The sequence below is a fragment of the Salvelinus namaycush genome, chromosome 26, assembly GCF_016432855.1.
Source record: "Salvelinus namaycush isolate Seneca chromosome 26, SaNama_1.0, whole genome shotgun sequence".
In the NCBI taxonomy this organism is placed as follows: domain Eukaryota; kingdom Metazoa; phylum Chordata; class Actinopteri; order Salmoniformes; family Salmonidae; genus Salvelinus; species Salvelinus namaycush.
This window is the reverse complement of record NC_052332.1, coordinates 37,077,843-37,222,021: the sequence shown is the minus strand read 5'-3', so window position 1 is coordinate 37,222,021 and position 144,179 is coordinate 37,077,843. Positions and strand designations below refer to the sequence as shown.

General features: G+C 43.5%; 4 protein-coding genes across 5 annotated transcripts in view; 2 read left to right on the top strand and 2 right to left on the bottom strand.

Moving 5' to 3' along the window:
- LOC120021787 overlaps nt 1-9,080 on the top strand; it is a 10,267-nt gene extending 1,187 nt beyond the window's left edge. Inside the window, exons 2-4 of the mRNA XM_038965638.1 lie at nt 1,570-1,668; nt 1,842-1,946; nt 4,733-9,080. Of these exons, the coding sequence (XP_038821566.1) occupies nt 1,853-1,946; nt 4,733-8,508 (3,870 nt within the window). The 5' untranslated portion in view covers nt 1,570-1,668; nt 1,842-1,852 and the 3' untranslated portion in view covers nt 8,509-9,080. The remainder of the gene's footprint in view (nt 1-1,569; nt 1,669-1,841; nt 1,947-4,732) is intronic.
- Nucleotides 9,081-61,135: 52,055 nt separating this feature from the next.
- On the bottom strand, nt 61,136-64,421 carry nsrp1 (nuclear speckle splicing regulatory protein 1). Its single transcript, XM_038964771.1, has 8 exons — nt 64,321-64,421; nt 63,804-63,891; nt 63,417-63,473; nt 63,174-63,302; nt 62,703-62,910; nt 62,482-62,584; nt 62,044-62,383; nt 61,136-61,710 (listed from the first exon to the last, which is right to left on the bottom strand). The coding sequence occupies exons 1-8, from the start codon at nt 64,338-64,340 to the stop codon at nt 61,516-61,518; spliced, it is 1,140 nt and encodes a 379-aa protein (XP_038820699.1). The 5' UTR covers nt 64,341-64,421; the 3' UTR covers nt 61,136-61,515.
- A 10,102-nt stretch (nt 64,422-74,523) lies between these two features.
- Nucleotides 74,524-118,348, top strand: ssh2b (slingshot protein phosphatase 2b). 2 transcript variants are annotated; one of them, XM_038965347.1, is made up of 15 exons: nt 74,524-74,710; nt 82,944-82,987; nt 105,494-105,606; nt 106,003-106,067; nt 107,581-107,702; nt 107,786-107,851; nt 107,991-108,056; nt 108,524-108,718; nt 109,611-109,704; nt 109,817-109,945; nt 110,143-110,189; nt 110,370-110,516; nt 111,020-111,220; nt 113,578-114,955; nt 116,283-118,348. In XM_038965347.1, exons 1-15 carry the CDS (start codon nt 74,648-74,650, stop codon nt 117,702-117,704), a joined length of 4,152 nt encoding a protein of 1,383 aa, XP_038821275.1. In that variant the 5' UTR covers nt 74,524-74,647; the 3' UTR covers nt 117,705-118,348. The 2 variants fall into 2 exon arrangements, with proteins under 2 accessions (XP_038821275.1, XP_038821274.1); XM_038965346.1 differs by lacking the exons at nt 74,524-74,710; nt 82,944-82,987 and adding an exon at nt 92,224-92,810.
- Nucleotides 118,349-123,130: 4,782 nt separating this feature from the next.
- On the bottom strand, nt 123,131-126,759 carry LOC120021588 (zinc finger protein 214-like). The gene is made up of 3 exons (XM_038965387.1): nt 126,389-126,759; nt 125,622-125,744; nt 123,131-123,903 (listed from the first exon to the last, which is right to left on the bottom strand). Exons 1-3 carry the CDS (start codon nt 126,459-126,461, stop codon nt 123,230-123,232), a joined length of 870 nt encoding a protein of 289 aa, XP_038821315.1. The 5' UTR covers nt 126,462-126,759; the 3' UTR covers nt 123,131-123,229.
- Nucleotides 126,760-144,179: the final 17,420 nt, after the last annotated feature.

Here is a 144,179-nt window from a genome sequence, read left to right as displayed (position 1 = left end):
CAGAAAAGAGAAGATTTGAGCAGGAATGCCTTCGGCTCAAGGAGGAGAAAGCACGAATGGAAACCGAACAACGGATGGTGAAAGAACAACGAGAGGAGCTGGAGAGGCAGAGAAAAATACAACTTCAATCCCAAAGAAAGCAAGAAGAAGATGAAAGGACCAGGATACATGCAGAACTGAAAGCATCAAAATAAAGAGATGAAACTGAGGCAGAAAAGTAGATGATTAAACTGTAGAAAATACATTGATGAGTAGACTACTAGAGAATATTGTTAATTGATGAAAACATTACTCTGAACATGGCAGCAGCTAAAAGTCACGTTAAATTACTGTAACTATAAGGAGTAGTCTTTCTATATTCTAACATATTTTAATGGAAAAGCTATCTATTCCTTTAACAGAGAATAATTAAATGGCTGAACAGAGAATAATTAAATGGCGATAGAACAATTCCAGGAGAACAAATCAGAGCCAGAAAGAAAGCTCATTCAGGACGAATTGGAATGAGTCCATGTAGAGAAAGTAAGATGGCAGGATTCAGGACGAATTGGAATGAGTCCAGATGGAGAAAGTAAGATGGCAGAACAACAGAAGCAGGACCAAGGCAAGAGAAGAAGAAATCTATTGAATCCCAAAGAAAGCAGGATGAAATGCATATGTGGCAAACAAAAGAGACTATTAACTCAAATGATTGGATATCTTGAGCAATAAAAGCAAGTTTATGAGTGCTTTTGTATTGGCCTTACCTTTCATGTAATGTTATTCTCTTGTCTGGCAATAGCAGTAAGGCCTGTGGTATGATTATCCAAGCAAATGTGTAAATGTAGTCAGATGTAGCTTCAAGTCATCTAATACAGTCTAGATCTTTTGGCATAATGACCTACATCTTGTGGGAATTAATGCAGACATAATTTTTTACAGATACAATTTAAGACAAACTTTGGTAAGATTGGTCGTAACTTTTTTTAAAAAGCGTATAACAATCACATTTGATTGACTTTGTTTTTTATTTGGTTCAAATTGTCCAATAAGAGGAACCTGGTCTCACCATACACAGTCAAATATTTTTGTTACATCTGAATAAACTATCGTTCATATTTCTGCATCTGTTATTATCTTGAATTCTTCATATTTTTTCTGTCATTTTTTGTGTAAAGATTTTTTATTTACATTATTGATCTAATTAAAGTGCAAATAATTTTACATTTCATTATATTGATACCTTTAAAACATGTTTTTTCCCCCTTTGGCTTTGGCTACAGTATAGATTATGATTAAATCAATTATTCAGGTGTACTTTATGGGGTCTTATAAAGATAATGTAGGTCTGATGGCCGTTCCAAAGATTCTGTTATACATATATGACGATCTGTGACTTCTCCCTTATTCAATTATAATTACACCAGCAGAAAAACAGTGTGCAGTTCTTGAAATTAACTTAACACAGGTTCCCATGCTATAGTGGACTCTGAGACCACAGAGCTCATGCTCACTTGGGATAATGTTTATGACAAAATAACAGCATTTATACTACATTATCTTTATTTTTTCTGATGTTTTCCGTTACAGAGGAATAATAGCCTGGATAATCGAACGCTGAGCATCAAGGCTCTAGGGCTCGCCTCCCATCCCAGGAGAACAACACAAGACTGAGGGGGAGACAGAAATGTGAGTGATTCAGATGTCTGCATCTTATGTCTGTCTTTCGTACCTTTGTTATTTCAACCTAAATATCGACTCTCCTAGATGTAAAGCCCTGCATTCTCCTAAATGTTTCTACTATACAATAGTTCTGAAGTATATATAGCTGTGGATAAACCCCTGCTCTGATGTGTTTTCAGAACACGGAGTCATGTCTGACTCTGAGACCATTGAGACAGCCGCTCTGGGCCGACCATTCCAGCTGGGGATGCTGTATGACTGTCGCAGGGATGTCCTCATTCCAGGTAGAGTAAACTATTCAATTCATTGTCTTTGTTTCCACCATAGAGTTGGATAGACTTGTCCCAAAGCCTGATCTAACATGGGCAGCGTCATTGAGGGCTTTCACCATTTTGAAGTAGTCAAGTTGGTGTGACTTGCATGGGTTACAGAAGCAACAGATAAAACAAAGCACCCTTGTGGAAACTAGGTGAATTGCATCAACACAGCCTGAATTCAAACACCTCTCGCCCTTCCGTCCCCCGCCACTTCCTTAAGTTTTGCATTTACTTCCGGTTTTGTACACCAGCTTTAAACAGCTGAAAAAACAACATGTTCTTATTTAGTTCAATATGTTCTTAACATATTTCACAGCGATTTAGATGGTACAATGATTTTCTACACTAAAGATGGCTTGTTTTGTCACAAACTGAAATGTAGAATTTTAGCAACCAGGTAAAGACAGCACGATTTCTACATGCTTGCTCCAGTTTTCCGTTGTTGGTTGTGCTTGTGAGGAGATGACCACACCTCTAAATTATGCTGATGTGTGAGCCTAAATAATTTGTTTGTGAATTTTTTTTGTGAAACACTATAATTTTATGTTATTTTTAAATGTAGACATTTTATGGACATTTTCTTAAATCACAATTCAACATTTTTATATTACGCTCCTTTAAGGAAGGATAACAGAATTCCTTTCAGGTTAGCAGGAGGGGTCAGCCAATGAATTATACTTCTGACAAACATTCCATAACTGCAGGTGGCAGTAAATCACCAACCTTGGCTTTATACCTGTTCAGACTATACAAACTGTAGCACTTCAGTTTTTTTTACGAACTGCCAATACACTTATAAAAGTATAGTAAGAAGAAATGGACTGCTTTCAAATAGATAGCCCTTAATGGCACTACAGATACTGTCACAAAAGCATCCATTGCAAAGATGAGCTGTCTTCTACATCTCTATGGTCTTCAGAGTTAGAAAAGCTAGAGGACCCACAACATGTTGAAGTAGTCATATATAGTCATGCTGTTACAGAAGTGATCAATGGCAAAGATAGGTGTAGCTTTTCTAACTACGGTTGTCATGTCACCTAGAATATATACTTTGACTAATACTTCAATGAGTTCTTTGAATGAAACCATGTTTACATGTATAAACAATTCTGCATGTACCGGTCCTGTCCAAAAGTTTTGAGAATGACACAAATATTAATTTTCACAAAGTCTGCTGCTTCAGTGTCTTTAGATATTTTTGTCAGATGTTACTATGGAATACTGAAGTATAATTACAAGCATTTCATAAGTGTCAAAGGCTTTTATTCACAATTACATGAAGTTGATGCAAAGAGTCAATATTTGCAGTGTCAACCCTTCGTTTTCAAGACCTCTGCAATCCGCCCTGGCATGCTGTCAATTAATTTCTGGGCCACATCCTGACTGATGGCAGCCCATTCTTGCATAATCAATGCATGGAGTTTGTCAGAATTTGTGGGCTTTTGTTTGTCCACCCGCCTCTTGAGGATTGACCACATGTTCTCAATGGGATTAAGGTCTGGGGAGTTTCCTGGCCATGGACCTAAAATATCTATGTTTTGTTCCCCGAGCCACTTAGTTATCACTTTTGCCTTATGGCAAGGTGCTCCATCATGCTGGAAAAGGCATTGTTCGTCACCAAACTGTTCCTGGATGATTGGGAGAAGTTGCTCTCGGAGGATGTGTTGCTACCATTCTTTATTCATGGCTGTGTTCTTAGGCAAAATTGTGAGTGAGCCCACTCCCTTGGCTGAGAAGCAACCCCACATATAAATGGTCTCAGGATGCTTTACTGTTTGCATGACACAGGACTGATGGTAGAGCTCACCTTGTCTTCTCCGGACAAACTTTTTTTCCGGATGCCCCAAACAATCGGAAAGGGGATTCATCAGAGAAAATGACTTTACCCCAGTCCTCAGCAGTCCAATCCCTGTACCTTTTGCAGAATATCAGTCTGTCCCTGATGTTTTTCCTGGAGAGAAGTGGCTTCTTTGCTGCCCTTCTTGACACCAGGCCATCCTCCAAAAGTCTTCGCCTCACTGTGTGTGCAGATGTACTCACACCTGCCTGCTGCCATTCTTGAGCAAGCTCTGTACCGGTGGTGCCCCGATCCGCAGCTGAATCAACTTTAGGAGACGGTCCTGGCGCTTGCTGGACTTTCTTGGGCGCCCTGAAGCCTTCTTCACAACAATGGAACCGTTCTCCTTGAAGTTCTTGATGATCCGATAAATGGTTGATTTAGGTACAATCTTACTGGCAGCAATATCCTTGCCTGTGAAGCCCTTTTTGTGCAAAGCAATGATGACGGCACGTGTTTCCTTGCAGTTACCCATGATTGACAGAGAAGAACAATGATTCCAAGCACCACCCTCCTTTTGAAGCTTCCAGTCTGTTATTCTAACTCAATCAGCATGACAGAGTGATCTCCAGCCTTGTCCTTGTCAACACTCACACCTGTGTTAACAAGAGAATCACTGACATGATGTCAGCTGGTCCTTTTGTGGCAGGGCTGAAATGCAGTGGAAATGTTTTTGGGGGATTCAGTTCATTTGCATGGCAAAGAGGGACTTTTCAATTAATTGCAATTCATCTGATCACTCTTCATAACATTCTGGAGTATATGCAAATTGCCATCATACAAACTGAGGCAGCAGACTTCTTGAAAATTAATATTTGTGTCATTCTCAAAACTTTTGGCCACGACTGTACACGTTGGAGATCGTTATTTTTTTCATAATGAAAGTTATTTGTCATTCTCTCTTTTTAAACTGCAGGTATCACACTCTGGGATTCTGAAATGCTACAGAAAGACATAAATGTCTCTCCACAACCTAATACTGATTTCAAAATCATTGCTTCTGACTCAAGTGAAGACAAGTCAGAAGCTTTGAATGTGTCTGCATCTCTGGAGGCCAGTTTTCTTGGTGGCTTAGTCAGTGTGAAGGGTTCTGCTGAATTCCTACATGATAAAAAGACCTCAAAGCATCAGTCTAGGGTTTCTCTGCAGTACCGTACCACCACTCGCTTCGAGCAGCTGACCATGGACCACCTGGGGGCAGGAAATGTGAAACACTGTAATGTCTTCCAAGAGGGTTCTGCCACACATGTGGTGACTGCCATTCTCTACGGTGCACAAGCCTTCTTTGTTTTTGACCGTGAGGTTTCCTCAGGAGAAAACCACCAGGATATTCAAGGAAACCTGCAGGCCACAATAAAGAAGATCCCCCTCATAACAATAGAAGGGCAGGCATCACTGAAGATGAGCGAGGAAGAGAAGCAACAGGCCAATACATTCAGCTGCACTTTCCATGGTGATTTTGCACTAGAAAACAACCCTGTCACATTTGAAGATGCCACCAGGCTGTATGCTGGCCTGCCACGTCTGTTAGGGGAAAAGGGAGAACATGCTGTGCCCATGACTGTCTGGCTCTATCCTCTCAAGAACCTGGACTCTGCAGCTGCCCAGCTAGTCAGGCAGATCAGTGTTAGCCTGGTGTGTCGCGCACAGCGAATCTTAGACGGGCTGGACAAGACGGATGTACAATTCCGGGACTTGATGATGGAAGGCATGGCTATCAAGTTCCCTGAAATCAATGCCAAGCTCAGCAAGTTCAGGGACTTGTGCTCAGAGTACAAGCTGGTTTTCCAGAAAGGTCTTTGCAAGGTTCTTCCCAACATAAGAGGAGGAGGAATGGAGGAAGAAGAACTGATAAAAATGCTCAACAGTAAGGAGCGCTCTCCATTCCAGAATGACCTTATGATCACGTACCTGGACGACAGAGAGAGAGAGATGAATGTTGTCAGCTCTTACCTTGACATAATGAAAGAGGTACAAGTTGTGTACTCAAGCAGTGAATTGGATGGAATAGTGCTTGATCAAGCCAAAGATCATGTAGTGTGCTTTGCATTCTCCTCTTTGAAAGACAAAGACGAGTATTTGGTAGATTTGGAGAACTACTTGCTGGAAGAATCAAAGAGTAATTCTTCACTGATTCCTTATGACCCCAATGCAGCTGGGAAATTAGCAGCAGAAAAGTGGTTTCGCTCGGGGGAGGTAACCACCCTAACCAGGCAAAACATACAACTGTTCCTAGACTTCAAAGAGTCAAACAAAGACAGAGAAAATATTGCATTCTGCATTGCATCGATTCCAAGCAAATGCATCACTGCATCCTCCATCCATGTCTATGAGAAAGGGACACTGTTGAGTCCCCAGTTTGAACTGCCATCAAAGCCAGGTGTCCCCACCATCAAGAGTATGGAGCATGACTGTGTCCACGTGGAAATTAACACTCCCAACCTTGGCGTCACGTCTGTGGAGTCGTACCAGGTTTTGTACCAGGCTGTGCAGGCTGAATCTGAGTGGACAGAGATCAAAGCTGATGTTAGCACTAACCGGGTCACCATCAGACGTTTGAACCCCTATAAAGACTACCGCTTCAGCTGTAGGGCGGTGTGTAGACCTGGTGTGAGCCTCTCCAGTGACTGGACAGAGTACTTAAGGACCCGCCCATGTAGCCCCGCTGGATCACCCACAGAAAAAAATCTGGAATCTGAAAGTATCAGAGTGAACTGGGACATTCCTACCATGGTGGGAGACGATGTAGAAGTCATAGGCTATGAGGTTGACTACAGAGAGTGTGCGAAGGCTGTTGACAATAAGATGTGGCACACCATCAAAACCACCACCAGAGAGTGCACACTGGAAGGTCTAAAGCCTGAAACTGCATACAGTGTCAGAGTCTCTGCTAACTGTGGCGAAGCAGGGAAGAGTCTACCCAGTCCGGAAGCAGTGCTGACTACCATCAGGGCTTCTGACACCCAACCGAAGAGGAGCCAATCGACAGCAACAAGAAGTGAGGAATTTCTGAAGAAATCAGAGAAGGTGCAGAAAGGCAACCCGTCAATCTATAAGCTGAATCTGGAACAGAGGTTGGATGTAAAGGAACGTTTTGAACAGTACACATTTGGAAGGAAAGTTGAGAAAGGGAATAACAAGGCAATCTTGCTTCTGGGGTCCACAGGTGCAGGAAAAACCACTCTGGTAAATGTCATGATCAACTACATTCTCGGGGTAAAGTGGGAAGATCACTACCGCTTTAAGCTCATCCATGAGGTGACCAACAGGTCACAGGCTGAGAGCCAGACTTCAATTGTGACATCATACGAGCTCTACAACCAGCCAGGCTTTCAGATTCCTTATTCTCTGACCATTATTGACACACCAGGGTTCGGAGACACTAGAGGAATGGCACATGATAAACTAATCACAGAGCAAGTGAAGGAATTTTTGTGTAACCCTTTAGGGATTGATCACATTGATGCAGTCTGCTTTGTAGTGCAGGCATCCCTCGCTCGTCTCAGTGCCAATCAGAAATACATATTTGACTCCATCCTGTCCATTTTTGGAAAGGACATTGCTGATAACATCCTGATGCTCGTGACATTTGCTGATGGGAAGGACATACCTGTGCTGGAGGCCATCCAAGCTGCAGACCTTCCCTGTAAAAAAAACAATAAGGGACTCCCAACCCATTTCAAATTCAACAATTCAGCTCTGCTCTCTCAGAAAGTAGAAGAAGACAAAAGCTCTGAAGGAGATAGTTCAGAGGATGATAATGAGGAAGGACTAGAGAAGATTGTCTGGAGGTCAACTTTTAAACAGATGAAAGCTTTCTTCAAAGCCTTGGAAAGCAATGAGAGCAAAGATCTAACAATGACCAAGAAAGTGTTGGAAGAACGTGAGCGTTTGGAGAAGGCCATGACACGATTGACCCCTCAAATCACAGCAGGTCTGTCAAAGCTGAATGAGATCAAAACGTTCGAACAGTGCCTGCAGAACGAGGACGAGAACATGAAACAGAACCAAGACTTTGAGACAGAGGTAGAGGTTCTAGTTGCTAAAAGGACCAAATTAAGTTGTTTTGCTACAAACTGCATTGTTTGCAAGTTCACATGCCACACCAGCTGCTTTCTGCCTAACGAGGATGACACCAAAAAATGTGCCGTGATGGATGGTTATGGTAACTGTGTCATGTGTCCAGGAAACTGCTCTTACCTTAACCACGACAGGGAAAAAGCCTTATGGACATATGAAACTAAGAAAGAGAAAAAGACCATTAAAGAGTTGAAGGACAACTTCATGAAGGCACAGGGCAAGTTTATGAACAACAAGCAGATGCTGGAGAAGATTGAAGATGAGTACATTGTTATCGAGGACAAGCTGAAGTACTTGATCAAGCTGTCCTCCAATTGTCTTAAGAGACTAAATGAGATTGCACTGAAGCCAAGCTCTCTCTCTACTGTGGAGTACATCGAGATACTTATTCGCACCGAAGAGGACCAACGCAAGCCAGGCTTCGAAGATCGCATCGTAGGGTTGAAGAAAATGAAATATGAGTCTGAGCTTCTGGAGAAGATGGCAAGAGGAGAGGAACTACTCCCCGATGAGCGACGCAAGGTTAAGGAGAAACAAGACAGACTGCAGAAGATCACAAAAAGACTCAACCAAATGCAGAAAGTAGTCAGAGATTGGCCAGGGAAGAAGTAGGCCTAACTCAAAGTCAAATTCCATGATCTCACCCTGCTTCCGACCAAGTGGCACGGTCGGTGGCTTGCACTAATCAAGTGAATGGGTCATAACTCAGTTAAATTTGTAATATTAAATCAGATATATCTCTAGACCCAGTCAATTGTCCGCTTACTGGGGTTGATTGCAATGCATTGTATGCAAACAAGCGTCACGTAAACTCGCAGTTGACACATTTTCAACATTAAGTGAGTGGACGTGTGCGAGCCAGAAGGGCCCACAGAACAGGAGCCTGCCTCCTGTTTCTGTAGCGTGAGGCAGCTTGATGTACAAACACACCCCCTGGACAGCTAGTCTATCACATGTTCTACATTAGTGAATCTAAATGAAGCAGCTGATCTTCCTACTGATTGTTAATGATTATCATAAGAGAAATGAATGTAGAAATAAAGCAGACATTGATTCATATAAATTTTGAGACCTACTTTCCCCTCGGGATGTAATAAAGTATCTATCTATCAAACAATGTATAACGTTTGCCTACTTTCATGTTGATTGTTTATCCTATTTTTTTTAAATAAAAGTCCTTTGTAATTCAAGAAGTTCACTATTCATTTTCTATTGGGCACAAATTGTAAGTAATATGTTAGTCATGACATTGGAAATAGCATGTTTGGTAGGGGGGAATTACAAAGGTGTGTGTCTAGGGCACTGTTTCTTTATTCCAGGGACCGGCAAACTATGGTCACTTTGTGTCAAGGATCGGCAAGCTTTAGTTTTTCCTCCTTGGGGGAACAGCTTACATTAAAGCTAGCACTTAGAACTGACTAAATTGGAGTCAGTTAAATAGCTCAGGGACCAGCCAGCAACATCCAAGGGACCAGCACAGGTTCAGGGACCAGAGGTTGAGAAACACTGGTCCGTGTAAGTGGCACCATTCTTGACATTTAAGGTATGAAATTCATAAGACACTATTCATTCTCTTTATTCTCAGCATGACAGTGTTGTTTTTGGGCATGCGACGTCCTCAATAATTGCATAAAATAAAGCAATTATGTTGGATTCTAGCTTCAAATGTACGTATTTATGTTACCATCCTAGAAATGATTGATCACTTTACATGTAGAAGGAATATACACTACCGGTCAAAAGTTTTAGAACACCTACTCATTCAAGTTTTAATTTTAATTTTTACTATTTTCTACATTGTAGAATAATAGTGAAGATATAACTATGAAATAACACATATGGAATCATGTAGTAACCAAAAATGTGTTAAACAAATCAAAACATATTTTATATTTGAGATTCTTCAAATAGCCACCCTTTCCCCTTGATCACAGCTTTGCACACTTTTGGAATTCTCTTTTAATAAACAGCTTGCATTTCAATAGGCAGATGTGCCTTCTTAAAAGTTAGTTTGTGGAATTTCTTTCCTTCCTAATGCGTTTGAGCCAATCAGTTGTGTTGTGACAAGATAGGGGGGTATACAGAAGATAGCCCTATTTGGTAAAATACCAAGTCCAAATACCAACAGCTCAAATAAGCAAAGAGAAACAACAGTCCATCATTACTTTCAGACATGATGGTCAGTCTATCCAGAAAATGTCAAGACCTTTGAAAGTTTTTTCAAGTGCAGTCGCAAAAACCATCAAGCGCTATGATGAAACTGGTTCTCATGAGGACCACCACGGGAATGGAAGACCCAGAGTTACCTCTGCAACAGAGGAGAAGTTCATTAGAGTTACTAGCCTCAGAAATTGCAGCTCAAACAAATGCTTCACAGAGTTCAAGCAACAGACACATCTGAACATCAACTGTTCAGAGGAGACTGTGTGAATCAGGCCTTCATGGTCGATTAGCTGCAAAGAAACCACTACTAAAAGACACCAGTAAGAAGAAGAGACTTGCTTGGGCCAAGAAAACAAGCAATGGACGTTAGACTGGTGGAAATTTGTCCTTTGGTCTGGAGTCCAAATTTGATATTTTTGGGTCCAACTACCGTGTCTTTGTGAGACGCAGTGTGGGTGAACTGATGATCTCCGCATGTGTATTTCCCACCGTAAAGCATGGAGGAGGAGGTGTTATGGTGTGGGGGTGCTTTGCTGGTGACATTGTCAGTGATTTATTTAGTATTCAATGCACACTTAACCAGCATAGCTACCACAGCATTCTTCTTCGATACGCCATCACATCTGGTTTGCGCTTAACGGGACTATCATTTGTTTTCATACACCTCCAGGCTGTGTAATGGCTATTTGACCAACAATGAGAATGATGGAGTGCGGCAGCAGATGACCTGGCCTCCAAAATCCCCTGATCTCAACCAAATTGAGATGGTTTGGTATGAGTCGGACTGCAGAGTGAAGGAAAAGCAGACAACAAGTGCTCAGCATATGTGGGAACTCCTTCAAGACTGTTGGAAAAGCATTCCAGGTGAAGCTGGTTGAGAGAATGCCAAGAGTGTGCAAAGCTGTCATCAAGGCAAAGGGTGGCTATCAGAAGAATATCAAATATGTTTTGATTTGTTTAACACTTTTTTGGTTACTACATGAATCCATATGTGTTATTTCATAGTTTTTATGTCTTCACTATTTTTCTACAATGTAGAAAATAGTAAAAATAAAGAAAAACCCTTGAATGAGTAGGTGTTCTAAAACTTTTGACCGGTAGTGTACATGTTAGGGGTCAAGGAAGGTTAAAGAGGAACTAGATGTGAGTGAAAGTTACTGTGAGAGAAAAGGGGAATACAGTAGATGACCCAGGTCTGTTGAGTAAAGTGAACACGAGGTCACTGATAAACATCATGGAGAAGTGACCAGATAAAGAGGAACTGCTAGCAGACGGTTCGACTGCGAAGACAACAGAGCAACATCTAGGCAGTGTCAGGCAGATGATAGCAGTTGTGAAAAAGTTACACCACTAATCTCATCTTGACGTATAAATGCCTGTTTGATCATGTGCAAAATGTCTTTGCAGCTGTATGACTCATGCTTTGTCTTTCAAGTTAACCTTGGGATATATGCCTAAAAATATGTTTTGTTCATGTCAGTATTGCCTTGATATTAAGCTTCATGCCTTATTTGCGAATCCATTCATTTGACAAAGTTATTAAATAACACTTGCTTTGATATTCGCTTCTCATGACCCTTTCTTGATCTTAGTCAGCTAAACACATAATATTTGATTGCACATCGTTTTACTATAATGTTAAATAGAGTCAGATATACTTTGTAAAATACTTAGTTAACATATTCATTACATTGTCTTATTATAGGTAGCATGAGGTGTATATATAATATACACAGATACAACCCCACTACACAGTTCTACAGCCCTGTCAAATCCCTGGAGGAATTGTGGGAGGTAATACAGGGAGACAGCAAGGTTTACTTTACCAAAGTATAATGCAATCAATGGCTTTCTTTCAGCAGAGATGCTGATTTCATTTCCTCCTCATTTCTGTCTTTTGGGTCATGGCTATGGGTGAGAATAGGAGAAGTAAACTCTAGAGTCTCTGAGGGTGGAAGTATAGTATATATGCGGTCAGTTAATACATACAGAACATGCTTAAAACTTCTTATGGCTGCAATCCCGTTAACGGGATGATATGACAACAGCCAGTGAAAGTGCAGGGCGCCAAATTCAAACAACAGAAATCTCATAATTAATATTCCTCAAACATACATGTAACTTACCATTTGAATGGTAATCTTGTTGTTAATCCCACCAAAGTGTCCGATTTCAAATAGGCTTTACAGCGAAAGCACCACAAACGATTATGTTAGGTCACCGCAAAATCACAGAAATACACAGTCATATTTCCAGCCAAAGATAGGAGTCACAAAAAGCAGAAATAGAGATAAGATGAATCACTAACCTTTGATGATTTTCATCAGATGACACTCATAGGACTTCATGTTACACAATACATATATGTTTTGTTCGATAAAGCTCATATTTATATCCAAAAACCTCAGTTTACATTGGCGCCATGTTCAGAAATTCCTCCAAAATATCCAGAGAAATTGCAGAGCCATGTCAAATAACAGAAATACTCATCATAAACTTTGATGAAAGATACATGTTTTACATAGAATTAAAGATACACTTGTTCTTTATGCAACCGCTGTGTCAGATTTCAAAAAGCTTTACGGCAAAAGCAAAATATTCAATAATCTGAGAACAGCGTTCAGCCACAAAAGGAAGCCATACAGTTACCCGCCAAATTGTGCAGTCAACAAAACTCATAAAAAGCATTATAAATCTTCACTTACCTTTGCTGATCTTCGTTGGAATGCACTCCCAGGACTCACACTTCCACAAGAAATGTTTGTTTTGTTAGGTAATGTCCATAATTTTTGTCCAAATAGCTACTTTTGTTAGCGCGTTTGGTAAACAAATCCAAAGTCAGAAAGCGTGTTCACTAAAAGCTGACGAAATGTCAAAAAGTTCCGTAACAGTCAGTAGAAACATGTCAAACGATGCATTGAATCAATCTTCAGAATGTTTTTAACATAAATCTTCAGTAACGTTCCAACCGGAGAATTACATTGACTTCAGATATGCGATGGAACAGAGCTCCCTCTCATGTGAACTCGCATGGTCAGAGCATGGTCAGATCATGGTAGACCTGACTATTTCCTGTCTCCTTCGGCCCCACTTCACAGTAGAGGCATCAGACAAGGTTCCACAGACTGTTGACATCTAGTGGAAGCCGTAGGAAGTGCAAACTCATCCATATCCCACTGTTTGTTCAATAGGGGCTGTGTTGAAAATCTACCAACCTCAGAATTCCCACTTCCTGTTTGGATTTTTTCTCAGGTTTTTGCCTGCCATATGAGTTTTGTTATACTCACAGACATCATTCAAACAGTTTTAGAAACTTCAGAGTGTTTTCTATCCAATACGAATAATACTATGCATATATTAGAAACTGGGACTGAGGAGCAGGCAGTTTACTATGGGCACCTCTGTGCACCTTTCATTCAAGCTACTCAATACTGCCCCTGCAGCCATAAGAAGTTAACTGAAAATAAACTTTAAAATACTTTATATACACAACTTGTTGCTGCTTATGACTCAGTCAGGGACATGGACTGGAGATAGATGACTGCTCTCTCATCCATTTACTCCTGAACCTGAATTAACTTTCGCTCTGTCAAAGTACAACTTTGCAGGGTTAAAGAAGTGCCACCTGTACATTTTCTGCAGTTATCTTGCCTCCTGCTTAGACAGCGGATGATGAAACACAGGGTAGTGGCAAGTGTCAGAGAGTTTTAGTGAGTTCTGAAAGAGGCTGGGTGTAAGTGAGTGAGTCTGTTCTTCCCCTTCTCTTTCCCTGTTGTACTTCAGACTCATTGTTGTAAAACATGTCAAACATTCTTTATAACAGGTTCACATTGTCAGTATATTTCTCATCAGGAGAACTTACAAGTGTTCAACCGAAATTCAGACAATTGACACTTCAGTATTTTTCTTTTTGTGCCCTTTAAGGTCATTCTTTCTAACCGTGAAAAACCTACTAAACCCAAATAAAATAACAATTATAAATCAGGCATGGTATTAACACCACTAACAAATATTCATAAGTATTGATGGGTGGGGTGTGTGTGTATGCAGGTGTCTGTGTTGTAAAACGTAGAACAAAAACAACAAATGGCCAGGCCTTTACATCATTTGGATGCTCCCTTAACAGCCGGATCCGGGTACCTTATTACTTTATAGTACTGCAGAGTCTCACTAACTGCTCTCCCAAGGCACCTGCCTCAGGAAGCTTTTCAAAGGGAGAGATACAGAATCATTGTTAAACTTATTAGAAAACTTGGTAGTGGACATTCCATCAGTCCTGGAAGAGAAAATAAACATGTTGTCACGCCCTGACCTTAGAGAGCCTTTTTATGTCTCTATTTAGTTTGGTCAGGGTGTGATTTGGGGTGGGCGTTCTATGTTTTGTTTTCTATGTTTCTTTATTTCTATGTTTTGGCCGGGTATGGTTCTCAATCAGGGACAGCTGTCTATCGTTGTCTCTAATTGGGAACCATACTAAGGTAGCCCTTTTTCCCTCCTTTCAGTGTGGGTAGTGAACTTTGTTTGTGGCACTAATGCCCTGTAAGCTTCACGGTTGTTTCTTTCGTTTGTTGTTTTGTTGGCGACATTTTAAATAAAAAGGAAAATGTACGCTCACCACGCTGCACTTTGGTCTTCATCCAGCAACGGCTGTGACACGTGTACATAGTTTTCACTATGCTAAATCTTAATCAGTCCTCGCCAGTCTCAATCTTAATCGGTCCTAAAAATGCAACATTCAGTATTACTATGCCTATATGTACCATCCTCCCCTATTGAAACAAGCTTACAAATTTGACATCAACTGATAAAACATGAGTACCATGAATCTCTCCATTTTACTTTCGTTATCGCTGTCTTTATTACTTTCACTAGTCTCCATATCTGTTTCCTTCCACTAGGACCCTTTACTTTCTTCCCAATAAGAAAACCCTCTCAACCACTACTGCTAATACACACGTATCCCTCAAGAAAAGGCTGTTTTTACCCTTATTGTAAGGTTTAAAAACAAACAAAACATACATGATAACATCTGTTCACCAGGATACCATTGTCCACTTTAACTTTCTCCTTATTGGAAGGCATTGTTAGCATTTTAGTCTACCTTAACAATGTTACTCCATATTTATGACCAATTCCCATTGGATATTCACTTTCTGCTTCACACTTATTAATTGGATGTTATTTTGAGCTTATAAAGTATATAAAAGAGAGTCGCACACTCCATATATAAACTCCCAGTAATTTATTGGGTATTTACCAACGTCTCAGCATCACTGTGCCTTCTTCAGGGTAATGTCATAAATACTTGAACCAGGTTATGTAGAGAAACAGTGCAATTAGTGCAACCAATGACAATAATGAGGGGTGTGTTAAGTTAATTAGGATGAATTAGTGAAACTGTTAAAAAACAATAGTTTATGGCATATTAAATATATTAGGTTATTGTTATCATATAGAAACATAATTGAATATTGTACATAATATTAGCATCAACATACATTATTGTTTAATTCAATTTCACATATTTAATTGTTTCGTATTGGTTCAACCTTAATGCATAATAAGCATCATCAAGAAGATGGAAAAAGGAAACCGCACACTGCTCTTGATAGTATCACTGTCAGGTTCGACGTATGAATCGGACCAAGGCGCAGCGTGGTATGCGTACATTCTAATTTATTAAAAGAATGAACACTGAACAAACTAACCAAAATGAAACGTGAAGCTATACAAATGAGTGCTGACAGGCAACTACACATAGACAAGAACCCACAAACACCAAAGGGGAAATGGCTACCTAAATATGATCCCCAATCAGAGACAACGATAAACAGCTGCCTCTGATTGGGAACCATATCAGGCCACCATAAACATACAAAAACCTAGACGTACAAAAAACATTATATACAAAACCCCTAGACAATACAAAAAACTAGAAAAACTAGCGTAATTACCCTAGTCACACCCTGACCTAACCAAAATATAAAGAAAACAGAGATATCTCAGGTCAGGGCGTGACAATCACTGATATTTAATAAGCTTACGTATCGGCCTCACGGCCACAAAAGCTCTGACGAAGGTTGTGAGGCCGATACGTAAAGCTTATTAAATATCAGTGATACTATCAAGAGCAGTGTGCGGTTTCCTTTTTCCTTCATCTTGTTCAATTGTTGCCATGCACCTGCAAAAAGATTGCTCAGATGTGCGAGTGTCTTTTGAATAATAAGCATCATCAACAGGGGGAACATATTAGGTGTACGCTAATAAGCTGTAGAAAGAATATAAATTTATAAGACTTGTTCATAAAAGAAAGAAGAGCTTGAGATCAAAGTCAATATTCAGACCACTGGGGGTCAATGTTTTTAGACAGGATATCCAGTAAAGCCTCCCTTTGTAGTAGTAGGATCTCCATGTTACCTCCTCTCCTTGGTAGAGCAACATGCTCAATGCCTGTGTATTTGAGGGAGGAGATTGGATGGTTAGCCTCAACAAAGTGAGCTGCTACTGGATAGTCAATGTTCTTAAATCTGATTGAGCTGCTACTGGATAGTCAATGTTCTGACACCTGATTGAGCTGCGGTGTTCAGCTATGTGTTGTTTTAATTGTATTTTTGTTTGTCCTACATAGTCTTTTCCACATGAACAGGTGATGAGATGGATTACTCCCTTGGTCTTGCATGAGATGATACCCCTCACAGGGATTTTTCGACATGTATGTAGGTGTCTGAAGAAGGATGTTTTTATAGATCTATTGCACTGTGCGCATAAGCCACATTTGTAGTTCCCATTTGGAATGGGTGTCAAGAGTGTCTGAGTGGGCTCAGGGGGCATGTCAGATCTCACCAAACTATCTCCAATATTGTGACCACGCTTATAGACAACCATTGGGGGTTTCTTAAAGAGGTTTGCGATTTGTTTTGTCTGATTGCAGAATATGCCAGTGCTTTTTCAGGATTGCTTTCATTTTCTCCGAACCCTTGGTGTACTTAGTGCAAAAGACGGTTGCGTTGTTTTTCTTCTTTGAGTTTTTAGTAATTCCTCTCTTGGTTTTTGAGATATTTTCATCATTGCAGCATCAAGAGTTTTGTCCTTGTAGCCTCTTATTTTGAATGTATCTGTCATTTTTTAGCATTGCTGTCAAAATCTGTCTGGTGGCCACAGATTAATTTAACCCTGCATAACGAAGGCCTTTCCCCTCCGATTGCTCAGTTTGGCCGGGTGGCCAGCTCTAGGAAGACTCTTGGTGGTTCCAAACTTCTTTCATTTAAGAATGATAGAGACACTGTGTTCTTGGCGACCTTCAATGCTGCAGAAATGTTTTGGTACCCTTCCCCAGATCTGTGCCTCGACACAATCTTGTCTCGGAGCTCTACGGACAATTCCTTCAACCTCACGGCTTGGTTTTTGCTCTGACATGCACTGTCAACTGTGGGACCTTATATAGACAGGTGTGTGCCTTTCCAAATCATGCCCAATCAATTGAATTTACCACAGGTGAACTCCAATCAAGTTGTAGAAATATCTCAAGGATGATCAATGGAAACAGGATGCACCTCAGCTCAATATTGAGTCTCATAGAAAAGGGTCTGAATACTTATGTAAATAAGGTATTTTCTGTTTTGAAGGTGTTATACATTTGCAAACATTTCTAAAAACTTGTTTTCACATTGTCATTAGGGGGTATTTTGTGTAGATTGCTGAGGATTTTTTTTATATATAATTATTCGAATAAGACTGTACTTAACACAATTTCCAAAGGCACTGTATCTGCAATATTGAAGCATTGTTAAAAAAAATAATGTTGTTAGTCAATCTTAGTCAATCTTTTTAGCTTTTAGTTCCATAGCTGTCAATTCTGCTTTAAACTTGTCCAGAGATGAATCACAATGGTTACTTTCTGTCTATAAAAAAGCATAAACGCTGCTTAAGTGTACTAACAAGGCTTTCTTATTTGTGTCTTTAGTAGAGCCCGACCAATATGGGATTTTTGGATCCGATACTGATTCCAATTTTAGAGTGGAAATATTCACTGATAACCGAGACATCGGCCATATTTGTATTATTATAGCTGCAATAAAAAAATTGCCTAGGATCTGAAGACTGAGCTTCCTCATGCAAGCCAGCTGGACAATAACAACATAGGACACATTTTCAATGTATCAGTATTTAGCTATGTTTTCATCGATTGTAGGGCTGTAGCCATTCAATTCTGGTAGTTGTCACTTGCAAGAAAAAGCATCAATCACAAAAGTTTCCGCTGGCACAGCACTGCCTCTTGCCCCAAGCTTGCCTTAGTGAATGTCCTTGCTATCCGGTATCCTTGGGACGGCCCTACCCCATTGAAGTTAACATTTTAAATGGTTACAGTAACGTGCTGACCACACTGCCCGCGTCACGTGCGCGAACTGCAAAATAAATTATGCTGACCACACCACTCGTGTTACGAGATGAACTGAGGTCCACACTCCAGTCCAGTTGGTGGTGGTAATGTACCTTAAAGTGGTTTGCCAACTGCCATATAAAGTCCAAAGAAGAAGAAGAAGAAGAAGAAGAAGAAAAAGAGGCCTGAAGGAGGAGAGATTACTAAATTGCCGCTTTTATCTGTGGATTCATTTTCGGAGTAGAGGACCTTGTGCATTTCAGGTAAAATAACAACCCAATGTTTATATCCCAGGACAAATTAGCTACCAACAGCAAGCTAGCTAGCTAAATTGCCATGAATGTTTAATGCTTTGAGACCTGTCCCCAAATGAATGTACTTGATTCAGAGTTCGTTTTGATATTTCAACCTGCTTGTCCTGATGGCGTCTAGGGTGGATGGACAAAATCAACATGCGGGCGGGCCCGGTCTAGTCAGCATGTAAGGGTTAAGGTTTGAGTTATGGTTAGGGTAAAAGTTAAGGTAAGGGTTGGGTAGGACTTCCCAAGGATCCCGGATAGCAATACACCGTTTAGTCACAATGTGAGCATTTTGTATTATTCTGCATGTAAATCCAAGACACTCCATTTAGTTGGATATGTTACGTTTGTATGGTATATATACATTTGTGGATGTCCATCACACATTTCATTTGATATGTTAGGAATTACAATTCAAATTATATGTTACGAATTTGCCCATCACCAAAGTTCCCCCCAATTTTTTGGAGTACTGACAAAATTTTAGGTCTTGTGAGTGGAAACTTAACAATGTGAGAATTTTGTGCAACTTCCGGCGCACGTTTACAATGAGCACTGAGGCTGTACCCTTTCAGTTTTAGACAGTAGCCAATAGGTTATTGTGGATATTGGAGCATAATGTAGGCCTACCAACAAAACCAATGGAGCAAATCACATAACATTTACACATGGAAATAGCTTTTGATTTCTATGATATAGCCTACAGTAGTCCATATGTGGTGTTCAATGCAGGCCTACATTGCGTCAGATAAAATAAAATAAACATTTTATTGGTCACATACACATGTTTAACAGATGTTATTGCGGGTGTAGCAAAATGCAAAGTAATATCTAACAATTTATACAATAATACATACAATACACACAAACCTAAAAGTAAAAGAATGGAATTAAGGAATGTATAAATATTAGGGTGAGCAATGTCAGAGTGGCATAGACTAAAACAGTAGAATAGAATAAAGTATATACGATGAGATGAGTGAAGCAACATTTTTTAAACATTATTAAAGTGACTAGTGTTCCATTATTAGTGGCCAGTGATTTCAAGTCTATGTACTGTATACAGGGCAGCAGCCTCTAAGGTACAGGGTTACGTAACCGGGTGGAAGGCGCCTATTGAGACTTTTAAAAAGTTTTTACAGCCTACAGCAACACCAGAGTTGTGGGTTCAAATCCCACGCGGGACCAGTACGGAAAGAGTTTTTAAAAACATATCCGCTCAATAAGTAACTCTGCATCTGCTAAATGACTGAAAAGTAAAAAAGTTAGGAAGCATTAACTCCCCATTGCTGACCTATACTTATCTATAACTATGCTAAAACTAGCAAAGAATATCTGTATAGCGCATTCACTCTTGGGTGATTGAAGGACTGCTCGTGGGCTACCCTGGCCAATAGAATTATACTTTGTTGGCTCTGGCTCTGCCTACAGCAAAATCACAATCAATCTTGCAAAGTTAGATTTGTTTTGGTTTGTTGCATTCAACAAATAATGTTGATTCGATCACAGAAAATACTTTGATCTGTATCGTGCAAACTAATGGCGCAAACTCATTGAAGTCCAATCTCTTGTGTCTCTGCACGTCCTGGCATTTCTTCTGAGAGGCAGTCCTGAAGGAGGTGTGCAGTCACACCCACAGCTTAGAGGGAACATTTCCCATCACCCATTTCATATGATATGTTAAGAATTACTATTTGTATTGTATGTTACGAATTTGCGAAAACGTACTATATGTTACGAATTCTAGCTAGGTGGCTAATGTTAGCTATGCTAGGGGTTAGGGTTAAGGTTAAGTTCAGGAGTTAAGGTTAGGATTAGGGAAAAGGTTCCCACAGTTGTGCCATCGCCATCTCCAGTCACAGAATTTCTGCCGACCCCTGTTCTGGACCCAAGATGAATCATTACCTCCCTGCCTGTTTGCGAGCAGGAAGACCTACAGCCTTCTCCGGGGACGGAGAAGATACCAGAGTTCACACAGAGGGAGAACCCTACTCCTACTCCAGCTGACACCTCTGAATGTCAGTTGGTCCATAATGTGGGAGCCCTGTCTGTAGCTGCTGAAGGCGCCAAGTCCAGCCCTGCCACTCAGACCTCTCCGGTCCCTGTCTGGTGGTATCTGCTTAGTCCTACCTTTGACCTCCAGCCTGCTGCTGTCCAAAGACATCTCCCTGCTCCTCCCTGGGAGCTCCCGCAAGTCTCTGCTGTAGTGGCTCGATCCGTGTCTGCTGTCCAGGCACTGTCATTCCTTTCCTTTCCTGGTGGAACCAGCTGGTCTCAGCCCTGGGGTTCTTGCTAGCCCCTCCGAACTGTTTCCCGCTAGCGCCAGCCTTGGGAGACCCTCCTAACGTCCCCATGGGGAACCCTCCTGACGTCTCTGTGGGGTACCTTCATGACTGAGAAGTGCAGTGTCCTGTCGTAGGAGACACCTCACCTTCTGCCCTATTAGGTCCTCAGTCTATAGCCCCAGTAGCTCCAGAGTATCTTGCCCTCAGTTCCCTGTCACCTAGTGGCTTCACAGTTTCTTGCTAAGCTGGGTCCCCAGTTTCCAATCCCAGTAGGCCCAGAGCTTTCTGTCCTCATAAATCTAACATCCCCTAGCTCACAGTCTGCAGCCCAGTCAGGCCCCAAGTCAACAGCTCTGGGCACTCAGTTTTTCCTGGACCCAGCTCTCTCCCACCTTTGGGTCTTTTTCTCCCTCTCTTTCAGATGTGCAGCTGTCTCCTGTCCTGAGATATTCGCCTGTTGCTTTTGTGGGGATCCAGCTGATCTCAGCTCCGGTCCCAGTTCCCTGAAGTCTGAAGTCCAGAAAGCTTCATTGAGCTCTGCTGCTGCAGACCTGTGGTCTATAGTCCTGAGTGCTTTGTCGAGACCTGCGGCCGATCCTCGGTCATCTGCCGTGCTGAGATCATCAACGAACTCTGCTGTGTGTGTGAATGTGGACATCTTCCATTAAACTCCCCTTAACCTGGACATTCGCCTAATTCTTGTTCTGACCAGAGATTCTGTAGTGGTTGCTACCGGCCTTAAGCCAGCTCCTAAGGTGTCTTATTATATTCATGGTCCTATGATTCTCTACGACCCTACCCCTATTTTTCAATTAGCTAAAAGGGGAAAGGTTAGGGGAAGGGGAAAGGTTATTTAACATGCTAAGTAGTTGCAAAGTATATAAAAAGTAGTAAGTAGTTGAAAAGTTGCTAGTTTGCTAAAGTTGTCCTTGATGAGATTCAAACTTGTAACTTTTGGGTTGCTAGACATTCTCATTATACACTCACCCATCCACCCACCCTACTTTTGTTTTTTTGCCTTATTAAGTAACCATCTGTCTTATGTAACCATACCAAATGTAACAAAATCATACTAATTTGAGTCTAGTCTATGAGTCAACATGTTTTTTTCCCTACTTGCTACCATGGACAGCCACATCATATTTACTTTACGTTGATTGTACTAAATATATTTTGGTATCTTTTAGTTGTTACTGTATTAGACTAAGCATAGGTGATTAGATGATGTTGACATTTTTAAATTGAAATGTTGAAGTTGAATAGGTACTGGAATAGTGGAGGCAGCTCCTGTTTTCTAAATTGTGACTTGCGGTAACTCTCTGTGGTTCTAAATCATTAGTTGTTTAGTAGTCCGAAAGTGTCGGAAAAATGAACTTGCTTGACAATGCTGTAGGTCATATAACTAAATGTTTGTTACATGCAATATATATTTTTGTGATAAAACAAAGATGTGATTGAATTTATTCTGCCACTGTGTCTTCCTTATTATTGTCTTAGCCTTAGGCCTATATATCAAGTCGCAAGGCATATGATATAGATCAAACAACGCAATTATCACAACACATAGGTTGTAATATGTTTTCTCTTCCTGGCTTGGCTTCCTTTGTGATTTTACCCACTCACCGCTACTGGAGAGCACTATTTATTTATTTAACCTTTATTTAACTAGGCAAGTCAGTTAAGAACAAATTCTTATTTACAATGACGGCCTAACCCGGCCAAACCCTCCCCTAACCCGGACGACGCTGGGCCATTTGTGTGCTTCCCTATGGGACTGTCGGGGTAGGTTCCTTGTTCCTTGTCAATCATTGGCTTATTGGTGAAATCAGCAGTAGGACAATATCTTCTTTAAGTAAATCAATTAAACCTTTATTAATGCAATTGCAGACAGAAGTTGACAATGGAAACACAGCTTGTGTGTTTCAGAGTAAGTTCTGCACCCCACCTAAGGGTGCAGCTGATTTTATACATGTGATCACTCCCTAGTGGTATGATCACCTACGTTAATGTATGTATACAGCAATATGCTGAGGTTACCTTATAAGGTAAATAAACCTAGTACAGTAGCTTCTCTGAATTTATTACCATTATCCACTGTTACACAAGATCAACATGTCAAAACTAGACAGTGGTTACTTCTCTTTATCTAGTTTCAGTCTGACTCAGACCCAGCCTGCAAGCACACTTTCGCAACAGCCAGGGGTTAACCACAAAGACTAATATAGATGACTTATGCAACATATAGTGGCAAAGTTTTTAGACACATGGCAACAATATCTATTATAAGGCCTGCAGCAAAACATATGAATCTTAAAGTCCCCTTAATCAATAATGGGGAGGGTCTTTGGGATCCCAATCCCTTCATTCCCCCCTTCGAGACTAATTAGTCTCACAGTTTCAATCATAATATTCTCCTCTGTAGTCAAACAGATCTGGAAATCCCCGGGATCCATTTGATCCCAGGGAGGGGCTGCTAAGGAGAGAAACAACTCCTGAGGTTCCTGCTGCTGGGGTGAGTCTGTCTATATTCCCATCCCTCCTGAGTCCTGGGAAGAACCTCACGAGTTGGATAGACAATGGGATTAAGAGAAACCAGAAATGCACCAGTCTCACCTTCAGCACAATTTGTATCAGCTTCCACCAACACCATCACTCCAGCAAGTTCAAGAGCAGTTTCAGTCATTTTCTTACAAATACAAACAGTAGCCAAAATCACCAATCCTCCTACAAGTACAGGAGTAAGCAATTAAAACAAAGTCAACATAACTTTCCCCATTACATTTCCAAATTTAGCATTAAACCAGTCACAATTTTGTCAAAGACAGATTTTTCAGATTTTGAGAGAGCTTTACTAAGTTTAGCAATCTTATTAATTATTGCAGTCATATTCTCAGAGGAGTCAGGGAGGAGTATAACACAATTGTCAGGATCAACACCTAGTATGTTACAGTGTCTTCCTTCCTTCGCCAAAAGATAATCTAACTCCAACTCAATGGCGGCCGACGACTGCTTTCAGATTTTGGACTTCTAATGAGAGTTGGATAAATCCTTGGATCGTTAAAATCACATGGGCCTGTAAAGAGTAGGTTAAATTGTTTACCCACTTTCCCAGGACAGCCACACCCCAGGAGGCTACGACTGACATACCAAAAATCTGGTGTAGGATATAGCAACAGTATCTATTATTAACAGTATCTATTACAACAGTATCTATTATAAGGCCTGCAGCAAAACATATGAATCTTAAAGTCCCCTTAATCAATAATGGGTAGGGTCTTTGGGACCCTAACCCCTTCAGGACTCCCGATCAGCTTTTCCAGAGCGTTTTCTCCGGATCTTATATCGGTCCTTTTCGGTGGATTAAACGCCGATACAAATACATCCGTAAAAGCCTAATATTGTCCGATAATATCTGTCAACTGATACATTGTTCAGGCTCTAGTCTTCAGGGTCATGTGGGAGAAGGGTAGAGGTAAAGGCATTGTAACTGAGGTTTGGGTCTGATATTTGGTCAGTTTATAATACATGGAAGTGGAAGGGAAGCTTGTTGCTGCTTATGGCCGGACGTTGGTCGGTCAAGGAAATGGACTGACTGGAAATTGGTGGCTAATGTCACATCTCTCATCCATTAACTCCTGAACCTGAATGAACTTTAGCTCAGTGGTTACAGTTGCTGTCCTCCTCACTACAATTTACAACTAAACATCCAAGGCAGGGTTAGAGGAGTGCAGCGTCTACATTGCCTGCAGGTAACCGCAAGTGTAGAACTGCAGGTGAGTGAGTGGTGTATTACCGATGAAGATAGAGTCCACCGTCTAGTAAATAAAGACTGTTGCTGGTGGTCATGGAAGAAGGTTGAGCAACAACATCGGATCTGAAGTTGGGCCAATTATTACTTGTGTCTATTTTTCTAATGTGTCAAATGAGGTTTTGGGGTAAACTGTCTTTGTTTCTAATGAATAGAAAGGAACTGGATATTAAGTTGAAAGGCTCTCTGACAAATGACTCCATGTTCTCACATGATATGATTGATGTCATGTGAGTCCAATGACTCTTGGCTTTTACACTAATTGGTACGTTTTATTTTACATCTCCATTGACGATAGCCAATTTTGATTGGATGCCCCATGGACAGAAACATTGTGATTGGACCACTCAAGAGGGTGAAACAGTGGTCATTGTTTAGGACTCAAGCGCTGAAGATCCGCTTTACAGCGCGATTTACAAAGGCAATGTTCTCGAGGTCACAAAGACTGCATTTACGGTAAATTCTGCATACGTCGGCTCAATCAGAAATTACCTTCAAATGTGAACCGTTCCACAATGCAGATATTGAGCAATATGGATTGAATCGAGCTCTTAGTCACTGTGAAAACAAACTCAAGAGGTGACAGATACAGCAGCTAAGAGTCTTACTGTGTTCAGGAAGTTACACTAGTTATTAATTACAGTTATTTACCGTGATGACGTTATTCTGCAGGTTGTGTTCACCTCAAATTGTTTGTAGCTTTATGAGTGGTCTGAGTCACAAGTGAAGATACAGAAGTATTTAAGAACAATGTTAATTGACCCCTCACTTGAAAGAGAGATGTAAGAGAGAGCACCAATGTTCTGGACGACTGTGTGATCACAGTCTCCGTAGCCAATGTGAGTAAGACCTTTAAACAGGTCAACATTAACAAGGTTGCAAGGCCAGACGGATTACCAGGACGTGTACTCCGAGCATGTGCCGACCAACTGGCAAGTGTCTTCACTGACATTTTCAACCTGTCCCTGACCAAGTCTGTAATGCCGACATGTTTCAAGCACACCACCATAGTCCCTGTGCCCAAGGTAACCTGCCTAAATGACTACCAACGTCTGTAGCCATGAAGTGCTTTGAAACCCAAGACCCACTCCAATTTGCATACCGCCCCAACAGATCCACAGATGACGCAATCTCTATTGCAGTCCACACTGCCCTTTCCCAACTGGACAAAAGGAACACCTACGTGAGAATGCTATTCATTGACTACAGCTCAGCGTTCAACACCATAGTGTCCTCAAAGCTCATCACTAAGCTAAGGACCCTGGGACCAAACACTTCCCTCTGCAAATGGATCAGGGACTTCGGATCCACGTGCCGCCCCAAGGTGGTAAGGGTAGGTAACAACACATCTGCCATGCTGATCCTCAACATGGGTACCCCTCAGAGGTGCATGCTCAGTCCCCTCCTGTAGGGTCAGTTTGTTATATCTGGAGTATTTCTCCTGTCTTATCCGGTGTCCTGTGTGAATTTAAGTATGCTCCCTCTAATTCTCTCTCTCTTTCTCTTCTCTCGGAGGACCTGAGCCCTAGGACCATGCCTCAGGACTACCTGGCTTGATGACTCCTTGCTGTCCCCAGTCTAGGTCCAAAAGGCTTCTTAACAGCTTCTACCACCAAGCCATAAGACTGCTGAACAGCTAATCAAATGGCTACCCATACCATTTGCATTGACCCCCCCCCCCCCACCCCCACCCCCCTTTTAATATTCTGCTGCTACTCTGTTAATTATCTATGCATAGTCACTTTACCCCTACCTACATGTACATATTATCTCAATTACCTAACCTGCACTCCTGCACATTGACTCTGTACTGGTACACCTTGTATATAGCCTAGTTACCGTTATTTTATTGTTGCTCTTTAATTATTTGTTATTTTTCAATGTTCTTCTTTTTTTAACTTCAGTTTATGTTAGTAAATACTTTCTTAACACTTATATTTCTTAAAACTGCTTTGTTGGTTAACGTTCTTGTAAGTAAGCATTTCAACTGTAAGGTGTTGTATTTGGCGCATGTGACAAATACAATTTCATTTTGTTTTATTTGAAATATCTACTAGAATTCCCTGGTTAAATAAAGGATGAAAATAACTTTGTTGCCTTTCCTTTTTGTTGCTTCTGTAAAACCTGAAGAATAAGCACCAGAGGCCAACTTCTCAGTGTATTCCATTCAGATAATGTTTGGGTGATGTTATTGTATGTTACTGTTTGTGTGATGTTACTGTATGTAATACTACACTACATAACCAAAAGTATGTGGACACCTGCTTGTCGAACATCTCATTCCAAAATCATGGACATTAATATGGAGTTGGTCCCCCCCTTTGCTGCTATAACAGCCTCCACTCTTCTGGGAAGGCTTTCCACTAGATGTTGGAACATTGCTGCAGGGACTTGCTTCCATTCAGCCCCAACAGCATTAGTGAGGTCGGGCACTAATGTTGGACGATTAGGCCTGGCTTGCAGTCAGCATTCCAATTCATCCAAAAGGGTCTGTCTCTGGTGTTAAGGGCTGTCTGGTGTTAAGGACTGTCTCTGGTGTGCAGGGCTGTCTCTGATATGAAGGGTTGTCTCTGGTGTGCAGGACTGTCTCTGGTGTGCAGGACTGTCTCTGGTGTGCAGGGCTGTCTCTGGTGTGCAGGGCTGTCTCTGATATGAAGGGTTGTCTCTGGTGTGCAGGACTGTCTCTGATGTTTAGGGATGTCTCTGGTGTGCAGGGCTCTGGTGTGGTGTGCAGGGCTGTCTCCGGTTTGCGGGCCTGTCTCCGGTTTGCAGGCCTGTCTCCAGTTTTCAGGGATGTCTCCGGTTTGCAGGGCTGTCTCCGGTTTGTGGGCCTGTATCCGGTTTGCGGGCCTGTCTCCGGTTTGCAGGGCTGTCTCTGATATGAAGGGTTGTCTCTGGTGTGCAGGACTGTCTCTAATGTGCAGGGCTGTCTCCGGTGCGCAGGGCTGTCTCTGGTGTGCAGGGCTGTCTCCGGTGTGCAGGGCTGTCTCTGGTTTGCAGGGCTGTCTCCGGTTTGCGGGCCTGTCTCCGGTTTGCAGGGCTGTCTCCGGTTTGCGGGCCTGTCTCCGGTTTGTGGGCCTGTCTCCGGTTTGCAGGGCTGTCTCCGGTTTGCAGGGCTGTCTCCGGTTTGCAGGGCTGTCTCCGGTTTGCAGGGCTGTCTCCGGTTTGCGGGCCTGTCTCCGGTTTGCAGGGCTGTCTCCGGTTTGCGGGCCTGTCTCCGGTTTGCGGGCCTGTCTCCGGTTTGCGGGCCTGTCTCCGGTTTGCAGGGCTGTCTCCGGTTTGCAGGGCTGTCTCTGGTATGAAGGGCTGTCTCTGGTGTGCAGGGTTCTGGTTTGGTATGAAGGGCTGTCTCTGGTGTGCAGAACTCTGGTGTGCAGGGCTGTCTCTAGTGTGCAGGGCTGTCTCTAGTGTGCAGGGCTGTCTCTAGTGTGCAGGGCTGTCTCTAGTGTGCAGGGCTGTCTCTAGTGTGCAGGGCTCTGGTGTGGTGTGCAGGGCTGTCTCCGGTTTGCAGGGCTGTCTCCGGTTTGCAGGGCTGTCTCCGATGTGCAGGGCTGTCTCTAGTGTGCAGGGCTGTCTCTAGTGTGCGGGCCTGTCTCCGGTTTGCGTGCCTGTCTCCGGTTTGCAGGGCTGTCTCTGGTGTGCAGGGCTGTCTCTAGTGTGCAGGGCTGTCTCTAGTGTGCAGGGCTGTCTCTAGTGTGAAGGGCTGTCTCTAGTGTGAAGGGTTGTCTCTGGTGTGAAGGGCTGTCTCTGGTGTGAAGGGCTGTCTTTGGTGTGCAGGGCTGTCTCTGGTGTGAAGGGTTGTCTCTGGTGTGAAGGGCTGTCTCTAGTGTGAAGGGCTGTCTCTAGTGTGAAGGGTTGTCTCTGGTGTGAAGGGCTGTCTCTGGTGTGAAGGGCTGTCTTTGGTGTGCAGGGCTGTCTCTGGTGTGAAGGGTTGTCTCTGGTGTGAAGGGCTGTCTCTGCTGTGCAGGCCTGTCTCTGGTGTGAAGGGCTGTCTCTGCTGTGCAGGGCTGTCTCTGCTGTGCAGGGCTGTCTCTGGTGTGCAGGGTTGTCTCTGGTGTGCAGGGCTGTCTCTGGTGTGCAGGGTTGTCTCTGCTGTGCAGGGCTGTCTCTGGTGTGCAGGGCTGTCTCTGGTGTGCAGGGCTGTCTCTGGTGTGCAGGGCTGTCTCTGCTGTGCAGGGCTGTCTCTGGTGTGAAGGGCTGTCTCTGGTTTGAAGGGCTGTCTCTGGTGTGAAGGGCTGTCTCTGGTGTGAAGTGCTGTCTCTGGTGTGAAGGGCTGTCTCTGGTTTGAAGGGCTGTCTCTGGTGTGAAGGGCTGTCTCTGGTGTGAAGTGCTGTCTCTGGTGTGAAGGGCTGTCTCTGGTGTGAAGTGCTGTCTCTAGTGTGCAGGGCTGTCTCTGGTGTGAAGGGCTGTCTCTGGTGTGAAGTGCTGTCTCTGGTGTGAAGAGCTGTCTCTGGTGTGAAGTGCTGTCTCTAGTGTGCAGGGCTGTCTCTGGTGTGAAGGGCTGTCTCTGGTGTGAAGTGCTGTCTCTGGTGTGAAGGGCTGTCTCTGGTGTGAAGTGCTGTCTCTAGTGTGCAGGGCTGTCTCTAGTGTGCGGGCCTGTCTCCGGTTTGCGTGCCTGTCTCCGGTTTGCAGGGCTGTCTCTGGTGTGCAGGGCTGTTTCTGATATGAAGGGTTGTCTCTGGTGTGAAGGGCTGTCTCTAGTGTGCAGGGCTGTCTCTAGTGTGCAGGGCTGTCTCTAGTGTGAAGGGTTGTCTCTGGTGTGAAGGGCTGTCTCTGGTGTGAAGGGCTGTCTTTGGTGTGCAGGGCTGTCTCTGGTGTGAAGGGTTGTCTCTGGTGTGAAGGGCTGTCTCTGCTGTGCAGGGCTGTCTCTAGTGTGCAGGGCTGTCTCTGCTGTGCAGGGCTGTCTCTCGTGTGCAGGGCTGTCTCTGGTGTGCAGGGCTGTCTCTGCTGTGCAGGGCTGTCTCTGGTGTGAAGGGTTGTCTCTGGTGTGCAGGGCTGTCTCTGGTTTGAAGGGCTGTCTCTGATGTGAAGGGCTGTCTCTGGTGTGAAGTGCTGTCTCTGGTGTGAAGAGCTGTCTCAGGCCATGATAAATAAGAGAGTCAGAGAGAAAGAAGAACTAGCCTATTTTGTGTGGACAAACACATACAGTGCATTCGGAAAGTATCTAGACCCCTTGACTTTTTCCACATTTTGTTACATTACAGCCTTATTCTAAAATGTATTTTTTTTCATCCTCAGCAGTATACACACAATACCCCATAATGACAAAGTGAAAACAGGTTTTTAGATTTTTAGATTTTAGTATTCAGACCCTTTTCTATGATACTCGAAATTGAGCTCAGTTGCATCCTGTGTCCATTGATCATCCTTGAGATTTTCCTACAACTTGATTGGAGTCCAGCTATGGTACATTCAATTGGTTAAACATGATTTGGAAAGGCACACATCTGTCTATATATGGTCCCACAGCTGACAGTGCATGTCAGAGCAAAAACCAAAGCCTTGAGGTTGAAGAAATTGAGGCACAGATCTGGGGAAGTGTACTAAAAAAATGTCTGCAGTGTTGAAGGTCCCCAAGAACACAGTGGCCTCCATCATTCTTAAACTGAGCAATCGGGGGAGAAGGACCTTGGTCAGGGAGGTGACCAAGAACCTGATGGTCAGTCAAACAGAGCTCTAGAGCTCCTCTGGGGAGATGGGAGAACCTTCCAGAAAGACAACCATCTCCGCAGCACTCCCCCAATCAGGCCTTTATGGTAGCGTGGCCAGACAGAAGACACTCCTCAGTAAAAGCCACATGACAGCCCGCTTGGAGTTTTCCAAAAGCCACCTAAAGACTCTCAGACCATGAGAAACAAGATTATCTGGTCTGATGAAACCAAGATTGAATTCTTTGGCCTGAATGCCAAGCGTCACGTCTGGAGGAAACCTGGCACCATCCCTACGGTGAAGCACGGCGGTGGCAGGATCATGCTGTGGGGATGTTTTTCAGTGGCAAGGACAGGCAGTCTAGTCAGGATTGATGGAAAAATGAACATAGCAAAGTACAGAGAGTTCCTTGATGAAAACCTGCTCCAGAGTGCTCAGGACCTCAGACTGGGGCAAAGATTCACCTTCCAACAGGACAACGACCCTTACACACAGCCAAGACAACGCAGGAGTGGCTTCGGGACAAGTTTCTGAATGTCCTTGGGTGTCCCAGCCAGAGCCCGGACTTGAACCTGATCGAACATCTTCTGGAGAGACCTGAAAATAGCTGTGCAGCAACACTCCTCATCCAACCTGACAGACCTTGAGAGGATCTGCAAATAAGAATGGGAGAAACTTCCCAAATACAGGTAGGCCAATTTTGTAGCGTCATACCCAAGAAGAATCAAGGAGAAATTGCTGCCAAAGGTGCTTCCTCAAAGTACTGAGTAAAGGGTGTAAATACTTACTTTTTTTAACCAGTTTTTGCTTTGTCATTCTGGGGTATTGTGTGTTGATTGATGAGGGGAAAAAACTATTTAATGCATTTTAGAATGAGGCTGTAACGTAACATAATGTGGAAAAAGCGATGGGTCTGAATACTTTCCGAATGCACTGTATATACAGTACCAGTCAAAGGTTTGGGCACTCTTACTCATTCAAGGATTTAAATTTTTTTAAACTTATTTCTATGTTGTCTGGTACTGTGTGTATATATATATACAGAACAGAAATATAAAACGCTACATGTAAAGTGTTGGTCCCACGTTTCATGAGCTGCAATAAAGATCCCAGAAATGTTCCATACGCACAAAAAGCTTCTTCCTCTCACATTTTGTGCACAAATTTGTTTACATCCCTGTTAGTGAGCATTTCTCCTTTGCAAAGATAATCCATACGTGGCATATTAAGAAGCTGATTAAACAGTATGATCAATACACAGGTGCAACTTGTGCTGGGGACAATAAAAGTCAGCTCTAAAATGTCGTTTTGTCACAAAACACAATGCCACAGATGTCTCACATTTTGAGGGAGCATGCAATTGGCATGCTGACTGCATGAATGTCCACCAGATTTGTTGCCCGAGAATTCAAAATGGATTTCTCTACCATAAGCCGCCTCCAACGTCATTTTATAGAATTTGTCAGTATGTCCAAACGGCCTTACAACAGCAGACCATCCCAGCCCAGGACCTCAAAATTCAGCTTATTCATCTGCGGATCATCTGAGACCAGACACCCGGCCAGCTGATGAAACTGAGGAGTATTTCTGTCTGTAGTAAAGCCCATTAATGGGGAAAAACGTACTCAGATTGTCTCATATAAGGAAATCAATCGCCTGAAATAAATTCATTAGGCCCTGATCTATGGATTTCACATAACTGGGCAGAGGCACAGCCATGGGTGGGCCTGGGAGGGGATTTCCAACGGCACACTCCAACACCATTTATATAGCAGTATGTGTGAGTCTGCCAGGGAGTCTGCCAGAGCAGGAGCAGAAAGGATGACCGCTTGTTCTCTAGTTACTTTGTAACTGCAATTACAGTTTAGCAAGTATTATGTACTTAGAGCAGTAACTCTAACTCTAACAATAACTAACCCTAAGTACAGTTTAAGTAAAGCTTAATGAGTAATGATGACAATACTTACACTGTAAATACATGAGCAGTTACACAGTAATAAGGACATATATAGAGGCTACGTCCTGAATGTCACACTATTCCCTATATAGTGCATTATATGGCCCTGGTTAAACTTTTAGCATCATATAGGGAATAGGGTGCCATTTGGAACATACTAAGAGTGTTAGAGCAATAAACTATTTTAGGCCTACTGTATCAAGCAGTCTGAAACAGAAGGACGGTGTCATGTGATTTAGAAGAAGACCACGTATGGGGATGTGAGATGTGTTTCACAATAAAATAAGAAACAGGTGCGTTAGCATTTTATGTTATTCTTCAATAACACAAACTCCAAAGCAAATCAGGGGGAGAAAAATAGGTTTATTCAGAGAGGACAAATCAATGGCCAAATAACAAGTATCCCACTCCAGACTCAATGTACAGACCAATGAAAATGTGGCCCATGTAGCTCTGAGTCCAGGAGTGACACAGATTCTAAACAGCTGTTGAACTGAAACCCAACTCCTATTTACATTGACAATTCCCTAGTGATCGTTAATTCTAATACTCTCGTCCTCTCATCCTCCGCGTTGTGTATTTATCTTCAAAATATTCTTATAGGTGTAAAGGAAATGTTGTCTGAAGAGAGCCTTCAATTTTACATCTTGTGCTGTTCTCTCACTCATGGTTCGTGCAGGTAACACGGGAAGCTAGAGAGGTTCCAACAAACTTAATGCACAAAGTACAGGTCTGTACATGTTTGTCAGGAGATCTGCCTGGGCAGTCCCCCTTTATATGGCTATACTATTACGTTTGTATAAAGGATCGGGAGACAGGCATAGGAATACTTAATAGTTTATTTTTATTTTACCCAAATTACAGCGTGCCGAGTAAAGGCACGGGGACGAAGACCAAACAAACACGTCTACAAAACACAGGGTTGAACCCAAACAAAAGAGCGAGGAGTACCTCGGATACATACACGGGGCGAGACCCGAAAACACAAGCTCACAACACGCAGCACGAGAGCCAAAACAAACACATCACAGGTACTCACATGATCAACAGACAATGGCACAATAATCAACATCCCAATGTGGAAACAAAGGGCACATTTATACAATTACAATCAGTGAGGAAATGGGCACCAGGTGTGCGTAATCAACAGTTCCGGAGGGATCCGTGACATATACAAAAAATTACATAGGTGTTATTGGCCGGGCTCAGTTAAGCAAGAAACTTAGCATTGTCTCCTATCTTAACTTCCAGAACATATTCTGGGCGTTCTACCAGTAGACCTTTTGCACAATGTAGCAACACCCACTTCAGCTCAACTTCCTACCCGATACATAGCTTTGTAATGGGGTGCGTGTTGGTGGCAGGGAAGTCAGGTGCAGGAGAATCGAACTTGGTATAAACGGAGTTGTTTAATACGTGCATAACAAAACTCCAAAACCAAAATACAGAATAAAATTAAAGTGGGTATAATAAACCGTCGCGCACCAACACAAAATACACATACATACAATCAAACAATCACCGACAAGGACATGAGAGGAAACAGAGGGTTAAATACACAACATGTAATTGATGGGATTGAAACCAGGTGTGATGTGAGACAAGACAAAACCAATGGAAAATGAAAAATGGATCAGCGATGGCTAGAAGGTCGGTGACGTCAACCGCCGAACACCGCCCGAACAAGGAGAGGGACCAACTTCGGCGGAAGTCGTGACAAGCTTCCTGTCCCGATCGAGTCCTGTCAGCCTGATTGTAGCCATACTAGCCTCGAAGTCGCTCGATTTATCATTAATATACTGAGGTAATCAGTATATTAATATAATATTTCTATCACGTTTTTTTATCATTCTTGTTTAAAATTGTGTTTATCCTTTCAGTTAGTGATTTTTGTAATTCAATTATTGTGTTCTGTCTTTTTTTGTCTCTTAGCTAGCTAGCTTTTAACATGCTAAGTAGTAAGGTGGCTAGCAATTAGACAAAGCTCCCCTCCCTTACCAACCAATATTGTCTGTGTCACACGCGCAAGGAGAGACAAGCTGAGGAATGAGGGGGGGACACTTCCATGTACCTACTCAGTAAGTTCTCCGTTTCTTATTAACTGTATATCTTACCAACATTATATAGCCTACTGTAAATGTATGTTAGGGATTTGTGCATTAGTCCTACAGAGACATGCCCTATCCATGCTGGATGACCTGTTCCTCTTCCTCATGTACTTGTCCTTGGGGTCAACTGAGATGGACCTTGCTGACCGATTTGGCATCCATCACTCGACAGTAAGCAGGATCGTTGTCACATGGGCCAACTACCTTTACATTCTGCCGGGGTGTGTCTCTATATGGATGTCTTCGGAAGTGTCAAGGCTGTGTTGCCGAAGGAGTTCAGTAGGTATCCAGACACCCAAGTCGTCATTGACTGTACCGAGATGAGATGCAGCTAGCCAGTCTCCCTCTACAAAGTGAGATGTACTCTGATTACAAGCCCCACTGCACCTTGAAAGGCCTGCTTGGAGCAATGAGGAGCAATCAGATACTACTGCAACGCATCTCTCCTTTTTTTGCTGTGACCATCCACATTGTCTAACACCCTGTAGTCCATGTATTGATAATAAACACCACTGCTTCTACTCCAAACACAACATGTTGTAAATCCCCATGCTGCAGATCAAGGGCTTGGATAGAGGGTCAAAGCTCTTGTATGCCTCTTCCATCTGGAGTCCTGAAACGTCAGGGAGCGGTCCAAAAAGGGCGCTGTAGAGAGTACTTCTGCAAAGCAAAGCAGCCGCTGTGGTTAGCCAATCTAAACAATATGCTTGAAACTACCTGAAATTAAATCATTTTATATAGTCAAAGTGTAATAGGACATGACTGTCATGTTTTGTCTTTGATCTTCATGTCTTGTCCCTGTGCTTCCCTCTGCTGGTCTTATTAGGTTCTTTCCCTCTTTCTCTCTCTATCGTTCCGTTCCTGCTCCCAGCTGTTTCTCATTCTCCTAACGACCTCATTTACTCTTTCACACCTGTCCCCTATTTTGCCCTCTGATTAGAGTCCCTATTTCTCCCTCTGTTTTCCGCTTCTGCCTGGTCGGATTCTTGTTTGATGTTTGCTGTTCCTGTGTCCTTGTTCCGCCCTGTCGTGTTCTTTGCCTTCTTCAGATGCTGCGTGTGAGCAGGTGTCTATGTCAGCTACGGCCAGTGCCTTCCTGAAGCGACCTGCAGTCTGTGGTCGCGTCTCCAGTCGTTCCTCTCTATTGACGAGAGGATTTGACCATTGATAATATCCAGGAGAATCATTATTTGTTTATTACTGGAATAAAGACTCTGTTACTATTACGTCGCTTTTGGGTCCTCATTCATCAGCATAACAATGACCAGCTACTAACTACTATACTGGCTATTAGGGAATACTTACCAATCCCTAATCCCTCCATCTGCCATGCACTTTTTGGTGGGCTTGGTGATGGTCATTTTGCCTAAGGGCCCAGTTTTCAGACCCTGTAAAAAGACAGTACAAGGTCACTATTCTAAATCTAATCATGAGACGATTTAAGTTTTCATTAAATCATTTCTTAGCATTATGACGTGATTATTACCATATGATGTTGATATGTGGTATAGCTATTAAAACATACATAGTCCTTGGCTTATGCCACTGCTGCTTGGCCTCTGTGCAGCTGTGCACAGAGGCCAAGCTCAGAGGGCTTCAGTACAACCTATGTTACTGGCTCAGAGGGCTTCAGTACAACCTATGTGGGGATATAAAAATAAAATGATTAGACTATAAAATCACTCAACATGTGTCACGACCAGCAAACAGAAGTGACTGGCACAACATGCAACAGCCACTAAATGAATTACAGCAATACGGGTTGAAACGTTTCTATTAAGGGTATATGTCCTTGTTTAAATGTAATCTAATACGTCCAACATAACAGAGCTTACAGAAACAGCAAGGAAGACGCCTGAACAATTACTACTCTAAGAACGGTTTCATAGTCATGGGTTAAGCCAAGTCCTAGACTAAGCAATGCCTCTTAATGCAGATCTCCATTGACATACATTTCTTAGTCTTAGACTAGGCTTCATCCCTGACTGTAGTGTGTCAAAAACAGCTGACTTTTCCCCCTACACTCAAACTGTGTGGTTTCTCATTTTCCCTCATGGACCTGTAGCAGCAAGCCCTACAGAATCTGTCGTTCTGTCCCTGAACCATAGTCAGACCACAGTTCTCTGGTAGGCTTTCATTGTAAATAAGAATTTGTTCTTAACTGACTTGCCTAGTTAAATAAAGGTTAAATTTAAAAACTGAAATAGCCCTGATGCTGTCACTGGTGTAGAGAGGAGTAGGCAGGAGGCAGTCGCAGGTTTACAACTACTGAATTTATTTAAGCACCATAGAACAAAGCGGGATGAAACCCAGACGCTGTTGTGATCAAAATATATCTTCATAAAGAAACACAGGGCAGGCCTCCCGGGTGGCGCAGTGGTCTAAGGCACTGCATCGCAGTGTTAGCTGTGCCACCAGAGACTTTGGGTTCGAGCCCAGGCTCTGTCGCAGCCGGCCGCGACCGGGAGGCCCATGGGGCGGCGCACAATTGGCCTAGCGTGGTTAGGGAGGGTTTGGCTGGCAGGGAAATCCTTGTCTCATCACGCACTAGCGATTCCTGTGGCGGGCCTGGCACAGTGCACGCTGACCAGGTTGCTAGGTGTACAGTGTTTCCTCCAACACATTGGTGCGGCTGGCTTCCAGGTTGGATGTGCGCTGTGTTAAGAAGCAGTGCGGCTTGGTTGGGTTGTGTTTCGGAGGACGCATGGCTCTCCCGAGTCCGTGCGGGAGTTGTAGCAATGAGACAAGACAGTAACGACTAACAATTGGATACCATGAAATTGGTGACAAAAACGGGGTAATTATTTGTATTTTTTTATAAAAAAAAAATATATATATATACAGTATATATACAGTGATAGAGTAGGGATTGGAACCAGGTGTGTGTAATGATGACAAGACAAGTCCGGGGTTGATGAGTGAAGGGCGTTTGCCAGCAGTAGGTTCGGCAGCAGCTAGAAGCCCGGCTACGCCGAACGCCTGAGCTGGACAGTAGAGGGAGCCAAAGCGAAGCGAAGGCTGGTGTGACAGATGTTGACCTCTCCTGTCCCTTTGTCCCTGATCGAAACTGTTTTGAATAAAAAGAATGAGCAATCATTATGTTAGCTTGCTACTGTAAAAGGCTTGTCTTAAACTACGTTACAGCTTTGAGTAAATGTCCTTGTCTGGTCTGATAGGCAACTTGGCTACACTTACCTTCACAGTTGAAAAGATAACTGGAGACAAAGTTTGAATTATTTTTCCAACTTGGAGGTCGGTGCTTTGCTACTTATCTTGGCCAGACAATGTACACCTGTCCCTGTTATCTTGGCAGCTCTTGCAAGCACCTTGTGTAAAACAGTGCCATGGTCGGTAAGGGAGGGAGGCTTTGGCTAATTGCTAGCCACCTTACTAGTTAGTGTGTTTATAGTTAGCTAGCTAAGAGACGAAAAAAGACACAGAACCCAATAATCAAATTTCAAAAATCACTAACTGAACAAATAAACACAATTTTCAACAAGAATGATAAAAAAAACGTGATAGAAATATGATTATATGAATATACTGATTACCTCAGTATATTAATGATAAAACGAGTGACTTCGAGGCTAGTATGGCTACAAGAAGGCTGACAGGACACGATCGGGACAGGAAGCTATATATCGGGTAGGAAGTTGAGCGGAACTGGGCGTTGCTACGTTGTGCAAAAGGACTATTGGTCTGAGGAGGAGTAGGTCATGATACCCGTGTTACCTGCACGAACCATGTGTCACGACTTCCACCGAAGGTGGCTCCTCTTCCTGTTCGGGCGGCGCTCGGCGGTCGTCGTCACCGGTCTACTAGCTGCCACCGATTCCCTTTTCTTTTTCTGTTGATTATGTCTGTATTTGTTTCACCTGCTTCTTGTTTGGGGGTTGTTTAAGGGCTATTTAAGCCATCTATGCCCGCCTGCTTTTGTGCGGGCTTGTTCTCTGTTCTGTTTGTGGATGGTTGTGTTTTTGTTATTTTTCGGACTGTTTGGTGTCCTGTTTGGGTCGGTCATTATTTTGCCTGTTGTTTTTGGCGTAACCAATACTTACCGGAATAAATACGGTTTTCCCTAAACCTCTGCTCTCTGCGCCTGACTCCGCACCCACCACTCTTAGCTACGTGACAGAAGCCCGCACCATAGCATGGAGTCAGCAGGAGCAGCTGCACCCCCTCTCCCATCTATGGAGGAGCGTGTCCTCCATCACACGGCCATCCTCCACCGAATCGGGTCAGCGATGGACCAGATGATGGAGAGAATGGACCGATGGGAGAGGAGTGGTCTCCCTACATCGCCTCCAGCTCCTCCTCCGCCTGCTCAACCTATTCCTCCGGTGGCGTCCGGATCCAGCGCTCTTCGTCTCGCGTGATATTAGGTGGCTTCTTGTGTAAATATTTTCCGTCTGGATTTTAATGATTTGTATGTTAAAGTATGATGAGGGAGTATGATGGAACGGCGGCTGGGTGCAAGGGATTTTTGCTCCAGCTAGAGCTGTACCTGGCTACCGTTCGCCCGACTCCCTCTGGTGAGGAGAGCGTGAGTGTCCTCGTCTCCTGTCTGACGAGCAGAGCCCTGGAGTGGGCCAACGTGGTGTGGAATAGTCCAGACTCCGCAAGGGACCACTACCCAGAGTTCACCTGCCGGTTCCAGGCCGTGTTCGACCACCCACCAGAGGGCCGAGCGGCGGGTGAACGGCTGTTCCACCTTCGGCAGGAGAAGAGGAGTGCGCAGGACTTCGCGCTGGAGTTTCGGACCTTGGTCGCTGGAGCGGGGTGGAACGACAGGGCCCTGATGGACCACTACCGGTGTAGCCTCCGGGAGGACGTCCGCAGGGAGCTAGCTTGTCGGGACGCCTCCCTTGATGAGCTCATAGACATGTCGATCCGACTGGACAACCTGCTAGCTGCCCGCGGGCGTCCAGAATGGGTCCTGTTAGTTCCACCTCCTGGCCCTCCCGCTCCAATACCTATTGAGTTAGCGGGGGCCGCATCGAGTGGAACCGGAGGAGGAGGCTCCTCCTGCACCAATTGTGGTCGGAGAGGACACACTGCCGATCGGTGCTGGAGGAGCTCGTCTGGGAGTCGAGAGGGCAGGCAGAGCACTTCTCGGTCACCACAGGTGAGTCAGCACCAGACTCACCCAGAGCTCCCTGTTGGTCACATGTTTTTACTAATCTCTTTCCCTGAGTTTTCTCCCTCTCTCCAGCATAAGGCGCTAGTCGATTCAGGCGCAGCTGGGAACTTTATGGATCGCGGACTCGCTCTTAGGTTAGAGATTCCGCTGGTGCCGATAGATCAACCCTTCACCGTGCACTCCCTAGATAGCCGACCGTTAGGGTCAGGGCTGGTCAGGGAGGCCACGGTTCCACTGGACATGGTAACGCAGGGAGATCATGGGGAGCGGATTAGTCTCTTCCTTATTGATTCACCTGCTTTTCCAGTGGTGCTGGGAATTCCCTGGCTGGCTAGTCACAATCCTAGGATTTCATGGAAACAGGGGGCTCTCCAGGGGTGGTCAGAGGAGTGTTCAGGTAGGTGTAGAGGAGTTTCCATCGGTGCCATGACGGTGGAGAGTCCAGACCAGGTTTCCACTGTGCGCATTCCCTCAGAATATGCCGATTTGGCTATCGCCTTCTGTAAGAAGAGGGCGACCCAATTACCACCTCATCGACGAGGGGATTGTGCGATAAACCTCCAGGTAAACGCAGCACTTCCCAGGAGTCACGTGTACCCGCTGTCACAGGAGGAGACAGTGGCTATGGAGACATATGTCACTGAATCTCTGGGACAGGGGTACATTCGGCCCTCCACGTCACCCGTCTCCTCGAGTTTCTTTTTTGTTGAAAAGAAGGAGGGAGGTCTGCGTCCGTGCATTGATTATAGAGGTCTAAATTCCATCACAGTGGGGTTTAGTTACCCGCTACCTCTCATCGCTACTGCGGTAGAATCATTTCACGGAGCGCGCTTTTCACAAAACTGGACCTCAGGAGCGCGTATAATTTGGTGCGTATCCGGGAGGGAGATGAGTGGAAGACCGCCTTTAGTACCACATCTGGCCATTATGAGTACCTCGTCATGCCGTATGGGTTGAAGTGTGCTCCAGCCGTCTTTCAATCCTTCGTAGACGAGATTCTCAGGGACCTGCACGGGCAGGGTATGGTGGTATATATCGATGATATCCTGATCTATTCCGCCACACGCGCCGCTGTTACGTTCCCCAGTTTCTGTGTTGTAGTTTGTATTTGAGTGTTTGTGTTTCAGGAGATGGCTTCCTGAAATTCTCCCCAAGCAGCTGATTGGTCGGCCCCAATTGATGATTGGAGAGCTGACCCCGCCCCCTCGTCAAGATACAGCTGTCTCTAATTACCATTGCCACCTGAAGCTATAAAAGCCAGTGTTCTGTAGTTCAGAAGAGAGAGAGAGATGATAGGCAGGCTGAGATCATTGCAGGCTGAGATCATTTCTGGAGAGATTGAATGTGATATAGATCATTGCTGAGAGAGGAGGTTGATGGCTGAGGGTTATAGCATGTTGGTCGTTGGTATGTACTGTGTTAGTTGTTGCTGGGAGCAGTTGGTATGTTCTGTGTGAGAGTGTTGCTGAGATAGAGCTTATTTGATGTCCTTTGTTTCTTAGTTAGTTTGAGTAATTGTTTGATATTTTGTTTCATTTGTTCCCAGGGGGGGAAGGGGAAGGCACCTAGGGAGTGCTTAGGCAAGAGGCCCGTGGGCATACATATACCCATAGTATATTCACTGTTTAGGCACACTAGGTAAGACCTGGGCGGACCACCCCCTGTATTTTGGTTAGGGCACCAGGTGGTGCTCCAGTTTCAACTGTTCTGCCTGCGGCTATGGAACCCTGACCTGTTCACCGGACGTACTACCTGTCCCAGACCTGCTGTTTTCAACTCTCTAGAGACAGCAGGAGCGGTAGAGATACTCTTAATGATTGGCTATGAAAAGCCAACTGACATTTACTCCTGAGGTGCTGACTTGCTGCACCCTCGACAACTACTGTGATTATTATTATTTGACCATGCTGGTCATTTATGAACATTTGAACATCTTGGCCATGTTCTGTTATAATCTCCACCCGGCACAGCCAGAAGAGGACTGACCACCCCTCATAGCCTGGTTCCTCTCTAGGTTTCTTCCTAGGTTTTGGCCTTTCTAGGGAGTTTTTCCTAGCCACCGTGCTTCTACACCTGCATTGATTGCTGTTTGGGGTTTTAGGCTGGGTTTCTGTACAGCACTTTGAGATCAGCTGATGTAAGAAGGGCTATATAAATACATTTGATTTGATTTGATTTATTTCTTAAAACAATCAATCTTTAATAAAAATTACAATAATGAAGCTGGTCAGTTATGCACTCTGAGGTGTAAGGCTGAGAGCTCGATGACACAAGGAGTACAAAAGCCTTATGCTGTCACGTTCTGACCTTAGTTATTTTGTATTTTCTTTGTTTTAGTTTGGTCAGGGCGTGAGTTGGGTGGGTTATCTATGTTTTGTGTTTCTATGTGGGGTTTTCGTTTGGCCTAATACAGTTCTCAATCAGAGGCAGGTGTTTGTCATTGTCTCTGATTGGGAGCCATATTTAGGTAGCCTGTTTTGTATTGTGTTTTGTGGGTGATTGTTCGTGTGTTCCTGTGTTTAGTGTTCACATTTTTGGGACTGTTTGCGTCTTCGTTCGTTTATTTGTTATTTTGTTTGTTTCACGTATTCTTAGTAAAATGGATACTCACCACGCTGCATCTTGGTCCGACATTTCTTACTCCTCAGACGAGGAGGACGAAGAATTCCGTTAAATATGCCCTCCCAGGCCCAGCCATGTGAAATCCATAGACCAGGGCCTGATTAATTTATTTCAGTTGACTGATTTCCTTATTCAAACTGTAACTCAGTAAAACTGTTGAAATTGTTGCCTGCTGCGTTAATATTTTTGTTCAGTATTTATATATACACTGCTCAAAAAAATAAAGGGAACACTAAAATAACACATCCTAGATCTGAATGAATGAAATATTCTTATTAAATACTTTTTTCTTTGCATAGTTGAATGTGCTGACAACAAAATAACACACAAATTATCAATGGAAATCAAATTTATCAACCCATGGAGGTCTGGATTTGGAGTCACACTCAAAATTAAAGTGGAAAACCACACTACAGGCTCATCCAACTTTGATGTAATGTCCTTAAAACAAGTCAAAATGAGGCTCAGTAGTGTGTGTGGCCTCCACGTGCCTGTATGACCTCCCTACAACGCCTGGGCATGCTCCTGATGAGGTGGCGGATGGTCTCCTGAGGGATCTCCTCCCAGACCTGGACTAAAGTATCCGCCAACTCCTGGACAGTCTGTGGTGCAACGTGGCGTTGGTGGATGGAGCGAGACATGATGTCCCAGATGTGCTCAATTGGATTTAGGTCTGGGGAACGGGCGGGCCAGTCCATAGCATCAATGCCTTCCTCTTGCAGGAACTGCTGACACACTCCAGCCACATGTGGTCTAGCATTGTCTTGCATTAGGAGGAACCCAGGGCCAACCGCACCAGCATATGGTCTCACAAGGGGTCTGAGGATCTCATCTCGGTACCTAATGGCAGTCAGGCTACCTCTGGCGAGCACATGGAGGGCTGTGCGGCCCCCCAAAGAAATGCCACCCCACACCATGACTGACCCACCGCTAAACCGGTCATGCTGGAGGATGTTGCAAGCAGCAGAACGTTCTCCACGGCGTCTCCAGACTCTGTCACGTCTGTCACATGTGCTCATGTGCTCAGTGTGAACCTGCTTTCGTCTGTGAAGAGCACAGGGCGCCAGTGGCTAATTTGCCAATCTTGGTGTTCTCTGGCAAATGCCAAACGTCCTGCACGGTGTTGGGCTGTAAGCACAACCCCCACCTGTGGACGTCGGGCCCTCATACCACCCTCATGGAGTCTGTTTCTGACCGTTTGAGCAGACACATGCAAATTTGTGGCCTGCTGGAGGTCATTTTGCAGGGCTCTGGCAGTGCTCCTCCTGCTCCTCCTTGCACAAAGGCGGAGGTAGCGGTCCTGCTGCTGGGTTGTTGCCCTCCTACGGCCTCCTCCACGTCTCCTGATGTACTGGCCTGTCTCCTGGTAGCGCCTCCATGCTCTGGAAACTACGCTGACAGACACAGCAAACCTTCTTGCCACAGCTCGCATTGATGTGCCATCCTGGATGAGCTGCACTACCTGAGCCACTTGTGTGGGTTGTAGACTCCGTCTCATGCTACCACTAGAGTCAAAGCACCGCCAGCATTCAAAAGTGACCAAAACATCAGCCAGGAAGCATAGGAACCTCACCACCTGCAGAACCACTCCTTTATTGGGGGTGTCTTGCTAATTGCCTATAATTTCCACCTGTTGTCTATTCCATTTGTACAACAGCATGTGAAATTTATTGTCAATCAGTGTTGCTTCCTAAGTGGACAGTTTGATTTCACAGAAGTGTGATTGACTTGGAGTTACATTGTGTTGTTTAAGTGTTCCCTTTATTTTTTTGAGCAGTGTATATATATATACTATATACAGTATATATACAGGACCTGTGTGTATATATATATATATATACTATATACAGTATATATACAGGACCTGTGTGTATATATATATATATATATATACTATATACAGTATATATACAGGACCTGTGTGTATATATATATACTATATACAGTATATATACAGGACTATGCATATGATTCCCACGTTACATAGACTTTCTGAATGTAAAATAACTGTAGAGGTGGAAAAAGTACACAATGTCATACTTGAGTAAAAGTAAAGATACCTTAATAGAAAATAGAAAAAGTGAAGTACCACATTAAAATAATAATTGAGCAAAAGTATCTGGTTTTAAATTTACTTAAATGAAAAGTGAACCTGATGACCCAATTTTCTATTTTTTTTCATTCACGGATAGCCAACGGCACGCTCCAACACTCAGACCAAGTTCAGCTTAATAATGAGTAATGATGACAATACTTACACTGTAAATACATTAGAAGTTACACAGTAATAAGAGCATAAATAGCGTTTACGTCCTGAATGTCACACTAATCCCTGTATAGTGCATTATAGGGCCCTGGTCGAACTTTTAGCATCATATAGGGAATAGGGTGCCATTTGGAACGTACAAAGAGTGTTAGAGCAATAAACTATTTTAGACCTACTGTATCAAGCAGTCTGAAACAGAAGGAATGTGTCATGTGATTTACAAGAAGACCACATATGGGGATGTGAGATTTGTTTGACAATAAAATAAGAAATTAGAAACAGGTGTTAAGGAAATGTTGTTGTCTGAAGTGATAGCCTTGAATTGTACATCTTGTGCCATTCTCTCTCACTCTCATGGTGTGTGCAGGTAACTGGGTATCATGACCTCCTCCTCCTCCTCAGACCAATTGACAGAACGCCCATAATATGTTCTGGAAGTTAAGATAGGTGTAACGATTGTCGTCGGGAGAAGGAGAAGAGGACCAAGGTGCAGCGTGGTAAGTGTCCATATTATTAACTTTTAATAAATACTAACACTTGAACAAAAAGACAAACGAACAGTTCTGCAAGGTGACATACACTAAACAGAAAACAACTACCCACAAACACAGGTGGGAAACAGGCTACCTAAGTATGGTTCTCAATCAGAGACAACGATTGACAGCTGCCTCTGATTGGGAACCATACCAGGCCAAACACATAGAAATACAAAACATAGAACAAAGCATAGAATGCCCACCCCAACTCACGCCCTGACCAAACCAAAATAGAGACATAAACAAGGAACTAAGGTCAGGGCGTGACAATAGGAGACAGTGCTCATTTTCTTGGGATACTGAGCCCGCCCGATAAACGCTAGTCTCCTGCAGTAACCAATCCCATGAATCATGCCTATGTCGTTTTTTGTGTAGCCGTATAAAGGAGAACTGCAGGGACTGCCCCGGGCAGAGCTCCTGACAGACCTGTACAGACCTGTACTTTGTGGATTAAGTTTGTTGGAACCCCTCCAGCTTTCTGATAATAAAGAATGATTCATTTAAGTTTCACTGGTGGTAATTTCCACGACCCAGGTTAGGGCTATAAAATGGTCTGTCAAGCCTCAGTCTACATCCATCAATAAACCTTATGGCACAGACGCATCTTTTCATCTGAAGACCTTGACGTATGTTTTATACTTACTCTTTAATATGTATTTTGAAGTTTAAACTTAGTTATATTTCGTGATTTCCATCCATCTACAAGCTTCATATCCTTAAGGTACAGATGTAGGGTCTTAATTTGATCACTTTTGTTGCTGAGAATTTTCCTGCACGGCAGGAAATGCTAACTTGTAATGTATTTTAGTTTTAAAAAGGCTTCTAAAGATTTTAATTTGCACTTAGAAATTTCAGGCTTGATTTGCCCTAACGAAAAATGTGTCAACCCTACAAAAATGTCCATTAATTGTAATCCACATAATAATTCACATTTCCTGTTGCTGAAGGATTATTTTCCTGCTGTAGCAAACTGGCTCAAATTAAGAAACCATTATTTTACAGGTCTAGGGAAATTATAATTGATTGTTAAAACTTTTGGATGACTTTTTATGTATACACAGATTGTTTTAAAACATATTGTACTATATTTGGTTAGATTCTATTGACATTTTATTGCACCCATGTATTTTTTTAAAGCAGTAAAAACCTACCTTGAATGCTGAGGAACGTGCAATGTCAGACAATTTCAGAATAGGTCTTAAAAAAAAATTGATGGAAATTCTGAAAACATTGGCAGTTAGATTCTTAAGTAAAGTGACTGAGATTTCTAGTCATAGTTCGGGGCTCTTGCATTTAATAATTTAGATAAGTAAACCTAACATTTCCCTGTTTTGTCCACTTGCCACTGATATTTTAAAATGAAAAGTGACAATTGACAATTGACCAGAATATCACTAAATTGAAAAGTAACAGTTTTGTCATTTTTGTCTTACTACCTACCTAAAGATAATGGGTATGCGTGGAGCCCACGGTCTTAAACCTCTGTATAAGCTACATGTACAGCTCCCATAGCTCCCTTGTGTGTTTCTGACCACATATCCACAACACTAACAAAATTAAAAATCTAACTATGAGAAAAAGCCAATTGATGCTCAGAAAAGTATTGAATAGAGTGTCAAATGCTCTCCTTTTTAAGTAAAACATTCCTTGTCTGTTTTTGTTTGCTTTGACATGTCTTCTCAAAGAATCAGTGCAGTTAAGTCTAACCTACAAAACCTGCAAGAAAAGACTTAGAAAATGGGTCAAAGTCATACAGTTCAAGTGGACCATAAATCGCGACAACGGGCAGACGTGGCAGAAGCAGAAAAGAGAAGATTTGAGCAGGAATGCCTTCGGCTCAAGGGGGAGAAAGCACGAATGGAAACCGAACAACGGATGGACAAAGAACAACGAGAGGAGCTGGAGAGGCAGAGAAAAATACAACTTCAATCCCAAAGAAAGCAAGAAGAAGATGAAAGGACCAGGATACATGCAGAACTGAAAGCATCAAAATAAAGAGATGAAACTGAGGCAGAAAAGTAGATGATTAAACTGTAGAAAATACATTGATGAGTAGACTACTAGAGAATATTGTTAATCGATGAAAACATTACTCTGAACATGGCAGCAGCTAAAAGTCACTTTAAATTACTGTAGCTATAAGGAGTAGTCTTTCTATATTCTAACATATTTTAAAGTAAAAGCAATCTATTTTTTTGTTTGTTTTGTGATATCTCCCTTCAAAGTATACATGGGAAAAAAAAACGAGGAAATGTGACAACCGAATTACCACAGCCAGTGGATGAGGCAAAGGCTGAAAAAAGAAATTTTAATTGCATAGAACAATTCCAGGAGAACAAAGCAGAGTCAGAAAGAAACCTCATTCAGGACGAATTCGAATGAGTCCAGATGGAGAAAGTAAGATGGCAGGATTCAGGACGAATTGGAATGAGTCCAGATGGAGAAAGTAAGATGGCAGAACAACAGAAGCAGGACCAAGGCAAGAGAAGAAGAAATCTATTGAATCCCAAAGAAAGCAGGATGAAATGCATATGTGGCAAACAAAAGTCTATTAACCAAAAATTATTTGATCTCTTGGGCAATAATAGCAAGTTTCTGTGTGCTTTTGCATTGGCCTTACCTTTCTTGTAATGTTATTCTCTTGTCTGGCAATAGCAGTAAGGCCCGTGGTATGATTATCCAAGCAAATGTGTAAATGTAGTCAGATGTAGCTTCAAGTCATCTAATACAGTCTAGATCTTTTGGCATAATTACCTACATCTTGTGGGAATTAATGCAGACATAATTTTTTACAGATACAATTTAAGACAAACTTAGGTAAGATTGGTCGTAACATTTTTTTACAAGCGTATAACTTACATTTGATTGACTTTGTTTTTTTCACCATTTGTTTCAAACTGTATTGTCCAATAAGAGGAGCCTGGTCTCACCATACACGGTCATATATTTTTGTTACATCTGAATAAACTATCGTTCATATTTCTGCATCTGTTATTATTTCTTGAATTCTTAATATTTGTTCATGTCATATGTTAACCTCATTTAGAAATTTAAATATTTTTGATTTATATAAAGTGCAAATTTTTTTAATTTCATTATATTGATACCTTTAAAACATGTTTTTTCCCCCTCTGGCTTTGGCTACAGTATAGATTATGATTAAATCAATTATTCAGGTGTACTTTATGGGGTCTTATAAAGATAATGTAGGTCTCCTGACCGTTCCAAAGATTCTGTTATCCATGTTTGACTATCTGTCACTCCTCCCTTACTCAATTATAATTACACCAGCAGAAAAACTGTGTTGTCACGTATACTCCCTCTCCGGCTTCTATGTCACCGGGCTGCTGATTATTACGCACACCTGTCACCATCGTCACACGCACCAGCGCTTCATGACACTCACCTGGACTCCATCACCTCCTTGATTACCTTCCCTATATCTGTCACTCCCCTTGGTTCTTCCTCAGGAGTTATTGACTCTGTCCCATGTCAGTGCATTAATTGTGTTCCGTTTATTTATTAAAGGCTCACTCCCTGTACTTGCTTCCCGAACCAGTGTATTCCTTACAAGTGTGCAGTTCTTGAAATGCACTTAGAACAAGGTTCCCAAGCCATTGTGGACTCTGAGACCACATAGTGTAACAGTATAACTTCAAACCGTCCCCTCGCCCCGACACGGGCGCGAACCAGGGACCTTCTGCACACAACAACGGTCGCCGACGAAGCATCGTTACCTATCGCTCCACAAAGGCCGCGGCCCTTGCAGAGCAAGCGGCATCACTAGCTCATGCTCACTTGGGATAATGTTTATGACAAAATAACAGAATTTATACTTCATTATCTTTATCCAAAAGTAGATGGTATTAATTTTTAAGTGTTTTTCTGATGTTTCCCGTTACAGAGGCGCAACCTGGAAAATCGAACGCTGAGCATCAAGGCTCTAGGGCTCGCCTCCCATCCCAGGAGAACAACACAAGACTGAGGGGGAGACAGAAATGTGAGTGATTCAGATGTCTGCATCTTATGTCTGTCTTTTGTACCTTTGTTATTTCAACCTAAATGTGACTCCCCTATATGTAAAGCCCTGCATTCATCTAAATGTTTCTACTATACAATAGTTCTGAGGCATATATAGCTGTGCATAAACCCCTGCTCTGATGTGTTTTCAGAACACGGAGTCATGTCTGACTCTGAGACCATTGAGACAGCCGCTCTGGGCCGACCATTCCAGCTGGGTATGCTGTATGACTGTCGCAGGGATGTCCTCATTCCAGGTACAGTAAACTATTAATTTCATTGACTGTGTTTGCACCATAGAGTTGGATAGACTTGTCCCAAAGCCTGTTCTAGCATGGGCAGCATCATTTGAAGGCCTTCACCCTTTTTTTAAGTAGTCAAGTTGGTGGGACTTGCATGGGTTACAGGAGCAAGTGAAACAATGCCCCCTTGTGGAAACTAGGTGAATTGCAACAACACAGCCTGAATTCAAACTCCCCGCCACTTCGTTAAGTTTTACTTTCGGTTTTGTACACCAGCTTTAAACAGCTGAAAAAACAATATGTCCTTATTTAAAACATATTTCACAGCGATTTAGATGGTACAATGATTTTCTACACTAAAGATGGCTTGTTTTGTCAAAATCTGAAATGTAGAATTTTAGCAACCAGGTAAAGGCAGAGCGATTTCTATATGCTTGCCCCAGTTTGCCGTTGTTGGCTGTGCTTGTGAGATGACCACACCTCTAAAGATGCTAACGAAAGAGAGGTAGGGTGCAGCCTTCCTATTTGACAACAAAAGACGGACAGGCAGAAAATGCAATTTTGTGAGCCGAAACAATTCGTTAGAATTTTTTGGGGTGAAACACTAATTTCATGTTGTTATTCATGGAAACTTTTCTTAAATTAAAAATGTACATTTTTTTCAAAGGAAGGATAACATATTTCCTTTCAGGTTAGCAGGAGGGGGCAGCCAATGAATTATACTTCTGACCAAACATTTCATAACTGCATGTGGCAGTTAATCACCAACCTTGGCTTTATACCTGTTCAGACTATACAAACTGTAGCACAGTAGGTGGTGGTATGCACCTTTTTCGTTTTTACGAACTGCCAATACACTTACAAAGGTATACTAAGAAGTAATTGACAACTTTCAAATAGATAAGCCTCAATGGTGCTACAGAAACTGTCACAAAAGCATCCATTGCAAAGATGAGCTGTCTTGTACATCTCTATGGTCATCACAGAGTTGGAAAAGCTAGAGGACCCACAACATTTTGAAGTAGTCATATATACACTGCTCAAAAAATAAAGGGAACACTTAAACAACACAATGTAACTCCAAGTCAATCACACTTCTGTGAAATCAAACTGTTCGCTTAGGAAGCAACACTGATTGACAATAAATTTCACATGCTGTTGTGCAAATGGAATAGACAACAGGTGGAAATTATAGGCAATTAGCAAGACACCCCCAATAAAGGAGTGGTTCTGGAGGTGATGACCACAGACCTGCCTGCAACATCCTCCTGCCTGCAACATCCTCCAGCATGACCGGTTTGGCGGTGGGTCAGTCATGGTGTGGGGTGGCATTTCTTTGGGGGGCCGCACAGCCCTCCATGTGCTCGCCAGAGGTAGCCTGACTGCCATTAGGTACCGAGATGAGATCCTCAGACCTCTTGTGAGACCATATGCTGGTGCGGTTGGCCCTGGGTTCCTCCTAATGCAAGACAATGCTAGACCTCATGTGGCTGGAGTGTGTCAGCAGTTCCTGCAAGAGGAAGGCATTGATGCTATGGACTGGCCCGCCCGTTCCCCAGACCTGAATCCAATTGAGCACATCTGGGACATCATGTCTCGCTCCATCCACCAACGCCACGTTGCACCACAGACTGTCCAGGAGTTGGCGGATGCTTTAGTCCAGGTCTGGGAGGAGATCCCTCAGGAGACCATCCGCCACCTCATCAGGAGCATGCCCAGGCGTTGTAGGGAGGTCATACAGGCACGTGGAGGCCACACACACTACTGAGCCTCATTTTGACTTGTTTTAAGGACATTACATCAAAGTTTGATCAGCCTGTAGTGTGGTTTTCCACTTTAATTTTGAGTGTGACTCCAAATCCAGACCTCCATGGGTTGATAAATTTGATTTCCATTGATCATTTTTGTGTGATTTCGTTGTCAGCACATTCAACTATGTAAAGAAAAAACTATTTAATAAGAATATTTCATTCATTCAGATCTAGGATGTGTTATTTTAGTGTTCCCTTTATTTTTTTGAGCAGTGTATATATAGTCATGCTGTTACAGAAGTGATTAATGGCAAAGATAGGTGAAGCTTCTCTAACTACGGTTGTCATGTCACCTAGAATATATACTTTGAGTAATACTTCAATGAGTTCTTTGAATGAAACCATGTTTACATGTATAAACAATTCTGCAATTACACATGTTGGAGATTATATCATTTTTCACAAAAGTTATTTGTCATTCTCTCGTTCTAAACTGCAGGTATCACACTCTGGGATTCTGAAATGCTACAGAAAGACATAAATGTCTCTCCACAACCTAACACTGATTTCAAAATCATTGCCTCTGACTCAAGTGAAGACAAGTCAGAAGCTTTGAATGTGTCTGCATCTCTGGAGGCCAGTTTTCTTGGTGGCTTAGTCAGTGTGAAGGGTTCTGCTGAATTCCTACATGATAAAAAGACCTCAAAGCATCAGTCTAGGGTTTCTCTGCAGTACCGTACCACCACTCGCTTTGAGCAGCTGACCATGGACCACCTGGGGGCAGGAAATGTGAAACACCATAATGTCTTCCGAGAGGGTTCTGCCACACATGTGGTGACTGCCATTCTCTACGGTGCACAAGCCTTCTTTGTTTTTGACCGTGAGGTTTCCTCAGGAGAAAACCACCAGGATATTCAAGGAAACCTGCAGGCCACAATAAAGAACATCCCCCTCATATCAACAGAAGGGCAGGCATCACTGAAGATGAGCGAGGAAGAGAAGCAACAGGCCAATACATTCAGCTGCACTTTCCATGGTGATTTTGCACTAGAAAACAACCCTGTCACATTTGAAGATGCCACCAGGCTGTATGCCGGCCTGCCACGTCTGCTAGGGGAGAAGGGAGAACATGCTGTGCCAATGACTGTCTGGCTCTATCCTCTCAAGAACCTGGACTCTGCAGCTGCCCAGCTAGTCAGGCAGATCAGTGTTAGCCTGGTGCGTCGTGCACAGCGACTCTTGGACAGGCTGGACAACACTGACGTAACATTCCAGGATATGATGAAGGAAGACATGGCTATCAAGTTCTCTGAAATCAATGCCAAGCTCAGCAAGTTCAGGGACTTGTGCTCAGAGTACAAGCTGGTTTTCCAGAAAGGTCTTTGCAAGGTTCTTCCCAACATAAGAGGAGGAGGAATGGAGGAAGAAGAACTGATAAAATTGCTCAACAGTAAGGAGCGCTCTCCATTCCAGAATGACCTTATGATCACGTACCTGGATGACAGAGAGAGAGAGATGAATGTTGTCAGCTCTTACCTTGACATAATGAAAGAGGTACAAGTTGTTTACTCAAGCAGTGAATTGGATGGAATAGTGCTTGATCAAGCTAAAGATCACGTAGTGTGCTTTGCATTCTCCTCTTTGAATGACAAAGACGAGTACGTGGTAGACTTGGAGAACTACTTGCTGGAAGAATCAAAGAGTGATTCTTCACTGATTCCTTATGATCCCAATGCAGCTGGGAAATCAGCAGCAGAAAAGTGGTTTCGCTCGGGGGAGGTAACCACCCTAACCAGGCAAACAATACAACTGTTCCTAGACTTCAAAGAGTCAAACAAAGACCGAGAAAATATTGCATTCTGCATTGCATCAATTCCAGACAAACTCATCACTGCGTCCTCCATCCATGTCTATGAGAAAGGGACACTGTTGAGTCCCCAGTTTGAACTGCCATCAAAGCCAGGTGTCCCCACCATCAAGAGTCTGGAGCATGACTGTGTCCACGTGCAAATCAACCCTCCCAACCATGGCGTCAAGTCTGTGGAGTCGTACCAGGTTTTGTACCAGGCTGTGCAGGCTGAATCTAAGTGGACAGAGATCAAAGCTGATACTACCACTAACCAGGTCACCATCAGATGTTTGAACCCCTATAAAAACTATCGCTTCAGCTGCAGGGCGGTGTGTAGACCTGGTGTGAGCCTCTCCAGTGACTGGACAGAATACTCCAGGACCCGCCCATGTAGCCCCCCTGGACCACCCACAGAGAAAGACCTGGAATCTGAAAGTATCAGAGTGAACTGGGACATTCCTACCATGGTGGGAGACGATGTAGAAGTCATAGGCTATGAGGTTGACTACAGAGAGTGTGCGAAGGCTGTTGACAATAAGATGTGGCACACCATCAAAACCACCACCAGAGAGTGCACACTGGAAGGTCTAAAGCCTGAAACTGCATACAGTGTCAGAGTCTCTGCTAACTGTGGCGAAGCAGGGAAGAGTCTACCCAGTCCGGAGGCAGTGCTGACTACCATCAGGGCTTCTGACACCCAACCGAAGAGGAGCCAATCGACAGCAACAAGAAGTGAGGAATTTCTGAAGAAATCAGAGAAGGTTAAGAAAGGCAACCCGTCAATCTATAGGCTGAATCTGGAACAGAAGTTGGGTGTAAAGGAAAGTTTTGAACAGTACACATTTGGAGGGAAAGTTGAGAAAGGGAATAACAAGGTAATACTGCTTCTGGGGTCCACAGGTTCAGGAAAAACCACTCTGGTCAATGTCATGATCAACTACATTCTCGGGGTAAAGTGGGAAGATCGCTACCGCTTTAAGCTCATCCATGAGGTGACCAATAGGTCACAGGCTGAGAGCCAGACGTCAATCGTAACATCATATGAGGTCTACAACCAGCCAGGCTTTCAGATTTCTTATTCGCTGACCATTATTGACACACCAGGGTTCGGAGACACTCGAGGAATGGCACATGATAAACTGATCACAGAGCAAGTGAAGGACTTATTGTGTAACCCTTTAGGGATTGATCACATTGATGCAGTCTGCTTTGTAGTGCAGGCATCCCTCGCTCGTCTCAGTACCAATCAGAAATACATATTTGACTCCATCCTGTCCATTTTTGGAAAGGATGTTGCTGATAACATCCTGATGCTCGTGACATTTGCTGATGGGAAGGACATACCTGTGCTGGAGGCCATCCAAGTTGCAGACCTTCCCTGTAGGAAAAACAATAAGGGACTCCCAACCCATTTCAAATTCAACAATTCAGCTCTGCTCCATCAGAAAGTAGAAGAAGACAAAAGCTCTGAAGGAGATGGTTCAGAGGATGATAATGATGAAGAGCTAAAGAAAATTGTCTGGAGGTCAACTTTTAAACAGATGAAAGCTTTCTTTAAAGACTTGGAAAGCATTGAGAGCAAAGATCTAACGATGACCAAGAAAGTGCTGGAAGAACGTGAGCGTTTGGAGCAGGTCATGACACGACTGGCCCCTCAGATCACAGCAGGTCTGTCAAAGCTGAATGAGATCCAAACAGTCAAAAAGTGCCTGAAGAACGATGACATGAACTTGAAACAGAACCAAGACTTTGAGACAGAGGTAGAGGTTCTAGTTGCTACGAGAACCAAATCAAGTTGTTTTGCTACAAACTGCATCATATGCCAGTTCACATGCCACACCAACTGCTTTCTGCCTAACGAGGATGACACCAAAGAATGTGCCGTGATGGATGATAATGGTAACTGTGTCATGTGTCCAGGAAACTGCTCTTACCTTAACCACGACAAGGAAAAAGCCTTATGGACATATGAAACTAAGAAAGAGAAAAAGACCATTAAAGAGTTGAAGGACAACTTCATGAAGGCACAGGGCAAGTTTATGAACAACAAGCAGATGCTGGAGAAGATTGAAGATGAGTACATTGTTATCGAGGACAAGCTGAAGTACTTGATCAAGCTGTCCTCCAATTGTCTTAAGAGACTAAATGAGATTGCACTGAAGCCAAGCTCTCTCTCCACTGTGGAGTACATCGAGATACTCATTCGCACCGAAGAGGACGAATGCAAGCCAGGCTTCGAAGATCGCATTGTAGGGTTGAAGAAAATGAAATACGAGTCTGAGCTTCTGGAGAAGATGGCAAGAGGAGAGGAACTACTCCCCGATGAGCGACGCAAGCTTAAGGAGAAACAAGACAGACTGCAGAAGATCACTAAAAGAGTCAACCAAATACAGAAAGTAGTCAGAGATTGGCCAGGGAAGAAGTAGGCCTAACTCAAAGTCAAAGTCCATGATCTCACCCTGCTTCCGACCAAGTGGCACGGTCGGTGGCTTGCACTAATCAAGTGAATGGGTTATAACTCAGTTAAATTTGTAGTATTAAATCAGATATATCTCTAGACCCAGTCAATTGTCCGCTTACTGGAGTTGATTGCAATGCTTTGTATTAAAACGAGAGTCACGTAAACTCTCAGTTGACACATTTTCAACATTAAGTGAGTAGACTTGTGCGAGCCAGAATGGCCCACAGAACAGGAGCCTGCGTCCTGTTTCTGTAGCGTGAGGCAGCTTGATGTACAAATACACCCCCTGGACAGCTAGTCTATCACATGTTCTACATTAGTGAATCTAAATGAAGCAGCTGATCTTGCCTCTGATAATGACTGATTATCGTAAGAGAAATTCATGTAGAAATAAAGCAGACATTGATTCATATAAATATAGAGACATACTTTCCGCTCGATACAATGAAGTATCTATCCATCTATCAAGAACTGTTTAACGTTTGCCTACTTTCATGTTGATTGTTTATCCTATTTTTTTTTTTTAAATTAAAGTCCTTTGTAATTCAAGAAGTTCACTATTCATTTTCTATTGGGCACAAATTGTAAGTAATATGTTAGTCATGACATTGGAAATAGCATGTTTGGTAGAGGGGAATTACAAAGGTGTGTGTCTAGGGCACTGTTTCTTTATTCCAGGGACCGGCAAACTATGGTCACTTTGTGTCAAGGATCGGCAAGCTTTAGTTTTTCCTCCTTGGGGGACAGCTTACATTAAAGCTAGCACTTAGAACTGACTAAATTGGAGTCAGTTAAATAGCTCAGGGACCAGCCAGCAACATCCAAGGGACCAGCACAGGTTTAGAAACACTGGTTTGTGTAAGTGGCACCATTCTTGACATTTTAGGTATGAAATTCATAAGACACTATTCATTCTCATTATTCTCAGCATGACAGTGTTGTTTTTGGGCATGCGACGTCCTCAATAATTGCATAAAATAGAGCAATTATGTTGGATTCTAGCTTCAAATGTACGTATTTATGTTACCATACTAGAAATGATTGATCACTTTACATGTAGAAGGAATATACACTACCGGTCAAAAGTTTTAGAACACCTACTCATTCAAGTTTTAATTAGAATTTTTACTATTTTCTACATTGTAGAATAATAGTGAAGATATAACTATGAAATAACACATATGGAATCATGTAGTAACCAAAAATGTGTTAAACAAATCAAAACATATGTTATATTTCAGATTCTTCAAATAGCCACCCTTTGCCTTGATCACAGCTTTGCACACTTTTGGAATTCTGTGATGTGCCTTCTTAAAAGTTAATTTGTGGAATTTCATTCCATCCTAATGCGTTTGAGCCAATCAGTTGTGTTGTGACAAGATAGGGGGGTATACAGAAGATATACAGAAGGTATAAGCAAAGAGAAACAACAGTCCAGCATTACTTTAAGACATGGTCAGTCTATCCAGAAAATGTCAAGATCAAAGTTTTTTCAAGTGCAGTCGCAAAAACCATCAAGCGCTATGATGAAACTGGTTCTCATGAGGACCACAGGAATGGAAGACCCAGAGTTACCTCTGCTGCAGAGGAGACGTTCATTAGAGTTACCAGCCTCAGAAATTGCAGCTCAAACAAATGCTTCACAGAGTTCAAGCAACAGACACATCTGAACATCAACTGTTCAGAGGAGACTGTGTGAATCAGGCCTTGATGGTCAAAATGCTGCAAAGAAACCACTACTAAAAGACACCAGTAAGAAGAAGAGACTTGCTTGGGCCAAGAAAACAAGCAATGGACATTAGACTGGTGGAAATTTGTCCTTTGGTCTGGAGTCCACATTTTATATTTTTGGTTCCAACTGCCGTGTCTTTGTGAGACGCGATGTGGGTGAACGGATGATCTCCGCATGTGTATTTCCCACCGTAAAGCATGGAGGAGGAGGTGTTATGGTGTGGGGGTGCTTTGCTACCTCATGAAGCTGGTTAAAAGAGAATGCCAAGAGTGTGCAAAGCTGTCATCATGGCAAAGGGTGGCTACTTTGAAGAATCTCAAATATAAAATATATTTTGATTTGTTTAACACTTTTTTTGGTTACTACATGATTCCAAATGTGTTATTTCATAGTTTTGATGTCTTTACTATTATTCTACAATGTAGAAAATAGTAAAAAATAAAGAAAAACCCTTGAATGAGTAGGTGTTCTACAACTTTTGACCGGCAGTGTATATGTTAGGGGTCAAGGAAGGGTAAAGAGGAACTAGGTGTGAGTGAAAGTTACTGTGAGAGAAAAGGGGAATACAGTAGATGACCCAGGTCTGTTGAGTAAAGTGAACACGAAGTCACTGATAAACATCATGGAGAAGTGACCAGATAAAGAGGAACTGCTAGCAGACGGTTTGACTGCGAAGACAACAGAGCAACATCTAGGCAGTGTCAGGCAGATGATAGCAGTTGTGAAAAAGTTACACCACTAATTTCATCTTGACGTATAAATGCCTGTTTGATCATGTGCAAAATGTCCTTGCAGCTGTATGACTTAGTAGGTGAATAAACTGGGTGTGAGGTTTTTCTAGTCGTCCGTTTGAGTTTATACTACGTTTGTACAGAACCTAGCAGTACAATCTGTCATTGTCATTTTGGCCGATTCCATGTAAAAATTTACCTGAGCATGCACAAGTAAAATTAGTAATTTCCAAATTAAACCACGTTCATAATTATCCTAAAAGTCTATATTTCAAAAAAAAAAGACCTTTATTTACTAGGCAAGAGACAGACAGAGAGACACAGACAGACAGACAGACAGACAGACAGACAGACAGAGAGAGAGAGAGAGAGAGAGAGAGAGAGAGAGAGAGAGAGAGAGAGAGAGAGAGAGAGAGAGAGAGAGAGAGAGAGAGAGAGAGAGAGAGAGAGAGAGAGAGAGAGAGAGAGAGAGAGAGAGAGAGAGAGAGAGAGAGAGAGAGAGAGAGAGAGAGAGAGAGAGAGAGAGAGAGAGAGAGAGAGAGAGAGAGACGGGAATAAGAACAGAGAGGGTGTGGGAGAAACAGACAGAGAGAGAGATCAGAAGACAGAGAAGATCAGGTACATGCAACACGGACTACACTGCACAGCTCATTGAAGGACAGGGTCCCAATACCGGAGACATCAGTACCATAGAAGATGTTCTGGAAGACACACACACACATACAATTTACTATGAGCTTTCATAAATAAATGTAAATGATTGAATATGTTGGAGTTCAGGCTTTATTTGAAAAGTTTAAGTAGGAAATCACATGAATTTTGACCCTTACAGAGTAGGTGGCCAAGTCTCAATTAGAAAGGGGTCACAGAGCTTGTTAAGGAGACGTCCTTAAACTTATTATCCCCAGTCCAACATCAACTGGTCAACGGCTCCATCAGTTACCCAGAGCTTCTTAGTCTATGATTGTGGAACCAGATTCAAGGTAGGTGAACAAGATTATATAGTTATATTTTTTGGTGGGGCAAAACATATTTCAAGTGAATTTTAAAGAAATAAACAAACATTACACTCACAGAAGTTCCAAAAGAATAAAGACATTTCAAATGTCATATTATGTATATATAGTGTTGTAACGATGTGCAAATAGTGAATAGTCTCTTTCTCTCTGTCTCTCTTATACTATCCCACTCTCAGACACATTATTATGAATGACACAGCACCCATAAGAACATCACTCTGGAAAGCTTCAAGACTCTCGCCCTCCGCCTCAAATGGCACCCTATTCCCTATATAGTGCATTACTTTGACCAAAGCCTTATGGGCACTGGTCAAAACTAGTGCACTACATAGGGAATAGGGTGCTGTTTGGAATACATCCTTCATACTACTCTCTCTTTCTAGCATTGATTTTGCAGAAACATTTGACTTGCAATGATTGTGATATGTGGTTGTTTTACCTACCATTTTCACTCTGAATAATAGTGTCTGCTAGATGTCTAAAATGCTAAATGTATACATTATCAAAATGTTGTAGGAAAAAAAATACATGTTTTATAGCACTGTTAAGAAGGATAATGAACAGGGATTAAATTGGAGTCGGGGGGTTCAACTGTAGTTCCAAAGTCTTAGGATGGGACTCTACACATTTGGAACGAGCTGGTCAGGGAAAAGCTGTTGAAAAAACCTTTCATTCCAGTGCAGAAGTTCACTTGTGGGAAAAATAAAGTTACCCTGTCTATTTTGTCCCGTGATCTAGAATAAAGTTCAACAGGTTGAAATTGAGTGGAAAACATGGTCATTGTGGATGTTGTTTCAACAATGAAATGGACAGCGCTTTCTAAGGTGGTGATTCAAAACACCCAGATGCCTAGTAGAGCTTATGCATACACATAGGCCTATATATGAGCCCAGAAAAGTTATAATTATAATTAGGCCGTTATACAATACATACCCTACCGCATATTAAACACACATCTTTGGTACATAATTGGTCTAGCCCATACTCCAAAATTAAACAAATTCTAGTAATCTCTTTGAGTGTGGCCTGTGTTATTATTATAATGGATGGACTGGTCACCTTATTGTACACTCTAAACATTCTATTCATTTGTATATATTATGGATGCTGCCAAAGCTACTCTTCCTGGGGTCCAGCAAAATTAAGGCACTTTATACAATTTTAAAAACATTACATTCACAGATTTCACAACACACTGTGTGCCCTCATGCCCCTACTCCCCCCCCCCACATATCTACAGTACTAAATCAGTGTGTATGTATAGTGTTTATGTCATCGTGTGTGTGTGTGTGCCACTGTTTGTGTTGCTTCACAGTCCCCGCTGTTCCATAAGGTGTTTTTTAAATCTAATTTTACTTCTTCCATCAGTTACTTGATGTGGAATAGAGTTCCATGTAGTCATGGCTCTATGTAGTACTGTGTGGCTCCCATAGTCTGTTCTGGACTTGGGGACTGTGAAGAGACCTCTGGTGGCATGTCTTGTGGGGTATGCATGGGTGTCCGAGCTGTGTGCCAGTAGTTTAGACAGACAGCTCGATGCAGTCAGCATGTCAATACCACTCATAAATACAAGTAGTGAGGAAGTCAATCTCTCCACTTTCAGCCAGGAGAGATTGACATGCATATTATTAATATTAGTATTATATTCATGAGTCTGGGAGAGAGCATATAGGCAGGTCTAGGCGGGGCTGTTGGTTCATTGATTGTGCATGGCAGCTTACAGTTGGCCTACAATTACAGTGAATTTGTATTTGATTTTGAATAATCTAATAAGGCATTTCTTTATATTTTCATAATTAATAGGCTGCCATATTACCTTTAGCTACAGAATACTGACCACTGAGTTTCCAGCTCATCCTCACTCTCCTTTCTCCAGCGTGCAGAGAGAGGGGCTGGCAACAGTTGAATTATGTTTTGTTGTGAAAACATGTTATTATCGATGCTCCCAAACATGTCAACAACTATATACTTGTTCTGCTCTGTTGGACTGAGACTACATCAGTCCCATTCAATCGCAGAAACATTTCTATCTATAGATAATGGTATATAAAGATAGTGACTGGGAGTATATTAAATTATGAATGAGTATGTAAAGCAATTGGGTACAGTAAACTATGTTAAACGGTCATTACAGCTGCCCCAGGAATATCCCATATTAACTTAAGGTATGACAGATAAATAGTGAATATATGAGCGCCAATGACTGCCAATACACCAGCCATATGTTCCGACATTTATTAACACAACATAAACAGGAAGTACGGTACTGTCCATCAGGAGAAAAAAAACTGAAATAGAACAGAAATATTCAACAAAAACACATAGTTCCCTGGTGTGGGGCACCTCACACACACTACATTTTTCATCACTTATTCACCCTCTCACTTAACTCAAGTCCTGCATTCACTCATTTAAATCACTCTCTACCATTCCATCTTTCTCCCCGGACAGAACCATGAGACCACACTCTTATTAGGTGGGTCCGTCAAGTGCAGCGTATTAGAGAAAGAAGTTCACACACACACATCTGTTGACGTGTCTCAGTTCATCGGTCACCCTCTATGTCATCACACAGTCACAGCTGTCACCGTTTATGTGTGTTCAGTCCTCCTCCTTCTCTATGTACGTCTTGGTGGCTGAGCGTGCCATCTGTCTGGCCAGGTATCTGTCTCTGGCTGAGGTCACGGTCTGCTCACTGCTGCGTTTGACAAACTTACTCACTTTACTCTCCTCTTCTCCCTCCTTCCCCTTCTCTGACCCCTCCTTCCCTTCTCCCTCCTTCCCCTTCTCTGACCCCTCCTTCCCTTCTCCCTCCTTCCCCTTCTCTGACCCCTCTGACCCCTCCTTCCCCTTCTCTGACCCCTCCTTCCCCTTCTCTGACCCCTCCTCTGACCCCTCTCCCTCCTTCCCGTCGGTTTTCATAGTCTTTTCCTTTTCTCCATCCCTACTCCTCTCTTTCTCCCTGCCCTTGTCCCTTTCTCTCCCCTTGTCTTTGTCTAGATCCCTCTGTTTCTCTTTCTCCCCGTTCTCCTTCTCTCTGTCTTTCGGGCTCCTTTCTCTCTTCCCGTGTCTCTCCTCTCTCTCTTTATCCCGCCTCCCCCTGCTCCTGTCCTCCTCCCTGTCTCTATCCCTCTCCTTTCTTCCATCCTTCTCATCTCTCCGTCCACCATGCCTGTCCTCCCTGTCTCTCTCTCTGACCCTCTCTCTATCCCTTCCTTGGTCTCTGTCTCTCTCTTTGTGTCTCTTCTTTTCTCTCTCTCTATCCTTCTCTCGCTCCTCTTCTCCACTCCCAGAGGAAGGGGACCTCTGTCTGTAGTGGCGTTTGGCACCAGGGGCCGGCTTACTGAACCCTGCCTTCTGATCCTGCCCCTCCTCGCTGTCGCTATGGGAACTGGGGACGTGGTCTTGTGAGGGAGGTGAAGGCGGTGGGGATGGCGCTTCTGTCTTGACTTCCTTTGAACTCTGATCCCTGCATTGAGAAAGAGAGGAGAGTTCAATCTAATATTCATGTACACATACTGGTAGTAAAGGGAGATATTTTAGCTGTGTTTGTGTGTGAACTCTGACCTCGGTACAGAGCGGTCTGGTATGGCCTCCTCTCCTACGGTCTGGTTCAGCAGGTGTCTGTAGAAACCACTCAGGTCTTTCTGCTTCTTCACATCCAGAGCAGCTAGACACACAAACACACAGCATGGCTTTGTTTATTCTATAAACTACTGGATTCATAAGACAGTTTCTCCCACACACATCTATGTTCATAAACACACATACACACAGCAGTGTCTCACCCTCCATCGCTGCCTCTCGCTTTTCTTTTTCCAGCTCCTCCTGTCTCTCCTTGAGTTTCTGTCTGTAGGCTGAGGTGACGTAAGCCTCCTTGTCTGCAAACTGCTCTCCCTCCGCCTCTCTCTCCTTCTGGATCTTCCTCTCATCTCTCCGTTCCTGCTCCTTCTTCCTCTCCTCCACTGCTTGCAGCAGCTGGTTGATGTATTTTGGCTATGGAGAGAGAGAGAGATAAAGGAGAAAGAGCAGTATGAGCAAAGAGGAGAGGAAGGATGAGTAGAGTGGGTGGACATAAGTGACAAGAGAAAGGCAAAATGGAGAAAAACATAGTGAAATTGTGAGGAGAGGAAAAGAGGGGGGCGGGGGTAGCAAGTGAAAATGTGAAGGAAAGGGGGGATTGAAATGGAAAGAATAGCAAATTAAAGAAGATTTGAAAAGGTGGGAGGAGGCTGGGGGTTGTTCTGGATCTGCTGTACCTTCCTGTCGGTTCCTCCCAGCATTTTCTTGCTGCTCTCCAGCCTCTGTTTCTGCATGTCATCATAGACACCATCGTAGTCATACACACTGCTGTCCTGCTCTAGAGCCTTCTGCATCTCCAGACGTGTCTGCCACACACACACACACAAGAGAAAGATGGGTCTCGGTCACAAAATACAAAAAGCAACTTCTGGAGAATTTGTTGTTACCACCGGAGGTTTCTCATTCATCCATTCACTCACCTGTTTCATCATCCTCTTCTTCAGAGCCTCCTTCTGCAAACTCTCCCCAACCGAGGTCTGGAAGACAGGATCACACAACATCACTTCTGATAGAGCTTCAATCATTTGGCAAAGCTTGCAACTCACTCACACTCATCTCACTGGCTGCAACAAAGGGCATGAGCAAAGGAGTGGAGAAACTTTAGACTTCTCTAAATGATCTGTGACCCACACACAATGTAATCTTCTTAGGCTTCCTTGCAAAAGAGTTTACTACCAATTTGCCTTGGAAAACCCAGGCTTCTCACAAGTAAACAAAACTAGATTTGGAAGGATGAGACTAACTATCAGCATATCTCAATAGGATACAATAAGAGATATAGATGGACATTCAGACCCTTTTCCTACCTCTTCATCAGAGTCATCCCCAAATACTGAGGGTCTGGGCAAGGTGGCTGTCTTAGACGCTCTCTTCTGGGGTATGATCAGGCCGTACCTGGGAACAGGTGACATGAATGGACAGCAAGCACCAACATTTGAAAGAAATAAAGTGGGAAACTAACTAACGTTGGCTAGTTACAAGCTCTTCGTTGCGAAAATGAACAGAATTTCCGTGATCTAAAATCTAGGCCAAATCAGGTTTGTGTTCTCTTCTCTAAACTACAAACTTCATTGATTGCATGAAGGTGGCAATGCGGGACCGACTGGCTGCTCCCGTTTGTTAACTTGATAGCTAACGTTAGCAAGTAGCTAACAATGTTGTTGGTAGTGGATTGCATGGTCGTGCACACATTGCTGCTTGTAGTGTGTCCAGTCATTGCACACGGCGACCATAAGAAACAGCGACGAAATAAACATGTTTGTATTATAAATACCTAGCTAGTTGCGATAGAATAACATTTTTGTAGTGTCAATTTCTACTTACTGTTTACTAGGTGCCGCCATCTTACTCCTTGAAATATCTCTGAACCGCTGCGGCAGATTCGTTGGCAAGCGAATATAAAGTATTAAGCCTTCAAAAATAATTTGATGGTTACAAAAAAAACATGTGCAATATAGCCAGGTTTATATACATAAATATAATAGGGTTATATTTTCTCAATTCATCTGGAGCCTTGTCGCTGTATATAGCGAAAGTGCCAAATACCAATAATCAGATTAAGATCAGACGCTCAACATTGCAGCGAATTGGATAATTGTATTTTTTATTTAACTAGTCAAGTAAGTTAAGAACAAATTCTTATTTACAATGACGGCCAAACCCGGACAACGCTGGGGCGCCCTATGTATGGGACTCCCAGTCATGGCCGGATGTGGAGAAGAGTCGTTCAGATGGACATGTCAGGGTCTACGTTTTAGTAGGCTCCGTTTATTGGACCGAGTAAAACAATCTCTATTAATAGTTTATCAGCAAAGGCCTGTCTGTAAATGTACCTAGTAAACTCCAGCAGGTCTAGAGTGAATCAACAAAGATGGTTGCTTGGACACAGTACACCGCCACTTCGGTCGTCACTAGTTACCACAAGCAAAGTCATAACCCCCGCCTATTTCTCTTATTAAAATCTGATTTTTAACCTAACCTTAACCACACTGATAACCGTATGCCTAACCTTAAAGCAATGTTTTTTTCATGAATTTTGACGATAAAGCTATTTGGACTTTGTGGCTGTGGAAAGTCGTCACTTCCACTGCCAAATCAGAGAAGAGACGAAGCGAGACGTTCAACTCGGCCTAAAATCTGTCTTCCCCAGCAGGTGGCGTTGTTTCGTTTCCTTCGCTCACAAGCGATTCGTTTTTGTATGGAGGTCACTAGCTGTTTCCATTAACTTGTCCATTGATTGTTTTTTGTCGACATTTAGAAAGTTCGCATAGAACATAGATGCGACAATGTCGGCCAGGGTGGATTTCCATTGAACTATCTTGTGTCGATGAAAACAGCTGGACGTAATGACGTCACACATACACTTTTTTTTCTTTCTTCGCAAAATCCAACAGTGTCAAATAAAAATGTAGTGATTGAAGTGTTTCCATTGCCCATTTGGCAAATTGCACATTAATATTTTGGAGACAGCCTGTAGCCCATACCCTCCCACCTATTTGTTTCATGTCTCCAGTGCTTGACTTGGGATGAAAAAAATCAGCAGGAGATGTGTTTTTTCAAGTCGGGCCATTAGAATACTAGAAATACTAGAATATAGAAATTCCCAAATGACATGCTATATTTTCCTCTGAAATTCACTAAATAAAGGGTTAAGGGTTCATACAGATTTTGACAGATTGAATTTCAGGACTTTTCTTTGACTTCTCCACCATGAATTTTAACCACATTTCCATTACCAATAATTGGTGCCGTCTTTATGTAGCCGACATAAAAAAGTCAGCATAAATGTGGTATTGACACTAGAAGGCAGCTGCTCTCTGATCCCACGTTGGCCTACAATCTCGTGTCGTTGTGCCCTTGATCAAGGCACTTAACCCTCCAAAAAGTCGAATAACTGCACTGTTAGGCTACTGTATAAAACATGTGTTCAACCCTCCATCTGGAGAGCTACTGGGTGTCCATGCTTTGATCCAGCACTGAAACACACCCCGGAGTCTGCTGAGCAAGATCCTGTTGAGCAGCTGATGTTTAGCCTACAGTGTGGTGTGTTAGAGCAGGGCTTGAACAAAAGCATGCACACCCAATAGCTCTCCTCTCTCATGATGTCTCAGATAGCCCATGAAAGCCAGCATGGATAGAATTTAATAATTGAATATTATTTGCCATATTCTAATAATTATCATGTGCCAACATATCGCCACAGCCTGTGCCATGGCACACCTGCACTCCTAGACCTGAAATAATTGGATGGTGAAACTTGCCAGCCAACCAGAATAATGAGGTTTAGCAATTCAGGCATTCTTGAAAATCAGGACAATCCTTGAAAAGATTTTTAAAAATTGTTTAAAAAATAATAATAATTGCAAGCAGTAGGAATTCAGAATTAAATGTGGAGTGGAGTTTATAGGTACGTGATGACATCACGTGCCACGCATCCTTCAAAAATATTCGGCAATCATAATTTATTCGAAAAACCGTTTAACAGAATTTGTCATAACAATGAAAGTTTGACAAAAGAAAAATCCACCCCTGTCGAACGGATAAAAATGTTGTAGCCTATATCTGCCGTTTCAAGGGACATTGCTTTTCCCTCTGCTACCACACGCAAGCGGTACCCGGAGCGCCAGGTCTAGGTCCAAAAGGCTACTTAACACCTTCTACCAAGCCATAAGACTGCTGAACAATTAATCAAATGGCCACCCGGACTATTTGCATTGACCCTGCTGCTACTCGCTGTTAATTATCTATGCATAGTCACTTACCCCTACCTACATGTAAAAATTACCTCGACTAATCTGTACTCCCGCACGTTGACTCAGCTGTATATAGCCTCATTGTTATTTTTGTATTACTTTTTTTATTTAGTAAATATTTTCTTAAAACTACATGGTTGGTTAATTAAGGGCTTGTAAGTAAGCATTTTACAGTAAGGTCGACACCTGTTGTATTCCGCGCATGTTAGAAATACACTTTGATTTTATTTAAACCTGGGTCAATGGAAACCTGCCCATTGCGAGAATGTCGAATTTGGTGAACAAAAAATGTAACGGCCTACGTGAGGTTTATTTGACCGAATAGAAGTTTCGTAATACTTAGGTTGTTATGAGTGTACTGATACAAGGACACGTGACATATCGGCGTTGTCTCAAAATGGCTAAGCATTATCATGACATGAGGCTATTAGCATAGCATCTCTCTCCATTGAATACAGGCGGTTGACGTCAAAAACCCTCATAGAATATTCAAAATTATATTAAAATAATGAGATGTATCCACCTATCCAAAGAGAGGAATAGAAGGCAGCTTGATAGCCCACCGTGCCGCTTTGAGGACAACCACACCCATTATTTGGCAGAGAGACAAGTATCTTGTCAGTATATTTATAATCTTTGGCCAAAAGAAGCACAACCACAGATTATCCATCATATTGATCAGATACGCAAGTGGGCGCTCTAACAATGAAAATAAATGTCTTAAAAAATGGAAGGCAGTCGGGAGGAGGCAAGACCAGGTGGGACCGTTCAAGCCAACAAGAGGGGCGATATGAGTGTGAACAACAGGCACAACTCTAATATATTGTTTTTTCAACAACAAAAAGTAAAGTCTCCTACTTATATCAGTACACTCGTAACAACCTAAGCATTATGACACTTATATTAGATTAAATAAACCACACGTAGCAAATAAACCATGCCATTTTTTCGTTAACCAAATTTAACACTCATTGACCTCCATACAAAAACTCCTTGATTGGTGGGCGAAAAAAATGAAATGACGCCACCTGCTGGAAAAGACAGATTTTGGGCCCAGTTATCCCTCTCGCTTTGCCTTTCCCTCTCTGTCACAACCTAGCCCAGAGTTCCCCAACTGGCGGCCCAAGACAAATTTGGCCCGTGGGGTGGTTTTATTTGCTCCCCCAAAATTTTCTGAGGTCTTTTTTTTTTTTTTTAAGACGATGAAAACACCAAGAAATCAGCTTCAAGTGATTTTTATTTTGGAAATCTGTACCAAATGATTCCCCCGCATAATAGAGAGACGTGAATGTATACAAATAATAAATGATAGTTGATTGGATTTATATAGCACTATTCTACTAACTGAGCACTATTCTACTAACTGAGGTACTCAAAGCTCTTTACATAGTAGGGGGAAACTCACCTCATCCACCATCAATGTGTAGCATACACCTCAGTGATGCACAGCGACCATTTTTGTGCCAGAACGCTCACCACACATCAGCTATCAGGTGGAGAGGTGAGGAGTGATATATGCCAATTAGGAATGAGATGGATGATTGGGTGGCCAGGTTGGGAATTTAGCCATGACACTGGGGTGAACACCCCTACTCTTACAATAAGTGCCACGGGAATTTAAATGACCACAGTCAGGACACCCGTTTTAACGTCCCATCCGAAAGACAGCACCCTACGCAGGGCAATGTCTCCAAATGTAATCAAGATTTGAAATTATTATGTTTTAGTCCAATATTATATCTGCTTGGGCTTCTTGCGGTAAATTTGCAGTCTAAAAATTGTTTTTATTATGTTCACGACCAAAGACCATCCGCTCAAGAAATGATTGGCCCGCGGCTGAATCTAGTTGATGATCCCTGACCTAACCCAAAGGCTGGCAGATGGCGATATTAGTTCTTTCATCGTACTGTCCAAAAGGGAATGCATGCAGTCAACTATACGTTCGTATCCCCCGTGGACCGGTTCGTACATAAAACATTCTCCATTCAGGCTGCAAAGGCATCGATTTCGTCCTTAAATTTCTTTATGAAACACAATTTTCCACCACCATGCTAGATTAGCTAATGACTGTCCTGCTTAGCTAATGTCTGTCCTGGACGTTGCGTATCGCGTTCACCTAATCAAGTTGCAGCAGTCTTTTATCTTGAAACACCAGAGCAGAGGTGAAAAAAACAGAGTCCTGCAATTGTCTGAACTTTTTGAATTTTTTGAATTTTTGAATTGCAATTGCAATTGTCTGAACGCGATACGCAACATTCAGGACTAGCATTAGCTAATCTAGCATGGTTGTGGAGAATGAAATGGTGTTTCATAAATAAAGTATGCAAATTTTCCCCCAAAAAATCCGTCTTCTCGCCATTAAATCGAGGATACGAGTGTAAAGCCGGGTGCATGCATTCCTTTTGGACCGTAAGAGGAAAACGACTCAATATCGCTATCTGCCAGCCTTTGGGCTACAGCACAACCGATAATTCCTATTTGGAGATGAGGAAGGCTTGAAAAAAACAACGTTTTTATTGCATTTAATTACCGTAAAACCATAACAATTTCATGGGTTGTTGGCTCTCCACCACCATGCCAGTTCTCCTTAGTAATACCATACCACTAATACCCACGCTTTCTCACTTTCTCTGATTGTCATTATCTCTGCTGAGATCAGTGTGCTCAGAGAGCTACCCTGTGATTAAAGCTGGGGCGTTGATTCCCTCCGGACTCTTCCGTTGTCTCTCCTGAGTGACTGTAAACCTCAACAGCATTATCCCTGTCGTAATCCAAATCTCATCTCCCGTACTCTCTGCTGCCACTGTTGTTTATCCCCTCACAAAGACAGAGAGACTCTGCTGCTCAGGCAGAAGGACTACCAGGGATGGATGGATAAATAGAGCACGAGTGTATTCATTAGCACACACTCTAGCAAAAAAGAAAACAAGGTTTTGTTTAGGTTTGTTTCCATTTGGTACACCTCAGAGCTCTCTCTCTTTTTTTCTGTGTGTTATAGCTCTTGCAGGTTGCTAAGTACTGAAATGGGTGGGGCCAGCGCTACTGAAACATGAACTATGTGTGTTACAATTTATTTTCACGTAGTCATGTTCTTTCACACATGCATAATTGTGTGGTGAAGCAATTAACAACAACTAAACAACCTAACAAAACAAACTGATTTCTGGCCATTGTGTCAAACAGCCTTCTTAATGGGAAGTTTTGTCAGGGTGTTTGAATTCAACTGGTTAGTTTATATGACTATGTCTCCTCTTCACCACTCATAAAGAGCTGTCTCCTTTTCACCACTCATAAAGATCTGTCTCCTCTTCACCACTCATAAAGATCTGTCTCCTTTTCACCACTCATAAAGATCTGTCTCCTCTTCACCACTCATAAAGATCTGTCTCCTTTTCACCACTCATAAAGATCTGTCTCCTCTTCACCACTCATAAAGATATGTCTTCTCTTCACCACTCATAAAGATCTGTCTCCTTTTCACCACTCATAAAGATCTGTCTCCTCTTCACCACTCATAAAGATATGTCTCCTCTTCACCACTCATAAAGATATGTCTCCTCTTCACCACTCATAAAGATATGTCTCCTCTTATCTTCTCCACTCATAAAGATATGTCTCCTCTTCTCTTCACCACTCATAAAGAAATGTCTCCTCTTCACCACTCATAAAGATCTGTCTCCTCTTCACCACTCATAAAGATATGTCTCCTCTTCACCACTCATAAAGATATGTCTCCTCTTCACCACTCATAAAGATATGTCTCCTCTTCACCACTCATAAATATATGTCTCCTCTTCACCACTCATAAAGATATGTCTCCTCTTATCTTCTCCACTCATAAAGATATGTCTCCTCTTCTCTTCACCACTCATAAAGAAATGTCTCCTCTTCACCACTCATAAAGATATGTCTCCTCTTCACCACTCATAAAGATATGTCTCTTATCTTCTCCACTCATAAAGATATGTCTCCTCTTCACCACTCATAAAGATATGTCTCTTATCTTCTCCACTCATAAAGATATGTCTCCTCTTCCCTTCACCACTCATAAAGATATGTCTCCTCTCCTCTTCACCACTCATAAAGATATGTCTCCTCTTCACCACTCATAAAGATATATCTCCTCTCCTCTTCACCACTCATAAAGATATGTCTCTTCTCCACTCATAAAGATATGTCTCCTCTCCCCTTCACCACTCATAAAGATATGTCTCCTCTTCTCTTCTCCACTCATAAAGATATGTCTCCTCTTCTCTTCTCCACTCATAAAGATATGTCTTCTCTTCACCACTCATAAAGAAATGTCTCCTCTTCTCTTCACCACTCATAAAGATATGTCTCCTCTTCTCCACTCAAAGATATGTCTCCTCTTCTCTTCACCACTCATAAAGATATGTATCCTCTTCTCTTCACCACTCATAAAGATATGTCTCCTCTCCCCTTCACCACTCATAAAGATATGTCTCCTCTCCGCTTCACCACTCATAAAGATATGTCTCCGCTTCACCACTCATAAAGATATGTCTCGTCTTCTCTTCACCACTCATAAAGATTTGTCTCCTCTTCTCTTCACCACTCATAAAGATGTCTCCTCTTCTCTTCACCACTCATAAAGATATGTCTCCTCTTCTCAACTCTTAAAGATATGTCTCCTCTTCTCTTCTCTTCACCACTCATAAAGATATGTCTCCCCTTCTCAACTCTTAAAGATATGTCTCCTCTTCTCTTCTCCACTCATAAATATATGTCTCCTCTTCTCTTCACCACTCATAAAGATATGTCTCCACTCCTCTTCACCACTCATAAAGATATGTCTCCTTTTCTATTCTCCACTCATGAAACTATCTCTCCTTTTCACCACCCATGAAGGGTTTGCTTCTCTGTTGGAGAAGACTCGACAGAGCAGCAAATCCCTCTCATGGAGATAAAGCACAGTATAGTGGTTTAGGATAAAAACTATTTACATTGGATGTTTGCTCATGTGTGTCTGTTTGAGTAAACAGGTGTTGTCCATGTGCGTATTGGTTGTCTAAACAAAACTTTGTTTTGCATCAGAACCATCCTTTAAAACAAAACAGACATTTGAACATAGCCAGAATTATAGGACAATGCACACTATATTGTTTATGTAGACCTATATTGCTGTTGTTGAGCACATTGTATTATGGGGGATAGGGGCTACAGGAAGAGGAAGTGGTGGAGGTGGCGATACACTTCCTGCTGACATAACAGCTGTGTGTGTGGATGGTGTGAATTTAGTGAGTGTCCCTAATGGCACCCTATTCTCTATTTAGTGCACTAGTTTTGAACAGAGAACCTGGTCAAAACTAGTGCACTATAGATAGTATAGTTTGCCATTAGGACCACATCGGGATTTCGAAATTCAACGGAGGGCCGAACAGATTTTGTTTTCAGGCCAAAAATCAATCCAAAATCATGGTCATTAATTTTCTCAATCCAAAATCATGGGCATTAATATGGAGTTGGTCCCCCCTTTTGCTGCTGTAACAGCCTCTTCTGGGAAGGCTTTCTACGAGATGCTGGAACATTGCTGTGGGGACTTGCTTCCATTCAGCCACAACAACATTAGTGAGGTCGGGCACTGATGTTGGACGATTAGGCCTGACTCGCAGTCGGCATTCCAATTCATCCCAAAGGTGTTCGATGGGGTTGAGTTCAGGGCTCTGTGCAGGCCAGTCAGGTTCTTCCACACCGATCTCGATAAACCATTTCTGTATGGATCTCGCTTTGTGCACAGGGGCATTGTCATGCTGAAACAGGAAAGGGCCTTCCCCAAACTGTTCCCACAAAGTTGGAAGCACAGAATCGTCTAGAATGTCATTGTATGCTGTAGCGTTAAGATTTCCCTTCACTGGAACTAAGGGGTCTAGCCCGAGCCATGAAAAAATATTACAGTTGGCACTATGCATTGGGGCAGGTAGCGTTCCCCTGGCACCAGCCTGTCCCAGATTCGTCTGTCGGAATGCCAGATGGTGAAGCGTGATTCATCACTCCAGAGAACATGTTTCAACTGCTCCAGAGTCCAATGGCGGCAAGCTTTACACCACTCCAACCGACGCTTGGAATTGCGCATGGTGATCTTAGGCTTGTGTGTGACCGCTCGGCCATGGAAAGCCATTTCATGAAGCTCCCGATGAACAGTTCTTGTGCTGACATTGCTTCCAGAGGAAGTTTGGAACTCTATATTGAGTGTTGCAACCGCAGACAGCTGATGCAATGGCTATTCCCTTCAGCACTTAGTGACATCTTCTACCTACTTGCGGTTAAAGAGAGTAGCAGCATAGTGCAAGCTCAGACAGGCAGCGAGACTTGTGCCACAGGAGCTAAGAAACACAGTCTTGACTTTCTCCCTCAGATTCACCGTGCTCACTAGTTCAAAACTGAGCTGATAGTGGATAATGTAGGGTTTCAATCCAAACCTTTGTCCTGAAGACCCACTGCATATAATAATAATAATTTATTCAACTTATATAGTTTTCAAAGACTCTCAAAGCACACAAAAAAGGCAAGTAAGTTCTCCCATGGCAACCTGCTCCTCCACACAATCCACTGGCTTCCAGTCGAAACTCGTATCTATTACAAGACCATGGTACTTGTCTACAGAGCAGCAAGAGGAACTTCCCCACTCTACCTTCAGGCTATGCTCAAACCCTACACCCCAACCTGAGCACGCCTTTCTGCCAGCTCTGGTCTCTTGGCCCTGCCACTCCTACGGGAGGACAGCTCCCGCTCAGCCCAGTCCAAGCTCTTCTTTGTCCTGGCACCCCAGTGGTGGAACTAGCTTTCCCCTGACGTTAGGACAGCAGAGTTCCTGCCCATCTTCCAAAAACATCTGAAACACTACCTCTTCAAAGTATCATAAATACCCCCCCCCCCCCACCCCACCCCCAAAAAATACATCCTTTCAGAAACAAACACTTGCACTTGACTTTTTTCCACCCTTACTAGCTATGACTTTGCTGGTAGCTACTTTATTGAGGAAACATGAATATACTATGACTGCGATATGTGGTTATCTTACCTAGCCCTGTAAGTCGCTCTGGTTAAGAGCATCTGCTAAATGACTAAAACGACAATGTAAATCCAGCAGAAGACAAGTCAGACAGCCATGTTTATTATTATTCTAGATGGAGAGTGTGGGAAATCACTTCATAGCCTACACTAAGAGGTATACTACAAAGAAGGCTCAACGAGTTAGCCAGCTAACTAAGAAAATATGTGTTTTTTGTTGTTGAATCAATTAGACTATGCCCATTTCAAGCTTATCTTTCATCCAACCTGACAGAGCTTGAGAGGATCTGTAGAGAAGAATGGGAGAAACTCCCCCAAATACAAGTGTGCCAAGCTTGTAGTGTCATACCCAAGAAGACTCGAGGCTATAATCGCTGCCAAAGGTGCTTCAACAAAGTACTGAGTAAAGGGTCTGAATACTTATGTAACTGTCATATTTCATTCTTATTTTTTGTTTAATACATTTGAAAAAATTAAATAAAAACAGTTTTTGCTTTGTCATTATGTAGTATTGTGTGTAGATTGATGAGGAATAAAAACAATTTAATACATTTTAGAATAAGGCTATAATGTAACAAAATGTGGAAAAAGTGAGGGGGTCTGATTACTTTCCGAATGCACTGTATACCCCTCTGGTGTATTGTCTGCTGCTTTGTCTGTTTCCAGCACGGGTTAATCGGAATTAACAGCTGGCGGTTGCTGCGCATGCGCTGATCATCCATACAGAGGAAATAGCCGGGGAGTAGGTAGCTGCCTGAGAACGAACGAGCGAGCGAATACCATGGGTACAGCTGGTTTCTCTTGAAACAATTATGACCGTCTTTCCGTTGTCGCTTTCTCTCAGGTATCTGTTTCCCGGTCGCTGAATGGCGCTGGTTACCGTGCAGCGCTCGCCGACCCCCAGCACCAGTTCCAGCCCCTGTGTTTCGGTAAGCCACGGTCGTTTCGACCCCCCAACCATCGAATCTCTCGCTCGTAGCTTTGGGTTGATTTCCGCTGTTTTTGCGGACTGTACATAACTGCCTTTGTACTTGTACGCATGCGTAAAATGTATATTCAATTTGGAATACAGTAGCAAATGTATCAGTCTAAATGTGATGTATTATAGCTATCTATCACTGTTGCAACAAATTTACCAAGCACAGATAATGAAACGTATGTTAAATCGTATCACATCTTTAGTATGGTTTCATGAGGAGAAATATAGGCTACATTTTGTCTGGTAGGTTTCGTCAGCTACTACTGACATCGCGACGTAACTTACACGCCGGTAAACCCAGGCTACTAGACACATCAGCGAGTGACCGTAGTCTACTGTAAAATGGGCAGGTTCGCTCACTAGAATAACTGGCCTCCCCAAGTCATCAAAAAACACTTTATCAGACCAGGAACATGGTTTGGTCACTTTCTTTGTTTCCTGGAATAAACCGTGACCCGTTTCTCGTTGGAGAAGTAACTAACTAAAGCCACATTTCCTGCTCTTCAGTATGATATAAAGCCTTGTGGTACTCGTGACGCGTATGAATGCGGGTAATTTACAAGTCTCTAGACTGTTGTGTCGTTGGCATGTAAACTAGTAGTTTATTGCCTTGACCGGTGTAGACGTATTATCTATCTATGCAAAGCAGCTGAACCGGGTTCCGGTATTTACACACCGCCTGTGTGCCTTGTGCCTCATTACAGAAGCCTGTCAGGCAATGAGGAAGCAAGAGTTCATGCTGCACATTGCTAAATAGTGCTCTGGGTTCCTGCATGGTCCAAGGGTCACTTGCATAATAGTGAGTGCTAGTAGTTGTAGGCTGCCTGAAGAACCAGATAACTATTCACTCAACATACAATGTGTCTGTCTTGGGTACAGTGTAGTATTATCTGTCAACCTTGCCAGAATATTCCAACTGTTACGCTTGTTTTTACTGAACTGCACTGGGGTCGGAACGCAATCATGGAGCTGGCACGAGATATGGGTCGAAAAAACAAACCTCAGGTGTGCCATTCCATAATTGCTGCTGTGGCTAATGCTAGCTAGCGTGAGGATGAAAATTGCAGTTTTCTGGTAAAACCAGCAGCATTTTGACTCCCGTGCAGCTCAGTATAAACAAGTGTAAAGTAGGCTCAGTATCTTCTAGCAGCTATCAATCACATTTATTTATAAAGCCCTTTTTTTACATCAGCCGATGTCACAAAATGCTATACAGAAGCCCAGCCTTAAACCCCAAACAGCAAGCAATGTAGATGTAGAAGCACGGTATAATGCCACTACTCCAACGATCAATCCCTCTCATTCTTTCTCTTCAGCTCTTGAATGCCACAAGTGGAGCAATAGTAGTGGTTCACTTCTCAGGACTACGTCCCTCATTGGGTGCTCTGCCTTTAGAAAGTACTCTTACTCTACATTTCTCACAATGTAGATAATAAGAAACTGCAGCAACCCTACTTTTTTTTTAAACAAAGGGGGAAAAATCTGCCAATTTTCTGCCTTTTTACATACACAACAAGTTATGTGTATCTCCCCTATTCTGTGTTTTCATCTAAACCAGAAGTCTGTTGGGCCGAAGTAAAATGGTAGGACTTCATTGCGATGTTATCAGATCACGATATATTGTGAGTAACACCTTGATCTCATGAGGATGCGAGATTAGTCATAACACCAGTCAATGCCACAAACTCACCAGAGTTTGAGTGTTTGTGCTCTGGTGAGTCAGTCAGTGTCAGCTTATCGGGGAAGCAGCTCTGTGTTATGGCGTAACAGTTTAGTTGCCGAAGATGCCTCAAACTAAGGTAAACCACTACCATGGTTGTTGTTGTCAGTCTGTCCTTGAACTGTCTGTTTCGACCAGTTGAGCCTGTTTGGAGTCAAAGACAGTACTGATTTGGCGGTCTGGGGGGACAGAAAGAAATACAACCTGTCATTTGCTTTTAGCTCTCTCAAAACAAGCAGTGTGAACTGAGGTTGTGTTGTTGAGTTATGTTGCAGAACGTTCCTCAACGGCATTGTGATCTTGGACATGACCGTGTCATTGACGTCTCTCTCTCTGCCTTCCCCCAGCTGAACAGGTTCTGTGAGTGAGGCCAGATGATAGCCTTGCCTTGCTTACGCTCCCCCTGCCCTCCACACAGGACCCCAGAAACAATAGCTGCTACTTCTGCAAAAGCTAATGGGGATACAAATAAATGCACATCTATCTATCCTTTGTGTAGACCCAAGAGGAGTAGCTGCTGCATCAGCGAATGGGGATCCTAATGAACAAAACCCACAACGCATACATGCGCTGTGTCCCATGGCTGGGTGGTGGTGTGTGAGGTGTCTTGTGAGATGCCCACTGGGTCTTCTCGCTCTCTAGAACCCCATGGTGAACCTGGCCAGCTCCAATACAGTGTTGCTATGACAATGAGAGCCAGACACACACACACTGCTGCTGTAATACTCCATGGAGTCAAGGGATTCCTACACTCAGTAGATCACCCTTCTCTGCCTAAGTGGTCAAAGTGGACAACGTTGAATGGCGGTGGGGATTCACCTCATCCCCTACCGTCCTATCCTGCAGATGCCTCACAACACACTACTTTTTTATTAATTTATATATTTTTAAAACAATCCAAAACATATATACAGACACACACATCTACAACATCACACCTGCCCAAACCCACCTGTTCTTACCCCTATCTCCTGCACTACTCTCCGGCCAACATGTCCTCAAATCCAACACTCTTAATATTTTAGATAATGAAGCATAGGATTTTTCCATTGTCTTAAAGATGGAGGATATTGATTGACTGTTAAGTATAAAACATTTTTTTAAAGATAATTGAGGTGAAGTTTATCATCCAACCCATCGGGTATCTCACTGCCCCGTCATATGACATGTCTTGAACTACATGCACACATTTCCATTCACCTTGAGGGTTTTGCATGTATGTAAATGTCCCGACCGGAGGAATCTGTGCTTCTCCTCTCACTTCCTGTCCAGACAAACACAAAAACCTGTCCCCATCCTGGTATCTGTCCACACTGACCAACACACACACTCCATTTTCGGTAACCAAACCCTGAACCACACTGTCTCCCCACTCTTCATGAATTTCCATTTTGAGGCTCTGGTCATAATATCTTCGCTCAGCCATATACATTAATGGTTCTCTTTTTTTCCTTTTTTTTGTTGTTGCAAAAATAGAAGCATAAAATATATACTAGTGGAGTATAATGTGTTACAGCTGTGTTAAGATGGAGGTCAGTGTTTTCCCTGTATGCATTTAGCAGAGGTGCATTGCAGTTGATAAATAATGGCCCCCACTGCATTTTTTTAAAATAAAAAATAAATGTATATATTTTGGGGAAATTATTTAAGATGGTAAAATGTTTTCCGTGTAAATTTAAGCGATTAAAACCAGATAAAGTATGTAGGAAAGATAATGGAGCTATATTTTTTTAAATAAGATCATCTTTGAGAACTAACAATCACCAAAATAAAAACTAGACAGTCAGGGAGAATGTAAACATGTTTGTGTGTGAATCTTTTTCTCTCGGACCGCGCCTTATAAACAGACTGAGGTCATTTTCCTGGAGAGGGTGAGCAAATTGAATCCAGGCTGAACGGCTCGTCTCTGCTCTAATAGGGGTAGTTAAACTGCATAGCCTGTTGCACGCAGTCATTCTCTGTGTGTGTGTGAGAGAGAGAGTTTGTCATTCTCTGGTGTGTGTGTGTGACACAGAGAGAGTTGGTCATTCTCTGGTGTGTGTGTGTGTGTGTGTGACAGGGAGAGAGTTGGTCATTCTCTGGTGTGTGTCAGTGCAAGGGTTGGATTGGTTACTTTCTAAATGTAATCAGTGAAGTAACTTTTGGATTACCCAAACTCAGTAAAGTAATCAAAAATGAATATTACCAATTGAACAACATATATTGCAGGATAAATCAATGTTAGATACATAGTTACTGGGTGTTGCATTTGACTTGATGGGTTGCACATCTAGTCTTCTAAACCCATTGCTTTCTCCTACAGATAATAATTTGATTAGGCTATATCTCCACATTAAAAACCAAAGTCTGTATAATTTCCAGTCATTCCAATTCATTAAATACCCCTTGATCTTCAAGCCTTGGAAATATAGATTAGCCCGATTGTTTAACCTGAGCATAATCTAAAAACTAATGACTTATTAGCCTACTCAATTGTAGAGATAAATCTTTTTTGTAAATACTGTAGAACTATTTGGTGAAATGTGCATTGTGGCTGCATGAACAGTCAAGTGAAATATTATTTTTTTTCCCTGAAGAGAGGTCGGGGGGGGGGCCCCCCAGATAGCATAAGAACACATCATAAGCTATGGCCAAATGTGTAGAATTGCAGGAAATTAGCTTTAACGGTAGACTTTGGGCATGAAAAACGGCCCATCTCCTATTCCTTCCTCAATTTTCAAACAGAAATGGGGTATGCCTTTGGTGGTTCATCGACGTGTTATTCTAGTCATGCGCGCCATGACCGACGTACAGAAGCTAGTGTGTTAGCTAAGCTTGCCACTTGTAGCTAGCCAGTAACTCCTCCAGTATATGTTGACGTCATTTCACAGGATTTGGGGGAGGGTGGGTTCTACTAAGTTATATGGGATTGTTTTGAGAGGTTCATACAAAGGATAATTTTGCTATTTGATGTATCAAAAAATATATACAATAATTTGATTTAAACATTTTATTTAGCTGTACTGCTATTAGCCCATAAAAACGCATTGAATAACAGATTCACTACATGGAACTGATAGACACCCCCAAAAAATCAAACGGAAGTTTGTTCCGATATATCTCAGGATATAGGACAGACACAAGAAAGATCAGGAAACATTACTAATAAAAATAATAACCCCTTATTTTTGTCACTAAAACGTTTCCATATATAATTCCATACATTTTTTTTGACTGGTACCAGGGGGCCTTCAGACAAGTCTTGTGAGGCCCGTGGGTGTCCTAGAGAAAACAACTAACATGTTCGTGTTCCCGAGAGTCTCACCTTTACACAGATTAGTGTGTAGCCCAAACTGTTCACCGCCTAAAGACAGAAGTTGTCAGATCGGCTGTACCGACTTCAGATGAGTCTCAAGACAGAGAACGCCATCGCGAGAGTCTAATCTTTCCTTACAGGGTTCATAATAGTTTGTTGGCCGAACCGTTCAAACAGTACAGAATACCAATTTTCGGGATGTCTCATGGTCTGACAAGCACCGCTCTGTCACCGCAATGCGGTGGATTGAGACGCGTCAAATGCAAAAAAAACAGATACATCTAGCTTAAACTGACATATTTTTATGGGATTTAAAAAAAATAATTATGATTAGATTTCTGTGGGGGCATGGATATTGACTCTAGGGGTTTAACAGAATCTGAACTTTTTAAAAGTGTGATTTTCACTGGACTGTTACTTTAAAACTGCAACATTTTCTCTCAGCCTCATGGCAAACTGTGTAGAGTAGCAGAAAATTAGCACGTATCCGTCCACTTATACTGTGGTTTCAAAATCCTCATCAAAATCCCCCAGAAAATGGGCATGATAAGTCAAGTCAAACTGTGTAGAATTGCAGGAAATGCATTTTTAAATGTAAAATAAAAATTTAGGGGGATAAAAACATATCTAATTGATGGGATACACAAGCTACATTCCTTGCCAAATGATGACAGTTTTATCACGAATTCTAAATGGACTGGTTGATTGAAGTAGGAAAATGTGTTCCGACAACGAGCTGCAGTTTTGGAATAATTACGTCTTGTCTATTTTCCACTTTAGGAACTGCTAGAGCCATTCAGAATTGGTTAGCTTAGGCTACAACCCCCCTTAACATAAACAGGTCCCACACTGAAAATATGCAAAAACATTTCATTTTGATAAAGGCCGAGCGTATTTTCACCAGAATCTTTTAAGCATATGCCCACAACTGCAGACCATGCCAGCCTAGGACCTCCACATCTGGCTTCTTAACCTGCAGGATTGTCTGAGACCAGACCATTGTCTGAGACCAGGCACCCAGACAGCTGATGTAACTGTGGGTTTGCACAACCAAAGATTTATGTACAAACTGTCAGAATGCGTCTCAGAGAAGCTCATCTGAATGCTCGTCGTCCTCACCAGTGTCTTGACCTGACTGCAGTTCGGCGTCGTAACCAACTTCAGTATGTAAGTGCTTACCTTCGATGGCCACTGGCACACTGGAGAAGAGTGTTCTTCAAGGATTAATCTGGGTTTCAACTGTTCCGGGCAGATGGCAGACAGCGTGTATGGTGTCCTGTGGTCGAGCAGTTTGCTGATGTCAGCGTTGTGAACAGAGTGCCCCGCGGTGGGGTTATGGTATGGGCAGGCATAAGCTACGGACAACAAACACAATTGCATTTTATTGATGGCAATTTGAATGCACAGAGATACTGTGACGAGATCCTAAGACCCATTGTCGTGCCATTTATCCGCTGCCATCACCTCATGTTTCAGCATAATGTACAGCCCCATCTCGCAAGGATCTGTACACAATTCCTGGAAGCTGAAAATATCCCAGTTCTTCCATGGCCTGCATATTCACCAGACATGTCACCCATTGAGCATGTTTGGGATGCTCTGGATCGACGTGTACGACGTTCCAGTTCCTGCCAATATCCAGCAACTTCGCACAGCAATTGAAGAGTGGGACAACATTCCAGAGGCCACAATCACAGCATAAGATGCACCTGTGTAATGCTGTTTAATCATCTTCTTGATATGCCACACCTGTAAGGTGGATGGATTACCTTGGAAAATTATAAATTCTCACTAACAGGCATGTAAACAAATTTGTGCCCCAAAAATTGAGAAATAAGCTTTTTGTATATGTGGAACATTTCTGGGATCTTTTATCTCAGTTCATGGGACCAACACTTTACATGTTGAATTTATATTTTTGTTCAGTATACTTACCAAGTTAGCCAACCCTTCCCTTCCTAAACTTAACCCTAACCCCTAGCCTAGCTAACGCATTTGGTGGGTCATCATAGTGGTCTCTGACTTGTGGTCAGACTCACTCAGGCGAAACTAACTTAAACTTGCACCTTTTTTCAATGCTTATTTCAATGTCATTAGCTAGGTTTCCATCCAATTTGCAACCAATTTTCATGCGAATTTTCTAAAAATGTACATATGGCGTGTTTTTTCACACAAGATGTTTCCATCAAACTGACTTATTGCGGATACAAATCTGTGCGTGAAGATGTATACACATAAAAATAAAGGTTCAATTTCCAGGTACCAAATGGAAAAATACAAGTTAAATGGGTTTCCATCGCATTTTCAACTCTACTGATGGTTTGGTCACATACTGTTGTGTTATAAAGCAAATGTGCCCACTCTGGTCTAGGCTGGTGTGCTCTAGCCAACTGCTCAACAGGTCACATATACAGTGCGGGTACGGCTACCGACAATGAAACTATGGATAAGAGCAATTTTATTTTTATTTGTCAAATGGTAGCCACATCGATTATGTCACCAGAATACGACCCTCAATATGTATTGGAAAGGAGCATCAAGCTCATCACGTGCACTTTCACCACCCTGTGAAGTTCATCATAATTTATTTAATATGTAGTTTAATAAACTGCATGCTTTCCTGAGTCGTAGTGGGAGGACCACACAACATATCGCGTGACTCCAAGTTTATTTCGAAATGAATATTATATCAATATTTGTGCATAAAGGCGTTTTCCACCGCAATTTCTCACATAATTAATTGTATCGACAAAAATAAATCCCACGATGTCAACAAATAAATTGTCTGTTAGCAATTTATAAAATTGTACTGGCATATTGTGTTTCCATCAGCCCGGTCATGATTTTTTTTTTTTTTATTCATCCACATGAAATGGTTGGATGGAACCCTGATTATTGAAACAGAAAGGTGTCAGAAAAATGGTGCAAACATTCTTTCTGAATTGAAAAGTTACCCTAGAAATAATCATGTATTTCTTCAAACGTATCTGTCAATCTGATTACAATATTTTTGCTGGTAAGGTAGTGGATTACAGTTATAACACTTTTTAAAAAATCAGTTAAATGGGATCCATTACTCCCCAACTGGTCAGTGTGAGAGTTGGTCATTCTCTGGACTAGCTGACCACACTGATGTTGTGTTAACCATCTGTGTGTTTCTCTCCTCAGGAGTCTGGCAGTGGGGAGGATGACCGGCGCTCTCAGCCTAGGAGGTAAGACAGACACACACCCCCTGACATCATCACTCTTGTTTGTGACACTACAAATGTCACTCTGTGCCATTGTGACATCAGAGAGAGACCATGTGCAATTGTGAAATCAGAGAAATGTGGCAGTAAGCAGGTTTTCATTGACCCAGGTTTATTCGACAAAAGCAATGTTGCAAATAAAAATCATTGAGACGTGTAATGGAAATGGAATATATAAATATATAGGATACATTTTCTAAAGATCGACAACATTTTTATCTGTTCGACGGGTGGATTTTTCTTCTGTCTAAATTGTATTGTGGCAAATGACGTTGGAAACAGTTTTTTGAATAAATTATGATTGAAGAATAATTTTGAAGGTACGCAGGGCACGTGATGTCACTGCGTAACTATAAAGCTCACTCCACAATAGGTACCGTGTTTAAAACAACTGGGACCTCGGGAAAAATAGGTCAAATCATGACATCAGTGATCTTCAGGTCAGAAAGTCAGAGTTCTAGAAAGAGGCCCGAGTTTCCGAGTCGGATGGCTGTACAAATCGATTTTTTTCTCAGTCGGAGCTTGTTTTCCCCCCCCCAGAGTTCTCAGTTCTGAATGCACTGAAGTCTGCTATTTCGGAGTTCCGAGTTTCCAGTTGTTCTGAATGCACTGAAGTCTGCTATTTCGGAGTTCTGAGCTTCCAGTTGTTCTGAATGCACTGAAGTCTGCTATTTCGGAGTTCCGAGCTTCCAGTTGTTCTGAATGCGTTTTGAATGTGTGTTTCTTTTCAACTATAAGCATTTTTCTTTGTAGGACAAGAATTGTCCTGACTTTCAAGAATGCTTAGAATTGCTTCGCCTTGCTTTTCTAGTTGGCTGGCAGGTTTCACCTTCCAATTAGTTCAGATCTACAGGAGTGCAAGTCTCACCATGGCACGGACCATGGCGATACGATGGCACATGATTCATTATTAGAATATGGCAAATATTAGCCAATTATTGCATTCTATCTATGCTGGCTTTCGCGGACTACCTGAGACATGAAACCGATAGGTGGGAGGGAAATGTATTAATGCACAGTTTGCCTAAAGGGGAAGTGGAAACACTTCAACCACAACATTTTCATTCAACAAAATTATTTTTTAGGTGTGATGTCATTATGTCCAGCTGTTTTCATCGACACAAGATAGTTCAATGGAAACGCACCCTAGCAGGCAATTGTCACATGTATTTTCTATGCAAACTTTCTAAATCGACAAATCACTGGACAAGTTAATGGAAACATAGCTGGTGACCTCAAGCAGCACCCGTGTCAGCGTTCTGTCCTTTGTGATTGAGACTCCATAAAGAACTCCTGTGCTAAAGAACTGTCCTGTGTGATTGTAACATCACAATGCGGTTCTCCCTTTGTTGCCTAGACCAGTGAGTGTCTGAGCTGTGGAGTCGTTGTAGATCAGGTTTGTCTTGTCTCTGTCCACCACAGACTCCAGCTCTCAGGTAACATTGCCTTCTGCTCCTGTGTTCCTCTGTGTGTTTACAAAACAAAGTCGGTACTAGGGCTTCATCTCTTCCCAATGCTTTATTTGTCCCATTTTTTTGTCAGAAAGGCTGTCAATATTGCCACTGCAGTTCTCTGACTGTCAACTAGAGAGCAGTGTAGCTTGTCAGAGTCTGTCAGGATGTGGGCCAAAATAATTAGAACAGAACATGGATCACAGGCCAGTTTGGTGTTTCTGTTATCGCACTGAGAGAGCTGTCAGTGTTTGTGCAGCTGGGAGTGAAATCAATATTCACAAGGAGCAGCAACGTGTGTGTGTGCGCGTGTGCGTACACTTTTGAATTGTGTGTGCCTTCTCATTAAAAGAGGATACAAATCACTTTAGAAAAATATATTTTTTTATGTTATCTATTCAACAAAAAAACATGGAAGCAGCTCACACAGCACGCTGAAGAAGGCTGTAAAGCCGAAACGTCTGTGTACGCTATCCCTGATGCAGTGAAAATAATTAAAAACATTGAGTAATGAAGTAAGCTTTATACAACATCCTTTTTGAGTGTGGACCCATCACACCCCTTTGTTTGAGCAGCTCACACTATGGAAAGTATTTTATCAACACACACACATGCTGCTGTTTTCAGCCACTCCAGATTTAACCTTTTCAGGCGAACTCTTCGAGTGGATCCTATTTCCAGATGCTGCCTGCCTGGGGTTGTTTGTGCGTCCTGGTGTGCTGCTAAGTGCAAATGGTGTAGCGTTTTAACGGGACGAACATGGGTCGTCATAATACCCTTTACACTGTCAGATGGACCTGTGTGTGTCAATATACTGTACCTGGACTAGATGGGCCTAGTTTTGTGTGTGTGTGTTTCTGAGGGTAATCTACTACACTGTGAGAAACACATTGTTTGTGGTCATGTTCAGGAGTGTGTGCATGCATGTGTAGAGCGGGGGGGGGGGGGGGGTTGTATTCATCAGATTGATGTCTTGTGTCTCGACATGTACCTCCTTGACCACTGTTCCAAACATGCTGGCGTAGGTCAACTGGTGTTTTCTCTCCGTTGTTCTATGGAAGGAGCACAGAAGTCGCCAAAACAACATCCAAGGTCTTTTAAAAGCAAATTTGAAGCAAAGTTGTTTTAGTTTGGGACGCAGCAACAGAGGTAAACAGCTGTCCCGCCCCAGCATCTATAATGGAAAGGGATACACTGCTCTGTGTATTGACTGAGTCAGTAGCGGTTGGACATTGTCAACAGGGGGACGTCACTTTTATATTGTTCACTGTAAAAGTCCCCTGGCACAAGTACAGTATTAACGGCTGGCTGGCTGTGTCTGTCTTTGCAAAGTCATAAATTACTGATTTTTATCAAGTCTAATGACACAGCGGTCAGGTGATTGGCCGCCTCAGGCTTGCACAGGTTGTGATTGGCTATGTCAGTTGCGAGGTGTGACTTTCATCAGATACCTTTTATTGTTCTCGATAGATTACGTGCATCCTGCATGCATACAGCATACGTTGTATTGAACCCAGGTTGCCAATGTGACTTGGACTGTACTAGCCCTCTGAGCTAAAGCCACCTCCTCTACACATGTACATACGTTTTATTTGCTCAGATAAAACGACAAACCTCTGCTCTGTATGCAAGGCCCTTCAACAGAAATAGGTTACTGAACAAATGAATCAAACCCTGATATTTACATTTACATTTAAGTCATTTAGCAGACGCTCTTATCCAGAGCGACTTACAAATTGGAAAGTTCATACATATTCATCCTGGTCCCCCCGTGGGGAATGAACCCACAACCCTGGCGTTGCAAGCGCCATGCTCTACCAACTGAGCCACACGGGATATGAGCTGTTTCCAGAGAGGAAATCAACCAGGAACTGCTTTCACAGTTTTACTGCACCTTCTTGCATCAGACTTTGGGTTGGTGGACTTCCCTGTTTATCTGACCACAGTGATAGTTAAGTCAGTGTTCCTAGTGTTAATCACTACCTAAGAACCTGATTAGTCACACAAGCACATGTTTGTTTTAATATCCTTGTGGGTCTAAACAATTGTTTCCCATTTTTTTTTTTTATCATAGTTTCCCTAAGCCTTACCCCTAATTCTAACCCTAAACATTAACCCCTAAGCCTTGAATTGCCTTTTTCCTTGTGGGGACCTGTGAAATGTCCCCATTTGTCTAAATGTTCCTTGTTTTACTATCATTGTCAGGACGTCTGGTCCCTACAAGGATAGTAAAACCAAAAAAACACATATACACACTTGGGTATACATATTGGGTTTCCCAATATAGATTGGGAAAGCGTCCGTGTGTTTGGACAATTTAATAGACACTGCAGTAAAAAAAACCTAATAAAAACATCTGTCTCGTCCAGGACCGGAGTCTACGCAGACCGGTGCACCGTAGCCAATCAGAGCTACATTAGGCCTTTATGCAAACAAGCCATTTGCTACACAGGCCTGCCATCATTCACTTTGAACTGGACTGTGTGTTTTACAAACAGTTGCAACAGCGTGACTTTAGATCATTAGAATGCATTCACCAAAAGCCACAAAATACACCTGAATGGATTTCTAAAAATATGTCAATACCGCGGGAGTCCCTTTACATTTGGGAACTTTACAGTCCTATTGATCAAACAACCATGAAAGGTAGGCTCTCTCTCCATTATGCACAGTACCAGTCAAAAGTTTGGACACACCTACTCATTCTAGGGATTTTCTTTATTTTTACTATTTTCTACATTTTATAGAATAATAGTGAAGACATCAAAACTATAAAATAACACATGGAATCATGTAGTAACCAAAAAAGTGTTAAACAAATCAAAATATTTTATATTTGAGATTCTTCAAAGTAACCACCCTTTGCCCTGACAGCTTTGCACATGCTTGGCATTCTCCCAACCAGCTTCATGAGGTAGTCACCTGGAATGCATTTCATTTAACAGGTGTACCTTGTTAAAAGTACATTTTTGGAATTTCTTTATTTCTTAATGCGTTTGAGCCAATCAGTTGTGTTCTGACAAGGTAGGGGTGGTATACAGAAGATAGCCCTATTTGGTAAAAGACCAAGTCCATATTATGGCAAGAACAGCTCAAATAAGCAAAGAGAAATGACAGTCCATCATTACTTTAAGACATGAAGGTCAGTCAATCCTGAAAATGTCAAGAACTTTGAAGGTTTCTTCAAGTGCAGTCGCAAAAACCATCAAGTGCTATGATAAAACTGGCTCTCATGAGGACCGCCACAGGAAAGCAAGACCCAGAGTTACCTCTGCTTTAGATAAGTTCATTAGTTCCCAGCCTCAGAAATTGCAGCCCAAAAAAATGCTTCCGAGTTTGGGTAACAGACACTTCTCAACATCAACTGTTCAGAGGAGACTGTGTGAATCAGGCCTTCATGGTCAAAATGCTGCAAAAAAAACACTACTAAAGGACACCAATAAGAAGAGACTTGCTTGGACCAAGAAACACGAGCAATGGACATTAGACCGGTGGAAATCTGTCCTTTGGTCTGGAGTCCAAATTTGAGACTTATGGTTCCAACCGCCGTGTCTTTGTGAGACACAGAGTAGGTGAACGGATGATCTTCGCATGTGTGGTTCCCACAGTGAAGCATGGAGGAGGTGTGATGGTGTGTTTTGCTGGTGACACTGTCTGATTTTATTTAGAATTCAAGGCACACTTAACCAGCATGGCTCCCACAGCATTCTGCAGCGATACACCATCCCATCTGGTTTGCACCATCATTTGTTTTTCAACAGGACAATGACCCAACACACCTCCAGGCTGTGTAAGGGCTATTTGACCAAGGAGAGTGATGGAGTGCTGCATCAGCCTGGCCTCCACAATCACCTGACCTCAACCCAATTGAGATGGTTTGGGATGAGTTGGACCGCGGAGTGAAGGAAAAGCAGCCAACAAGACTGTTGGAAAAGCATTCCAAGTAAAGCTGTCATCAAGGGAAAGGGTGGCTCCTTAGAGTCTCAAATATAAAATCTATTTTGATAACACTTTTTTTGGTTACTACATGATTCCATATGTGTTATTTCATAGTTTCAATGTCTTCAATATTATTCTACAATGTAGATAATAGTAAAAATAAAGAAACCCTTGAATGAGTAGGTGTGTCAATACTTTTTACGGATACTGTACATCAACAACTAATGCTAGCCAGAGCAAGATGAGCTAAAATATAATGAAGGAACATTAGATAAACCCTATCAACTTTTTCAGCTAGTTGGCCATCAAAATTGCAATGATAAACGATGGGGAGTTGTAGCCTTCTCGTCCTTCTGCAGCTTGTCTTCCTGGCTAAGGTTGGCTAGCTTGCTAGCTAGCTACTTCCAGACACAAATAAGAGCAACTCACTCTGACCAATTTTACTTGCCCTAGCAGAGCGGGTTAGCTAGGCTGTTTACATGTTATCTAGGGCGTTCGTGACTATTGTTTTGCCTACGTTTTCTGACAGCGGTCATATTCAGCAGGTGTTGCGTAAATTCATCAGTTATTCTGCGCTGTGGCACACTCAGAGAAGTGCTCTGAAGTCGGAGTAGATAGCCAGAGTGAATTTGCTAACACAAGATATATGCTAACTGTATAACAGTCGTTCAAGTTCTTGTTAGCTAACCAAATGACACCTGCATCTCTAGCTGTGTATAGTTACCGAAAACAATACGAGGGGAAAAGTCAGTCACTCAACTCCTCCTCCAATGACATGACATCCTCCTAGCTAGCTATCTAGCCTACGGTAAGCCCTGTGTTTTTAACTTGCTACATAAATAGATACGCTAGCCTATTAGCCACGTTATGACTGACCTGTGATAATAGCCTTCGCTAGTTTGATTGTATTGACATTCCCAGCCTTAGTTACGTTTGTCCGTTTTTGTCCAAAATATTGAGTCATTGAAACAGTGCATCTGTGATTTCCAACCTGATAGCAATATTTTTTGGACTACCAAGAAATGTATTGGTGAATTATATGAATCATGTATTGAACTGAATCATCTATTCTGCCAACAATGTCTTAGTGTACATCATGGAATATAACCTATTTTTAAATACTCTTATAAAGTTGTTTTTGTAGCATAAACTGGGAATTTCATATTTTTGACTGATATTATGATCGTCTGTTTCATATCTGCAAAGTAGTTAATGCTGTCTATTCCACTTTAATGTCAGATAGCAGCAGCCAGGTGTAACCTTGCAGGTCAGTGAACAGTAGCAGTACAGTGATGTTGGGGGAGCAAAACGCACACTCACTCTAGTCCATGGGGTATTCAACTCTTCTCCTACGAAGTCTGGCTGGTTTTCTGGCCTACTTGATAATTAATTGCACCAACCTGGTGTCTCAGGTCTAAATCAGTCCCTGATTAGAACAATGAAAACATTTGGTGGAACTGGCTTGGGTGTCCAAAGTTGTTTCAGGGATCTAGTCCATGTAGTGTGCCCCACTGCATACAGTAAGATGACTACTCAGACACCGATAGGCTAAACTCTGAGAGACACACACACACACAGAGTATACCAAACATTAGGAACACCTTCCCTATATGGAGTTGCACCCTCTTTTGCCCTCAGAACAGACTCAATTCGTCAGGGGGATGGACTCTACAAGGTGTCGAAAGCGTTCCACAGGGATACTGGCCCATGTTGACTCCAATGCTTCCCACAGTTGTCAAATTGTCTGGATGTCCTTTGGTAATGGAAAGAGCAGGTGTTCTTCATGTTTTGTATACTCGGTGTATATTTATTGTCATTTGGCACCAATCCAGTCAGGTATTGAAGGTTATCTAAATAATGTACTAGCAGGAAGTCAATCAGATTATTAACGCACAAATCAATTAGTAAACCCCATCCAGCCTCAAAGGATTAGAGTATGTGTGTGTATATATTTTTGTGAGTCTGGTGTGAGTGTTTTTACATGTGGCTGTAGGGTCACCATGGTGACAAGTGTGTGTGGACACAGACCCAGTGACATGGCTGGTCCGACAGAGTGTCTGGTGTTTTTACATGTGGCTGTAGGGTCACCATGGTGACAAGTGTGTGTGGACACAGACCCAATGACATGGCTGGTCTGACAGAGTGTCTGGTGTTTTTACATGTGGCTGTAGGGTCACCATGGTGACAAGTGTGTGTGGACACAGACCCAGTGACATGGCTGGTCCGACAGAGTGTCTGGTGTTTTTGTCCGGCATCCTCTGTCTCATTGTAAAGTTTCAATTTCAGTGGTCCAACCAGAGAGGTAGATGAGCTACGGCAAGGTTTCCCAAACTCGGTCCTGGGGTGCACATTTTGGGTTTTGCCCTTGTGCTACACAGCTGATTCAAATCAACTAATCATCAAGCTTTGATTTGAATTAGTTGTGTAGTGCTGGGGCAAAAACCAAAAACGTGCACCCCTTCGGGTTCCCGAGGACCGAGTTTGGGAAACGCTGAGCTAGGGAGAAAGAGGAACATTCCCACACACACATTGATGTGTGTATACACACACACACACACACACACACACACACACACACACACACACACACACACACTGAACCTTTTCCTGCTTTCCCACTCACAGTGCTGCAAACATGAGCTCAGCTCCCTAGTGAACAAGGTTTCCGCAAGCACAGCGATATCCTCCGTGTGTGTGTATGTGTTAGAGACAGATCAATCGTTCCATCTCTATCTGAACAGAGGAAAGACAAGCATGACAGAAAGAGAGAGAAGACATGTAGTGGGTGATATGAGGGAGAAAATAATGTGGTAAGTGTGGGAGGGGCAGGAGGGTGATAATTGGGTCATGAGTGTTCCTCTTCCAATCAGTTAACAGTAGAGAATGAAAGGGTTCTCTGTCGTCAGCTGTAGTATCCAGGCTTTAACAGCTCTGAATATTATACTATTAGCTTATTGGACCCAATCATCATTATATATAACCACATAACCTTATCTATCCTATTCTATACATCCGCTATATGTTAGGATTAAATGTGTCTGATTTGAAATTAAATTGATAGATTGCATGTGATCATGGAAGGATTCAATCTCGTGTGTGTGTAGCCCATCAGGTTAATCAAGGGCACTACAGCAGCATCGCTGCACACTGCTGAGCCATAATCAATCTAACCACTACACCTCACTTCCTCTATACCACAAGTAGACGGTCGAGGATAACACACACAAACATTCAGCCAGACCCGAGAATATACACACAATTAGAAAACATCATACACAGACTCACACAATGTGGTAGGATTAGGATGCTACTTGTTGTCATTTGAAAGCTGAGAATATGTACATGTTTGTTGGTTTAAACCTGTATTTTCCACAACATGAAATGTAGGTGTAGGCCACCTAATACATTGACATCAACATGCTTGCTTCACTACCAGATAAACAACCCCGGCTAGGACCTGGCTCATGTTCTCCTCGTGTTATCTGGTTGCTGTTGGATTTCCCAATCTTTGTTCCGTGTTTTGTTTTCGTCGCGTTCTTACTGGAAGGAAGCTGAAAACAGCGGTGTCGTGTGTCGCTGCCGCTAGGCAGAAGGCGACCTATTTGGCGCAGTTCTAGGATCAGCTTTCCTCCACATCCTGTAACAATAACGATCATTGGGGAGAACCACCAACGCCGATCTAAGATCAGTGTTTATGGCTTCAGCCCTACACATTCTATCCCTGCGGAGCCCGGATTGAAGCACATGTGCGCAGTCTCCTCCCTTTCTCCCGGGTAGTAGTATTTACCGCAGCCCAACTGCGGGTTGGGAACATTCAGGATGTCATCATCTGAACAGAATACAGCTCACAGGGATCAGTCTCTCCAGCCTCTTGATCCAGTCAAGCGTTTATTTGGCACCGATAATGAAGTGAATCTGGAGAGCGAATTGTGAAACGTTGAACTTCTGTTTTTAGCGTTTTTATATTGATTTTACTTGTTTACATTTTTATTATATTAGTGTTATTACATATGTTGACTTTGGACTAAACAGAGCGGTCTCGCGTTGTTTGGTGTGCTAGTGATTTGGTGCTCCTGCTCGAACTGTGTATCTGGATGAAATAAGAGTTTGCGGTTCTAAAACTAGACATCAGTGGCGTGCTTTTCGGTGTGTCCCCGATCGTGGTCAGTACTGTACAGCGGTTCATGGTCACCCGTACGTAACCAATCACATGGCCGCTCTGGAGTGAAGCCTCGACACAGCACCACAGGTCGACCCACTCCCGTCCTCCACATCGCAGCGATGCCTCCCGGTGTTGTAGCCCCGTCTCCACGGAGCTCTCCGGCCCGGTGCTTCTACGCCTTGACACCGTACTTCATAGAGGACTCTGTCATCTGCCAGAGCAAGATTGATCAGCTGTAAGTTTGCAGTTAGGGGCTCCAGTTGAGCCCCTGCTCCCATCTCTACCTTCATATACCCCAATCAGTTTGCAGCGAAGCAGACAAATCAAATGCTGCGTTTACATTTAGCTACAGAGTTTTTATTTGGCCGTTATTTAATCAGGAAGGGCTCATTTGAGATTTTAAATATTTTTCAAGAGCGTCTTGGCCAAGATAGGCAGCACCATGTCATTACACAATTACAGACAGACATGAAAACTACAAGTAATCTAGTAAAAAAAACATAATTCACAAGAGTATAACAAAATCATAAAACAGCAAATTAAAAACATTGGCAGGTCAGGGAATCAGCCTCAAAATCCTTCATCAATGATTTAAAAACACCAATCGGGACAAGTATTCCAGTTTAAACGTATTTTGTTAGGCGTTCCAAGCCGATGGCGCAGAGTACATAAGCCCTTTTACCAAATTCAGTTCGGACATTTGGAACAGTTAGCAGGATAAAGTCCTGCGAACAAAGAGAGTACCCACCACATTTCTGAAAAATAACAATGTCCAAATAAAATGGTAGTAAACCCCAAAATGGCTTTGTAAATAAAAGTATACCAGTGACTGAGACTACGATTGAATACAGAAGGCCAGCCAACCCTGGTATATAAAGTGCAGTGGTGCGTAAGGGTTTTGCAGTTTAAAATATATCTCAATGCTCCATGGTAAAGGGTGTCAATTGATCTCAAGCACTGAGCGGAAGCATTCATATATTAAATATCCCCATAGTCTAGTATAGGCATACATGTAAGTTGTTGAATATGCAATTTAAAAGAGGCCGTCATCAATTAAAATTCCAAGATATTTATGAGGTTATTGTCTCAATCTCATTGCCCTGACAGGTGGTGAAAGGTTCAGAGGTCTATTTCTTGCTTTAGAAAACACCATTTAGTTTTGTCAGTTTTGAGGATAAGCTTCAATTGACACAAGGTATGTTGAGTATAAAAAGCTTTAGTGAGAGACGAGGCACAACAAACACTATCATCAGTATAAAAGTTGAGCAATATGCACATTTGTCTAAATGATTTATATAAATAGTGAATAAGAGGGGACCAAGTACAGAGCCCTGGGGCACACCATTAGACAGACCATTTTAAGACATGAGCCCATCAAATTGAGTGCACTATCAGACAGATAGTTAGCAAACCATGAAACTGCATCCTCCGAAAGACCTACGCTCGACGATCTCTGCCTCAGTATAGCATGATCAACTGTATCAAAAGCCTTAGAGATCAATAAAAGTGAGAGACAGTGCTGTTTTTTGTCAAGGGCTTCAGTGATATCATTTAAAACCTTTATGGCTGTTGTAATTGTGCTCTGCTTCTTCCTGAAGCCCGATTGGTGCATTGATAAAATGGAGTTAGTTTATAAAACTAGTTTAGCTGTTCACTCACAAGGGTTTCAAGTATTTTCACCAGGGGTGACAACTTTGAGATTGGCCTATAATTATTTAAGAGTTGGATCTCCCCCCTTTTAAAAGTGGTAGGACAAATGCTGATTTCCAGATCTTGGGAATTTCATTACATTCCAGGGTTAGATTGAACAGATATGTAAGTGGTTCAGCTATGAAATCAGCTGCCAGTTTTACAAAGCAGGGATCCAGAAGATCAGGACCTGCAGGCTTTCTCTGATCTAATGATTTCAGGGCTTTATGTACCACCTGCACTGAGAATGGCAAAAAGCTAAAAGTTTGACCAGCTCTCACTGGTTCATCCATACAGGGTTGTACAGAGACGGAGGATACTGAATCAAACAGCCTACCAGATGATACAAAGTGCTCATTGAAACAATTCAGCATTTCAGTTGTCATATACAGCAACAGTCCTTCAATATACGTGACGGTAATTTCATTAACATTACTGTTACCAGAGAGACTTAATAGCCTTTCAAAACTTTCTAGGGTCATTCAGGTTATCAGTGGTAACAGACATAAAATATTCAGACTTGGCCTCCCTGAGAAGAAAATAACACTTGTTTCGTAGCTGCCTAAAAATAAGCCAATCCGCATCAGAACATGATTTCCTTGTTTTAGCCCAGGCTAGATTACAATATACGTGACGGTAATTTCATTAACATTACTGTTACCAGAGAGACTTAATAGCCTTTCAAAACTTTCTAGGGTCATTCAGGTTATCAGTGGTAACAGACATAAAATATTCAGACTTGGCCTCCCTGAGAAGAAAATAACACTTGTTTCGTAGCTGCCTAAAAATAAGCCAATCCGCATCAGAACATGATTTCCTTGTTTTAGCCCAGGCTAGATTACGTTTGTGAATAATACAAGACAGCTCAGAAGAAAACCATGGATTATCCCGCCCTTTAACCTTGAACCTGCGGAATGGGGCATGTTTGTTCACTATTTGGGAAAAAAACCCATCATGAAATATTTTCCAGGCAGTTTCCACATCAGGAATCAGCTCGATCTTGCTCCAGTCAAAATAAAACAAATCATGAAAGAAAGCCTGCTCATTAAAATACAGCCTGGATTTGAACCAGGGTGTCTGTAAAATATATATATTTTTAAATATTTGAATTTATACTATGTTCCATTATTAAAAACGCACCACCTGCAACCAACATTTTTTGGTAAAATTCATTATCTGGGCCTCTAGCACTGAGATGCAGTGCCTTAGACCACTGCGCCACTCAGGAGCCCAGATAATGAATTTTACCAAAAAATGTTGGTGTCCATTACTTACTGGGAGTTACAGGTTAAGTTGTGTTTGGTGTAGGACAGAGAATTTTCGACGAATCTTAACTTGACGATATCATCTTGGTATATTCTAAGATGCTTTATTGGATTGGGAAACATACAGTACCAGTCAGAAGTTTGGACACACCTACTCAAGGGTTTTTCTTTATTTTTGCTATAGAATAATAGTGAAGACATCAAAACTATGAAATAAAACATATGGAATCATGTAGTAAGCAAAAAAGGTACTTAATTGTTTCCCAGAAATGATTTGATATTGCGATTTAAACGAGTCCATTTGATCTTTAAGTTGCAGTGCATTTATGTAAAAATGAACTGGGTAATAGTATTCAGTTGAGAAATGGATAATTGGTGGAGTACTGTGGATACCAATATCCTTGTGAGCCTCCCCCAGGCCCATGTTGCCCAGGGTTAAGAACATACATTGTAGATGAGTAATATCACTTTTCTTTGTTTTACACACTTTAAACGTATTCCACGGATCCGTTGGCCAAAAGTCGTTTAATCATTCAAATGACTTTTAATAAATACTTGCTGTAATAAAATGTAAAACACTTTCATATGTTTCCTTAAGTGCAGCTACATGGCCTTCTGGGTTAGTTAGACCGATGGGTAAGTTTAAGCCCATAGAAATATTACTTTATACAACATTAGGCACAAACCCATATTAGATAAAGGCCAAAGCCATAAGCTAGTGACTCTGCAGTAGAGAGAGAGTGAATGAAGCACTGTGGAGGAGGGTCGGGTTTAAAGATGGCCGTGCAGAGGTTTCACACACACTGTTTTCTTGACCTCCTGTGTTTTTAAGCTCCTCTCTCTCCCCCTCGTTCGTTAGTTTATGAGCATGTCCAGTACAGTTAAGCCACCACAAAATTGGAACCAGCTGTGTGTTTGAAAGCACATTTCCGTGTGTGTCTTTGTGTGTAATCTATCTCCCTGTGTGTGTCCATGTTATGGAGGATGGTGTGTTGTCATGATGAAAGAAAACATTAGTATTGCTCAGGTTTAAAACCCATAGATTCAGAGTATGAAAAAGTGTATTTTCTCCAGAAACTGTGTGTTGTAACGTGTGGCAGAGAACATGGCAGAGGTATTTAGTGGCATGTGTGTTCCGTGTTCTGAAAGCTCAGTTTGCACTGCTTCAAACCCATACTGTATCTCAGTTTCCCACACTGTATTCTACTGCAGACCAGTACTGTACCTACAGTACTGTATTCTACTGCAGACCAGTACTGTACCTTCAGTACTGTATTCTACTGCAGACTAGTACTGTACCTTCAGTACTGTATTCTACTGCAGACCAGTACGGTACCTTCAGTACTGTATTCTACTGCAGACCAGTACTGTACCTTCAGTACTGTATTCTACTGCAGACCAGTACTGTACCTTCAGTACTGTATTCTACTGCAGACCAGTACTGTACCTTCAGTACTGTATTCTACTGCAGACCAGTACTGTACCTTCAGTACTGTATTCTACTGCAGACCAGTACTGTACCTTCAGTACTGTATTCTACTGCAGACCAGTACTGTACCTTCAGTACTGTATTCTACTGCAGACCAGTACTGTACCTTCAGTACTGTATTCTGCTGCAGACCAGTACTGTACCTTCAGTACTGTATTCTGCTGCAGACCAGTACTGTACCTTCAGTACTGTATTCTGCTGCAGACTAGTACTGTACCTACGGTATTCTGCTGCAGACCAGTACTGTACCTTCAGTACTGTATTCTACTGCAGACCAGTACTGTACCTTCAGTACTGTATTCTACTGCAGACCAGTACTGTACCTACGGTATTCTGCTGCCGACTAGTACTGTACCTACGGTATTCTGCTGCAGACCAGTACTGTACCTTCAGTACTGTATTCTACTGCAGACCAGTACTGTACCTTCAGTACTGTATTCTACTGCAGACCAGTACTGTACCTTCAGTACTGTATTCTACTGCAGACTAGTACTGTACCTACGGTATTCTGCTGCAGACCAGTACTGTACCTACGGTATTCTGCTGCAGACCAGTACTGTACCTACGGTATTCTGCTGCCGACTAGTACTGTACCTACGGTATTCTGCTGCCGACTAGTACTGTACCTACGGTATTCTGCTGCCGACTAGTACTGTACCTACGGTATTCTGCTGCCGACCAGTACTGTACCTACGGTATTCTGCTGCCGACCAGTACCGGTATTCTGCTGCCGACCAGTACCGGTATTCTGCTGCCGACCAGTACCGGTATTCTGCTGCCGACCAGTACATGAATGCCTTTAGAACTGAGGTCAGTTTCAGCCTGCAGGATAAAACTGCTGTTCTCAGCAGAAGACATGGAAGCCCACCGCAAGTAGACAGTTGGGAGTACAGTAGATTACTGTACAGTAGGAGGCTTGTCCCAAATGGCACCCTATTCCCTACATGGTGCACTACTTTGGTCCAAAGCCCTATGGGACCTGGTCAACAATAGTGCACTACACAGTCAGCAGGTTACCATTGGGACACAGTCAGTGAGTAGGCCTAGTCCTCTGTACTGTTAAGTCATCTTTCTGATTACTGTAGGTATTCAGTGATGGCCTGTCTACCACATCGCTCCGGCCAAATACCACACCCACTAGCGTTTCTTCCCTGGAGCGATCTGTAGAGCAGCGGAATTCAATTCGGGAATGAGTCGTTGTGCAAATTCAGTGATACAGATGAGATACATTTACAACCATGTTAAAGTTGCACTATGCAGAAATCGCTCTGCCATTTCCTGGTTGCAAAAGTGTTAATAGTTCGCCTAGTTTCAGTTTGTCAAAACAAGCAAGTTTAGTGCAGATAATCATTGTACCATCTAAACCACTGTAAAATATATTTTCCATAACCAAAAATATAGTATTTTCAGCTGTTTGAAGCTGGTGTACACAACCGAAAGTAAAACACGCAAAAACTAAACTTAAGAACAGGAAGCATATAAATGGTGCACATAGAAAAGAATTACCACTTAGAATTGTTTTCAATGAGAATGACAGATCTATAACTCATATTTCTGTGAGAATTTGGTCTGGTCACCACCAAAACAAGTTTCATATTGCAGCTTTAAATTGAGATATGTTAGCTAGGCTCATTTGTCAGGCTCAAGTGCTCAAGGTGTTTGTGTGGAGTTGTAATTTTAGATGGGATGGGTGGGTCGGGAGCTCCACCTGGCTTTGCTGTTTTGGTAGTAGTTTAGTCTGACACCAAGGAGGTCCATTGCTGTTTTGGTAGTAGTTTAGTCTGACACCAAGGAGGTCCATTGCTGTTTTGGTAGTAGTTTAGTTTGACACCAAGGAGGTCCATTGCTGTTTTGGTAGTAGTTTAGTTTGACACCAAGGAGGTCCATTGCTGTTTTGGTAGTAGTTTAGTCTGACACCAAGGAGGTCCATTGCTGTTTTGGTAGTAGTTTAGTCTGACACCAAGGAGGTCCATTGCTGTTTTGGTAGTAGTTTAGTTTGACACCAAGGAGGTCCATTGCTGTTTTGGTAGTAGTTTAGTTTGACACCAAGGAGGTCCATTGCTGTTTTGGTAGTAGTTTAGTCTGACACCAAGGAGGTCCATTGCTGTTTTGGTAGTAGTTTAGTCTGACACCAAGGAGGTCCATTGCTGTTTTGGTAGTAGTTTAGTTTGACACCAAGGAGGTCCATTGCTGTTTTGGTAGTAGTTTAGTTTGACACCAAGGAGGTCCATTGCTGTTTTGGTAGTAGTTTAGTTTGACACCAAGGAGGTCCATTGCTGTTTTGGTAGTAGTTTAGTCTGACACCAAGGAGGTCCATTGCTGTTTTGGTAGTAGTTTAGTTTGACACCAAGGAGGTCCATTGCTGTTTTGGTAGTAGTTTAGTCTGACACCAAGGAGGTCCATTGCTGTTTTGGTAGTAGTTTAGTCTGACACCAAGGAGGTCCATTGCTGTTTTGGTAGTAGTTTAGTTTGACACCAAGGAGGTCCATTGCTGTTTTGGTAGTAGTTTAGTTTGACACCAAGGAGGTCCATTGCTGTTTTGGTAGTAGTTTAGTTTGACACCAAGGAGGTCCATTGCTGTTTTGGTAGTAGTTTAGTCTGACACCAAGGAGGTCCATTGCTGTTTTGGTAGTAGTTTAGTTTGACACCAAGGAGGTCCATTGCATGAGTGCACACACACACGTTAGTTTTACTATCCTTGTAGGGACAAAACAATTTGATCCCCATTCAAAATCCTATTTTCCTTAACCTAACTCCTAACCCTAATTGTAAGCCTAAAAGTATTTTTCCACACTTGTCAAAATGTTCCTTGTTTTACTATCCTTGTGAGGACTTCTGGTAGCGTTTAAGAGAACATCGCCCCTTAGCCTGTAGCGTTTCAAGAGAACATCGCCCCTTAGCCTGTAGCGTTTCAAGAGAACATCGCCCCTTAGCCTGTAGCGTTTCAAGAGAACATCGCCCCTTAGCCTGTAGCGTTTCAAGAGAACATCGCCCCTTAGCCTGTAGCGTTTCAAGAGAACATCGCCCTTAGCCTGTAGCGTTTCAAGAGAACATCGCCCCTTAGCCTGTAGCGTTTCAAGAGAACATCGCCCCTTAGCCTGTAGCGTTTCAAGAGAACATCGCCCTTAGCCTGTAGCGTTTAAGAGAACATCGCCCCTTAGCCTGTAGCGTTTCAAGAGAACATCGCCCCTTAGCCTGTAGCGTTTCAAGAGAACATCGCCCCTTAGCCTGTAGCGTTTCAAGAGAACATCGCCCCTTAGCCTGTAGCGTTTCAAGAGAACATCGCCCCTTAGCCTGTAGCGTTTCAAGAGAACATCGCCCCTTAGCCTGTAGCGTTTCAAGAGAACATCGCCCCTTAGCCTGTAGCGTTTCAAGAGAACATCGCCCCTTAGCCTGTAGCGTTTCAAGAGAACATCGCCCCTTAGCCTGTAGCGTTTCAAGAGAACATCGCCCCTTAGCCTGTAGCGTTTCAAGAGAACATCGCCCCTTAGCCTGTAGCGTTTCAAGAGAACATCGCCCCTTAGCCTGTAGCGTTTCAAGAGAACATCGCCCCTTAGCCTGTAGCGTTTCAAGAGAACATCGCCCCTTAGCCTGTAGCGTTTCAAGAGAACATCGCCCCTTAGCCTGTAGCGTTTCAGAGAACATCGCCCCTTAGCCTGTAGCGTTTAAGAGAACATCGCCCCTTAGCCTGTAGCGTTTCAAGAGAACATCGCCCCTTAGCCTGTAGCGTTTCAAGAGAACATCGCCCCTTAGCCTGTAGCGTTTCAAGAGAACATCGCCCCTTAGCCTGTAGCGTTTCAAGAGAACATCGCCCCTTAGCCTGTAGCGTTTCAAGAGAACATCGCCCCTTAGCCTGTAGCGTTTCAAGAGAACATCGCCCCTTAGCCTGTAGCGTTTCAAGAGAACATCGCCCCTTAGCCTGTAGCGTTTGAGAAAACAACATCGCCCCTTAGCCTGTAGCGTTTGAGAAAACAACATCGCCCCTTAGCCTGTAGCGTTTGAGAAAACAACATCGCCCCTTAGCCTGTAGCGTTTGAGAAAACAACATCGCCCCTTAGCCTGTAGCGTTTGAGAAAACAACATCGCCCCTTAGCCTGTAGCGTTTGAGAAAGCAACATCGCCCCTTAGCCTGTAGCGTTTGAGAAAGCAACATCGCCCCTTAGCCTGTAGCGTTTGAGAAAGCAACATCGCCCCTTAGCCTGTAGCGTTTGAGAAAGCAACATCGCCCCTTAGCCTGTAGCGTTTGAGAAAGCAACATCGCCCCTTAGCCTGTAGCGTTTGAGAAAGCAACATCGCCCCTTAGCCTGTAGCGTTTGAGAAAGCAACATCGCCCCTTAGCCTGTAGCGTTTGAGAAAGCAACATCGCCCCTTAGCCTGTAGCGTTTGAGAAAAACAGCGCCCCTATAGCCTGTAGCCGTTTAGAAAGCAACATCGCCCCTTAGCCTGTAGCGTTTGAGAAAGCAACATCGCCCCTTAGCCTGTAGCGTTTGAGAAAGCAACATCGCCCCTTAGCCTGTAGCGTTTGAGAAAGCAACATCGCCCCTTAGCCTGTAGCGTTTGAGAAAGCAACATCGCCCCTTAGCCTGTAGCGTTTGAGAAAGCAACATCGCCCCTTAGCCTGTAGCGTTTGAGAAAGCAACATCGCCCCTTAGCCTGTAGCGTTTGAGAAAGCAACATCGCCCCTTAGCCTGTAGCGTTTGAGAAAGCAACATCGCCCCTTAGCCTGTAGCGTTTGAGAAAGCAACATCGCCCCTTAGCCTGTAGCGTTTGAGAAAGCAACATCGCCCCTTAGCCTGTAGCGTTTGAGAAAGCAACATCGCCCCTTAGCCTGTAGCGTTTGAGAAAGCAACATCGCCCCTTAGCCTGTAGCGTTTGAGAAAGCAACATCGCCCCTTAGCCTGTAGCGTTTGAGAAAGCAACATCGCCCCTTAGCCTGTAGCGTTTGAGAAAGCAACATCGCCCCTTAGCCTGTAGCGTTTGAGAAAGCAACATCGCCCCTTAGCCTGTAGCGTTTGAGAAAGCAACATCGCCCCTTAGCCTGTAGCGTTTGAGAAAGCAACATCGCCCCTTAGCCTGTAGCGTTTGAGAAAGCAACATCGCCCTTAGCCTGTAGCGTTTGAGAAAGCAACATCGCCCCTTAGCCTGTAGCGTTTGAGAAAGCAACATCGCCCCTTAGCCTGTAGCGTTTGAGAAAGCAACATCGCCCCTTAGCCTGTAGCGTTTGAGAAAGCAACATCGCCCCTTAGCCTGTAGCGTTTGAGAAAGCAACATCGCCCCTTAGCCTGTAGCGTTTGAGAAAGCAACATCGCCCCTTAGCCTGTAGCGTTTGAGAAAGCAACATCGCCCCTTAGCCTGTAGCGTTTGAGAAAGCAACATCGCCCCTTAGCCTGTAGCGTTTGAGAAAGCAACATCGCCCCTTAGCCTGTAGCGTTTGAGAAAGCAACATCGCCCCTTAGCCTGTAGCGTTTGAGAAAGCAACATCGCCCCTTAGCCTGTAGCGTTTGAGAAAGCAACATCGCCCCTTAGCCTGTAGCGTTTGAGAAAGCAACATCGCCCCTTAGCCTGTAGCGTTTGAGAAAGCAACATCGCCCCTTAGCCTGTAGCGTTTGAGAAAGCAACATCGCCCCTTAGCCTGTAGCGTTTGAGAAAGCAACATCGCCCCTTAGCCTGTAGCGTTTGAGAAAGCAACATCGCCCCTTAGCCTGTAGCGTTTGAGAAAGCAACATCGCCCCTTAGCCTGTAGCGTTTGAGAAAGCAACATCGCCCCTTAGCCTGTAGCGTTTGAGAAAGCAACATCGCCCCTTAGCCTGTAGCGTTTGAGAAAGCAACATCGCCCCTTAGCCTGTAGCGTTTGAGAAAGCAACATCGCCCCTTAGCCTGTAGCGTTTGAGAAAGCAACATCGCCCCTTAGCCTGTAGCGTTTGAGAAAGCAACATCGCCCCTTAGCCTGTAGCGTTTGAGAAAGCAACATCGCCCCTTAGCCTGTAGCGTTTGAGAAAGCAACATCGCCCCTTAGCCTGTAGCGTTTGAGAAAGCAACATCGCCCCTTAGCCTGTAGCGTTTGAGAAAGCAACATCGCCCCTTAGCCTGTAGCGTTTGAGAAAGCAACATCGCCCCTTAGCCTGTAGCGTTTGAGAAAGCAACATCGCCCCTTAGCCTGTAGCGTTTGAGAAAGCAACATCGCCCCTTAGCCTGTAGCGTTTGAGAAAGCAACATCGCCCCTTAGCCTGTAGCGTTTGAGAAAGCAACATCGCCCCTTAGCCTGTAGCGTTTGAGAAAGCAACATCGCCCCTTAGCCTGTAGCGTTTGAGAAAGCAACATCGCCCCTTAGCCTGTAGCGTTTGAGAAAGCAACATCGCCCCTTAGCCTGTAGCGTTTGAGAAAGCAACATCGCCCCTTAGCCTGTAGCGTTTGAGAAAGCAACATCGCCCCTTAGCCTGTAGCGTTTGAGAAAGCAACATCGCCCCTTAGCCTGTAGCGTTTGAGAAAGCAACATCGCCCCTTAGCCTGTAGCGTTTGAGAAAGCAACATCGCCCCTTAGCCTGTAGCGTTTGAGAAAGCAACATCGCCCCTTAGCCTGTAGCGTTTGAGAAAGCAACATCGCCCCTTAGCCTGTAGCGTTTGAGAAAGCAACATCGCCCCTTAGCCTGTAGCGTTTGAGAAAGCAACATCGCCCCTTAGCCTGTAGCGTTTGAGAAAGCAACATCGCCCCTTAGCCTGTAGCGTTTGAGAAAGCAACATCGCCCCTTAGCCTGTAGCGTTTGAGAAAGCAACATCGCCCCTTAGCCTGTAGCGTTTGAGAAAGCAACATCGCCCCTTAGCCTGTAGCGTTTGAGAAAGCAACATCGCCCCTTAGCCTGTAGCGTTTGAGAAAGCAACATCGCCCCTTAGCCTGTAGCGTTTGAGAAAGCAACATCGCCCCTTAGCCTGTAGCGTTTGAGAAAGCAACATCGCCCCTTAGCCTGTAGCGTTTGAGAAAGCAACATCGCCCCTTAGCCTGTAGCGTTTGAGAAAGCAACATCGCCCCTTAGCCTGTAGCGTTTGAGAAAGCAACATCGCCCCTTAGCCTGTAGCGTTTGAGAAAGCAACATCGCCCCTTAGCCTGTAGCGTTTGAGAAAGCAACATCGCCCCTTAGCCTGTAGCGTTTGAGAAAGCAACATCGCCCCTTAGCCTGTAGCGTTTGAGAAAGCAACATCGCCCCTTAGCCTGTAGCGTTTGAGAAAGCAACATCGCCCCTTAGCCTGTAGCGTTTGAGAAAGCAACATCGCCCCTTAGCCTGTAGCGTTTGAGAAAGCAACATCGCCCCTTAGCCTGTAGCGTTTGAGAAAGCAACATCGCCCCTTAGCCTGTAGCGTTTGAGAAAGCAACATCGCCCCTTAGCCTGTAGCGTTTGAGAAAGCAACATCGCCCCTTAGCCTGTAGCGTTTGAGAAAGCAACATCGCCCCTTAGCCTGTAGCGTTTGAGAAAGCAACATCGCCCCTTAGCCTGTAGCGTTTGAGAAAGCAACATCGCCCCTTAGCCTGTAGCGTTTGAGAAAGCAACATCGCCCCTTAGCCTGTAGCGTTTGAGAAAGCAACATCGCCCCTTAGCCTGTAGCGTTTGAGAAAGCAACATCGCCCCTTAGCCTGTAGCGTTTGAGAAAGCAACATCGCCCCTTAGCCTGTAGCGTTTGAGAAAGCAACATCGCCCCTTAGCCTGTAGCGTTTGAGAAAGCAACATCGCCCCTTAGCCTGTAGCGTTTGAGAAAGCAACATCGCCCCTTAGCCTGTAGCGTTTGAGAAAGCAACATCGCCCCTTAGCCTGTAGCGTTTGAGAAAGCAACATCGCCCCTTAGCCTGTAGCGTTTGAGAAAGCAACATCGCCCCTTAGCCTGTAGCGTTTGAGAAAGCAACATCGCCCCTTAGCCTGTAGCGTTTGAGAAAGCAACATCGCCCCTTAGCCTGTAGCGTTTGAGAAAGCAACATCGCCCCTTAGCCTGTAGCGTTTGAGAAAGCAACATCGCCCCTTAGCCTGTAGCGTTTGAGAAAGCAACATCGCCCCTTAGCCTGTAGCGTTTGAGAAAGCAACATCGCCCCTTAGCCTGTAGCGTTTGAGAAAGCAACATCGCCCTTTAGCCTGTAGCGTTTGAGAAAACAACATCGCCCCTTAGCCTGTAGCGTTTGAGAAAACAACATCGCCCCTTAGCCTGTAGCGTTTGAGAAAACAACATCCATCTAATATGTCACACTCTGTCATCAGACAACATATGTAGTGGTGTGCTGGAACCTGGAAGAGAGTCGGGGGCACGGGACGGTCTGTCTCTAAGGGACCTCCTCTTTTCCCTGTTATTCCTCAGTTACACTGCCCTGCCTCGGGCAGCAGACTGGGCGGTTCTACCATAATCAATAGGATTGTATTGGTTGTTGTGAAAGCATTTTAACACTCTTCCTCCGCTCCATCTCTCCCTCTTGTCCCTCACTCTCTCTCTCTCCAGTATCAGTGAGAGCTTTCTGACAGTGAAAGGCGCCGCCCTCTTCCTGCCCCGGGGAAATGGCTCCTCCCCTACCTCTGCTTCCCGCTTCGCTCAGCTGCGCAGCAAACATGCAGGTACAGTACGAAGTACAGACATTATGGGAAACTGAGGACGGTAGTTTCATGTCCAGATCAATCATTGAAATGTATTTTATAAAGCCCTTTTTGATGTCGGCAGTTGTCACCAAGTGTTTACCAGTTACCTGGCCTAGACCGCAAAGAGCAAGCAAAGTACCGTGGCCATGAGAAATTCCCTAATTCACGTTTCAATGAGGGGAGAGAGTAATGAAAAGATGCCAGTGATAAAGCATTAATGTGACAAAGAGAAGAGATTAGCATTTACTAATGAGCAGATATGCAAAGTCTACTGTAAATGCAATAAGGATGCTATAAAGTGGAATGGTACCGTGTGGTGGTTATTATCATGGGAACACATAGAGTGCAGTGTTAAGTGTGTGCGCATCTCTCCAGGTGACCTCCAGCAGCACCTGCAGACCATGTTCACTCTCCTCCGACCAGAGGACAACATCAAACTGGTGAGTAAACACACACACCTGCATGATCAAAACACAAACATTGTTCTCTTCAACGCAATAATCAAGATCTGGTTTTCACGCTTCCTTTCCTTCGCTCTCTGTACGTCCCTCCGTCGCTCTCTCTGTACTTCTCTCCTTCGCTCTCTCTGTGCTTCCCTCCTTCGCTCTCTCTCTGTGCTTCCCTCCTTCGCTCTCTCTCTGTGCTTCCCTCCTTCGCTCTCTCTCTGTGCTTCCCTCCTTCGCTCTCTCTCTGTGCTTCCCTCCTTCGCTCTCTCTCTGTGCTTCCCTCCTTCGCTCTCTCTCTGTGCTTCCCTCCTTCGCTCTCTCTCTGTGCTTCCCTCCTTCGCTCTCTCTCTGTGCTTCCCTCTTTCGCTCTCTCTCTGTGCTTCCCTCTTTCGCTCTCTCTCTGTGCTTCCCTCTTTCGCTCTCTCTCTGTGCTTCCCTCCTTCGCTCTCTCTCTCTGTGCTTCCCTCCTTCGCTCTCTCTCTCTGTGCTTCCCTCCTTCGCTCTCTCTCTCTGTGCTTCCCTCCTTCGCTCTCTCTCTGTGCTTCCCTCCTTCGCTCTCTCTCTGTGCTTCCCTCCTTCGCTCTCTCTCTCTGTGCTTCCCTCCTTCGCTCTCTCTCTCTGTGCTTCCCTCCTTCGCTCTCTCTCTCTGTGCTTCCCTCTTTCGCTCTCTCTCTCTGTGCTTCCCTCTTTCGCTCTCTCTCTCTGTGCTTCCCTCTTTCGCTCTCTCTCTCTGTGCTTCCCTCTTTCGCTCTCTCTCTCTGTACTTCCCTCTTTCGCTCTCTCTCTGTACTTCCCTCTTTCGCTCACTCTCTGTGCTTCCCTCCTTTGCTCACTCTCTGTGCTTCCCTCCTTTGCTCTCTCTCTGTGCTTCCCTCCTTTGCTCTCTCTCTGTGCTTCCCTCCTTTGCTCTCTCTCTGTGCTTCCCTCCTTTGCTCTCTCTCTGTGCTTCCCTCCTTCGCTCTCTCTCTGTGCTTCCCTCCTTCGCTCTCTCTCTGTGCTTCCCTCCTTCGCTCTCTCTCTCTGTGCTTCCCTCCTTCGCTCTCTCTCTCTCTGTACCTCCCTCCTTCGCTCTCTCTCTCTCTGTACCTCCCTCCTTCGCTCTCTCTCTCTCTGTACCTCCCTCCTTCGCTCTCTCTCTCTCTGTACCTCCCTCCTTCGCTCTCTCTCTCTCTGTACCTCCCTCCTTCGCTCTCTCTCTCTCTGTACCTCCCTCCTTCGCTCTCTCTCTCTCTGTACCTCCCTCCTTCGCTCTCTCTCTCTCTGTATCTCCCTCCTTCGCTCTCTCTCTCTCTGTATCTCCCTCCTTCGCTCTCTCTCTCTCTGTACCTCCCTCCTTCGCTCTCTCTCTCTCTGTACCTCCCTCCTTCGCTCTCTCTCTCTCTGTACCTCCCTCCTTCGCTCTCTCTCTCTCTGTACCTCCCTCCTCTCTCTCTCTCTCTGTACTTCCCTCCTTCGCTCTCTCTCTCTCTGTCCTTCGCTCTCTTTCTGTACATCCCTTCCTCACTAGGCTGTCCGGTTGGAGAGTACCTTGTATCAGGGGACTCGTTACATGGTGGTGGTCTCCACTAACGGCCGTCAGGACACAGAGGAGAGCTTGGTGTTGGGTATGGACTTCAGCCCTGCAGACAGGTGTGTGTGGACTCAGAGATCGTATTGGACTATGACAGAGCAATGTGGTGTAGTAACACAGGCTTATTGTGTGGGTCTTCCAGCTCGTGCTCGGTGGGGCTGGTTCTCCCTCTATGGAGCGACTCACTGATACACCTGGATGGAGACGGGTAACAATATCTCTCACACATACACACCATACTGACAGGGACACACTCATCTCCACAGATGTATATTTCAGAGGACTTTCAGGAAAAAGGGACCTTGTAAATTCATATGAGTGCTTATTTGTCTCCCTCTCTCTGTCAGGGGTTTCAGTGTGTCCACTGATAACAGGATCCATGTATTCAAGCCTGTGTCGGTGCAGGCCATGTGGTGAGGACACTTTTCGTAATATTCTGTTTTTGGTTTGTTTCCACCATGCTAGCTAATGTCTGATACACCTCTTTGTTATTTTACCTTGCATACCATTTACCTTTTGATCTTCTCAATTTCTCATCAATGTCACATTCTCCCCCCCCCCCCACCAACGTCTCCCCATCCTTCTCCCTCTCATCTCTCTTCATCCCTCTATCTTCTCCCTCTCATCTCTCTCATCCCTCTATCTTCTCCCTCTCATCCCTCTATCTTCTCCCTCTCATCTCTCTCATCCCTCTATCTTCTCCCTCTCATCTCTCTCCATCCCTCTATCTTCTCCCTCTCATCTCTCTCCATCCCTCTATCTTCTCCCTCTCATCTCTCTCCATCCCTCTATCTTCTCCCTCTCATACCTGCTCTCCATTTCTCTCCATCCCTCCATCTTCTCCCTCTCATCCCTGCTCTCCATTTCTCTCCACTCCCAGGTCTGCTCTGCAGTCGCTCCACAAGGCGTGTGAGGTGGCTCGTTGCCATAACTACTTCCCCGGCAGCCTGTTCCTGACCTGGGTCAGCTACTACCAGAGCCGGGTCTCCTCTGACCAATCACGCATCAACGAGTGGAACGCCATGCAGGACGTCCAATCACACCGCGCCGACTCTCCCGTGATGTTCTCTGACGTGTGAGTGTCATAAACGCGCTACGTGACGCGTGGGACTCTGTGTTTCAACGTTGATGTCCCGTGATCAACACATAGCCGATGCGCAGTAAAACAAAGCGTGTGTCGTCACTAGCGACATGTATTGTTCAGATGTTGACTGAGTTACAACCAGCTTCACAAGTCTTCCTGAAATGTTGGGTCTCTGGTCCTGAGGACTAACTATGTCTGTCATCAAGTTCTTGTTTAACGGCCTAATTAGGTGAACGTGGATTAAGAGGGAGGGTTTTAACACCCGTGCTGTTTCTATGGACCTGAAAGTCACCTTCTAGAAATAGTTATTGTTGAAATCTCACATAGTGCTGGTGTACACTGTACACACACCACTATACACAACACACACACACCACTATACACAACACACACACCACTATACACAACACACACACCACTACATATTCACAGGTGTATACCACAATATTATATAGCTCTGTGGTTTATGGCCTGAAAAAGGGTAGGACGGGAGGGGTTAAGAGAGGGTAGAATGGGACGGGTTAAGAAAGGGTAGAATGGGAGGGGTTAAGAGAGGGTAGAACGGGAGGGGTTAAGAGAGGGTAGAACGGGAGGGGTTAAGAGAGGGTAGAACGGGAGGGGTTAAGAGAGGGGAGAACGGGAGGGGTTAAGAGAGGGTAGAACGGGAGGGGTTAAGAGAGGGGAGAACGGGAGGGGTTAAGAGAGGGGAGAACGGGAGGGGTTAAGAGAGGGGAGAACGGGAGGGGTTAAGAGAGGGGAGAACGGGAGGGGTTAAGAGAGGGGAGAACGGGAGGGGTTAAGAGAGGGTAGAAAGCTGGAAGGGTCATCGTTTGAAGTCCAGGAGGAGGAGGGTGATCTCACACTTCCCGCTGTGTGTTCCCAGGCCGACGGAGAGAGAGAGGACGGAGCGGCTCATCAAGACTCGTCTGAGAGAGATCATGATGCATAAAGACCTGGAGAATGTCACCTGCAAAGAGGTGTGTGTGTGTATTCATAACATGCTGTCATAGTTTTTACATTGTCTGTTAGTAGCGTGGTGGAAATGCACGTTGTGTGTATGAGTGTATAAACCTGTGTGTTCTGTCCTAGATCCGCACAGAGCTGGAGGTGCACATGGTGTGTAACCTGTGTGAGTTTAAGGAGTACATAGACAATGAGATGATCCTGATCCTGGGTCAGATGGACAGTCCCACTGAGATATTTGACCATGTTTACCTGGTAGGTCGGTCGATCGGTATCTCTGGCGTTCTCTTCTCTGATTCTATCCCAGTCTTTTCTCTAGTAATACTTATTGTTTAACTGGCTATTATTGTCGTCCATTAAACTGGCTTCCCCCTGACCTGAAAGTGTAAAGGGACATTGGGGGGAAAAATCTGTAGTGGAACTGATCTTATAGTGTTAATGTTTCCGTCCAGGGCTCTGAGTGGAACGCATCCAATCTGGAAGAGCTGCAGAACAGTGGGTAAGGCTTGTTCTAGAGAACTACTACTCCCATACTGCACTGCTCATAAAATTCTAAATCTCAATTCTATTGACATTTCCATTGCCTATCTATAATGACAACCTGGCCACCTCCTCTCTCCTTCCCTTGTTCCTCTTTCTCCCTTCATTCCTTCCCTTTTCTCTCCCTCATCCTCCCCAGGGTGCAGTATATTCTGAACGTGACGAGGGAGATTGACAACTTCTTCCCAGGTGTGTTTGAGTACCATAACATCCGTGTGTATGATGAGGAGGCTACAGACCTGCTGGCCTATTGGAACGACACCTACAAGTTCATTTCCAGAGCCAGGTGAGTCACTACTGGACTGGCCAACTGACTCTTGCCTCTGTCAACTCTCTCTAACTCTCTTTCAACTCTCTCTTTGAACTCTCTTTCTCTCAACTCTCTTTCTCTCAACTCTCTTTCTCTCAACTCTCTTTCTCTCAACTCTCTTTCTCTCAACTCTCTTTCTCTCAACTCTCTTTCTCTCAACTCTCTTTCTCTCAACTCTTTCTCTCAACTCTTTCTCTCAACTCTTTCTCTCAACTCTTTCTCTCAACTCTTTCTCTCAACTCTTTCTCTCAACTCTTTCTCTCAACTCTTTCTCTCAACTCTTTCTCTCAACTCTTTCTCTCAACTCTCTCTCTCAACTCTCTTTCTCTCAACTCTTTCTAGAGATGGGTCTCTGTGTTTCTCTCTGCCATCTTTGTCTATCTCTCTAACGTCTCTGATCTCTGTGCTCCTATGTCATTACCTTAACCAGTTATAGAGTGTGTCTGTGTTAAATAATGTCTCGGTCTGTGTCCCTGTAGGAAAGCAGGAGCTAAGTGTTTGGTTCACTGTAAGATGGGTGTGAGTCGCTCTGCGTCCACGGTGATAGCCTACGCTATGAAGGAGTACGGCTGGGACCTGGAGAGAGCATTCAACTACGTTAAGGAGCGACGTGCCGTCACCAAACCTAACCCCTCCTTCATGAGACAGCTAGAGGAGTACCAGGGCATACTGCTGGCCAGGTACACACACTGCACTAGCTAACACACATACCCATTCTCTCTCTCTCTCTCTCTCTCTCTCACTCTCTCTCACTCTCTCTCTCTCTCTCTCTCTCACTCTCTCACACTCACTCTCTCTCTCACTCTCTCTCTCACTCACCTCACTCACTCAGGTTGCATTGTCTGTCACTTACAGCACATACCCAGTAAAGACATTCTAAGCAGATGTTAGTTGTGAGAAACACACTGTTCCTTCCATGAGACTGACCAGGTGAAGCTATGTTCCCTTACTGATGTCAGCTGTTAAATCCACTTCAGTCAGTGTAGATGAAGGAGAGGAGACAGGTTAAAGAAGGTTTAAAATGCCTTCATACAACGGAGACAGGGAGTATGTGTGTCATTCAGAGGGTGAAGGGGCAAGACTAATAATTAAAGTGCCTTTGAACGGGGTATGGTAGTAGGTGCCAGGCGCACTGGTTTGTGTCAAGAACTGCAACGCTGCTGGGTTTTTCACTCTCAACAGTTTCTCGTGTGTATCAAGAATGGTCCACCACCCAAAGGACATCAGCCACCTTGGAACGCTTTCAACACCTTGTAGAGTCCATGCACCAATGAATTAAGACTGTTTTGAGGGCAAAAAGGGTACAACTTTAATGTTAGGAAAGTGTTCCTAATGTTTTGTACACTTGTGTGTGTGTGTGTGTGTACCTCGCACATAAACACACAATAAACTCCTGGTGTGAATTACCCATGAGTCAGGGGAATTACCCATGAGTCAGCGGGGCCCATGAGTCAGTTTTCAGTCAGCCAATGAGCAGCCAGTCTGGTATGGAGCTGGATGGAGGAGCCTACCAGAAACTAGTATTTAATGTTGATCTCTTCTCTCGATTCCCTCTTTCTTCCTCTTCTTCGGTCATTCTTTCCTTTCTCCACTGCCTCTCTTCCAACTCCCACCTCTCGCCATTACCCTCGCCCCCCCTCTTTCTCTCTCCACTACCCTCTCTCGCCCCCCTCTTTCTCTCTCCACTACCCTCTCTCGCCCCCCTCTTTCTCTCTCCACTACCCTCTCTCGCCCCCCTCTCTCTCTCTCCACTACCCTCTCTCGCCCCCTCTCTCTCTCTCCACTACCCTCTCTCGCCCCCCTCTCTCTCTCTCCACTACCCTCTCTCGCCCCCCTCTCTCTCTCTCCACTACCCTCTCTCGCCCCCTCTCTCTCTCTCCACTACCCTCTCTCGCCCCCTCTCTCTCTCTCCACTACCCTCTCTCGCCCTCCTCTTTCTCTCTCCACTACCCTCTCTCGCCCTCCTCTTTCTCTCTCCACTACCCTCTCTCGCCCCCCTCTTTCTCTCTCCACTACCCTCTCTCGCCCCCCTCTTTCTCTCTCCACTACCCTCACTCGCCCCCCTCTTTCTCTCTCCACTACCCTCTCTCGCCCCTCTCTTTCTCTCTCCACTACCCTCTCTCGCCCCCCTCTTTCTCTCTCCACTACCCTCTCTCGCCCCTCTCTTTCTCTCTCCACTACCCTCTCTCGCCCCCCTCTTTCTCTCTCCACTACCCTCTCTCGCCCCCCTCTTTCTCTCTCCACTACCCTCTCTCGCCCCCCTCTTTCTCTCTCCACTACCCTCTCTCGCCCCCCTCTTTCTCTCTCCACTACCCTCTCTCGCCCCCCTCTTTCTCTCTCCACTACCCTCTCTCGCCCCCCTCTTTCTCTCTCCACTACCCTCTCTCGCCCCCCTCTTTCTCTCTCCACTACCCTCTCTCGCCCCCCTCTTTCTCTCTCCACTACCCTCTCTCGCCCCCCTCTTTCTCTCTCCACTACCCTCTCTCGCCCCCCTCTTTCTCTCTCCCTACTAGCCCCCTCTCTCTCCTACCCTCTCGCCCCCCTCTTTCTCTCTCCACTACCCTCTCTCGCCCCCCTCTTTCTCTCTCCACTACCCTCTCTCGCCCCTCTCTTTCTCTCTCCACTACCCTCTCTCGCCCCCCTCTTTCTCTCTCCACTACCCTCTCTCGCCCCCCTCTTTCTCTCTCCACTACCCTCTCTCGCCCCCCTCTTTCTCTCTCCACTACCCTCTCTCGCCCCCCTCTTTCTCTCTCCACTACCCTCTCTCGCCCCCCTCTTTCTCTCTCCACTACCCTCTCTCGCCCCCCTCTTTCTCTCTCCACTACCCTCTCTCGCCCCCCTCTTTCTCTCTCCACTACCCTCTCTCGCCCCCCTCTTTCTCTCTCCACTACCCTCTCTCGCCCCCCTCTTTCTCTCTCCACTACCCTCTCTCGCCCCCCTCTTTCTCTCTCCACTACCCTCTCTCGCCCCCCTCTTTCTCTCTCCACTACCCTCTCTCGCCCCCCTCTTTCTCTCTCCACTACCCTCTCTCCCCCAGTAAGCAGAGACACAACAAGCTGTGGCGTTCCCACTCGGACAGTGACCTATCGGAGCACCACGAGCCGCTGTGTAAGACCGGCCAACACCCCCACACCCTGGGCCGCTCCGACCCTCGTAACCAGGGTAACAGCCCCGCCACCCCCTCCCTGCAGGAGCTGCTGCAGCCGCTGGGATCCCCCTCCAACACGGGCCAGGTGGTGCGGTCCATCTCCGAGTGTGGGACCCCTTCTAGTGCAGGGAAGGTGGTACAGTCCAGTAGCCAGCCCAATACTACTGCTACCCAGGAGAATAATCTGGACACTAACCAGGAAACTAGGACTGAAGCTCTGTTGACCTCCACAACCGGGGACCAGTCATTAGGTACTGGGGACCAGTCATTAGGTACTGGGGACCAGTCATTGGGTACTGGGGACCAGTCATTGGGTACTGGGGACCAGTCATTGGGTACTGGGGACCAGTCATTGGGTACTGGGGACCAGTCATTGGGTACTGGGGACCAGTCATTAGGTACTGGGGACCAGTCATTGGGTACTGGGGACCAGTCATTGGGTACTGGGGACCAGTCATTGGGTACTGGGGACCAGAATCCGTCAACAGCAGCAGCTACTACTGTCTCCACTGGTTCCCAGGCCCATGGGGAGTCTGTGTGTTCCCAGTCACCCCCTCTCTCCAACGGCCTGTGTGATTATGAAGAGGACCCCTCAACCCCTCTCCCTCAGCCGCGGGCGGCCACCGTGGTGCCTGACATTTCCACGGTAACCGTGGCGGAGACCGTGCCGGTCGGGCGCCCTCATCCGCCCCCTATCCACCACCTCCTTGTCTCCCCCGCCGCCCTTCCAACCCCCTCCGATGAAGACGAGACTCCGAAAGCCAAGGAGCCGTCCACCACCTTGCCTAAGGAAAAATACTGCCAGCTGCAGGTGACACCATCAGTGCCTGAGTCATCGTCGATGACCCCGGAAACAAGCACACAAACAGCAGGACCACAAGAGCCGTCCACACCAGTGCCTGACAAGAAACTAGACTGTGACCAGCGGTTACCTGGGGCATCATTGGACAGTTCAGCATCCCAACAACCCTCCAGTATTGAGGTACTCATCATTAGCCAGCCCAGTGCCCCCCCTCAGGACCCTGCTCTCGAGGCGGAGGGGTCCTCGGCTCTCAGCACAGACCACATCAACTTCTTCAGCGCCAGAGAGAAGTTCCAGGGCCTGACTCAGGATGGGAGGACCCGTTGCCTTTCTGATCAGGCACTGCAGCAGACACCTCAGCCCATACCCAGGGATCCAGGACAGGAGCAGCAGCAGCAGGAGGACCCCTCTGCTGTGGCGACTGGGAAGGGAGAAGAAGAGGAGGAGGTCGAGGAGAGGAAGAGGGTGAGACTATTTTAATGATTTTGATCAAATCTTGTGATGAGTCTTTGCACTGTAATAAAGGCAATTAGTGATTTAATTCGGGATTTAATTTGACTATCTGTAGTTGCAATACAACTGTTCCACACAGAAGCATATTCATACAGAAATACACTCACCGGACAGTTTATTACCCCGTTCACAAAAATGCATCGCTCCTACAGACAGTGAGTCACGTAGTTGTGGCTTGCTATTTAAAGCAGGCAGACAGGCATCGAGGCATTCAGTTACTGTTTGATTGAACGTTAGAATGGGCAAATTGACTGTCCCAAGCAACTTTGAGCGTGGTATGATTGTCGGTGCCAGTATCTCAGAAACGGCCACCCTCCTGGGCTTTTCACGCACAACAGTGTCTTACTGAGAACGGTACGATAAACAAAAAAGATCAAGTCAGCGGCAGAGAGGTCAAAGGAGAATGGCAAGAAAGGTGCTAACAGGCGTCCCCCAAACGGACAAATAACAGTGCAGTACAACAGTGGTGTGCAGAATGGCATCTCGGAATGCACAGCTCGTTGCTCTTTGTCACGGATGGGTTCCACTCCTATCAGCTAAAAACTGGATGTCAGATAGCTGAGCGGGTTAAGAGCGTTGGGCCAGTAACCGAAAGGTTGGGGGCGAGAGAGGGTAGTGGAGAGAGAAAGAGGGGGGCGAGAGAGGGTAGTGGAGAGAGAAAGAGGGGGGCGAGAAGGTCTTCTGCTAAATAAGGGGTTCCCAAACCTTTTCACTCGTGGCCCCCCTTCCAGCATCCCGCGCCCCCTGCTAGCGCCCACATCTAGTTCTCTGGGCACAAGCACCGTTCATGACACCACAAACTGTTCACACTGCTCTGGTTGGAAAGAATTTAGCAGGTTTAAAGCTTATTTCCTGCAGTTCTTTACATTTTGTCATGGGGTGCAAAGAACATTTTGTGGTTTTTAAAGCTAATTTTCTTGCAATTCTACACATTTGCCATGTCTAATGTGTATTCATGTGATATTTGAGTGACAAAAAAATTACAACAAAATCTATGGGCAAAAAAAATGCTAACTAAGATGGGCCAGTCCGATCTGCAGCAAATGTGTGATGCCATCAGCATGGAACAACATACCTGTGGAACGTTTCTGACTTGTAGAATTCATGCCCTGAAGATATGAGTACCTAATAGATTCAGTTGTGAGTTTGTGTTCTCCAACATCGCCACCCAGTGGTGTTAGTGGGGATCTTAAGAAAATGAATTTAGGCTACCAACTTGCAAAAGGACTACTTCTATATTGTTATTTATTGTACTGATTGCTGTTCTTCTTTCTCTCAGGAGAGCATTGTCTCTGTTCACCTCATAGTCACAGAACTGGAGTCCATGACGCACACTGTGGCCCCTCCCCCTGGCCCTCCCAGCCAACCAGAGCCTACTGTTTCCCAAGACCACGAAGTGGGTCAGTCAAACCAGGAAGTAGAGGGCAAAGATGCAGAGTCACAGCAGGAAGTGGAGGTTGTCAAAGAGGAAGTGAAGGACGAAGCAGAAGAGATGGAAGCAGTCTCCCACTCTCCTCCCGCCCCTCACTCTGCTGATTGGACGATGGGCTCTGTGCGCCGCGTCACCCAACAGCTGGAGCAGCGAATGAGGCAGGACTCTCCACCTCCACCTTCCCTCCCTCCCACCCACCCCCATCGTCGCTCCCCTCTCTTCCCTAACTCAAGAGAACACTCCCCTCCTGCCTCTCACCCCTTCCCAGAGACAAACTCCAACCCCCAGAATGCACCACTCTGCATGCAGGGGTCAGAGGTCAGCACTGTGCAGGAAAAGGGTGGGGGCTGTAGTCCTATGGAGGAAGATGGAGGACAGGAGGCTTGGAGAGAAGGTTTACATGAAGACAGTGTCCAAATGCACAAACACAACCTTAGTGATGGCAGCCTTGCATCTACCTTCCACCCTACCCTCATCACCCCTCACCACTCTACCCCCATCACCCCTCTCCATCCTACCTTAAACTCCGCCCTCGCCCCCCTCTCTTCCATGGATTTCCTGTGTCTGGAGGGGGTGACAGAGTTTGAGTCGGGCACAGACTGGGACAGTCTCCCGGGTCGAGGACCCCCCGGTGACGACGACATGAGGGAGACATGGGAAACTCTGCGGGAGCTGGGGGCGTTCCTTCGCCAGGTGAGCGGGGGCGGAGCCAAGGTACCCAGGTGTGTGGGCCAGGTGTGGGGGGAAGGTACGCAGGCGAGGCAGAAGAGGGTCAGGGGTGGCGACAGACAGAGAGCTAGGGAGGTGGAGGCACGGATTCGCCAGGCTGGGCTGACACCGCCCTCCCTGATGAAGCGCTCTGCCTCATTGGCTAAGCTGGGCTGCTTAGAGCTGTCGGCCAATGACCTGAGCAATTGGGATATTAGCCCCACCTCTCCGGCGACACCCGCTGTGGAACCCCTCCTTCCTTCCACAGCGGCTGACGAGTCCTCCAGGAAACTGAGGGTGCTGTTCCACAACGCCCTGCGTCCTTCTGTCTCCACCAGCAGAGCGGAGAGGCCTTGTGAGAGTGGACACACCCCCTCAGAACACTTGCATTCTCCTACGTCCAATCAAGGCTGGCAGAAGGGGAAACATCCTGACTCTGGCCATGCCCCCTCGCTGACGGCTGACCTGATCTCCGTGGCAACACGACAGCAGTACGGAAGTACACACCCCCTACGTAGACTGAAGAAACGGACTGTCAGCACCCTCTACCACACTATGTGACCCTCACTGTGTGTGTGTGTGAGAGACACGAAAGCTGGTCAAACGCCAGCCACTTCCCTTAGCCCCTACCACCTTCCCTGGCAGATGATAGTCAGATGTGTGTACAATATGCCGGCCTCCTCTAGGATCATTGTAAGGCTCGATGGATTATAGCTAACACAAAGCTGATCTCTTCAGGGCGTGAGGGCATCATGTATGTAGTGACTTCTAGGATTTGTAATGTTTCTTGTTGCATACTGTATGTAGTGTGTATTTGAGTTATCATTTTAGGATGTGTCCTTTGTTTTCTATTGGTTGGAGTCTGAACTGTTTGTGTGAGGCAGAATATCTCCATATGTGTGTGTGTTTTAAAATAATGTTTGTCACTTTTGTGTACATAATAGGAAGTGTGTCTGTGTGGGACTGCAAAGTGCAGTTTCTCCCTTCCCTTTCTATCAGAAATAACAATGATATGGGGAGGTTTCTCAAATATGCACTTTACTGTTTTTTGAGTTGTGTACGGTTCCTACCCTTGGAGCATGCTTAATGTGAGTTGAATAGTTGTGAGTATTTTACAGTGCAGAAATGTCATTTCCTTTTAAATCTGTAAATATTCTAATTTTTTTATGTGCTTAAACTGTGACCAATAAATAATGACAACTTAACTCCGACTGTTTCTCAATAGGACCACAAAATAGTTCTTTACGTATGAAATATAGACTGACGACAGAACGGTGTGCAACGTTGAATTCAATGGAAATGGTTCTGTACAGAACGACCAGTTGAGAAGCGTTGTGATTATGGTGAGGGCAGATCCCATACGGTGTGCTGCATGAGTTTGACATTTCAGATGTTCACACCCATATGAATCAGGCCACACCTCACCATCCACACGGGAGCAAACATACCTGCACTTTCACCACGTGTCATTCAGTACAAACCGCACGGCAAATGTTGAAGCGAACTGAACGAGCCCCAGTTCTTCCTCTGTCCTTTACTTCTCAAAGCTCATTGGAGGAGGAAGTCCGAGGGAGGGGACCTTGGATCCTCTCCTTCAATGAGCTTTGAGAGGAATTGAGAACTTAACTACTGTAGTAATATCTTCAGACACAACCGTTTTGTTTTCAAAAGACAGAAATGGTGATGGCATCTTTTTGTAGCCACTAACTCCGCCATGGTTCGTTGGAGAAAATGAATGGCCATTTTGGATAAATGCCGAAAATAAGGTCTGTGATAAACACAGGCTTAGGAGACCTAATACTTTCTGTTTGATAATCATCAGCTAATGTCACTTCTTGAAGAATTAGTCAATTTAAAAAACAAAGCCTTAAGGTCATGTTCACTACTATTCAGGACAAAATATTTAACATCTCTTAAGCCTGAGTTAACTCAGACTAAATGTTCTGCATTTATTCCAAAACCCCATTCATTTATCCATAGGGATGGCTGAACAAAAATATAAATGCAACAATTTCAAAGAGTTACAGTTCATATAAGTCAATTGAAATATTCATTAGGCCCTAATCTATAGATTTCACGACTGGGCAGGGGTGCAGCCATAGGCCCACCCACTCAGAATTAGTTTTTCCCCATAAAAGCGCTTTATTACAGAGGGAAATACTCCTCAGCACCCCCGCTTCAGATGGATGATCCCGCAGGTGAAGAAGCCAGATGTGGAGGTCCTGGGCTGGCGTGGCTACACGTGGTCTGCGGGTATGAGGCCGGTTGGACGTACTGCCAACTTCTCTAAAACGATGGAGTTGCCTTATGGTAGAAAAATGAACATAAAATGCTCTGGTGGACATTCCTGCAGTCAATTGCACACACCCACAAAACTTGAGACATCTGTGGAATTGTGTTGTGTGACAAAACAACACATTTTAGAGTAGCCTTTTATTGTCCCTAGCACAAGGTGCACCTGTGTAATGATCGTGCTGTTTAATCAGCTTCTTGATATGCCTCATCTGTCAGGTGGATGGATTATCTTGGGAAAGGAGAAACGCTCACTAACAAGGGTAGGTAAATGTGTGTGCAACATTTTAAAGAAATAAGCTTTTTGTGGTATGGAACATTTCTGGGATATTTTATTTCAGCTCATGAAACCAACACTTTACATGTGTTTATATTTTTCAGTATAATTTCCAGGTTTTAGGACTACAAACTGGTGAGCTCTATGCAAGCTCAATCAATGATTACACTTTTAATCGTTACCATCTTTTCCACAGTGAGTCACTAGCTAAGTTTCCATCCAATTTCAGGAGTGGTGTTTCCACCAAACAGTCAGTCGCTGATGACATACTTTTTTGCACCGAATAAAAATGTAATGTTTCCATCACGTTTTTCAACTCCACCGATTTATCACAAAAACTGTTCCGTTAAATAGTAAATGTGCTTACTTTGGTTGAGGTAGTGGTGTAAAGTACTACTTAGGTCATTGTTTGTAGGAACCTGTACATTATATTTATTTTAGAAAACTATTACTTTACTCCATACATTTTCCCTGACAACCAAAAGTACTCGTTACATTTTGAATGCTTAGCAGGACAGGAAAACGGTCAAATTCACACACTTATCAAGAGAACAACCCTGGTCATCCCTACTGCCTCAGATCTGGTGGACTCACAAACGTGTGTTCAATGGTATCTTGAGTATTGGAGTGTGCCCCTGGCTATCCAAGAAAACGCTGCCGTCTGGTTTGCCTAATATACTAAGGAATTTGATACGATTTATACTTTTAATTTTGCTACTTAAGTATATTTTATTGGAAAGGAGCATCAAGAAGATCATCATAACTGATTTAATCTGTAATAATAAACTAATGGTTTCCAGAGGCATAGTGGGACTCCAACGTTTCCTCTATATTATACCAATATTTCCACCACCATTTCTTACCTAAATAATTTGACACAAAAAGAAAATTGTACCAAAACTACTCGTTTCCATCACAGCTGTCATGATATTTTTTTTTTTATACGGTATGACTTTACTCGCATAAAAACTGTGGATGGAAATGTGGTTACTGTTCATCTTAACAGTATTGATGAAGAACACGATGAAGAACACTGTGCCAGCTGAAAGATCCACTGCAACCGTTTTTATATCAATATCAAATCATTTCTGGTTAACAATGAAGTACCTTAATGGGATTATTTTAAATTAAGATGGTCAAAAAGGAACAAAAATACAGTGAGTTCCAAAGGTATTGTGACAATGAATTCATTTTTTTGTCTCTGTACTCCCGCACTTTGTATTTAAAATTATAGAATGACTACGAGGTTAAAGTGCAGACTGTCAGCTTTAATTTGAGGGTATTTTCATCTGGGTGAACATTTAAAAGTTCAAATAACTTTTTACACATGGTCACCTAAAATGTAGGGGACTAAAAGTATTGGGACAAACTCACTTATACAATGCCTTCGGGAAGTATTCAGACCACTTCACTTTTTCCAAAATTTGTTACATTAAACTTATTCTAAAATGGATTTCTCTTTTTAAAATTAATCAAATCTACACACAATACCCCATACTGACAATGCAAAAACAGGTTTAGAATTTTTGCTAATTTATATAAATAAAAAACATTTACAAAAGTATTCCGACACTTTAGTCAGTACTTGATTACAGCATCGAGTCTTCTTGGGTATAACGCTACAAGCCTGGCACACCTGTATTTGGGGAGTTTCTCCCATTCTTCTCTGCACATCCTCAAGCTCTGTTCGGTTGAATGGGGAACGTTGCTGCACAGCTATTTTCAGATCTCTCCAAAGATGTTAGATCGGGTTCAAGTCTGGGCTCTGGCTGGGCCACTCAAGGACATTCAGAGATGTGTCCCGAAGCCATTTCTGCGTTGTCTTGGTTGTGTGCTTAGGGTCGTTGTCTTGTTGGAAGGTGAACCTTCACCCCAGTCTGAGGTCCTGAGCAGGTCTCTCTGTAATTTGCCTTGATCTTGACTAGTATCCCAGTCCCTGCTGCTGAAAAACATCCCCATAGCATGATGCTGCCACCACCATGCTTCACCGTAGGGATGGTGCCAGGGTTCCTCCAGACGTGACACTTGGCATTGAGGCCAAAAAGTTCAATCTTGGTTACATCAGACCAGAGAATCTTGTTTCTCATGGTCAGAGTCTTTAGGTGCCTTTTGGCAAACTCCAAGCGGGCTGTCATGTGCCTTTTACTGAGGAGTGGCTTCCGTCTGGCCACTCTATCATAAAGGCCTGATTGGTGGAGTGCTGCAGAGATGGGAGACCCTTCCAGAATAACAACCATCTTCACAGAGGAACTCTAGAGCTCTTGTCAGATGTACCATCGGGTTCTTGGTCACCTCCCTGACCAAGGCCCTTCTCCCTCGATTGCTCAGTTTGGCCGGGCAACCAGCTCTAGGAAGAGTCTTGGTGGTTCCAAACTTCTTCCATTTAAGAATGATGGAGGCCACTGTGTTCTTGGGGACCTTCAATGCTGCAGAAATGTTTTGGTATCCTTCCCCAGATCTGTGTCTCAACACGATCCTGTCTCAGAGGTCTACGGACAATTCCTTAGACCTCACGGCTTGGTTTTTGCTGTGACATGCACTGCCAACTGTGGGACCTTATATAGACAGGTGTGTGCCTTTTAAATCATGCCCAATTAATTGTATTTGCCACAGGTGTACTCCAATCAAGTTGTAGAAACATCAAGGATGGTCAATGGAAACAGGATGCACCTGAGCTCAATTTTGAGTCTCTTAGCAAAAGGTCTGAATACGTATGTAATTTAGGTATTTCTGTTTTCTATTTTTAATAAATTAAAAACCTGTTTTCGCTTTGTCATTATGGGGTATTGTGATGTCATTATGGGGTATTGTGTGTCGATTGCTGAGGATTTTGTATTTATTTAATCAATTTTAGAATAAGGTTGTAAGGTAACAATGTGTGGAAAAAGTCAAGGGGTCAGAAAGCTTTCCTAAGGCCCTGTATGTGTATTAAAGTAGTCAGACTTAGTATCTGGTCCCATATTCCTGGCACACAAGTATTACATCAAGCTTGGGACTCTACAAACTTGTTGGATGCATTTGCTGTTTGTTTTGGTTGCGTTTCAGATGTTGTTCCCAATAGATATTAATGGTAAATAAAGTATTGTCATTTTTGAGTAACTTTTATTGTAAATAAGAATATGTTTCTAAACACTTCTACATTAATGTGGATGCTACCATAATTACAGATAGTACTGAATTAATCGGGAATAATGAGAAAGTTAGACGCACAAAAATCATACCCCCAAGACATAGCCTCTTACCATTACAATAACAATAACAGAGGTTAGCATTTTGTGGGGGGTGTATGATATTTATGCCTAACTCATCATTCACAATTATCCATAATCATGGTCACATCCATATTAATGTAGAAGTGCTTAGAAACACATTCTATTTTTATTTACAATAAAAGTGACAATACATTATTTACCTTTAATTTCTATTGGGCACAACATCTGAAACAACCAAAACAAACGCATCCAACACACTGTTCTCTGATGTTGTGAGAAATGTTGATGTCGAGTGAAGCTTTTCTCTAGTGTGTTTTACACTGGTGGTTCTTTAGAGTAGAAGATGCGGTAAAACTCTTCCCACAGTCAGAGCAGCTATAGGATTTCTCCCCTGTATGTATTCTCTGGTGGTATAACAAACTCCCCTTTTGACTGAAATATTTCCCACAGTCCGAGCAGCTATACGGTTTCTCCCCTGTATGTATTCTCTGGTGGTATACCAAACTCCCCTTATGACTGAAACATTTCCCACAGTCAGAGCAGCTATACGGTTTCTCCCCTGTATGTATTCTCTGGTGGTATACCAAACTCCCCTTATGACTGAAGATCTTTCCACAGTCAGAACAGCTATGAGATTTCTCCCTTGTGTGTGTTCTCTGATGCTGTTTTAAGTTTGAATGTTGACTGAAACTCTTCCCACAGTCAGAGCAATGGTAGGACTTCTCTCCAGTGGACTTGAGCTGATTCCTTGTTGCCAAAGAGGTCTTGCCACATTCAGTGCCATAAGTTTCCTCCTCTTCTTCTCCTTTGATTTTAACAGTCAGCTCCAGTGTCTGACTTTCATCCTCCATCTTGACTGACTCCATCTTTGGATCTGGCTTGCTTAGGTCACTATGGTTACAGTCAGGACCCAATTTCCCAGGCTGAGGACACTCCCACGTTTCCTCTTTCTTTTCCTCTTTCAGAACTCCAGAATAGTCTAGACAGAATATAAACAATAAGCATCACTGAAGAAGTCAGATTGATTTCCTGTTCACTCTCGTTCTGACTGACACCTTATTTGTTAATGCAAATGTTTTATTATTAAACAACTAATTGACCGACATCGGATCAATTCGTTTAATTCCATTTAGTTCTCTAGGAGAGAAATCATACGAAGCTGTAGAGTTGTAGTTTTCAATAGGCAAATATTCAAACGTAGTTCAGCGCAGAAAAGTGGTGATTAACTACTATGAAAAGAAACAAGGTGCTCGACTCAACCTTTACATAAACTTAGATCAGGTGCTGAATCCTCGCATGTAATCCAAAAGATCAATGATAGGACAGAAAACATTTGTGCGTCTATAAAAATGTTTATTTAAGGTGATTCAGAGGGCTGTCCTATTTTTGTTCTTTGAATTAACTACAATGACCAGAATCCATTACACCTGTTCTTCCCGGCTCCACACACAGACCGCATGAGAGAGGAATGTACATGACACAGAGACGAGAGAGATTGATAGCTCGTGAGGTAGCTCTACCCAATTGATAGTTGAAGCAGACTTGAAAGTATGCCTTATCTACTTATTCTAGAACTACTAAAAGTGATTTAGTCAGACAGCTCTGCAGCATGGGCCGCTACTAGCTAGCCAACAAATAGTATGACTCAATGGGGAGAGACAGGGGACAACGTCAGACGGGGAGAGACAGAGGACAACGCCAGACAGGGAGAGACAGAGGACAACGCCAGACGGGGAGAGACAGAGGACAACGCCAGACGGGGAGAGACAGAGGACAACGCCAGACGGGGAGAGACAGAGGACAACGCCAGACGGGGAGAGACAGGGGACAACGTCAGACGGGGAGAGACAGAGGACAACGCCAGACAGGGAGAGACAGAGGACAACGCCAGACGGGGAGAGACAGAGGACAACGCCAGACAGGGAGAGACAGGGGACAACGCCAGACGGGGAGAGACAGGGGACAACGCCAGACGGGGAGAGACAGGGGACAACGTCAGACGGGGAGAGACAGGGGACAACGTCAGACGGGGCGAGACAGGGGACAACGTCAGACGGGGAGAGACAGGGGACAACGTCAGACGGGGAGAGACAGGGGACAACGTCAGACGGGGAGAGACAGGGGACAACGTCAGACGGGGAGAGACAGGGGACAACGTCAGACGGGGAGAGACAGGGGACAACGTCAGACGGGGAGAGACAGAGGACAACGTCAGACGGGGAGAGACAGAGGACAACGTCAGACGGGGAGAGACAGAGGACAACGTCAGACGGAGAGAGACAGAGGACAACGTCAGATGGGGAGCGACAGAGACAACGTTAGATGGTTGGCTGGCTGCTACTGTCTGAGAAGAGATGACTTAATGAAATAATAAAATTAAATAAAAAGTAATATACAACAGAAATATTTGACTGATGTAAAGTAATGTGCTAGGCAGTAATGGGAAGTCACTACCATCATGGGGCTCTTATTAATAGTTGTATTCTATGTTGTTAGAGACTATGGAATTTAAATTTTTAAAAAACTCTAAAATCATTTCAAGGTTATATTTTATTATGCAAAGAAAATTACAAATCAATTTAAATAGAAAACCGTGATAATCATTTTTTAAAACCGAAACCTCAAAAGGGAAGCGCATCGCTCGGTACTATTACAGATCCCAACAGGCCTAATACTGAATCTGATACTAATACTCACTTAGATACATAAAATGATCCACATCTTCTTCTTTGATATTCAGGTCCAGCTTCTGACTTTCATCCTCCAGCTTCGGATCTAGCGTGCTTTGGTCACTATGGTAACAGTCAGGACCATGCAGCACTGTTGAAAAAAAAGAAAAGGTTAACTTAACAAGTTAAAACTACCAAAGCAGGGCTCAAACTTGGGATGAGCCGGTGTGAGATAACAGGGGAGCTCTGCTGCAGGAGGGGGAAGCTGAGCCGGTGTGAGATAACAGGGGAGCTCTGCTGCAGGAGGGGGAAGCTGAGCCGGTGTGAGATAACAGGGGAGCTCTGCTGCAGGAGGGGGAAGCTGAGCCGGTGTGAGATAACAGGGGAGCTCTGCTGCAGGAGGGGGAAGCTGAGCCGGTGTGAGATAACAGGGGAGCTCTGCTGCAGGAGGGGGAAGCTGAGCCGGTGTGAGATAACAGGGGAGCTCTGCTGCAGGAGGGGGAAGCTGAGCCGGTGTGAGATAACAGGGGAGCTCTGCTGCAGGAGGGGGAAGCTGAGCCGGTGTGAGATAACAGGGGAGCTCTGCTGCAGGAGGGGGAAGCTGAGCCGGTGTGAGATAACAGGGGAGCTCTGCTGCAGGAGGGGGAAGCTGAGCCGGTGTGAGATAACAGGGGAGCTCTGCTGCAGGAGGGGGAAGCTGAGCCGGTGTGAGATAACAGGGGAGCGGACAGGAGGGAGAGAGAGATGCAGTAGCCAAGCCAGATCATCAAAGACTAGTTAGACTATCTAACTTACAGCAGCCACAATGTGTCAACGAGCACAGCTGATGTTGGGACAATGTAACCACAGCAGTCTGGAGGATCTTCATTCCAAGGACTGGCTAGAAAGAGGATCACCAGCTCACATCTGGCCCCGACTGAGATTGTGCTGAACAAGAGATGGCTGAAGGACATCACCAAATTCCAGAATTTTTGGTATGCACCAAGTCATCATGTTGGGTAATTTATCATTTAAATTTGAGGTATTACTTCATTACAGTCTCAATTCCCACTAACTCACATTGAGGCAAACAGTTCATATATATATATGATAAACTCAGCAAAAAAAGAAACGTCCCTTTTTAAGGACCCTGTCTTTCAAAGATAATTCATAAAAAAATCAAAATAACTTCACAGATCTTCATTGTAAAGGGTTTAAACACTGTTTCCCATGCTTGTTCAATGAACCATAAACAATTAATGAACATGCACCTGTGGAACAGTCGCTAAGACACTAACAGCTTACAGACGGTAGGCAATTAAGGTCACAGTTTACATATACTAATTGAGTGTTGGTAGCATTGCCATTAAATTGCTTAACTTGGGTCAAACATTTCAGGTAGCCTTCCACAAGCTTCCCACAATAAGTTGGGTGAATTTTGGCCCATTCCTCCTGACAGAGCTGGTGTAACTGAGTCAGGTTTGTAGGCCTCCTTGCTCACACACGCTTTTTCAGTTCTGCCCACAAATTTTCTATGGGATTGAGGTCAGGGCTTTGTGATGGCCACTCCAATACCTTGACTTTGTTGTCCTTAAGCCATTTTGTCACAACTTGGAAGTATGCTTGGGGTCATTGTCCATTTGGAAGACCCATTTGCGACCAAGCTTTAACTTCCTGACTGATGTCTTGAGATGTTGCTTCAATATATCCACAATTTTCTTTCCTCATGATGACATCTATTTTATGATGTAAACCAGTCCCTCCTGCAGAAAAGCACCCCCACAACATGATGCTGCCACCCCCATGCTTCATGGTTGGGATGGTGTTCTTCGGCTTGCAAGCCTCCCCCTTTTTCCTCCAAACATAACAATGGTCATTATTGCCAAACAGTTCTATTTTTGTTTCATCAGATCAGAGGACATTTCTCCAAAAAGAACGATCTTTATCCCCATGTGCAGTTCCAAACTGTAGTCTGGGTTTTTTAATGGCGGTTTTGGAGCGGTGGCTTCTTCCTTGCTGAGCGGCCTTTCAGGTTGTGTCGATATAGGACTCGTTTTACTGTTTCCTCCAGCATCTTCACAAGGTCCTCTGCTGTTGTTCTGGGACTGATTTGCACTTTTCGCACCAAAGTACGTTCTTCTCTAGGAGACAGAACGCATCTCCTTCCTGAGCGGTATGACGGCTGCGTGGTCCCATGGTGTTTATACTTGCGTACTATTGTTTGTACAGATGAACGTGGTAACTTCAGGTATTTGGAAATTCCTCCCAAGGATGAACCAGACTTCTGAGGTCTTGGCTGATTTCTTTGGATTTTCCCATGATGTCAAGCAAAGAGGCACTGAGTTTGAAGGTAGGCTTTGAAATACATCCACAGCTACACCTCCAATTGCCTCAAATCAGAAGCTTCTAAAGCCATGACATCATGTTCTGGAATTTTCCAAGCGGTTTAAAGGCACAGTCAACTTCTGACCCACTGGAATTGTGATATAGTGAATTATAAGTGAAACAATCTCTCTGTAAACAATTGTTGGAAAAATTACTTGTGTCATGCACAAAGTAGATGTCCTACCCAACTTGCCAAAACTATAATTTGTTAACAAGAAATTTGTGGAGTTTTAAGGACTCCAAAATAAGTGTATGTAAACTCCCGACTTCAACTGTATGATACCAGCTTATACGCACGGGGGTTAGCATTTCACTTCTAAAATGTTAAATGTTATGCAGTGAAAACACCCAAACATATCCAAATCAAACTTTAGTAACCACAATCTGGGCTTGTTACAATGCCCCAATCATGACAGATTTGACAAATATCCACTTTGTCAGATCAGATTTCTTGAATGTGTGCCAATCCGGCGTCCTTTATCCCTCACGGCCTGTGTTCCATTTACCTTGTCATCGCATCTATTAGCTAGCTAACTAGACAGGTACATAATAAATGAAAATCAAATTGTAGCTAAATGTTTAAGTTATTATAATAACACAACTGGCAAAAAAGCATACTTCCATTTCTTTGTACATTTATTGCTATGTCACATTCCACCAAAATATTTTTCTCTTCTTTTTCCCAGTGTTATTGGCTAGCTAATTATAGTAGAGAACATCTGTCACAAAGATGCGCATGACAATGCATCATGTACAATGTCAGAGCCTGGGCAAAAAAATTTTTTTTTACTTTATTTGCTCAACTTTGTTTTTACAGACAAATGACGGTGATATGAAATGATGAAAGATTGCTTGTGATCATGAACATCTATACGGAGGGCGAGTGATGACAGCAACACACAAGCCAGGAACCGAGAGGCAAGTGCAGCAAGTTAGCTTGATGGCTGCATCTGTTGTATTTATCTTTAGCGGCTTTAGAAAGTCACGTGCCACTTCCTCTCTCTAGAAATGTCATTTGAGTGGGCGGGAAATAGCGCCAAGATACACCTTTCCCAGAAGGCCAGCCCAGAGCAGCATAGGACCAACCCCCTTGTTTTTGTTCAAAGTGAAAAAACAAGAAGAAGTGGGGCAGCATGGTGGTCGCCCACAACCTGCGGATTCCACCTTTAAATAAATTACGAATCACATGAAATAAATCATCTTTAGAAAGGTATTTTCAAAGCAACAAAATAACTAGGGCTTTACGATGATGGTGAAAACTTGAGTTAAGTGGGGTAAAACCTTCCTAGAAGTCACAGAGGGTGCACAGAGGGACTGAATTTGGGCATTTTAGCAAGTCTTTGTTCATATAAAAAAAAAAATGATTGATGAAATGTTCCATGTGGTCTATATGAAAGGGCAATTCATTTCATAAAACAGGCTTTTAAAGTTCAATATTGTTGCACAATGTCTACTTAAAATATCAAAGGGTTCGAATAGTAGAATACACAAAGTGTCATTTTGAAATTTGGTTGTGCATCAGCAGTTCTTTTGTTATGTCAGTCACTGACATTCACTCAATTAGACTGAGTATATTACTCGCTAATGTTCACTCCCTGGACAATAATGTAGACGAGCTCAAGGCGAGGATCTTCTTCCAGACAGATATCAGGGACTGTAACATACTCTGCTTCACGGAATCATGGCTCTCTGGATTTACTGTCCCCGTCAATACAGCCAGCTGGGTTCGCAGTACATTGTGCAGATAGGAATAAAGAACTCTCCGGGAAGAAGAATGGGGGAGGTGTAAGTTTCATGATTAACTACTCATGGTGTGATTGTGGTAACGTACAGGAAACTCAAGTCCTTTTGTTCACCCGACCTACCTCAACCAAATGCTGACCGTATTAACTCCCAAGACAATTTTTGTCAGTTATCGTCACAGCCGTGTATATTCCCCCTCAAGCCAATACGGTGGCAGGTAGCCTAGTGGTTAGAGCGTTGGGCCAGTAACCGAAAGGTTGCTAGATCGAATCCCCGAGCTGACAAGGTAAAAATCTGTCGTTCTGCCCCTGACCAAGGCAGTTAACCTACTGTTCCTAGGCCATCATTGTAAATAAGAATTGTTCTTAACTAACTTGCCTAGTTAAATAATATATATATATATAACCTGTGTGTTTACGTCTCCTACCCTGTTCCCTTTACCTCTGCTCCTGTTCTCCAGGACACAGGGGTTTGTTGTTGTGTATATTACATTTGTGGTATTTAATTACTATTATTTAATTCCAAGTCATCATCTCATCTCTATAAAAGCTGCTGCCTATGATGTCTTGACAAAATAACAATTTTGTAGTTCTACAAAGAAAAAAAAACTGAACAAAATGGAATTAAAATAATTTAACCGACATCTGTCAATTAGTTGTTTAAAAAACGAAAAATAACTGACATTTTGGTTAATCGCTCAGCACTAATGCCTTACAATGTCAAAGCCTAAGTGTTAACATAACTGTGTACCTTCAGAACAGTCAGGAGGGACATCAACCTCTGTGTCTGGACTTGCCAGGGCAACAGCACTGCCATTAGACTGTGCTTTACTGCATCTTGTCTTTGAGTTTCTAGGGGACAATAGTAGAGCTCAAGTGAGAATTAGCAACTGAATGAAAATGCATTTAAAATGGAAAACACAAAATGTAATGAATACAAACATACCTTGTCTGTTTGCCTTGGGGAAATATTGATGGAACAAAATCGGGGCTGTCGCAGTCCATAGAAGGTTCTCCTGGTTGGAAAGAAAAATGGTGATTAGTCAATGGACTGGCTAGCAAACTTATCTGACTTACTAGAAGGTTATTTTATCTTGGCTAGCTAAATTATGTCAAAATCATCCTTAAGTATCTCGAATTGATTGTGTATGCATTGTAGTTCATTCTAGAAGATTTGGATATGAAGCAACAAAAAAAAGGATAATATCAGTACCATTGACCTGCGTTGGATCTGCCACAAATGCTAAGAAATTCACATTTGGAAACAGTGACATGGTAAACAAAACCAAATCATTTAATTGCTTGTCCATTGCAGGGTATGGAAACCAATATGTAATTTTGTAATTTTTGTGAATTATTCCTTTAAAGCTAGAATCCTTAGTTGAATGATATGATTATTTTTTTTAAATGTTACTTTACTCCTTTTTTCTCCCCAATTTCGTGGTATCCAATTGGTAGTAGTTTCAGTCTTGTCTCATCGCTGCAACTCCCGTACAGACTCGGGAGAGGCGAAGGTCGAGAGCCATGCGTCCTCCGAAACACAACCCAACCAATTGTGCGTCGCCCCATGGACCTCCTGGTCGCGGCCGGCTGCGACAGAGCCTGGGCTCGAACCCAGAATCTCTGGTGGCACAGCCTTAGACCACTGCGCCACCCGGGAGGCCACCCACTGTTTCTTGAATGAGCTCATGAGCTTAGTTCAACTGTTGTACCACATCAGAACCCAACATATACGCTTGTTTTACTCCAATATTTGTAGACAACGTAAAATGTAAAACACTTTATAGCCTCAGTTTTGGGAAATCACCTTCCCAGTCAGTCTATTGTGTGTATTGGACATTCATATTGCAATGTACAGCCTTACCTATTGATCTTGGGTCCATGAAATGGGGTATCAGCCTATCCCTATGGTGGTGTGGGGTGGATGGGGTTTATCCTGCCTGGTTGGCCCTGTCAGGGAGTATTGTCAGATGGGGCTACAGTGCCCCCCTGTCCCCAGTCCACCTGGTCGTGCAGCTGATCCAGTTTCTGCCTAGGGCTATGGAACCCTGACCTGTTCAATTGATTTATTTTATTTAACCTATATTTAAGTAAGTGTGTCCATGATTGAGTCTGAATGAAGAGATGGAGATAAAGCTGTCCAGTTTGAGTGTTTTTTGCAGCTCATTCCAGTCGATAGCTGCAGCAAACTGAAAAGAGGAGCGAGCCATGGATGCGGGTGCTTTGGGAGCTTTAAGAGAATGTGACTGGCAGAACAGGTGTTGTATGTAGAGAATAAGGGCTGCAGTAGATAGGGGGGAGTGAGGCCTAAGAGGGTTTTATAAATAAGCATCAACCAGTGGGTCTTGCGACGGATATACAGAGATGACCAGTTTACAGAGGAGTATAGAGTGCAGTGATGTGTCCTATAAGGAGCATTGGTGGCAAATCTGATGGCCGAATGTTAAAGAACATCTAGCCGCTCGAGAGCACCCTTACCTGCCGATCTATAAATTACGTCTCCATAATCTAGCGTGGGTAAGACGGTAATCTGAATCAGGGTTTGTTTGGCAGCAGGGGTGAAAGAGGAGCTATTACGGTAGATGAAACCAAGTCTAGATTTAACCTTAGCCTGCAGATTTGATATGTGCTGAGAGAAAGACAGTGTACCATCTAGCCTTACTCCCAAGTACTTGATTGATCAATTGGTTGAACATTTTAAAAACAGGCATATATATATACACACACACACATCCTATGTGTTTTAATCAAATCAACTACAGTTAAAGTATTCTGTGTCTCCCCTTCTCTGCCGGTTTATATGGACAGCGTTGATGTTATTGATCTGTTGTCATTGTCAGCAGAGTAGGCTACCCTGTAATTTGTCATTTTAAGAAAAGATTCTGCTGATGTCTCCAGTCATACAAAGTGTAGTAGGAATTGTATGAAATGTGTTTTCCCGTGCAAAGAAAGAAGAAACACATCTGATATGGCCTATAGCCCAGGCCTCTACGCTATACGCCACTCAGCCATGCATTGAACTGTCTTTTTTCAAAACAGTGATTCAGTTGTATTATAAACCTAAATTATGACTAGCCAATCTACTCATCACATTCTGAATAGTAGGCTGTCTTACATAAGTCTCTGCAAATGTGATGATGCATGGAATGCTTTATGGGTTGGTTAAATTTCTCAAGTGTCCGGTATATCTCAATATGTTCCATACACACAATAGACCCGAATAGTAAGTTGATTTCACACAGTTAAAATGGCACTCCGTTCTCCTTTTCACCTCATTTAGCACCTGATTACTTAACAAAAGGCATATCTCATTAAGTGGTCCAGGTAAGTCATGACATGGCACAAGTGAGAGGGGGACTTTCCTCTTTTGTTCTCTATTGACATCACAACTTCCCATCAAACCAACTCCTTGAATAACCAACTAGACAGTGTCAGAGGAAAGCCCCCAAAAATGGTCAAAGACTTCAGTCATCCAAGTCATAGACTGTTCTCTCTGCTACCGGAGCGCCAAGTCTAGGTCCAAAAGGCTCCTTAACAGCTTCAACCCCCAAGCCATAAGACTGCTGAAAAATTCATCAAACAGCCACCCGGTCTTTTTACATTGACCCCCCACCCCACCCACTTTACCCTTACCTACATGTACAAATTACTTCGACTAACCTGTACCCCCACACATTGACTCGGTACCGGTACCCCCTGTATATAGCCTCGTTATTGTTATTTTAATGTGTTACTTTTTAATTTATTTCCTAAATATATGTTTTTTGAACTGCATTGTTGGTTAATGGCTTGTAAGGTCTGTTGTATTCCGTGGATGTGACAAATACATGTCGATTTGATGCCCTACTGCCCTACTCATTGAAGTTTGCAGTTGTGTCTAGAAAAACACTATTTTGCTCAAAGCATTAATTTACCCTTCAGTGTGTGCACTTTACTGTATTTATAAATTGGGATATTGCTTTTCAACAGGAAAAGCTGGAGGTACTGAAGTCCCACGATAAGAAGCTACTACGCTAATATTTGTGTATACTTTTCAAGAATTGTAATCTGTGGGTGTCACTGTGTAGGCTGATACCTATGGATCTTGGGTCCATGAAATGGGGTAAGGTTGTAACTTTTGCCCACAATGCAATTATGAAGTCTAATACATTTCAGATTTTTTTTTTTTCAAATTAACTCTGTCTGTTGATTTTTTTTAATTTTTTTTTTAACATTCCAACCATGTGGGTCTATCTAGTCCAATTGTGTGATGATTCCTCAATTTATATCAGTTTGCATAAACGTCAACAGGGTCATTTTATTTGAAAGGCGAACAGCCGATTCCACTATTGTTGCTCACGCTGTTCACGACACACATGTGAATTTCAGTGGTTAAGTACATTTCTCCAGCCCCATTCCCTAACTTTTTAGCTAAACAAAGGCGGGTATTGCGCTGTTATTTTTATTGATTCCGTGATTTTATCTTTAACTAGCAAACGTATTAGCATTTGCTAACTAGCCCAAGAATACTTACCAGAGATGAAATGAGCTCCACACAAGCTATAATCACCCCTCAGACCATCAGGGCCCCAATCCACTCGTTTTATGGCTTGCAGCCACAACCGTCTTCTATTCTTTTGGAAGGGGTGAGATCCTCTTGGTATAGTGAAGAATCTCCATCCTTGACCACCTCGATTAGCACAATTCACCGCACAGCAGTTTCTCATTGTTGTTGCTAACTACAGTAGCTAGGAAGTACCAAAATATATATTATGGTATGTGCTTCGTTCGGTCGAGCTAGAGGCTTCGTGATTGGACTCGTGATACCGGAGCGCCGACACTCCGATGAAGTTTTCAAAGCACTAGCTACTGATTCGACCACTGGTATAAATTCAAGAATTGGACACTGCGTCCAAGATGTCCGACCGTTGTTTTCAAGGTAATCAGATGGAGAGGCGAAGCGAGAGGATTTACTCCGCCCAAAATGTGTCCACGTGAGTTAAGCCCTTTTTTGTATGGAGGTGTATGAGAGGTTGTCGAATTACGTGAGGCTTATTTTATTGACTAGAAGTGTCGTAATGTTTAGGCTATTACATACGCTCAGTGGCCAGGCCAGTTTATTTAGTACATCAACCTGTTCACGAAAATTGATCACTCCAACAGACGGCGAGTCTTCTTCTTCAATGGTATTTTGGCGTTTGCACCATTTAGTGTACACCCGCCCTCTTCTGTGTGGGATGGAAACAGGAAAAACGGAACAAACTACCAAAAACAAAAAATTAAGTAAACCTAAATCAAACCAGTGCTCTATTAAAAACAAAACAAATCCCTACACAGTACCAAAAACCTTTCTGCCTCAGCCACAATAATGTCCAGTTTCTTTGACTTCTTTGAGACTTGAGTTTAGAACTGTGGCAATGAACATCACAAAATCCACCTTTTTAACACAGATGGTATCTTTTGACTGGCAGCTAACATTTACTACAGGCACGACATCCATCCAATACCATATCTTTACTAGCGTCACTTGTTTTCTCAACACTTTTAATCACCTCCACATAGGAGATTCGATTGACCGCTCTTAAGTTTTTCCACCTCAATCTTCTTCACCCTTACAGGGCTCTTGGGGTCATAATCCCCACCACAATCAGCATCCACTTCCGCCATCTCTCAGAGACTGTCGTGCTTCTACACAACTTTCTTTAGTATAATCCATCCGTCTGCACACACCTGAAACAATCAATCAATCAAATGTATTTATAAAGCTCTTTTTTTACGTCAGCTGATGTCACAAAGTGCTTATACAGAAACCCAGCCTAAAACCCCAAACAGCAAGCAATGCAGATGTAAAAACATGGCCAAATTCTTATTTTCTTTTACACTGTGTAACCGATGTGAAATGGCTAGCTAGGTAGCGGTGGTGTGCGCTAGCAGCCATTCAGTCGGTGACGTCACTTGCGCTGAGACTTGAAGTAGTGGTTCCCCTTGCTCTGCAAGGGCCGCGGCTTTTGTGGAGCGATGGGTAACGATGCTTCGTGGGTGACTGTTGTTGATGTGTGCAGAGGGTCCCTGGTTCGCGAGGGGACGGACGTAAAGTTATACTGTTACAACTGCAGTGGTTTGGGGCCAAAAGCTCTTTCAGCGTATCTTAAATAACCAAGCTCCACATGCGTTGGTACTGTAGGTGCTCTTCATTAAAAAAACAGGAGCGACCCAGCAGGTCAGACGCTGGGAACTAACCACACCAGGAAGTCTCTTTCGGTGTTCAACCTGAACCTCTGTCTAAGATGTCTCCTTTGATGGGTGCACTGCGCTGAAGTTCAAAGCACAATACTTCTGTTGTCCGGATTCTTTTGAGGCCAACTGCAATCTTCCTCTATTATTCAGAAAAACAATGAATAAAATAAGACCACTCCTGGTCACTCGGACTCCTTTTTTCCCCCAGCACATATATTCACAATTTGACACCTCAAACGAGTCTCCTACATATGTATCCTTATTCAACAAACGCATCCCAACATGAAACGATGGATTATCGTTCATACACGTATCCTCCACTCCAATTTTAGACCATTTCCTTTTTGTTCGATTTTTTTTTTTACACTAATGTTGTCCATTCAGAACATTCATCTTCACCAACTTTGCTCGACGCGCTGCTTGATTCCAACTCCGCATCCACTTCCGCCATCTCTCAGAGAGTGAGGCATGTGGCCGTGGCTTGCTATATAAAGTAGGCATCGAAGCATTCAGTTACTGTTCGATTGAACGTTAGAATGAGCAAAACGAGTGACATAAGACACTTTGAGCGTCGATGCCAGGTGCGACGGATCCATTATGTCTAGGGTTTACAGAGGATGGCGCGACAAACAAAAAACAGGAGAATAGCAAGAATCGTGTAAGCTAACAGGCGGGCCACAAACAGTCAAATAATGGCGCAGTACAACAGTGGTGTGCAGAACGGCATCTCAGAACGCACAACTCATCAATCCTTGTTACGGATGGGCTATAGCAGCAGACAACGAAAATAAGGTTTGAGGTTAACAGGCTTAGGATGTTTAATGAGATATCAGTCAGTTAACATGACTTTGATTCATTACAAAGCATTTGTGATTTATGTGTTTGTTTTGATTACATAAATGCTTCAAAATTCACAAAAGTGACGTTAGCTGATGAAGATTAGATAAGATCTCCTAAGCCTGTTTTTACCACAGTCCTTATTTTCAGCATTAATCCAAAAACCCTACAAAAAAAACACCATTAATTTCCCCATAGGCTTTGGCCAACAAGCCATGGCGGAGTTAGTTCCTACAAAAAGATGCCATTACTATTGCTCCCTATATGCAGTGTTTACCGTGAACGCCTCTCCCCCATGTAACCTACTTGCTGTGTGTATGTACTGACATGAAGGTGTAACTATTAGATGCACACACACTACATGTTAATGTTTTTAAAGGTATGTAAATTGTAAAGGCTTTTGACTGTATTTTTCGTTATGTGTCGGACCCCATTAAGACTAGATGTCGCCATTGGCGTCGGCTAATTGTTGTCGGCTAATGGGGATCCTAATAAAATCTAAATGTGGTCTCCGCGAACGCGGAAACATTGCAGACAAATCGTGGCTTACAGTCTTCCTTGGAACAAAGATTCTATAGCCCCGTTTTTATTTAGGTCCTAACGTGCTTTTCCCTCACATTCTAGTTGTGACCACACTTTTAGATGGGTGTAGACAATCAAAAGACACATTGGGATCTGATTGTGGTGAGGACTTCCTGACCTCTTCCGGTGGTAGTCAGACACACATTGTACAATGTAGATGGATCTGGACAGTGAAACCCTTAAATCATCCTTATCCCACCCACTAAAATCATTGATTGACAGGTGGCAACATTGATTTATGGCATCAATAAAAAATAAATCAAACAAATCGTGGCTTGCAGTCTTCCTTGGAACATAGATTGTATGATGTAATTTGTGGTGTGAACTACTCCTTCAAATTGTTTGCAGCCACCGGCCAGTGCAGAGTGTCTTTGTTGCCCTCTGCCGATACTAGGTGTACCCCATCCCTCATAGATTAGAGAAACTCAAGATAGGTCTACAATATGGCTGCCTCCCCTAAGAACATTGATTAATGCTAACACAAAGCTTATTTCTTCAGTTAAAAACAAATTTTGTAATGTTGTCTTTTTTTTAAAATTTATGTTTCCTAAAAATACAATAGTTATTATATATGAAATATAATTCCCGTTTATACCTGGTTCTAACATGTGTCCTTTGTACTGATTATACCTGGTTCTAACATGCATCCTTTGTACTCATCTTGTCCACATTCTGATTGCGCCCACATAGACGAATAAAATACTCATTGTGATCTTCCTGACCACCTCTAGTCAGGGACCCATTGTGTCTGGATATTTTATAAGTTTGCATGTGCATGATGTGCCATCCATGCACATTTGTGGCCTGCTGGAGGTCATTTTGCAGGGCTCTGGCAGTGCTCCTCCTGCTCAAAGGCGGAGGTAGCGGTCCTGCTGCTGGGTTGTTGCCCTCCTACGGCCTCCTCCACGTCTCCTGATGTACTGGCCTGTCTCCTGGTAGCGCCTCTATGCTCTGGACACTACGCTGACAGACACAGCAAACCTTCTTGCCACAGCTCGCATTGATGTGCAATCCTGGATGAGCTGCACTACCTGAGCCACTTGTGTGGGTTGTAGACTCTGTCTCATGCTACCACTAGAGTGAGAGCACCGCCAGCATTCAAAAGTGACCAAAACATCAGCCAGGAAGCATAGGAACTGAGAAGTGGTCTGTGGTCACCACCTGCAGAATCACTCCTTTATTGGGGGTGTCTTGCTAATTGCCTATAATTTCCACCTTTTGTCTATTCCATTTGCACAACAGCATGTGACATTTATTGTCAATCTGTCAATCAGTGTTGCTTCCTAAGTGGACAGTTTGATTTCACAGAAGTGTGATTGACTTGGAGTTACATTGTGTTGTTTAAGTGTTCCCTTTATTTTTTTGAGCAGTGTATATACATTTAAAGTGACACAAGGAATAAATACACAGTGATCTTCCTGACCACCTCTAGTCAGGGACCCATTGTGTCTGGATATTTTATAAGTCTCTCACTGTTGCCGCCTGTTGTAGACCCCCCCCCCCCTCAGCTCCCAGCTGTGCCAACTAGTTGAAAATAACATGGCCATATCCTGGGAGTACCTAGTCGCTACAGGGGTACAAGGTCATTGAGGTAACTATGTACATATAGTAGTGTTAAAGTGACTAGGCAACAGGATAGATCATAAACAGTAGCAGCAGCTGTATGTGGTGAGTGTGAGTATGACATCAGTTTGCATGTGTGTGTGTTGGGGTGTCAGTGTAAGGAGGTGTGAGTGTGTGGGTAGAGTCCAGTGTGTGGGTAGAGTCCAGTGTGTGGGTAGAGTCCAGTGTGTATGCATAGTCAGTGCAGGAGAGTTAGCGCAAAAAAAGGGTAAGTGCAGGAAGCCATTTGATTCACTATTTAAAAGTCTTATTTAGCCGTTTTATGGCTTGGGGGTAGAAGCTGTTTAGGGTCCTGCTGGTTCTAGACATGGCCTGCCGTGCGGTAGCAGAGGGAACAGTCTGCCTGTGTAGGCTGATGTGCTCTCTGTTATCTGGAGTTGCTTGGCAACTGGTCCAGGAACACAAGGAAAGCAAAGGACAATGCCCAAGTATTAGTCACCCCCCCCCCCTCCCTGTGAGGGGCCAAAATGTATCTCTCTGTTACAGTATCCAGAGAACTGACTATTGTGATAGAATAAGGCTATAGTATCCATGTTTAGTATATGTTTCTATCTGAGAGTTGGTCACTGAGGATAACTCTGATGCTATCTATATGGATGGATGATCTCTGTGGTAACTTGTACTTGTACAAGGTGAACTCTGAATTCTGACATTTTGTGATGTTTTTCTGTTCGTTTTGGACTTTGATGCTGTGACACCCTGTGGAGATTGGGGCTTGGTAGGTATCGTTTGATTGGTCAGTGGTGGATGATTTTGGGGTGTAAGGTTACACCTTCAGATGTTATCAATGGAAAGGAAATGCCTTTGTTCTCTCTCTTATCCTGTATCCAGTCCATGGAGGAAGGTTTTATGTTCTCTCTTATCCTGTATCCAGTCCATGGAGGAAGGTTTTATGTTCTCTCTTATCCTGTATCCAGTCCATGGAGGAAGGTTTTATGTTCTCTCTTATCCTGTATCCAGTCCATGGAGGAAGGTTTTATGTTCTCTCTCTTATCCTGTATCCAGTCCCATGGAGTAAGGTTTTATGTTCTCTCTTATCCTGTATCCAGTCCATGGAGGAAGGTTTTATGTTCTCTCTTATCCTGTATCCAGTCCATGGAGGAAGGTTTTATGTTCTCTCTTATCCTGTATCCAGTCCATGGAGGAAGGTTTTATGTTCTCTCTTATCCTGTATCCAGTCCATGGAGGAAGGTTTTATGTTCTCTCTTATCCTGTATCCAGTCCATGGAGGAAGGTTTTATGTTCTCTCTTATCCTGTATCCAGTCCATGGAGGAAGGTTTTATGTTCTCTCTCTTATCCTGTATCCAGTCCATGGAGGTAGGTTTTATGTTCTCTCTCTTATCCTGTATCCAGTCCATGGAGGAAGGTTTTATGTTCTCTCTCTTATCCAGTCCATGGAGGTAGGTTTTATGTTCTCTCTCTTATCCTGTATCCAGTCCATGGAGGAAGGTTTTATGTTCTCTCTTATCCTGTATCCAGTCCATGGAGGAAGGTTTTATGTTCTCTCTTATCCTGTATCCAGTCCATGGAGGAAGGTTTTATGTTCTCTCTTATCCTGTATCCAGTCCATGGAGGAAGGTTTTATGTTCTCTCTTATCCTGTATCCAGTCCATGGAGGAAGGTTTTATGATCAATTCTCATTTCCTAGGCTTCTAGGCATTTCTTTGTTCATGCTTTTTTCTTGTAAGTTAACTTTAGGATCTATATGCCTAGAAGTATGCTTTGTGATGCTTGTAACTTAAGTTTTATGTGTTGTATGTGAATCCATTCATTGTACAATGTTAATTAAATATGCCTTTGATTTGGCCTTGTGTTTTTAGGTTATTGTCCTGCTAAAAGGGGAATTCATTTCCCAGTGTCTAGTGGATAGCAGACTGAACCAGGTTTTCCTCTAGGATTTTACCCGTGCTTAGCTCCATTCTATTTCTTTTTTTATCCTGAAAACATTCCCAGTCCCTAACGATTACAAGCATACCCATAACATGATGTACTGTAGCCACCACTATGCTTGAAAATATGGAGAGTGGTACTCAGTAATGTGTTTTATTGGATTTGCCTCAAACATAACACTTTTTATTCAGGACAAAAAAGTTAATTGTTTAGTAATTGTTTTTTCTGTATTACTTTAGTGCGTTCTTGCAAACATGATGCGTGTTTTGGAATATTTTTATTCTGTACCTGCTTCCTTCTTTTCACTCTGTCAATTAGGTTAGTATTGTGGAGTAACTACAATGTTGTTGATCCATCCTCAATTTTCTCCTATCACAGCCATTAAACTCTGTAACTGTTTTAAAGTCGCCATTGGCCTCATGGTGAAATCTATGAGCGGTTTCCTTCCTCTCTGGCAACTGAGTTGGGAAGGACTCCTGTATCTTTGTAGTGACTGTGTGTATTGATACATCATCCAAAGTGTAATTAATAACTTCACCATGCTCAGAGGGATAGTCAATCTCTTCTTTAAAAAAAAAAAAAAAAAACATCTACCAATAGGTGTCACGCCCTGACCGTAGAGAGCTTTTTATGTCTCTATTTTGGTTTGGTCAGGGTGTGATTTGGGTGGGCATTCTATGTTCATTCTCTATGTTTTGTATTTCTTTGTGTTTGGCCGGGTGTGGTTCTCAATCAGAGGCAGCTGTCTATCGTTGTCTCTGATTGAGAACCATACTTAGGTAGCTTTTCCCCACCGATGCTTTGTGGGTAGTTGTTTTCTGTTTTGTGTTTTTGCACCTGACAGAACTGTTCGTTGTCGCTTTGCTCTTTGTTATTTTGTTCAAGGTTTTTTTTGAAAATAAATCATGAACACTTACTACGCTGCGCTTTGGTCACCACACCTTCTTCAACAGATGACCGTTACAATAGGTGTCCTTTGCAAGGCATTGGAAAACCTCCATGGTCTTTGTAGTTTAATCTGTTTGAAAGTCACTGCTCGACTGAGGGACCTTACAATTATCTGTATGTCTGGGTTACAGAGATGTGGTAGTCATTCAAAAATCATGTTAAACACTATTACTGCACACAGAGTGAGTCCATGTAACTTATTATGTGACTTGTTAAGCACATTTTCACTCCTGAACTTATGTAGGATTGAATACTTATTGACTCCAGACATTACAGATTTTCATTTTGAATTAATTTGCAACATTTTCTAAAAACATTATTCCACTTTGACATTATGGAGTATTGTGATGTGGACCAGTGACAAAGAAATCTTAATTTTAATAAATTCAGGCTGTAGCACAACAAAATGTTGAAAAGATCAAGGGGTGTGAGTACTTTCTGAAGGCACATTTAGTCAACATATTAATATAACTACTGTATGGAATCATTTTAGATGTACTGGAGGACTAGTTAATCATCATATGTTTGATAAATGTTATTTCAGGTATGTTGGGGGTGAGTAGTCAAGGAACGGTAGAGGGATTTCTGAAAGACAGACTGATAGAAAGATATGGAGGTTTTATGAAGTCTCTTTGTTTAACTAAACACTCTGTCTTCAGCAGGAGAGAGCCCAACCTCTGACAGTGGAAAGAGTTGTTCTGCAGCAGGGGAGCCAGACCTTAACCAGACCAAACCAGATAAAACAGATGACTGCTCCCAGTGTGGAAAACGATTCTCACAACTATCAAACCTGAAATTCCATTGCACAATTCATACAGGAGAGATGCCTCATGTCTGTGATCAGTGTGGGAAGAGTTTATCGAGACCACGACATCGGAAAACACATAAGACAATTCATACAGGAGAGAAACCACACATATACTCTTTGTGTGGAAAGGGATTTTCCTTGAAACTTCACCTAACATCTCACAATAGAGTTCATAGTTTGAAAAAAACCTTGTGGTATTTTGGAGAAACCTTACCACTGCTTTGGCTGTGGCAAAGACTTTATGTCATCAGGCTTAGTAGTCAACCAAAGAATACATATAGGAGTGAAATCCTACCATTGCATACAATGCGGAAAAGGCTTCTCTAACTCTGGAAACCTGAATTTGCATGAAAGAATACATACAGGAGAGAAGCCTTACATCTGCCTGTGTGGTAAGGGTTTCTCACATTTAGGTAACATGAAATAACACCAGCGGGTGCATAGTGGAGACAAACTTTACCGATGCTCAGAGGCGATAAGAGTTTTTCCCACCACCCAAAACGTAAATCTCACCAGCTGATTCACAGTGTACACCCTCCGCCTGCTAGTGTGTGCTCTGTGTAGTAAAGTGTTTTCACGGGTAGATCGCATGAAGGAGAATTACCAACGTTTGCACAGTTCCGAGAAACCTCACTACTGCTCAGACTGCGTGAAAAGCTTCTCTTCAACTGGAGATCTAAGAAGGCACCAGAGAGGTCACACCGGAGAGAAACCTTACGAATGCCCCAATGTGGAAAGAAAAGTTGAATATGATCGAATATGAAAAAAGCCTCATGGCTGCTCCAACTCTGGGAAGACTGTCTTGTTTTCAATGACTCTAAAGGTTCACCAGCTCTCTCTGTCTCTGTCTCTCTCTCAGAACAGGAGCCTTCCCATTAATGCAGTGTGGAGAAGGTTTCTCATTGCTATGCTTTGTATGCACTCTCAAAATTAATTTCTGGGGCAATGTTTGATGTTTTTATTAATCATTAGAACTGATGATGATGATGATAAGAAATGGTTGCTCTTGGTCAGATAATTTTCCATATAAATGAGCTTTTCTCACTTTGTTGCTTTGTATGCTGTGTCAAAATGTATTTCTGGAGAAAAGTTTTACTTCCCACTGGACACTGGTTGAATCAACATTGTTTCTACGTCATTTCAATGAATTAATGTTGAACCAACGTGGAATGGATGCTGAATTAATGTTGAACCAACGTGGAATGGATGCTGAATTAATGTTGAACCAACGTGGATTGGATGTTGAATTGATGTCTGTGACAATAAGGATTGTGATGATGATGAAATGTGTTTCGATTTGTTTTCCTTCTAAATGAGATGCTACCTTTTTAAAGGTAATAGGTTGATGATTGGCATATATTCCAACATTTGTGTAATTTAAGGTTCAATAAATGAAAAGATGACATCATACATTGTATGTATATTTTTGATGATGTTAAATGAACCTGAATCTGAACTGAACAGAACTTGCCAACCTGCCAAGGAACCACAACCACATGGGGTTTATACAGTATGGCCACAGCAATCATTCAGACAGTAGAAAGCCCCTTCTTTCTGGAATCCCTTGTCAGGGTG

Coding starts and splice junctions, on each gene's coding strand:
- LOC120021588 (XM_038965387.1), bottom strand. CDS start 126,461: ATGAAGATCCTCCAGACTGCTGTGGTTACATTGTCCCAACATCAGCTG. Junction 125,745..126,388: donor GTTGACACATTGTGGCTGCT/GTAAGTTAGATA, acceptor TTTTTTCAACAG/TGCTGCATGGTCCTGACTGT. Junction 123,904..125,621: donor GGATCATTTTATGTATCTAA/GTGAGTATTAGT, acceptor TATTCTGTCTAG/ACTATTCTGGAGTTCTGAAA.
- ssh2b (XM_038965346.1), top strand. CDS start 92,695: ATGCCTCCCGGTGTTGTAGCCCCGTCTCCACGGAGCTCTCCGGCCCGG. Junction 107,852..107,990: donor ATACACCTGGATGGAGACGG/GTAACAATATCT, acceptor TCTCTCTGTCAG/GGGTTTCAGTGTGTCCACTG. Junction 109,705..109,816: donor AGAATGTCACCTGCAAAGAG/GTGTGTGTGTGT, acceptor GTTCTGTCCTAG/ATCCGCACAGAGCTGGAGGT.
- nsrp1 (XM_038964771.1), bottom strand. CDS start 64,340: ATGGCGGCACCTAGTAAACA. Junction 63,892..64,320: donor ATGGCGGCACCTAGTAAACA/GTAAGTAGAAAT, acceptor ACCTGTTCCCAG/GTACGGCCTGATCATACCCC. Junction 62,911..63,173: donor TGGGAGGAACCGACAGGAAG/GTACAGCAGATC, acceptor CTCTCTCCATAG/CCAAAATACATCAACCAGCT.